Raw genomic sequence first — 144,179 nt, forward strand, 5'->3', positions numbered from 1 at the left:
GCTAGATGTATTCCAGTATCTGTCTTCCTCTACAGTTTTCACCCTCTAATGCTGCCTCCATTACTATGAGAGTTATTCGCCGAAATCTTAACAGATATCACATCATCCTGTTCCTTCTTCTCAGTGTTTCCCATATGTTCCTTTCATCGTTGATTGTGCGGAGGGCCTCCTCATCTCTTACCTTATCTACCCACTTAATTTTCAACATTCAGTAGCACCACATCTCAAATGCTTCGAATCTCTTGTGTTCCGATTCTCCCATAGTCTCATTGCCATACAGTATTGTGATCCAAATGTACGTTTTAAGGTCTGTGCAGTAAACTTATGTCGGCCAGGAATGCCCTCTTCTCTAGTGTCAGTCTGCTTATTATGTCCATCCAGCCGAACAGAACAACGATACCAAATATGTCACGGAGCATCGCGTATGTTGATCGTTGGGTCTTCGCTTTTTTCAGCGATGGTAATCGTAAATCCAAATGTTTCCTTTGCTTGTCCTGCTCTTGTTTCTAATAATATGGCCACCACTCTTCCACGGTGGCTAGGCAGGTGAACCTTTCATCTGGATCGGTCCGACACAGCTGCAGAGTTTCCGCGTCTGCCTTGATTCCGCGTGCTTCTTGAATCTGTGTGAGTACTCGAGGAACCTAGAGGATGCGAACATCTGATTCGTAAGTATTTGTACCCATCTGTGCCACAGCGTAGTACAAGCGATTTGAGGACATTATATATTACGCTATGAGATCAAGATGGTGCTCTGTTCGATTATATTGTTTATTACTAGAGGCCTAGTTCTGCGTGATTGCCGTCCTCAGATTATATCAGGTGCTCTCGATATCCGTATGTCATCGATGGCCAAGTGGATGTCACACTCCTGTATAAGTCTGCTCCTTTGATGTTGGTGGAGCTATAGTATGTGTTAAACGTTTACTGAAGTAATTATTTGTGAAGATATCAAATGACGAAATTTTATTTCATAATGACGCTACTTGACAGCTGTTAGGAATATAAAATCTGTCTAGTAAAGTCATTACGAAATAGATTTTCATATTTCGACAACCTCATACCGTAACTTCTCAGCAAAAGTTTAACATCTTCTGTAGCTCCACGAACATTAAAGGAGCAAACATTCACAGTCGTGTGACGGGAACTGAGAGATCGACGTCACATGAATATCAACAGCATATGACCTGAAAAATGCAATCACGTCGAAATAAGCGTACAGTAATAAACAATATAACCGAACAAAGCAGTGTCTTGATCTCATAGCATAATACGTCACGCCCTGGTCCATAAGTAATGTCAACTTTTCCCATCAGTGTTCACGTGTGATGGGCTGGTCTCCGAGCATCAAGCCCTTCGCTTCTCTCAATCCCGATAATCCGCCGTAAGATCGTCTACCATTTTGTTCTTTGTCCTTCTGATCAGTTTGTTCAGCTGGAAGTGTCTGCGCCAGCTAACCACTGTAATACATGGTGTAATATTGCCGTACACTTCCATCAAACCACAATGGATTCTTTGGACAGACTTCCTTCCAAATATAGATAATGAACACATGCACAAATTTTTCCCACTAACCGGGCTGTTTTGTTTCCGCTCCTCTAGTGGAGCCTATGGTACGGGAACTCGATATCGGTATGTAGACGGGCCTCAGACACACACCTTTACTTGATGTGTTGGCAGACTGGTTTCTCTTATTGTCCTAGTATCTTCAAATTTTCAGTGCTGGGCGAGATATGTTGCAGCATGTTTTACCAAGAAAACTACCACATACACAGAGAGCTAACACATAACAAACAGCTATATAAACGGTGTAAATAATGAAAAACAGGCACAATACAATGTCACTGAACACATCACCTGAAGGGATAATGTAAACTGGATAGTGAACATTTCTTCCCTCTATGTTCTTATGGTCTCTCTCTCTCTGTCTCTCTCTCTCTCTCCCTCTCTTACACCCCTACGTCTTCGCAACCCTCTCTATATCATCATCGTCGCATTTTAGTTTCCTTTGATAGGTAGAGTGTAAGTAAACGTTAATGGAGCGAGGTTGTAGTATTTCACATCACGCTATTTGCACTGAATGAAAGTAAAATGTAATTAGATGTAAAACATCCGTATGAAACCACAGACATATCTGCAAAACGTGCATGCAGACGATAATAACGAATATCAGGTATAAATAGAGTACCTAACAAAATAAGTCAATATCTTTTGAAACGAATTGTTCCTAGATCTGTAAGCAAACCACTAGTAGAAATATGTTAGATGTCAAACCCTATTTTAAATGAGAAATATGAAATGCGTCTATTAAAACAGATACGCATGTTTAGTAGTTGAAACGACTGACCCGGTAAAACTTTTGACAGTTGTCCATGAAGTACTGGTACTATAACAACAAAATGTAGAATTTATACTGTCCTGTTATTATTGTCTAGCTGACACTACAATTTTGTTGTATATTTATATAAACATAGTGGAAAACAACAGTTAGGAAGATAAAAAACTTTTAGGAAGATTCTGATGAATCTAGATTATGAATTGTATCCATTAGTCAAATTCAGACTAACAAAGAGTGCAAATAAATTATACTGTATACACACACTGAAACACCATATCGGATATCGTTAATGGAGCTCTGCGACTTTAATGAAAGAAAATTAGGTGCAATACAAATGCGTGTGTTTGAAGTCGGGAGCAATGCAAACTGCTAGCCTATAGTAGTGGTAACTTGGACCATCAACTAAATTAGCGTTACAAGAGAAATATTTGGTTTTATTCCAATTAGAATCCATACATATTATAAAAATGAATGTACATATGTGTGTATGTAAGTTCCACATCTCCTGCTACATCACTGGATCGATTTCAGCCAAACCTGGTACACATATCTCTTACCATCTGTGAATCATCGCTGTCGGGGTAACAACCACCTACCTATGAAACGTGCGACGGTAAAAAAAATGGTGTAGCCCACGACGAGCGAAAACCCGTACTTAAGGCATCTGGTATTTGTGAAAGAGTGCACTTGAAGACTTACAATAAACCTTACGGATAATTTCAATCCTTTGCAAAGTATTTCTCACTGACGACCACTACAAAATGATGAAAGGAAGACAAGTTTTTTCGATTTCTACATTTTCGCTATTCATGCAGTAAAACTTCTACATGTAACGAGACGTTGTAATTTGTTAGTTCTTTACTACTGATTGTATTCGCGAGACGTTTGGCAGAGAGTATTCACATATACCACTGAAAATATCAGAAAACTTATATCATTTTACGACACATAGTTCAGGAACTCTGACGTCATAAATACTGGGGTGCGTCGAAAGTGTCACATCATGCGTCGCATTTCAATTTATTAGGTCTTTACTCCTAGCTCTATTGATAACATATTTCACAGGAAGTATCAATGATTGTCGCTGTATTTACCTACAAAAATATATCATTTTATGACACATACTTTTGGGGGTATGACATCCATACTGAGATGCGTGACAAACTGGGACTTCATGTATGACGTTATAATTTATTACTTCCTTATCACTAACTCTATTCGTAGCACATTTTGCAGACAATTTCCACGTATGCCGCTGAATTCACCTAGAAAAATATTTCATTGTAGAGACATAGCTTTGGATCTATTACGTCATACTCACTGAGATGTGTGAATAACTGCCAGATCGTACACGATGTTATAATTCATTACCACAAGACATTTCACAGAAGGTAGCCACATATATCACTGGACGTATCTGCAAAATTATATCATTGTATATCAATACACAGCACATATTTCATGAGATATGACGTCATAAGCTACGTGAGAGTGAATCTGTTGTACGAAATACGAAATGGACAGGTGTAATATGTGTACAAACACGTATTAAATAAATTAAATACATGTGACACCTCTGGGACCATTTCAACCAAATGTCGCACACAGATACAATCTCGAAAGAAGTACTATAGCGATAAGAGCCATCACCGTCTCATTGGGGTTAGGGTGATATCGTGGAGAGAGATGGGGGGAGCAGGAGCTGGATAGGCAGCAACGGCGTAGGAGAAGATGGGCACAAATAGGGGGCAGAGGAGATGAAAGAAAGAGGAGAAGTTTTATACAGAAAGGGAGGGGGGGGAGGAAAGAAGGGATGCGCAGAGAGAGGGTGGAGCTGGAGATGAACAGATCATTGTACTGAAATAGTTCTTGCATTTAATTGCAGATAGGCAGAAGAAGAAGGAATGAACAGATTATTTTACTGAAATAATTGTAATACGTAATTGCCAAATGTTTGTACGTCACCCTTCGTAGCGCTAACTGGCATTTAATTACTCTCAGTAAATATACGCTTCCACCATTGCCGTTAGCGCCAAGGTTTCAAACACTTACCGGTATTATGAGTTGCACGTATATTGACAAGTAATTCAGTTGACAACTACACATTCTCTACGTCGCTGCTTTATGAGGTAATAAGCTCACTTGTTTGCCGTTTGTATGTAATAGGTTTATGTTCAGGTTTCACAAATAGTGACAAATATCTAATTTTATTTTCCCCTCGCACATTTAAAGTTGGTTGGTTACATTTTCAAAGAAAATATAATGTGACTCAGATCACGAATTCTACGAATTAAAAGTAATGATGATAACAGTCAGCAGTGCTGGAGAAAAAAAAGTGTGCATTGTACATAGATCTTCCATTTAATATTCAACAAGCAGTGGAACAGTCCTAAAGAATTTACCACGAAATATCTTTAAAAAATAAAATTGTTTAAAAGTTATCCTGAGAAAGGGTACCAGATAGTTATACCGACTGAACGTAGGGCAGAATGTATACGAAAATAAGGAGTATACCACGACAAGTATCACTTAAAACTAATCTGACCATGGAATTCTCTTTTTTATTAATTAAATCCATTTGTTCAACAGCTGTTTAGTGTGTGAAGCAACAAAAAATAATCACTGTGAAAACTCTCTTACATATGCGAGGAAGCAGTACATTTGTGGAATGAAATAGTGCAAGGGAAGCAGACGTTCAACAAGTCAAATCAGACGATAGTGAAAACCGATAATTTTCAGAGGTGAATCTAAGGACAACAAAAAAAGAACCAAATGTCCAAAGAGGGCTTCTTTTTCATAGCAATGGTATTCAGCATACGGATTTGACGTAGGGAGTGTGACAAGAAAAATAAGCATACCATTAAGTTCACTAAAATTCCAACATTTACAAAACGAGAAGTGTGGTGCATTTTCTCCACAGTCTCAGAGAAGGTGCTAACATACTAAGTTTGGGTGAGACCCTTTTCGAACTACATTTTCCTTCAGTTTGCGTAAGTAACAGCTTTTCGTATGGCATCGTCTCAGCTCGTCATCTAGGCGAGCCAGCGACGAAAGCGTGATGTCAGAAAGCGAAGCCTGTGCTCCTCCAGTGTTTCCCTAACGACTGTTACCCTCGCTCCTACCTAATTTCTTCCTCAAGAGCTCCCAGTATATTTGAAAGGGTGGGCCGGCAGTGGTCAGACACTTCCGCTGCGGTTGACATACGAGAACATAGTCACAGCGGCGATATGAACAGACATCTGGTGAGCATTTACTGCCAGTTATTCTCTTAACAAGAGATTTTTCAGCCAGGATCGATTCTGACAATTATCAACTTGAGGTGATTCCTTTTGCAGCACTGTTTCTCCATTAAGAAAGTTATATAGCTACCAAAGTTGATAATAATAGTGCGCGAGTCACATTTACGACCTATTACACTAAAATATGTTGTAACTGCCACACTAACTGTCATAGCATACAAAGTAAAATTTAAGAGTCTGTTCTTGTTTTGTTGTCACAATACACAGAAATATAGCAACACAGATTCCTCACCGACAAGGAAGAAATATTGAGGTATATTTTCCTGTCGCCGACTACATTTTCAGAGACAGTAGTTTGAACGTGATAGCGAAGCCACAAAATCTGAAAACGGAAATTCTAAGGCTCAGCCTAGATATAGAGGGGGTCAGTGAAATGAAATGCAAGGAAGACAAGGATTTCTGGTCAGACGAAAAAGGTTGAAAACTTTCATTTATTAGTGACAAGTGAAAATGACTCGTCAGCAGACATATATTTATGTTAAAATACCCCCGATTAATACCAAATGTGTTCTACATTACAACCTCGAAACTGCGTTACCTCGCAGTTGGGGGCTGGAGTGAAGCATTACAAATGTCAACTATTGTTGTAACTTCCGCCATGTGTATCTCTTTGGAATTGTTTGGAGAGAGCGGTACTATTTATAACCCAAAAATTCAGTTCGTTAATAAATTTAGGACTTATGAGTGTGCTTGTTGCAGGGCTGCTGCATAGTGTCTTCTGCTTCATCTACGTTCTATTCATTTGCACTTTCACCTGAGATACCACTGCTCGGCAGTGCATCAGTCTCACGAAGTTTAGTGAAAAAACGAGTAAATACTCTTCCGTTTGGTACTATGGGGATAGGGAATCATCTTCCGTTTTCTCTATAATTTGCAGCAGTATTTCAATCACAAAACCCGTGCACATATCCCATATTAGAGAACCCACTTTTGGTAAATACGTTCGGATACGTGTATTTGATACAGGAGAGTTTGTCAACAAATCAAATTCACAATGCAAGAATTAATTTATGTAAATTCAAGAACAAATTCACAACTAGAGCTTCAAAACAAAGATCACAACTGATAAAAGAAACCATAGAAATTAAAGTACCAACACCCAAAACGAGGACTTATTTCTGTAACCAATAAAAATCTTTACATGTGCTAATGAATTTCGTATTTGAATTAGTGTGTATTGTAATCTGATAAAATATTTGCTTCTACTCCTGAAGCAATCTGCAGAATTAAAAAGCCAGGAAGTTTAAATACAAAAATTTCATACCACATATGGTATTTTCGTCAGCAACACTTGTAGTAGCAATATAGAGCTATGTAACCTTTCGCAAATTCTCTGATATCACAGTGGGAATAGGTCACCTTTTTCTAACTGCATCTGGTTGTAATACCGCATTCTGCAGGTGCTCTACACAAAAACATCCAAATATGACAAGAACTTCTCATTGCCCAACAGGTGGTCTTGGCTGTGCTGCTGACACTGGCGCTGTGTTTCGGGATGCTGAAGGCGAATCCGATAGCTGACCCACGTCATCACCATCGGGGTGGTGGTCACGGCTATGAATACGGACACCACCACCACCATTGGCACCACCCACACCACTGGCACCATTCACACCATTGGCACCACCAACACTACTACTGAGAAGGAGGAAGGAGTTGCACTATTTTCTTTGTTCTTCCTGCATAGCAGACCTCTGTGTGCATTTTCTTTGGCACTGTGGCGAAGATGGTACAAGCATAGAGTTATTGTTTTGCATTCAATGTGTATCAACTCAAATGCAATATTTGTGCCACATTGGAAAATAATTTGAAAGGAAATAACGTAAAAATATAGATTAATCTCAATGTAATAGCAAATTTCCGTTTCACATAATGCACCTATTGATAACCAGTTCGTGAATTCTTAAAAGCTATAATTCACATTGCTGTCTATACTTGCTACAACAACACACTTTTATTTGTTTATTTAACAACTGATTGCCTTAAGGTAATTAGTTTGTTTTTGTATGTCATTTGATGACAAATTGTAAGTCATTAAATTTAGACTAATATACAAGAATGAAATTATATGAAATAAATGATATTCTCAAACCTGAATAGACACTAAAAATAGTTTTTTTCTTCATCAAAAGCCCTTCCAAATCAATATTATTCCATTATAACAATTATTTATGTTTACACCTATATTCTGTTGTGAAGAACAAACAGATGAGCATGGAACACGAAATGCTCCTGTGTAGAGTTTCATCTGTTTAGAAGTTAACATCATATTGTGGGAGAAATAACTGACTGATAAAGAAATTATTACTGCATGAGGAAAAGAACGATATGCATCAATACAATTTTTATCAACTCAGTTTTAATTAGTTGAATAACATATTATTCTTACATTTTTTATTTTCCATCTTCACTAAAACGTGCGCATCATATCAAGGCCATGAAGAACATCATACTCTGGGAACAACTGTCATGGATTGGAAGAGAATTATAACATACAGGCAATGATGATTTGTACTAGAGCTTTTGCTCAACAACACAATTCCAGTTTGGTACATAAATTTATTTTCCACCTTTGCTAAAATGTGCACCTTGAAGAACATAGTATTGACATCTAGAAAACTCCAGAAAACGAGAGAAAAATGATTTTTAAATTTTTTTCGCATAAGGGGCTTAGAATGACCTTCACTAAAAAAGTCACAATACCTGCAACCCCATAGAATACAAATTGTAACAAAACCCAAAAATTTATTCATCATTCATCTATGATGAATTGAATGATGAGTTCAGAAAGAAGATATTCTTTCAATATTTTTGTATTACATGTGGTAGAAGTTTGGAACTAAGGATCTTCAGAAAACAAAAAAGAAAAGAAAATCATTGATGTGTGAAAGTATTCTGTGAAAAGACAGAGATGTATTATTATTATTATTATTATTATTGCTATTAGTATTTACTTACATTAGAAAACTCATTGATGTAATTATTATTGCTATTGCTATTTACTTACATTAGAAAACTCTTTATTATTATTACTGCTATTACTCTATACTTACGTTAGAAAACTACTGTAATGGCTTTCTGTTAAAACGACTGCGAGGAAAAAAATGCTGTGATGTGGAAATGTGTGGTTTATTTTTCATTCTCTCAGTCAAATGTAACTACGATATCAGTGCATTCAAATCATGATACAAATTGTTCCCCCTATAGATATTCTTACTCCACATCTGTAATATTAAACGAAGTTTTGCATGAACTATATGCTGTCCCACTTTATCCTCGCCATCGGTTTTAATTCTTCATTTCAGGGTAGCACTTGCAACCTACGTCCTCAACCATTTGCTGGATGTAGAGTATTCCAACCACTGTCGTCTACGGATTTTAAGCTCTACAGCTCTCTCAAGTACCGTGAAAGTTATTCAGTCATATCTTAACAGGTATCCTACAATTCTGACCCTTCTTCTCAGTGTTTCCAATACATTCCTTTACTCCACAATTCTTTGGAGAACCTCCTCATTCCTTATCTTATCAAGTCCACCTAATTTTCAACATTCTTCGATAGTACCACGTCTCAAATGCTTCGATTTTGTTATTTTCTGGTTTTGTCACAGTCCATGTATCACTGCTATATAGTGCTATGCTCCAAACGTACATTCCCATAAATTTTTTCCTCAAATTAGGGTCTATTGAAACTTTTGTTTTCTACTGAAGTATCTGAGTAGGTGAAACTTCTTTGTGTTTACTTATACCGCTGAATGAAACTCAACCTACTGTTTCGTCACTTATTTTCATCATTTCATCACTAACCTACAGTATTTTCCCTGGCAAAGACAACTTAAACTTGACCTACTCATTTGTTACCCACAACATACAAGTCCTACGCAATCTGACTGCTCTGTAATGACGACATGACTTCAAATAATTTACTCAAAGGATGGCCCTGAATTAGAAGAAGTCCTAACAACAACCCATACATTTCATAAGTCACTTACCTCACAGAAAATCTGCGCAACACGAACTACAGCAATTACAGCAAGCAGCTGAATAAAGAAAAACTATAGGCTCTAACTACTAGTAGTCATTGGTTAGCAAAAGAAAAATTTTGTTGAAGAGCAAACAATGTATTTAGCAACTTTTACGTTAAACTAGTGACATTCAGTTCCAAAAATTATATAATCGTCAATAATTCCACTACCCAAACATTAGCATATACATCACCGATTATTTTACAATGCATGTCCCACCAACACTAAATATCCATGAAGGGCACACGTCTAACCCGTCCGCTCGCTAACTGCTAACCGCTAACTGCTAACTTAGAGTCCGTTCCAGGGTCTCTTACCGAGGGCGCAGAGCGCTCTGAGTGATATTAATACAGTCTATAGCGCTGCCAACATACGGACATATAAAAAGGCTACTTACACTATGTTTGATACTAGTACATCTCTTGGTCAGGAGTACTCTCATTGCCAGTGATAGTCCGGATTTTACATCCTCCTTGCCCCGTCTGCCTTGGATTATTTTGCTACTTCGTAGAAAACATGAAAGTTATGTTGATGGATTAGCGGCTTATGATTAGAGTATTAGTATGGAGTCCGAATCGTCCGAAACTTAATAATCTTATCCGTTCGTAAATTAAAATCATGCGGAATACTGTCGTTGAAGCTACTACATCACAGATTCAGCACCTGGAAACGTCTCTTTGATAGCGAATCACCACAACCAATTAATCGATTCATTTTAAGCGGCTCCCATTTCCAATCAATGTTTTCTTTCCCACACCAATAAACAAGGCTAAAAGTCAGAGAGATGGGGGAAGGGGGAAGAGGAGCTGGGCAGAGAGAGGGAAAGGAAATTAACATAGAGAGGAAGAAGTTGGAGGTGGGCAGAAGGAGGGGGGAGAAGAAGGACGACAGAGGGAGGAAGGAGGAGGTGATACATAAAGGGGGGAGGGGGAGCAGGGGATGGACAAACAGAGAAAGGGGGGGGGGAGGAAGACGGAGATTATGACGTACATTCAATTCCAAAACGTATTTAGCAATTGCGAAACACTGCCATAACAGCGCTGTAAGAGTACTGTGCACCACATGCCAATATGCGGCTTAATGGTCAACAAGCAATGAAACAGTCCTCGAGCATTTATCAAAAATTGTCTTAAAAAAAGAAGGGAATTTAAAAGTTATTGTGAAGAAGTGTGCTACGAACTTCTGCCGATAGGATGCAACACTAAATTTACCCGAAGATGAAGCGTCACATCCTACTAATTGCCAATTAACACTAATTCTATTGAATTATCATTCAGGTCATCCATTAATTTTAATTTTTCTGACAGCTGTTTAGCATCTGAAATTCACCATAAGAGCCATAAAAATTAAACGTTGCGATACAACTTTTCCGTATGTGACTGAATAATTTAGTGAAATGAGAGAAAACAGAGGCAACTAAAGAACTCCAGAGGTCAGTGAAAAGAGCCGATTTTCAGAGGCGAAGACAAAGCTGTGAATGAAAACAGCAGTACCTCCAAAAAAAGGAATTTATCGTAGCTGAGGCATTATGCACGCATTAAGAACAGGGAAACATTTCTCATACCATTTTCCAATATTCGCTAAACCAAAGGTGCTTGCTGTTGAAAAAGAAAGCTAGAAGTATTTTATGAAGTAGAGATGAGATTGACAGAAGCCCGATGAGAAGTAAAGACTGAAATCTATCAACAGGTCTCTAGAAAGTACACTAAGAGTATAGTGTGAGTAGGTTGTTGTTGCGAGTGGGAGATACTTAAAAAATATGTTCATACAAAGATTTCAGTTGTCTAACGGGAAGAATTTGAAGTGAAAAGCGTTGTCGTAATAATGACACGACAGTCAGTGTAAAGCGTATATAAGCACTTGCCATTCGTTCTGTCCTTTGGGGTGTGTAATATTGGTTATTTTCTCGTCACAAACATTAATTACGAGCAGGCACCGTCAAGAGGACATTAATATCAAGTACCACCTGCTATGTGCAAAGCTTTTGTTAACACACACTAGCTATTGTAACTGTAATATAAGAAGGTACGTAGCATTAAAAAAGCGTGTGTTATGTATGACGTGTGCTTATTTAGACAAATTATCCTTAAGTGCATCTATCTCCTCATTACTTGAATGTCAATCATTTCGTATCAGTTTATCTCCAGAACTTACGATCACGCTGACAGACCGAACGCCACATTGAGGCAGGAGGAACATTATCGTTTACCTATCACATCTGAATCAATCCTTTTTAATTGTGTAGTGTTGTTTTCCTTTTAAAGTCAGTAAATATTTTGGTCCCTTAGTGTCGATCCGGGTATGACTGCATCGCGGTCATGAAATTGATCTGCTGCTCTATGTCCAAAGAGTGTCACGTATTTAAATATATTTATCAGGTGATATAATCATTATAATGACTTCTTCAGACATTATCTTTAATGAAACTTCCTGGCAGATTAAAACTGTGTGCCCCACCGAGACTCGAACTCGGGATCTTTGCCTTTCGGGGGCAAGTGCTCTACCAACTGAGCTACCGAAGCACGACTCAGGCCCGCTACTCACAGCTTTACTTCTGCCAGTACCTCGTCTCCTACCTTCCAAACTTTACAGAAGCTCTCCTGCGAACCTTGCAGAACTAGCACTCCTGAAAGAAAGGATATTGCGGTGACATGGCTTAGCCACAGCCTGGGGGATGTTTCCAGAATGAGATTTTCACTCTGCAGCGGAGTGTGCGCTGATATGAAACTTCCTGGCAGATTAAAACTGTGTGCCCCAACCTGCAAGGTTCGCAGGAGAGCTTCTGTAAAGTTTGGAAGGTAGGAGACGAGGTACTGGCAGAAGTAAATCTGTGAGTAGCGGGCGTGAGTCGTGCTTCGGTAGCTCAGTTGGTAGAGCACTTGCCCGCGAAAAGCAAAGGTCCCGAGTTCGAGTCTCGGTCGGGCACACAGCTTCAATCTGCCAGGAAGTTTCATATCAGGCACACTCCGCTGCAGAGTGAAAATCTCATTCTGGAATATCTTTAATCTTTGATTCCGTTACCAAGTTACACACAAAATATCATTATATCTTCAACACAATATTTTCTATAACACTACACTTGGCGCCCGAACAGGGACTGCTAAAAAATCATTTCATGAATGTGTTTAAAAAATTTCAGTTCTTATTCTAATAACTGTTTCATTTTTTCATGTGGATAGAATTCATACGAGAAAGAGAAGTAGGAAAAACCACTTAATTGATTTGGAAGAACGAATTGAGGAATTACCAAAAAACGCGAGTATCCAGCCGCGCAGCTATCAAGACAGTAAAGAGTAAATGAAATTTTCATACGCAGTAGCCAGGCTTTCGTACTGACGTAGCATCTTTCGAGTTGATCAAAACTTAACCCTCTCTTTTCCCGCCTTGAAACTGCTTTACTTCATTTTTTCCGTAGTCAAGTCTTCGGTAGTTAAATTAAGTGAAAGTGTACTATTGTCGTCAGTGAAGTGCAAAAAATTTTGCAATATGGTGGATAGTTACGCTCATAAGTGGTAAAATGAGTATCATTTCATTTGTTTGTAATGAATAGGAACCATCTTGTCTTCTTAACGGACGTGGACATCAATTGTTACCCGCAGTTAAAATTTCATCTCAGGTCCCAGCAAGCCATAGCACTGCGTCACAGACAAACGGCTGACGGCAGTGAGAAATAAAATCTGTAGCATCTTGACGGTTGACAAATAATTCGCGAACATGGCTGACGGTAAACAGCGGACACAGTCAAAAACAGTTGACGGCGGTGATTCGAATGGACCTCCCTATCCACTACGTTCACGCAGGATAGGTACACGCGCGGAGGCAGAAGCAGCCGCAACTGAAGTTTTAGAAGCCGGTATAGTGTGCAAACTATTCCCGTTTTTGAAAAAAATGACCTGGCTACAACGATCGAATCAATAATGGAAAGCAAGATCGTAAGTCAAAGACAGAAAGAAGGACAAAGAACGGAAGTTGAAAAGCAGGAAAAATGGATAAAAAAGGCCAGCGAAGAAAATCAGAAGGCCGAAAGACGGCGTAATAAAGACCAGGTCTTTGCAAATCTGAAAGAAAAGACAGAATCAGTAGAAACAGGCTTACTAACTGACCTTGATAACAATCTAGAATCTATCAAAACCGAAATAATTCCAGTCAAGTGAGGTATAAATTCTGTAAAAACAGACATAAATTCAGTAAAAACAGACCTGCAAACAGAGATAAATGACATAAATATACTGTTAAACTCGGTAAAGACCGAACTAGAAGCAGACAAAAGAGCTGATTTAAATACCCAGTTGGGCAATGTACAAAACCAAATAAATAGTCAGATCAAGGCCATCAGGTTAGAAATTGACCCACAAGTAGAGTAGAAAACAGAGGACATATCCAAACGGTTAGATGCCAAAATCGAAGCAGCCAAGGGAGAGATAAATTCGAAAGTGATGGAATACCTTCAACAAGCTGCGACATTAAAAGAAGATTATAATGCAATCTCTGATGAGGTAAAGGAAGTTAAAACTACAGATCTGGTCGCTCCTGTACTGATGGAGTATTTACCCTCAAAAACCCAGTGGAGAAAAGGACAGCAAGAAGCCTTACAACCCACCTTGTCTTTGTAGACCTCCAGAAAGCTTATGACACAGTTCCACAGAACTAGCTATGGACAAGTCTAATTGATAATGGTGTGTCACCGAGCTATGTGAAAGCTGCCAGACTCCTCTACCAAGGTTGTACGGCAATGGTTAAAGTGAGACATCAACTATCTTAAGAGTTTGAGATAACAAAGGGACTACGTCAGGGATGCACACTTTCCCCTACACTCTTTAAGATCTACCTAGACTAGGCACTAAAATCATGAAAAAGGAAATGCGGAGGAATGCGTGTCTCTATAGAAGACGAGATCTCGTTCACTCTATTTGTTGCTGACGACCAAGTGTTAGTAGCTGGAGATGAGGAAGATGCAAATTACATGCTCCGAAAATTAAAAGAAGAATATGGAAAATGGGGTCTTGTCATAAACGTATCTAAAACAGAATATCTGAAAGTGGTAGAAAATACTGTTAACGACTTACAGCTCGGTTCTAGTACTGTTAAAGGGTGTCATAATTTTAAGTACTTGGGAGTGACACTGTCGTCCAATGGTAGAAGTATGGATTATGTAAACAATAAAAGAGGCCAGGGCAAACGAGCCGTAAAACAACTAAATGGTATTCTGTGGAACAAAAACATAACGCGGAGAACAAGACATACCACATACCACACAATTATTGAAAGTATCACAACATATGGTGCAGAGTTTTGGGAACTAACTCAGAGGCAGAATGATCGCCTGCTGGCTGTCGAGATGGATTTCTGAAGACGGAGTTGTGGATACCTCAGACTTGACCATATTAGAAAAGATAGGATCAGAGAGGTTATGAATGACAAAAGCACAATCCTAGACTACATAGAAATGAAGCGCCTACTCTGGTATTGTCACTTACAGCGTATGCCAGAGACAAGATGGCCAAAACGGGTATGGCAATGGACTCCACATCAAAGAAGAGAGCGCGGTAGACCTGCGAGATGCTGTAAAGACGACGTCAACGAAGCAATGGCGGCGAGAGGTCTTAATGTAGGAGACTGGAATGGCCGTGAACGATGGAGACTGGGATGCGAGGGGTGGCGGCAGCCGTAGAAACCTCGCTCATATACACTCCTGGAAATTGAAATAAGAACACCGTGAATTCATTGTCCTAGGAAGGGGAAACTTTATTGACACATTCCTGGGGTCAGATACATCACATGATCACACTGACAGAACCACAGGCACATAGACACAGGCAACAGAGCATGCACAATGTCGGCACTAGTACAGTGTATATCCACCTTTCGCAGCAACGCAGGCTGCTATTCTCCCATGGAGACGATCGTAGAGATACTGGATGTAGTCCTGTGGAACGGCTTGCCATGCCATTTCCACCTGGCGCCTCAGTTGGACCAGCGTTCGTGCTGGGCGTGCAGACCGCGTGAGACGACGCTTCATCCAGTCCCAAACATGCTCAATGGGGGACAGATCCGGAGATATTGCTGGCCAGGGTAGTTGACTTACACCTTCTAGAGCACGTTGGGTGGCACGGGATACGTGCGGACGTGCATTGTCCTGTTGGAACAGCAAGTTCCCATGCCGGTCTAGGAATGGTAGAACGATGGGTTCGATGACGGTTTGGATGTACCGTGCACTATTCAGTGTCCCCTCGACGATCACCAGTGGTGTACGGCCAGTGTAGGAGATCGCTCCCCACACCATGATGCCGGGTGTTGGCCCTGTGTGCCTCGGTCGTATACAGTCCTGATTGTGGCGCTCACCTGCACGGCGCCAAACACGCATACGACCATCATTGGCACCAAGGCAGAAGCGACTCTCATCGCTGAAGACGACACGTCTCCATTCGTCCCTCCATTCACGCCTGTCGCGACACCACTGGAGGCGGGCTGCACGATGTTGGGGCGTGAGCGGAAGACGGCCTAACGGTGTGCGGGACCGTAGCCCAGCTTCATGGAGACGGTTGCGAATGGTCCTCGCCGATACCCCAGGAGCAACAGTGTCCCTAATTTGCTGGGAAGTGGCGGTGCGGTCCCCTACGGCACTGCGTAGGATCCTACGGTCTTGGCGTGCATCCGTGCGTCGCTGCGGTCCGGTCCCAGGTCGACGGGCACGTGCACCTTCCGCCGACCACTGGCGACAACATCGATGTACTGTGGAGACCTCACGCCCCACGTGTTGAGCAATTCGGCGGTACGTCCACCCGGCCTCCCGCATGCCCACTATACGCCCTCACTCAAAGTCCGTCAACTGCACATACGGTTCACGTCCACGCTGTCGCGGCATGCTACCAGTGTTAAAGACTGCGATGGAGCTCCGTATGCCACGGCAAACTGGCTGACACTGACGGCGGCGGTGCACAAATGCTGCGCAGCTAGCGCCATTCGACGGCCAACACCGCGGTTCCTGGTGTGTCCGCTGTGCCGTGCGTGTGATCATTGCTTGTACAGCCCTCTCGCAGTGTCCGGAGCAAGTATGGTGGGTCTGACACACCGGTGTCAATGTGTTCTTTTTTCCATTTCCAGGAGTGTATATGAAACCGCAGTAGACACGATCGAGAATGTTGTTGATGATCTCTCCAAACAGACTGAGACTCTCAGTACAGCGGTTCAAGTGATGAACACTGTCAAGGCAAATGCCGAAGCATTGTCCAACCACTACCAGGAATGGATTAAAAACAAAGACGGATTCATAGAAAAGATGGTCAAGAACGAACTCAGGGAAACTATAAAAATGTAAACTTTGAAATACTGACAGCCCGCGGAAAAACAGGAGACACGGTCATGTCAGAATTATGCCAAATAAGAAAAACTTTAGCTCGGAATTTACCTGATTGGCGACAGCACATAGCTGATGAAGTTCGTACGCTCAGATGTCAAGTTGAAAATTCCCCACATCACTCATCAGGAAAGTGGAATAATTCACCCCCACGTGATGAGCAACAGCAAATACATTACCGTTCACCACTTGATAACGCTCTAACCCACAGTTCTCTAGAAATACAATTCAGTCAGATTACCAGATCACCAACTTGAAATTGCTTGGTTACCTCTTCAAAGAAAATATAATTTGACTACGACCACGAATTCTACGAATAAAAAGTAATAATGAGAGCAGTCAGCAGTGCTGGAGAAAAAAAATGTGTGTTGCACATACATCTGGAATTTAATATCGAACAAGCGATGGAACAGTCCTAAAGCATTTACCACAAATATCTCAAAAACAGAAGATTGTTTGAAAGCTATGCTGAGAAAGCGTGCCATGTAGTTATACTGACTGAACGCAGGACTGAATGTATAAGAAAATTAGCAGTGGATCACGACAGGTATCACTTAAAACTAATTTGAATATGGTTCAAATGGCTCTGAGCACTACGGGACTTAACATCTGAGGTCATCGGTCTCCTAGAACTAACCTAAGGACACCACACACATCCATGCCCGGGGCAGGATTTGAACCTGAGACTGCAGGAGTCGCACGGTTCCACACTGAAGCGCCTAGAACCACTCGGCCACTGCGGCCAGCTAATTTGACTATGGAATTCTCTTTTTTTCTATTCATTAAATCCATTTTTACAGCTGCTGTTTAGCGTGTGAAATACGTAATATGATTAACCAAAAACAATCACTGTGAAAACTCTCTTACATATGCGAGGAAACAGCATATTTGTGGAATGAAAGAGTACAAGTGAAGCAGACGTTCGACTAGTCGTCAATTCAGACGATAATGAAAAATGATGATTTTCAGAGGTAAAGCTAAGGATAACAACAAAAAGATCTTATTCTTCTAATAAGGGCTCTTCTCATAGCAATGACATTCAGCATACGCATTTGACGTCGGGAGTGTGACAAGAAAGTTAAGCTTATCATAAAGTTCACTAAAGTTCCCAAACTCTACAACACGATAAATGAGATGTAATTCCTCCAGATTCTCAGGGAAGATGCTTGACATGCAAAGTTTGAACGAGACACTTGTCCTGCTACACTTTTCCTTCAGTTTGCTTAAGTAACAACTTTACGTAAGGCGTCGCCTCCGATCGTCATTTAGGCGTCCCAGTGACGGGAGCGTGATGTCAGAAAGCGAAGCCTGTGCTCCTCCAGTGTTTCCCTAACGACTGTTACCCTCGCTCCTACCTAATTTCTTCCTCAAGAGCTCCCAGTATATTTGAAAGGGTGGGCCGGCAGTGTCAGACACTTCCGCTGCGGTTGGCGTACGAGAACATAGTCACAGCGGCGATATGAACAGGCATCTGGTGAGCATATACTGCCAATTATTATCTTAACAACAGATTTTTCAGCCAGGATCGTTTCTGACACGTATCAGCTAGAAACAGATTCTCAATTATTAACTTACATAACTTTATAGTAACAGAGAGGGTTTTCATTTTGTTTTATATTACAGAATATTCCCCTTTCCATAACGGATACTCTGTTGCAATGGAATTATAGTTGTCTATATCTGATAACTGATGTAGACTTACATCAAATTCCAAGCAAATTGTCTTTTTGTGCTGCAATGTTGCTGTTTCAATTTTCAGAGGCATACGCTCTTGCACATGAAATACATCTTTATTGGACGTTAGTTTACTTTCACGCCCTGACATTTTTCATGTTAGCTTTCACGTAGAAGACGAAGTGGCACTTAATTTACTTAGATTCGACACCTAGTTCTGTAAACATTATTTATTTTCTGGTTTTCCCTACCTAGTTGTGTTTGTAATATTTGATCGCTTCACTGAATGTATGACAGTAACCAATTTTATAAGAAGAACGCAGTTTTAGTATTAGAATTGTTTATTAACTTTAATCTCCGGCCAAACAAAGTTACTTCTTATTTAGTTATATCCTGATAATCCTACAGAATAATAGTTATGCATAATAATAGCCAAAATATTATTCAGAGTGCTGTTGCACTACTACATGTTTAGTACTTCACAAGTTACCCGTCGAAAACCAGAGATTCGATACTAATATTGGTCGTTTATGATGATTTCTCTGCTGCAGACATTTATTTTGCTAAATTGCGCGGAATTGGTTTCAAAAGAATCATGGATGAAAACGAAACCTCGAATACTTCATTACAGCCTCGAAACTGTATTATCTCGCAGTTGGGGGTGGAGTGAAGTGTTGCAAATGTCAACTTTTGTTATAACACTTGTTACGTGTGTATCTCCTCTGCGTTGTTTAAAGAGTGCGGTACTATTTACAACCGGAACACTCAGTACATTAATAAATATATGACTTCTGAGTATGCTTGTTGGAGGCCTATTGTATGGTGTCTTCTACTTCATCTACGCTCTATTCATTTGCACATTCAGATGAACTCTGCAGTACATCAGTCTTACTAAGTTTACTGAAGCACTATTTACAACCAGAATACTCAGTTCGCTAATAAATATAAGACTTCAGAGTGTGCTTGTTGGAGTGCTATTGCATAGTGTCTTCTATTTCTTCTACACTATGTTCATTTGCACGTGTAGATGAAATCGGCAGTGCATCAGTATCACGAAGTTTAGTGAAAACAGGAATAAATATTCTTCTGTATCGTTATAGGGATTCGTCTATCGGTTTCCCTGCAATAGAAGTATTGCTGCTCACTTTTTGTAAATACGTTCGGACGCATGTAAATGATACAGGACAGTTTGCCAGCAAATCACATTAACTATGGAAGAACTAATTTATGTAAAATCAAGAACAGCTTCACAACTAGAGCTTCAAAAAAAGACGACAACCTATGAAAGACCTATGTAAAGTAAGATACCAACAATCAAAACGAAAGCTTATCTGTGTAACGAATAAAAAGTGTGTGCAAGTTCTTATTCGAATTAGTGTGTAGTTTCATCCCACAAAAACTTTGTTTCTGCTCCTGAAGCATCCTGCGTATCTAAAAAACCAGGAATTTATATACTAAAATTGCATTCGCCTGACGATAGTTTCGTCAGGAAAAAGTCGAGTAGCAATATATAGCTATGTAACCTTTGCAAAATCTCCGATATCGCAGTGGGATTAGGTCATTTTTTCTGACTGCATCTGGTTGTAATACTGGATTCTGCTGGCGCTCTACACAAAAACATCCAAAGCTTATAGGAACCTCTGGTTGTCGAACAGGTGGTCTTGGCTGTGCAGCTGACTCTGGCGGTGTGTTTCGTGATGCTGAAGGCGAATCCAGTAGCTGACCCGCATCATCACCATTGGGGTGGTAGTCACGGCTACGGATACGGACATCATCTCCACCACCACTGGCACCACCCACACCTCTGACACCACCCACACCATTGGCACCACCCACACTACTACTGAGAAGGAGTTACACTGGCTTCTTGGTTCTTCCTGCATAACAGACTTGTAGGCTTAGCAGCATTATGTGTCTGAGTGCATTTTCTTTTACACTGTGGAGAAAATAGTAATGAACTGCAAATAAGGATGTATATTTGAGTATTTATTGACTGTTTTAGTCCAAAGGATTCTCATTAACAATGTTTTAAGTCAATTAATTCTAAAGATTCAAGTGTCTTAATGTTTCCAAGTCCTGTTACACTCATAGAGTTATTGTTCCGCATTCAGTGTGTACCAACTCAAATGCAATTTCGGTGCCACATTAAGAAAACTTTGACAGGAAATAATGTAAAAGGAAATGGATTGATCTCAATGTAATGTTCACTAAATTTCCGTTTCACATAATGCATCTGTTGATGACAAATTGATGAATTCTTGAAAAGCTATAATTCATACTGCTGCCTAAATTTGTTACACCGACACACTTGTCTTTGTTTATTTAACAGCTGTTTGCCTTAAGCTAATTAGTTGGTTTTCGTTTATGAGTTGACAATACACTGTAAGTCATTCAAATTAAATTAACCTATATAAAAAACTGCATGCAATAAATGATGTTCTCAGACTTCAATAGAAGCTAAGAAATTGTTTCCTTCTACATCAAAAGTCCTTTCAAATCAATATTGTTCCATTATAACAATTATTTCTGAATACACCAATAGTCAATTGTGAAGAACGCACAGACGACCATGCTACATGAATTGCTCCTGTTTCAAAGTTTAATTCCTCCAGTAGAGAGTTTTATCTGTTTTGAAGCAAACACCATACTGTGGGAGCAATAAGCGACTGACTGAGAAATTATTACTGATTACAGGAAAGAACAGTATGTATTAATACAGTTCTTTTACCAACTCACTCACAGTTTCTAATTGGTTGAATAACATAATACTTTTTTTTATGTGCCACCTTCACTAAAATGTGCACATCATGGCAAGGCCATGAAGAACACCATACTGTGGGAGGAAAACTGACTGATTGGTAGAGAATTGAACATACAGGCAATGATGATTTGTATTAGAGCTAGTCCTCAATAACTCAGTCCCAGTTTGATAAAACATTTATTTTCAAGCTTCGCTAAAATCAAATCTTAAAGTCCACCTAGAAAATCATCGTGCTGACTTCTAGAAAAGGCAGAATACGTGAGAAAAATGAAAATTTTTAATGTTTTTTTGCATAACGGCTTAGAATCAGCTTCACTAAAAGATACACAATATCTGGAACATCATAGAAATATAAATTATAAAAAACCCAAAACCTGAGTCAGCCTGCCTCCACAATGAATGAGATGATGAGCTCAGAAAGAGGACAATGTCTTGATATCTTTGTATTACATGTAGTAGAACTTTGGGACTAAAGCTTTTCAGAAAGCAAAAAGGAAGGAAAAAAATCATTGATGTCCACCAAAGTATTACGTGAAGTGACATATATGTATTATTATTATTATTGTTGTTGCTATTACTATTTACCTATGTTAGAAAAATCACTATTATTATTATTTCTACACTACTTACTTGTGTTAGAAAACTCCAAGTCTGTGTTGTCAATAGAATCCGTCGTTCTATAGAATATATTACTTAACAGATAAATTATGACTGTCTTTTGAAACATCTACGTTTTAGTAATGTCCTTATCCGTTGCCTTTTGTTCGACAGCCATACACCTAGACATATTTTCAGTACTTAAAATTGTGTTAGGCATGGGTAACAAACTGGTAACCTTTTTCAGATGCTGTAGTTAAAATCTCCAATATCATGAACAGATCCCTACCATCGGCAAGATTTGTGTTCTTGGTTACTATTCTTATGGAAGTATTCTAAAGTTTGGAAGCTGTGTTCAGATTTTTTGCATTTCTTTCCCAGAAAAGAAGCCCATAGCTAAGAACTAAGTTTACTTAAAACACTAGCTGTTAGAGAGCGACGACTTTGTTTTTTTTTTTTAAATCTCTAATGTCGGAAAGAAATCAAAATATTCCAGCCTCTCCCATTCGGCAGCTGTTATCGTACAAAGAAAAGACCACTATGCGATTATGATTTTCAATCCTGGTGACATACTGCTGGCTATTGAAATTGGAAAATAGAAAATATAGAAAGTTATGAAGTTCAATATGGATATGTTAATGTTCCCGCATAAGTGTTCAACATCAACATTGAAAGTGCATGTAGTTTTCATTTTAAGACGTATCTATCTACATTGATAATAAAACTGTAATCACGTACACCTTAATATTTTCAGCTACAGCCATCATCACAATCTGTCACATTAGCCAAAAAACGCAAAGTACCGATTGTAGAAATATTGCCATAATCTACACTACTGGCCATTAAAATTGCTACACCACGAAGATGACGTGCTACAGACGCGATATTTAACCGACAGGAAGAAGATGTTGTGATATGCAAATGATTAGCTTTTCAGAACATTCACACAAGGTTGGCACCGGTGTGCGACACCTACAACGTGCTGACATGAGGAAAGTTTTCGACTTATTTCTCACAGACAAACAGCTATTGACCGGCTTTGCCTGGTGAAACGTTCTTCTGATGCCTCGTGTAAGGAGGAGACATGCGTACCATCACGTTTCCGACTTTGATAAATCTCGGATTGTAGCCTATCGCGACTGCGGTTTATCGTATCGCGACATTGCTGCTCGCGTTGGTCGAGACACAATGACTGTTAGCAGAATATGGAATCGGTGGGTTCAGGAGGGTAATTCGGGAGGGTAATACGGAACGCCATGCTCGATCCCAACGGCCTCGTATTGCTAGCAGTAGAGATGACATGCATCTTATCCGCATGGCTGTAACGGATCGTGCAGCCACGTCTCGATCCCTGAGTCAACACATGGGGGCGTCTGCAAGACAACAACCATTTTCACGAACAGTTCGAAGACGTTTGCAGCAGCATGGAGTATCAGCTCGGAGACAATGGCTGCGGCTACCCTTGACGCTGCGTCACAGACAGGAGAGTCTGTGATCTTGTACTCAACGACGAACCTGGGTGCACAAATAGCAAAACGTCATTTTTTCGGATGAATCCAGGTTCTGTTTACCACATCATGATGGTCGCATCCGTGTTTGGCGACATCGCGGTGAACGCACATTGGAAGCGTGAATTCGTCATCGCCATACTGGCGTATCACCCGGCGTGATGATTGTGGGTTGCCATTTGTTACACGTCTCGGTCACCTCTTGTTGGCATTGACGGCACTTTGAACAGTGGACGTTGCATTTCAGATGTGTTACGAGCCGTGGTTCTACCCTTCATTCGATCCCTGCAAAACCCCACATTTCAGCAGGATAATGCACGACCGCATGTTGCAGGTCCTGTACGGGCCTTTCTCGATACAGAAAATGTTCAACTGCTGCTCTGGCCAGCACAATCTCCAGATGCCTCACCAATTGAAAACGTCTGGTCAATGGTGGCCGAGCAACTAGCTTGTCGCAATACGCCAGTCACTACTCTTGGTGAACTGTGGTGTCGTGTTGAAGCTGCATGGGCAGCTGTACCTGTACACGCCATCCAAGCTCTGTTTGACTCACTGCCCAGGCGTATCAAGGTCGTTATCACGGCCAGAGGTGGTTGTTCTGGGTACTGATTTCTCAGGATCTATGGCTCCAAAACGCGTGAAAATATAATGTCAGTTCTAGTATAATATATCTCTCCAATTAATACCCGTTTATCATCTGCATTTCTTCTTGGTCTAGCAATTTTAATGACCAGTAGTGTATATTACTACGAGGGCGGTTCAGAAAGTAACCTCCGATTGGTCACAGTGCGGGTTGTGAGGGGAGTAGCGACGCCATCTGTGCGTTCACGCACTCAACAGGTCAGTCGGCATCAAGCCGTGGTCGAGTGAACGTCGTACCTGCGCTAGTTTAGTTTTTGTGGCAGTTTGAAATGTGTGCTGCAATAGAAAACCCCGCCAAATGTGAAGTGCGTGCTGTCATAAGGTTTTTTACAGCCAAAGGATATTCTGCAGCAGCTATTCATCGTGAGCTTTGTGCCGTGTACGGACCAAGAGTTATGAGTGAAGGAGTTGTCCGTGAATGGGTACGGTTATTTAAAAGTGGACGAGAAAACGTTCATGATGAAGAGAGGAGTGGTAGACCATCATTGGTGACTGATGAACTCGTTCAGACAGTTGATGCAAAAGTTCGTGAAAATCGACGTTTTTCAATGCCGGAGTTGTCTACTGGTTTTCCACAGATTTCTAAGACTCTCTTGTTCGAGATAGTGACAGCAAGATTGGGTTACCGTAAGTTCTGTGCACGATGGGTGCCCAAAATTCTTATCGACCACCACAAAACTCAAAGAACGGCCTCTGCATTAGACTTTCTGTTACGTTATGAGGACGAAGGAGAACCATTGTTAAACAGAATCGTGACCGGTGACGAAACCTGGATTAAGTGCGTGAACCCTGAGTCAAAAGAACAATCAAAGATGTGGGCACATTCAAATTCGCCTACCAAACCAAGAAAAGCCTCGCAAGATTTTTCTGCCAGAAAACTGATGGCAACGGTGTTTTGGGATGCCAAAGGGGTGTTGTTGGTTGAATTCATGGAACGTGGTACGACCATTGATCAAGACGTGTACTGTGAAACAATAAAAAAGTTACGATGGGCTATACAGAACAAACGCCGTGGTATGCTGACTTCCGGTATCGTTTTTTTGCACGATAACGCCCGTCCTCACTCTGCTCGCAGAACAACGGCCCTTCTTGAGTACTTCAAGTGGGACGTTATCAACCATCCACCTTACAGCCCAGACCTGGCGCCAAGTGATTATCACCTCTTCATGCATTTGAAGAAATGGCTCGGGTCACAGCGGTTTGATGACGACGAAGAGCTCAAAGATGCGGTCACAGGCTGGCTCCAGGCACAAGCGGGTGATTTTTATGCAGAAGGAATTTCAAAGCTCGTGAAGAGTTACGATAAGTGCCTCAATCGCTATGGAGACTATGTAGAAAAATAGTGCAAAGATGTAGTTGTAAGATGTATATATTAAAATATTTTTATTTAACTTGGTGTATTTTTTTTTAAATCAACCGGAGGTTACTTTCTGAACGGCCCTCGTATATAAAGGAAAGTAATAGTGTAAAATTGTTCCCAGAAATCTCGAATAATTCTTGTCCTATTAACTTTAGGCTTTTGCACGTGATTCTATTAAACGTCCAGGCAGACATACGAGTATGGAGCGCATAAATCTATATACTCTATATAGGTGATAGGGTTTTTGTAAGAATTTCGGAAATTTTTGACCTGTTACTTCAAATTTGTACACAATATTCTAAAAATTTAATGATCTATACAATTATCTGTATATGAAGCGGATACGTTGTTTGTAAGAGATCTCGGAAATTTCTTCACTGATTTACTTTCAGGTTTTACACAATACGCCAATAAAGATACGGACGGACATAGAATACATTTTTAAAGATCTATTGTATAAAGATATGTATACATTATATAAAGAAGAAATTTTATTAGCAAATCTTTCGTGAGGTTCTTGACCGATTTACTACAAATTTTTAAACAGTAGTTTGGATGGCCGGAATCAGCTAGTTGAATGTAACGTATAAGGTGCTGTCCACTATTATTCTCAGAAAATTGCAACCATTCATAGAGAACAACATACAGGAGTACCAAACTGATCGACAATAGATCACATTTTCACACTAAGACAATTGTTTGAAAAACACTGGGAACATGATAAAGTTATCTACAGCCTGTTCGTCAATTTTAAACGTGCATATGACAGCATCCACAGCAATAGCTTATACAATGAAATGAATGACTTCAGAATCCCTGAGAAGCTAGTGAGAATGGTGAAAACTTGTATGGAAGGGTCAAAGGCAGCAGTACGTTTCCGAGGAGCCACATCAGAAACATTTGAGGTTGAGACATGCCTCAGACAAGGCGATGCTCTCTCATATGTTCTGTTCAACGTCATCTTATAGAAAGTAATAAAAGAGTGTAGGCAACAGGAGTGGGCTGGAGTAGAGATGGACGGTAACTTCAATTCTCTCGCATATGCAGATGACAGTACTACTAAGTGAGTCAAAGTACTAATTGAAAGAAATGCACCAGAAAATGTACAATTATGCACAGAAGGTAGGGCTCAAAGTGAACCGAGACAAAACAGAGATCATGCAGTTAGGAAGAAGATAAGAGCAGGAAGAATTCTTGAGATAGAGGTTCAAGAGAGTACACCAGTTCAAATACTTGGGATCTTGGTTTACCACGGACATCAAGATAAAAATGGACATCAAGGAAAGAATAGCAGTGGGAATGAAATGCACGTATTCCCCCAGAGAGACGCTCGGCTCTAAATCTATCTCTGTGAACACTAAGATGAAAATCTGCAACACAGTAATGCGCACAGCAGTAATGTACGGTTCAGAAACATGGAGCATGACTAAGCGTCCAAGAGAAACACAATTAATATCTGAAAGAAGAGCAATGATGAAGATATGCGGACTAGTTTTAGTTAATGGAGAATGGAGGAGGAGGAGAAACGAGGAATGCAGTCCGTATGCCAGATGGAAGACAGGCGAAGATGGCAGTAGCGGGGTAACCAAACATGAAACGACCCAATGGACGACCAAGCCAGCGCTGGATGGACGACCTGGTGAAGACCTAGCAGCCCTACGAACTGAAGGCACCCGGAAGAACCGAGCACAAGACAGGAAGAAATGGAGGCAGTTTGTAGAAGCAGCGTGTGGTCTGCAGGACCTTTGATCGCTGAGTATATATCTATCTATCTATCGTATAAAACAAACAAATTGAATTTCAAACATTTTGATCGGCTGTGATCCAGCAACCACACGCTATTTAATTACAGGATGTCTATACAGCCACATCAGTTGCACAAAATGTTTTGTCAGTTGGCCACGGATTTGCTTGCCCCAGTGCATTAGAAACCATGGTCAACTGACAAAAAACTTTGTACAACTGATGTGGCCGTATAGACATCCTGTAATTAAACAGGCTAATGTTCTTGGCCAAAATCTCGAAAAGCTTTTCGTCGATTTATTTCAAATTTGCACACTGTAGGTACTTCAATAAAGATGCACACACAGAGGCTATCATTACTTTTTTAGACAAAACTAACAACTGTTTGTTAAAAAGGACTGCGAGAAAAAAATGCTGTGCTGTGGAACTATGTGGTTTATTTTTCTTTCTCACAGTCAGTTACAACTATAATATCAGGGTATCCAAACCATCAGACAAATTGTTCCTCCTATAGATACTCTTACTCATCATATATAATATAAAACAAAATTTGCATAAACAATATGTTGTTCTATTTTATCTTCACTTTTGGTTTTAATTCTTCGATGCAGAATAGCATTTGCAAACTACGTCCTCAATTATTTGCTGGATGTATTCTAGTCTCTGTCGTCCTCTACACATTTTACCCTCTACAGATGTCTCCAGTGCCATGGAAGTTATTCAGTGATATCTTAAGAGATGCCCTACCATCCTGTCCCATCTTCTTCTTCTCAGTGCTTCCGATATCTTCCTTTCCTCTACGATTCTCTGGAGAATCTCCTCATTCCTTACTTTATCAAGTCCACCTAATTTTCAACATTCTTCTGTAGTATCGCATTTCAAACGCTTCGATTCTCTTATTTTCTGGTTTTCCATAGTCCATGCATCACTACCATACAATACTGTGCTCCAAACGTACATTCCCATAAAATTCTTCCTCAAATTAAGACCTATGTTTGATACTAGTACATGTCTCTTGGCAAGGAATACTTTCTTTGCCAGTGATAGTCTGTATTTTATGTCCTCCTTGCTCCGTCTGCCATGGTTTATGATACGTGAATTCCTTAATCGTACCACACTTACGCACCATATCTTACATACCATAAAAGAGGAAGCGGGATGAAATCACGGTTGGTAGTCACAATTTACAATTAAGACAGTTTATTGACATTACTCTTTTAAAAAAATTGACAAATTACAAATTGTGGACGAGCCACTAGATAAAACTTTGCAAATACAGTTAGAAACCCTACGTACTCTAACAAAACAAATAAATTCTCACGTGCCGAAACGTGTTGATAAAAAATTACTAGGAAACGCTGCACGAGGAACTCAGCAGATGATATGCAGTTTACGGTTTAACCAGTTGCCAGTCCTTAATATTTAATAAAACAAGCTCATATTCAAATAGGTTACATACAATATATATATCTAGCAGCTTAACACGCCTTGTCGGTAGGAAGACAAATACTAAACTCTGGAAGGCGATATGTGAACAACACCGGTAGTTAAAGAAAAAGGCTCTAAGCAGTATGGAACTTAACATCTGAGGTCATCATCAGTGCCCTAGACGTAGAACTACTTAAACCTAGCTAACCTAAGGACATCACAAACTTCAGGACTGAAGCGCCCGAAACTCTCAGCTATCGCGGCCATCAACTCCGGTAGCGGCCAGGTTCTTCAACACTGCCATGCCTAGACCTCGGATGACGTTTCACTCCCAGCCAAGGCACTGGCACGATCAAAAGTTTCTGCCCGACTCACATTTGCAAAAACTCTGAAACATAGAAACGCTTGGCAGGATCTATGACTCACATACACATGGACAACTGTATTAACGGAGTGCAGGCTTTATAACCGGCAACAGAACATTTGATTGCAAGAGAGACAAAGCACTAGTAAAACATCTGAGAAAATTTTCAAATAACTGCCACCATTAAACTAGGCAAACTGAACCCTTCCACACCGTCTTAAGGTTCGACTACGAAAGTCTCATCATAATAATAAAGTGTAAAATCTCTGAGCGCGTTGGTGGACAAATAATTACGACGACTTACTCCATATCATGTACACAATACGAGGGAGCGGGTTCCACAGCTCCACCGCTTCTCTTCAAATTTTGCTCCCAGCGAAGTCACCGAACTTGTATCTTCAAGCTTCCACGTCGGCTAAACGCCCAAACAATTTCACACCACAGTGTGTAACGATCATCTCGCAACAAAAACTAAACGATAACTTTACATTTGACCCTGCTTTATCCATTACGTGGCATCTGATGTCACTAATGGTTGTTATGGAGGTATTTTTGTTTAAGTCTTTTAATTACGGAAGCTACAATAACATCTGAAGTACTAAACGTAATTGCAAGAGATGAAACCGTGGAAGCTGTAAGCGGCCTTTAGTAGCTGACAGAACAGCACTTACATCGCCATACTACCGTTATAAATGCTGTACTCCAGACGTACATTCTCAGAAATTTCTTCCTCAAATTAAGGCCGATGCTTGATTCTTATTGGCCAGGAATGCCCTTTTTTGCCATTGCTAGTATGCCTTTGATATCCTCCTTGCTCTGTCCGTCGTTGGTTATTTTACTGCCTAGGCAGCAGAATTCCTTAACTTTATCTACTTCGTGACCATCAATCCCGACGTTAAGTTGCTTGCTGTTCTTGTTTCTACTAAATCTCATTACCTTCGCCTTTCTTCGATTTATTCTCACTCCATACTATGTACTCATTAGTCCGTTCAGTCTGTTCAGCAGATCATGTAATACTTCTCCACTTTCACTCAAGATAGCAATGTCATCAGCGAATCGTATCACTGATATCCTTTCACCTTGAATCTTAATTCCACTTCTGAACCTTTCTTTTATGTCCATCATTGCTTCCTCGATGTGCAAATTGAACAGTAGGGGTGAAAGATTACATCCTTGTCTTGCACCCTTTTTTAATAGGAGCACTTCGTTCTTGGTCGTCCACTCTTATTACTCCCTTCTTTCTGTTGTACATAATGTATATAACCTGTCTCTCCATATAGCTTAGCCCTACTTTTTTCAGAATTTCGAACATTTTGCACCATTTTACTTTCTCAAATCCTTTTTCCAGCTCGACAAACCCTATGAATGTATCTTGATTTTTCTTTAGTCTTGCTTCTATTATTAACCGCAACGTCAGAATTGCCTCTCTGCTGCCTTTACCTTTCCTAAAGCCCAACTGATCATCGTCCAGCGCATCTTCAATTTCATTTTCCATTCTTCTGTATATTATTCTTGTCAGCAACTTGGATGCATGTGCTGTTAAGCTGATTGTGCGATAATTTTCGCACTTGTTAGCTCTTGCTGTCCTCGGAATTGTGCGGATGATGCTTTTCCGAAAGCCACATGGTATGTCGCCAGACTCATACATTCTACAAACCAATGTGAATAGGCGTTTTGTTTTCACTTCTCATAAGGATTTTAGAAATTCTGATTGAATGTTGTCTATCGCTTCAGTCTTATTCTATCTTATGTCCTGTAAAGCTCTTTTAAATTCTTAATCTAACACTGGATTCCCTGTTGGATCCCCTGTCGTTCTAAATCTACAAATTTTTCTTCTTCTATAACATCAGACAAATCTTCCCCCTCATAGAGGCTTTCAGTGTATTCTTCCCGCCTATCCGCTCTCTCCTCTGCATGTAACAGTGAAATTCCCGTTACACTCTTAGTGTTATAACCCTTGCTTTTAATGTCACCGAAGGTTGTTTTGACTTTCCTGATTGCTGAGTCTTTCCTTCCGACTATCATTCCTTTTCCGATGTAGTCACGTTTTCCCTGCAGCCATTTCGTCTTAGCTAATCTGCACTTCCTATTTATTTCATTCCTCAGCGAATTTTGTTTCTGAATTCCTGAGTTTTCTGGAACTTTTCTGTACTTCCTCCTTTCGTTGATCAGTTGAAGTATTTCTTCTGTTACCCTTGGTTTCTTCGCAGTTATCTTCTTTATACGTATGTTTTCCTTCCCAACTTCTGTGACGCCCCTTTTTAGAGATGTCCATTCCTCTTCAAATGTTATGCCTGATGTGTTGCTAGAGGAGGCCGAAATGCACGCGTTTACGCTCACGCAGACAGGCGTGAGGTCTGGAACAATTAAAGGAGTTGAGTCTAATAAATAAAGAACGTAGTGGCTTGAATACTTAACTTTAATCCATAATTGGAGAACATCGCTCTTGATGATACATAATTATAATCTCAATATAAACTGGTAATGGCGCCTTGCTAGGTCGTAGCAAATGACGTAGCTGAAGGCTATGCTAACTATCGTCTCGGCAAATGAGAGCGTATTTGTCAGTAAACCATTCCTAGCAACGTCGGCTGTACAACTGGGGCGAGTGCTAGTAAGTCTCTCTAGACCTGCCGTGTGGTGGCGCTCGGTCTGCAATCACTGACAGTGACGACACGCGGGTCCGACGTATACTAGCGGACCGCGGCTGATTTAAAGGCTACCACCTAGCAAGTGTGGTGTCTGGCGGTGACACCACAATGCCTACTGAGTTATTTCTTATTGGTGTGTCTATAGCCTTAGAGAACTTTAACGGTATCTCGTCATTCATTATTACTTTCGTATGCCACTTCTTTGTGTACTGATTCTTCATGACTAATGTCTTAAACTTCAACCCACTCTTCATCACTACTATATTGTGATCTTAATCTATATCTGCCCCTGGATAAACCTTAAAATACAGTATCTGGCTTCGGAACCTCTGTCTGACCATGATGTAATCCTACTGAAATCTTCCTTTTCCAAGTATACCTCCACCACTTGTGGTTCTTGCAGAGAGTATTCGCTATCACTTCCCGAAACTTGTTACTGAACTCAGTTAGTTTTTCTCCTGTGTCATTCCATGTCCCAAGCCCATATGCCCCTGTAACCTTTTCTTCTACTCCCCCTACAACTGCATTCCAGTCCCCATGACTATTAGATTTTCATCCCACTTTACATACTGTATTACCCTTTGAATATCCTCATACACTTTCTCTACCTCTTTACCTACAGCTCGCGACGTCGGCATGTATACCTGAACTATCGTTGTCGATGTTGGTTTGCTGTCGATTCTGATAAGAGCAACCCTGTCACTGAACTGTTCACAGTAACATATGCTCTGCCCTACCCTCCCATTCATAACGAATCCTACACCCATTATACCACTTTCTGCTACTGTTGATATTACTCCTATAATCGTCCAGAAATCTTTGTCATCTTTCCACTTCACTTCACTGACCCCTACTATATCTAGATTGAGCCTTTGCATTTCCCTTTTCAGATTTTCTTCTTTTCCTACTACGTTGAAGCTTCTGATATTTCACGCCCCGACTCGTAGAACGTTATCCTTTCGTTGATTATTCAACATTTTTCTCGTGGTAACCTCCCCATTGGCAGTCTCCTCCAGGAGATCCGAATGGAAGACTATTCCGTAATATTTAACTAAAGGAGAGATCATCATGACACTTCTTCAACTATAGGCTACATTTCCTGTGGATACACTTGTTGCGCGTCTTTAATGCAGTGGTTGCCATTGCCTTTTGCATCCTCATGCCGTTGATCATTGCTCATTCTTCCACCTTTAGGGGCAGTTTCCCACCCCTAGGACAAGAGAATGCCCTGAACCTTTGTCCTCCCCGAAGCCCTCTTTGACAAGACCGTTGGCAGAATGACTTCTTATGCCGGAAGTCTTCGGCTGCCATTGCTAATTATTAAACAAAATTTAAGCAGCGGCGGGATTCGAACCCGGGAGCGAATACATTTTGACTATAAATCAAAAACGCTAACCCTAAACCACCGCTGACGGGTACAGCACCAAATGCCCGAACACGCCGCCTGGCAGTCCGCTGCAACAAAAGCTGTCGCCGCAAAGTCACTGGAATCTGCACACGAAATGGCTCCGCGGAGCACTGCTGCCGCGAGGTATTGAGCGAGTTAAGACACAATGTATTACTCTGTTTGCTTAAACGATCTTACATGTTAGTAAATGACTGATAGTGGAACCTCCAATGTTTCACTCTCATCTCACCCACTGAGCCCAGCTAAGATCTCGTTCCACCGCACACAAGTTGTCGCTTTCCCTCCTGCCATCCCTTACAAAATAATGTCCTTTTCTCCCCTCTGCCACTAACGCTCAGTATCTAGTGCCACAAAACCCCGACTTGCTACAGTGGAAACAATAAATGGGAGAAACAGTTTATCTCTTGGTTTAAGTGCGCTCGTATTTTCGTTAAAACACACTGAGAGAAATCACACGTTATCAGATCACAGCATTTTTTTTCTCATCCGGTTTTACCGTTCAACATGTTGTTGGTTGAAAATATATACAGATTATGTTCCTCCTATTATTTTTGGGAGTATGGTATAAAAATTTGAGGAAAATTGATCAAGAATCTTTCGAGATTTTTGCTTATAACGTCTCCTTTTAGCGCGTTAGTATACATTTATTCACGATCTTTTTATGGTCGGTACCATTGAAACACCTTTTCTTCGATCACGTCACTTTTCGCCGTTAGTGCCATGATTTGAAATATTTCCCGAATATCTAAGTATCACATATTTTGATAAGCAATACAGTTAAGGGGCTCCGGAACGCCCTATACTTGCAATGTTAAAATAACGCTTATAAATTACATCTTTCCTCACAAAGTATTTGAGGTAGGAAGTTGAACTTTTTACAGATTATTTATTGGAATATGGACTACAGCTTAACACAGGGATTTTACAAAATTTTAGTTCAGTTATTAAAGATGATTTTTTTCAATTGTAATGAAAATTCACAACATATTTTTGTAATTTTTTATTTATATATTCAAAAATATACAGTTTTTTGGAAAAAGGCTGTGTTAAATTATGCAGAAGGTACTGTGTAACATTTACTGAAAGTTTGAAACAAATATGTTTGGAAGATCCTTAGAAAACATGTAATTAGTATGAGAAAATAAAAGTTTTGGGAATCGAGCGACAAAGATTGGATTAACTTTTTAGTGCATTCCAGGTCCATAGGATGGATTATCTTCATCCTCTGCAAACTCCTCCTCCAGCTTCCTCTTGTTCCTCCTCCTGTTTACTCTTGCTTGTATTTCTAGACTCTATACAGCCCTGTCTGCAGCCCGAAGTCGTTCCTTGTCTAAAGCAAGTATCGCTCGTACCATGTTAGAACCTATCTTCATTCCCATTTTCTTCAGTTGCAGTTACTGCAACACTGTTCCAAAAGGTGGTCATGTATGAACACTTATCACATTTCAGTTGTATTTCACTAGCAAGTCCTACGTGCTTTATTATGGAGAGTTCCAGACCAACTTCGCTACAATGAATACATCTTACACAGTTTGAAAAAATTCCTTTGAGAACCGTCATATCAAATATTTCATTCACATCCGATTCGCCCATAAAACATTCATAGTTTTCACTCATTGAACCAAGCTTCTTCTGTGAAGTATTTTCTTTCCCACTTCGACTGCTATGGGTAGGTGTACTTGAGAGGTTAGATTCACTCACTTGATTATCGTCTTTATTGTTTACAGTAATAACACATACCTTTGGCTTTCCAACATTTCTCCTTTTCTTAAAAGCCTTCAGAGGATTTCTAATAACTTTACTTTTACTCATTATTATACTTCAACAAAACAGAGACTCAAGAAACAGAATTAATTACGAATATTTTCGAGATAACGACAGAGTAAATAAACATGAAACAATCGACAATCACACCAGCGATATATATTGAACCATCACAGGTTAGCCACAACACATACTTTATCTCACATCACTAAAATGTACCTGATGAACACGGACGTTAATAATAACACCATTTGACAGCAGTTTAACAGCGCCACAGTGGGTCACGCCCATGTAGAACACATTTCAAAAAAAAATTTAAAAATAGTTGTAGTCTTCGGAATTGAATAAATTATATATCTATTAAAAGGTAATAGTCTGCAGATTCAGAAAACGCAAAAAAGTAAAAATTGAACTTTTCATGATTTCTAGCCTTTCCGGAGCCCCTTAACAGCTATATACGTTCTCCGCGCCGCAGCTGGGTGATACAATAAGCTTACTTGTTGGCCGTTTGTATGTAACAGGTTTACGGACAAGTTTCGCAGTTTATGAGATACCATTACGTTTACTTTCCTCGTCTAGACTTGATGGTAGTAGGTTACCTTTTCTGAAAATGCAGTGTCACCAAGACTAACAATTCCATTACCTAAGCCGCGCGGGATACCCGCGTTGTGTGTGCGCCTTGTCACGGACAGCGCGGCTCCCCTCGTCGGAGAATCGAATCGTCCCTCGGGCATGGGTATGTGTGTGTAGTCCTTAGCGTAAGTTAGTTTAAGTTACATTAAGTAGAGCGTAAGCATAGGGGCCGATGACCTCAGCAGTTTGGTCCCTTAAGACCTTACCACAAATCTGTCTATTATTTAAAAATAGTTAGTAGCGCTGCAGACAATGAAATAAGCGCCACAAATGACTCTTCCATTTAATAATCAACAGGCATGGGACAGACCTATAGCAGTTACCATAAAATATTTTACGTAGGGAAAATAATTTGAAAGTTACGCTGAGGAAACGTGCGATGCACTTACGCAGATCGAACGCAGAAATGAAAGTATTAGAAAATTAACGGCTGATCACAATAACTACCACATTAAACTAATTTGGCTATGGAATTCTCTTTGTTTCTATTCATTAAATAATTATTTTCCAACAGCTGTTTCGTGTGGCGTACGTTATTTCGTCAACTAAGATTAAACACTCCAATGAAACTCTTGCATATGTAAAGAAACAGCATATCTGTTGAAAGAGAGTGTACACAGGAAGCAGTACATAGTCAAAATTGTTCAAATGGTTCTGAGCACTACGGGACTTAACTTCTGAGGTCATCAGTCCCCTAGAACTTAGAACTACTTAAACCTAACTAACCTAAGGACATCACACACATCCATGCCCGAGGCAGGATTCAAACCTGCGACCGTAGCGGTCGCGCGGTTCCAGACTGTAGCGCCTAGAAACGCTCAGCCACTCCGGCCGGCAGTACATAGTCACCTCAGACAATGATGAAGCTGTTTATCAGAGGTGAAGATAAAGTCAACAACAAGAAGAGCAAAATCTTCAAAACGGGTCATTTTTCATAGCATGGTTATTAAGCACGCACTTTAGGCAAGGAGACACTCCTTGCACCATTTTCCGGTACTCCTAAAAACATAGTTACTTGTCATGGTGAAGAAGCAAAAATGACGACTGACTGCCGTCCGACGGAGAGTGGGTAAGACAGAGGTCACGACTACGAATGGACGTCTGTAAAATACACGAGGAGTTTAGTTACCTTTCTGTTTCCATTTCAAGTAGAGGCGTACAATAGAAATTCACACAGCGATTTCAGCAATGTAGCGGGAAAAGTTTCAAAGAAAAGAGGATTGGAATAATTATTCAGTATGAAGCAGGGTACGAATACTTTCGCTCACTGCACTTAGTTGTGAGTAATTTTATACATTAGTTAAATCCTCATTTGATGCCCAGAGAGGGACAAGGCAGTGAAGCTTAGCATTAAGTACCCTAAAATTTCAGAAATGTTTCTACAAAACCGGGTGTGTAACGGCAGTGAATAGGTGGTTTCTCCATAGCCTCAAAGGAGATGTTGACATACAAATGTTAGACGAGACAGAAGTCCAGCTATACATTTCCTTTAGTTTGCGTAAGTAACAGCTTTTCCTATCGTGTCGCCTCCGTTCGTCGTTTAGGTGGGCGTGCTGTCAGTAATCGAAGCCTGTGCAACTGGAGTGTTTTCCAAACGACTGTTACTCGCGCCCCTAGCTAATTATTTCCTCAAGAGCTGCCAGTATATTTGGAAGGGTAGGCCGGCAGCGGTCAGACACGTACGTTGTGGTTAGCGCACGAGAACGCAGTCACTGCGGTGACATGAACAGGCATCTGCTGAGCACTTTACTGCCCATTGTTCTCTTAACAAGTGATATTTTCAGTCAGGATCGTTTCTGACTTTAAGACCTCATAACATTTCCGTAAATACTTAACATATACAATTTTGTATAGTAGTAGATATTTTCCATTCCGTTTTAGAATATAGAAATTTCTCCTTGCAGTTGATGTATACAGTGTAGTAAAGGAAGAATCAATATCTGTAACTAATAACTGATGTTCTTTTATCTTCATTTCCAAACAAATTTTATTTTTCATACTGTAGTCTTACTGTTTAAATTTAAAGAGTCGTATCGTCTTTTATACGAAATCGGTATTCTGTGGTATCCTGACTATTTCCGTATTAACTGTCTTCCAGAAAGACGCCGTTGCATGCGACAAGTGTCGCCATCGAAATTATTTGTCTTCTTGTTTTTCAAAAAAAATGGCTCTGAGCACTATGGGACTCAACTGCTGAGGTCATTAGTCCCCTAGAACTTAGAACTAGTTAAACCTAACTAACCTAAGGACATCACAAACATCCATGCCCGAGGCAGGATTCGAACCTGCGACCGTAGCGGTCTTGCGGTTCCAGACTGCAGCGCCTTTAACCGCACGGCCACTTCGGCCGGCTCTTGTTTTTCCATATCTTCTTGTTTTTCTAGTATGTGATCACATCGCTGAGTGTTTGATAGTATTCTGTATCATAACGAGAAGGTGGTTTTAATAACAAGACTGTCTGTTCAATATTTAAACCACTATACCCCAAATTGTCAGAACTTGACAGGTGAAACAGAGCTCTTATTTATTCAGTTCTTTCTTAATACCGCTGCAGTATAATATTAATGGGAAATAATAGCCGGAAAGAATATATTCTTTATGGAAAATGAAACTCCTCCAGTTGTATTTAAGATTTCATATTTATTTGGCTACTACCTAAATAAATACGAAATCTGAGATATAGCTGGAGGAGTTTCATTTTCAAAAAAAAAATTATACTAGCTGATGTCCCACCATCATCCAATTTAAATATGGATGTACGGAGGGAAGATTACAATCCTTTTGGATAACTGTGTAGTTAGTACTACACCTGTCATCCTAGTGCGTCGAAAACTAGAGTTTCGGCACTAATATTGTTGGTTCATTGTGATTTCTACGTATTGTACAGTTTCCGATCGCATTTCTAGGTGTGGTATGTGCATTTTAGCCGAAGCAATTATTATTCAGGAACCGTATAAAATTTTATATTTCTTCAGGCATACCATTTTCATTTTTTTACGTTAGCTTCGTCCAATTTACAAACCCAACAGTTTGAATGCTTGAGGTGTCATCCTTCACAGTACTGTTCTTGCATTTAGAAAATTGTATACCATCTAGAGTCGATAGTAGTAGTTGCTCGAATTAGTTTAGAACACACATACATACACGCTCATAACCTAATAGATCTACAACAGTATAATAGTTTGTATCTGTTACACAAATTGTCGTAGCGTACAATGTAGAAAATAGGAGTTAACATTTTTGATTAACTGCCGCACTGTATTTAAATGCTGCAGCACATTCCTCTGCTATAAGGAAGAAACATTAAGGTATAATTTTCCATCGATGACTATATTATCAGAGACGAACGTTTCAAAGTCATAGGGGAATTACAATATCTGAAAAGGGAAATATTTAGGCTGAACCTGCATTTAGTAGGGATAAGTGAAGTGACGTAAAAAGAGTATAAGAATTTCTGATCAGATGAAAATGACTGTAATTTTTCATTTATTTCGTCTCAAGTGAAAATAACTCGGCTGCGGACATATATTTCTGCATGAAACCGCGGAATCGATATCAAAAGAGTCACAGATGAAAACAAATCAAGAATGTTACATTAAAACCTTGAAAATGTATTAGGTCGCAGTCGGAGGTGGAGTAAAGTATTATAAATGGAAACTTTGGTCTAACGGTCGCCAAGTGTAGCTCTTGTCAAGTCTATCTGCCGTCCTTTTATAAGGGTAGCACTATTTACAATCCATAAAATAAATTCGTTAAAACATGTAGGATATATGAGTGTGCTTGTTGGAGAGCTACGTTGAACATACTTCATAGTGTACCTTACTTCATCTATATACTGTTCTTTTGCACGTTTAGATGAAATGTGACTGAAGGGCGCTGCACCAGTTTCACGAAGTTCAATGAAAACACGATAATCTGATATAATGCGTTTGTTTAATCGTCGACCCTTTTCTCTACAATCAGCAACTGCATTTCTATTACGAAACAGATGCACAAATCCCGTATCCATAACCGATGCAACAGAGTTGGCCAACAAATCGCTGTCACAATGGAAAAAATCATTTATGTAAATGAACGAGCAGCTTCAAAACTGGAAGTTGGAAACAAATACAACCTAAAAAATAAACCCATAGAAAAACCAATGAAAACGTGTCCCTCCATCAAGCTGTATCTCAGAAACCAATAAAAACTGGCTGCACGTTTTAGGGAATTTCTTATTCGAGTTAGTGTGTACCACCATATCATGAAACATTTTCTTTTCCTCCTGAAACATCCTGTATATTTAAAAATCTATGAAACTTATATACTAGAATTTCTTACTGTTGCGGTATTTTGGCTCGAGACACATTGCGCAGCAGCATAGAGCTGTGTAACGGTTCTCAGTAGCTCCAATAAATCACGTGGAATAGGTAATTTTTGTCTGATTCGTGCTTAGTTCGCCGCATTGCGTACGTTGGTCACACTGTGTTCTACTGGTGCTCTACACAAAAACATCCGAAGCTGAGAAGAACCTCTGGTTGTCCAACAGGTGGCCTTGGCTGTGCTGGTGACGCTGGCGCTGTGTTTCGCCATGCTGGAGGCGAATCCGGTAGCTGACCCGCGTCATCACCACTGGGGTGGTGGCCACGACCATGGATACGGGCATCACCACCATGACTGGCACCACCCACACCAGTGGGACCACCAGCACCAATCCTGAGAAGAAACTACTCCGGCTTCTTGCTTCTCTCCGCATTATAGACTTTCAGGCTTATCAAGACAACGACCATGTGTGCAGTTTCTTTGCTCTTGTGATGAAAATAACAACAAACTGAGAATAAGAATGTATATTTGAGTATTTATTGAGTGTGTTATTCGAAAGTGTATGGATTAACAATTTTTATTTCAATTAACTCAGAATATTCAGATATTCTGTTGTTTTCATCTCCTGTCACACATATAGATTTATTCTTGTGCATACAAGGTGTTGAATGCAGTGTCGATGCTATATTGGGGAAAAAAGTCATAGTACAATAATGTAGAAACAACTGGACTGGTATGAAAGTAATTTTCATTTTGTTCCAGTTTCATGTCCTGTTGATGAATCGATTGATGAATTCTTCGAAAGCTGCAGTTTACATGTCTGTCTCAAGATTTGTCGAAGCAATAGATTTTCCCGTCTTATTTAACACTTAACAGCTGTAAAATAATTGTCATGCAGTCAGGAAGGGTACATGAGTATCGATGATGTTTCATTAAATGGTTCGCACACTGACTCTTATCGATGGCCCAGCATTGAAATCTACAGCAATTCGCGGAAGGGCTGTACTTCTGTCACGTTGCATGATTATTTTCAGTCGTCGTTGGTACCGTTATTGCAGGATCTTTTTCCGGCCGTAGAGATGTCGGAGATTTGATTTCTTACCTGATTCCTGATATTCACGCTATACTTGTGAAATGGTCGTACGGGAAAAATCTCTACTTCATCGCCACCTCGGAGATTCTGCGTCCCATCGCTCGTGCGCCGAGTATAACACCACGTTCAAACTGAGTTAGATTTTGATACTGCCGCTGTAGCAGCAGTAACCGATGTGGCAACTGCGCCAGACAGTTGTTGTCTTATACCTGTATAGGCGTTGTCGACTGCCGCGCCGGATACTGCTGTTTACATATCTTTGTATTTGAATACGCATGCCTATTCAGTTTCTTTGGCGCTTCAGTGTATTTTCGTAGTTTAATACCTGTGTTTTTAATTCAGCAGAAGGTGTATGATCTCATAATTTTAATGATGCCTCGTTATGGAATGGTGAGGCGATTGGTTGTGGAGCACGGATCTGATCCGCCACAGACCAGCCAACAGAGCCCTCTTTTATTGCCATCCGTAAACACTGATGGCTTAAGCAGGCGGCAAACAGTTTGTTAACCAATATTTGCATTTAAGAACTCTATAAGAAGAACGGAGCATCGAAGGGTGACGGCGCATTGCTGTTATAATAGTTATTAACATCCTGGATCGTTCGTACTGTGGCAGAAAATAGTAAGAAATCACAACATTCATGTCTTTCGCATTCGGAAACGGTCATTGTATAAAAACAGAGACATCTTCTAGAAACACTGTCTCGTTATGAATTCTCTACTTGCATTTCTAACGATATAGCGAGATTCGTGATAATATAGTACTGACCATTAAAACTGGAAGCCTGGGAAAGGTAGCAACTGACGAAACTCTACTTATTATCGGAATACATAGTTGTAGGAGTGATAATGATAAGCCTGTATTTGCTTTTTTTTTTTGCTCAGGGGTGGGGGGTGGGGGTGGGGAGGGGCAGCTGCTGCAGGGTGTGTAATTAAGTGGAAAGAGCAAAGAAGGTTCTGCGATGGGCACTCAACAAGTAATGCAAGATATTTTCTTTCTCGGTCAATTTCGGTTTAAAAAATGCTGAATTAGTTATGGGGCGTCATGGGATATTCCCACTTCCACCGCTATAGTTTCACAAATTCCAATAGGTGGCTGCGCTATTCGTAGCCCTCAAAATGGGGTCTGCAACTGAGATGCTTTCCAAGCAGAGAGCTGTCATTGAGTTCCTTTTGGTAGAAAATGAGGTACTGCAGTTATTCATACGCGCTTGCAGAATGTATACGGAGGCCCGATAGTGAACAAAAGGAAGCAGAGGCGTCTGTCAACGTCGCAAAAAATCGCGTGAACCTGTGGGATCTCCCCCGTGCCGGCAGGCCGCACACAGCTGTGACTCCTGCAGTGCTGGAACGTGTGGACACCCGCTTCCGAGGTGATCGATCCACAATGAGGCACCTCGCTGCAAAACTGGACGTCTCTGCTGGTACTGCCGACACGCTCGTCTACCAGTTGGGTTACTTAAGTGTGTGCACCTTCTGGGTTTCTCGCCGCCTAACAGAAAACCTCAAAGAGCAACTTCCACCTGTTTGGCTCAGTGAAGGATGGACTTCGTGGCAAGCAGTACGTGGATGATGGGGAGTTTGTTGTACCCGCTGGATTCTTCGACGCCTAACAGAAGACCTTAAAGAGTAACTGCCACCTGTTTGACCAAATGAAGGATGCCCTCCACGGGAAGCAGCGCGTGGATGCTGGGGAAGTTACTGATGCAGCAGTACGTTGGCTCCGACGTCGACCAGTAGAATGGAACCATACAAGCCTTTCAAATAAGGTGGTGTAAGACGGCCGCATTAAGCGGACACTGTGTTGAAAAACTGAGTTTTTGACCTACAACAGTGGAAAATAATAGAGTGTATCAGAATCCTGCTTAAAACAAACCTGCTTCCACAAAATGGTGTTGCATTACTCATGGAACGCCCGTTGTAATATGGCTGTGCATAGAGTGCAACTGAGCGTGGATGACAGATGCGGGTACGTCACACCTTGGTGCTTCTTCTCTGTGGCAGAGATTACCAACTCTAGTGGCTGGCGAGTGGTAGTGTGCTGGTCTCTGGGCAACCATTAATGGGTTGTTCTCAATGAGTGAGAGACCTAGAGAATGTGTCCTCAGCGGCAGCAGTCGAAAACCACATTGCATGGAAGTTAATGAAGTCAGCAATACACAATCTTGCTATAACTTGTTGAGAACCAACGTATTGGATTCTCGAAGATATCTCACACTCACTGGGATTTACACTTCCATAATGCACAGGCGGCAGTTCACATTATACGCTACGCCATCCAGAAGTGACCTTGTTGTGTGTCCAATTGCATACCATAGCGTCATGTTATGTGCTGGGTCTGTGTGAAAATGATAAGCGCAATTTGACGTCATTCGTTCGTCTCCCTGGAGTCTCGACATGTATATGCCCATAATGATGCTGTACACAGATCGGCTCTCGTTTAGAAAGACAACCTGGTTCCCACTCCCGTGTCAATTTTTATTGTTTGGGACTTCACGGTAAGTGCGTTTGTGTTTGCTGCCAACTGAAGGGCGGCCACCGCGGTTGACGGTCATGTTGTCGGTCATTGTTGCTCCAGACGACGTCACACGGTGCATTTGTAAGTTTTTTTTCTGCAAACAAATCCTTTTCGTGACTGAATGTAGATGGTGTTGCAGTACGAGACTACACGGTGGGGTGAACAGTATGTGAAGCTCCTGAACGTTACTCGCAAGTGGCCGTTGACGACCTGTGTGGTGTGGGGGAGAGTCAAGTCGAACTCATTGATCGCATATTCGTATGACAGCTGTTCTATTCTGAGCAACGCGAGTATCGATATCACGAACTGATTAATTGCAAGCTCAGAAGGTCACGATAATGCCGCACAAGAATTCCGTCAATTAGTGGTAGACATCTCTCATTCTTACAACAGGCATAAACGGGCTTCACAGAACTGTCACTCAGATTTAATTTCTGATTCTTAATACTGCTGTATAGTCTTTCTTTGCGTACGGAGTACAGACGGCTTTACCTGCTACATGTGGTTGCGCTGATATGCTAACTAATTTGGTGATGCTTGAGAAAGCTGGACTGTTCATGACAGAGAGGTACATTGAAACAAAGGAGGAGGAAAACACACATACTTACGCATACTCAGACTATCATTCCAATATAACATTAAAAACAGCTTTAATGCCCACATTACATGAACTGTTTTCAGGGCGTTTCTTTGCCTGAGGAAAAAAAAGTTGCAACTGGTAATTCCAAACAGTGTCAGTTGGGAGCCTTCTGTCCCACTCCAAGTCTGCTGAAATTTGGTAGTAAGAACCGAACTCAAAAACTAGCCTAATCTTAAATAGAAGTTCGTGTTGTTAATATGTCTGTACAAAAGTTGTTTGACCATATACATTCCCACGTTTACCTCCCAAACTTCTTCACCAACGTTGTAAAAGCTAATTTAAATCCATAAAATGTTTCCTCTTGAACACCATAATTTAGAAATTAATTTTACACACCATTTGTAACTTAATATGCAATGAATTGTACATTATTTACATTGACAAGTCATACAAATATGTTATGTTAATGCTTTCTCACACAAGATGAAAATCAGTCTCAAAAGTTTATATAACTTCCATTTTAACATGTATCTACTGTTGATATAACAGCTCTGGGAATACATAGTTGTATGTGCCAATAAATCAGCGGTAGAGAAGCATGCGCTAGAAAATAGTCATCGTATTGCCTTCTAGGAGACATCTGCTACTTACAGACTAGTAGTTTCTGGAATAGAGTAATTAAAAAAGCGATAGACTTAAAAATTTGTCACATCATCTTCAATAAAGAACGATTGTTATTATTGAAAATAAATTTACCTTACATATGCATTACTAAAAATTATAAAAAGACATATTAAAAATAAAGAGGAAGACACTCAAACATTAGTCACTGAATTGGAATGTGCCTATTCACTATATCAATAAAATGCGCTTAAGCAAAATACAGTAGTGACATAATATTACGAAAAACAACTTAAACTACTATCTTGCACTACTCAGAGAAACCTTCATTAAAAATTACGCTTACTCATGTCGTACAATGAACGTTATCACGTACAGTGGTCATACTGTAACGAAACGCCATGAAGACGGAACATCTGTCTCAATGTATAAATACTAAAAACCAAGAAAACGAAATAATGAACCCAAAAATGTGAAGAAGAAGGTAAAACGACTCCAATGGTGTAATTGAGTAGTGTAGGTATGGAAGAACACTAAAAAGGGTAGAACACCAGAAATGGATACCATGCATTCAGGTCTAAGTAAAAGCCTAAGTTCGAAAACGTAAATTATTGTTATTATTATTATTCTGATAATTATTAGTATTATTATTATTTGCTTGTAGTATGTAGCAGTCATTAACATATCCTTTACTATCGTATAGGAATTTTTACTCTATTTCTTAATACTGTATTAGTACCTAATTTCGTTTAAGAATATTTTCTGATAGCAGCTATTGAGACAAATACAATGATATGTAACAGTAAGGTACTTGAAGGTCAATGAAGATTACGAAGGTGGCATGAACGTCCATTTACAGAAGGTGTTCTAAGTGATGTCATAGGTATCAATGCAGCGCTCCAATTTTTTATCATGGATTGAGTGGTATTACCTAACACATCGGCACCAGTCGAAGCACATCCTCTGACAATTCTCTCTCGCATATCATCATGAGTTGTTGGAACGTCTTTATAAGCAATGTCTTTTACGAATCCCGATCAGAAAAAATTAAAAGGCGTCAAGTCTGGCGAACGAGTCGCCCCCTACACATCTCCTCCTCGTCCTGTCCTACTAATTGGGACTTGTCTCTACAACTCATTTCTAGCCATCAGCGAAAAATGTGCTCGACACCCATCGTGTTGATACCACATTCTGTCCCTTGCTCATAAAGGTATTTCTTCCAATTACAGATCTAATGTTTCTTGCAGGAATGTGGTGTACTTCCCACCATTAAGATTTTCCTCGATGAAATAGGTTCCTATAATTCTGTCCTCCAGAATCCCACACCATACATTCAACGACCACGATTTTTGTGTGCAACTTGCCGCAACCGAAATGGATTTTCAGTTTGCCCAATAATGTATATTATGCAAATTAACATTTCCATGGTCTGTGAATGTAGCCCCGTCAGTAAAAAAATCCAAATTAATAAATGTGTCATCGCTCTGAATCTGAAAGTGAGCCCACCGGCAGAATTCAGTGCGACGCATTCAATTCGTTCCCGTTAATCCTTGGTGTAAACTGATATGGTAAGGATGATATTTATGGGGATGCAGAACACGAACAACACTACTCTGGCTCATGCCAGATTACCTTGCGATTTGATGTGAACTAACACAAGGATCTCGAATCACAGTGGCAAAAGTAAGAATTTCAGTTTCCTGGATAGTAACTATCCTTTGCCGGATATGATTCCGATGCGTTAAACATCGAGTTGTTCTTAGTTTATCACACACATATTTAAATGTGCGACGTGTAGGGTGGGTACCTTGAGGATATCTTTCAGCGTATAAGTCGCTAGCTCTCACTGAATGTCGTTCTCCGTAAATGAGAAGCATATAGAGTTGTTCTTCGAAAGAATGCATGATTCACATTCGCTTGATTCGACGATAGTAGTATTACCGTTCCTATTAGTGTTGTATTGCGAAACCGTCGAATGGTGTTTACATGTCAATGGCACGTTAGACGGTTACGCCGTATTCGGCGAATATTTACTATTTACACGATATACGAGAGATAATTATCAGAGCACTTGCTTCGATGAGTGTCGATGTTATAAGAAATTCCATTCAGTCCATGGTAAGAAGATTGCAGCACCGCATTGATACCAATGGTCATCACTTGAAGAACCTTCTGTAAATGGACGTTCATGCCACTTTCGTGACATACAATGACCTACAAAGACCTTACTGCTACACGTGACCTTACTGTTGCAAGTCATTCTATTTGACTCGATAGCCGCTGCCAGAAAATGGGCGCCAAACTGTAGCAACCTATTTTTTTTAAAAAAAAAAAACAAAGTTGACCTTCGTATCTTGACGCGACTACACCTAGCAACAGAATACCAACGTCATATTATATCCCCCGTTGTCCCATGCAACATTTGTCAAACAAACGTTTCAGCTGCTATCATACTTTCAGAGTTATTCTATGTGGCAATAGTTGGTGACTCACCCTACATATTATGCTGTGAGATCAAGATGCTGCTCTTTTCGATTATTACCAAAGGCCTATATCGGCGTGGTTGCCATCCTCAGGATATATCAGGTGATCTTCAAACCCATATGTCATCGATGTTGCTGTCACACCACTATGTAAATTTGCTCATTTGATGTTGGTGGAGGTATCGTAGGTCTTAAACTTTTACTGAAGCAGTAATTTGTGAAGATGTCGAATAATGAAATTTTATAGCATAATGACGCTACCTGAGAGCTGAAAGGAATGTGAACGCCGTCTAAATTACCATAATTCGACACCTTCACAAAGCAACGGTAAGCAAAAGTTTAACACCTACCGTAGCTCCGAGAACATTAAAGGAGCAAACACACACGGCCGTGTGACAGGAATTGAGACATGGACGTCATATGAATATCAAGAGCACCTGGTATAACATGAAGATGGCAATCACACCGAAATAGGGGTATAGTAATAAACATTATAACCGAACACAGCAGCGTCTTGATCTCACAGCTTAACACGTAATGGCCTAGTCCATAAGTAACATCCACTTTTCCCATCAGTGCTCATGTGTGGTAGGCTGGTCTTCGAGCGTCAGCCCCTCCACTTCTCACAATCCCGGTAATCCGCTGAGAGATGGTCAACCATTTTGTCCTTCGTCCTACTGATCAGTTTGCTCACGCTGGAAGCGTCTGTGCCAGCTAACCACCATCACAGAAGGTGTAAAGTTGTCATATACATCCACCAACTCATAATTGATTCTTGTACCGTCTTCCTTCCAAATGCAGTTAATGAACTGACGCGCAATTTTTCGCCTCTGAGCAGTGCTATTTTGTTTCCGTTTCTCTAGCGGAGGCTGTGGTACTGTGACGTGATTCCGATATGTAGATGCACTTCAGACACACGCCTGAAAACCAAAAAAAATTTAATTGTCTATATTATTCTGTCAAGGTGAGAATTAAAACTGTAAGATCGCCCGGGGTACAGCGTATTCCTAAGACAATTCAAAATAGTTAACTCTACTCATTTTGTTGTTTCAGTTACATATTCCTAAGGTAGCAAGTTCTAAGTTTTCAGGCTAACCTCAGATCTTTTAAGGATTTCATGCAACAGTACAAGCTGCTTTGACCAAGAGAAAAAGAATTTCTGCCGGTGAAAGTATTGTATGCGTTACGTGATTTGTTGGCAGATTGGTTTCTTTTATTGTCCTATTATCTTCAAATTTGCAGTGCTGGGCGAGATGTCTTCCAGTATGTTTTCCCTAGAAAACTACCACATACCCAGAGAGCTAAAACATTATAAACAGCTATTTAACGGTATAAATAATGGAAAACAGGCACAATACATGTCACTGAACACATCACCTGAAGGGATAATGAACATTGGGTAGTGAATATTTTCTCTCTCTCAGTCGCTCTCTCTCTCCCTCTCTCCCACTTGCTCTCCCTCTCTTACGCCCCTACGTCTTCCCTGCCCTCTCTATCCCATTAGCGTTCTATTTTCGCTTCCTCTGAATTTACTTTTACTGTTTCCTAATTGGTACTCACCCTTAGTCCCCCCCCCCCCCCTCTCACCCCCATAACGTCTCGCCATTTATATCATCGCACCCAGCGTTACTCCTTCACTACACTTACCTATTTAAAACGGTTCACATGATCATAATTAAAATTACGTAGTCACAAGTGATAAAGCACTGAGCAAATAAGACAATTTTTAGATGAAATGAAAACATTAACAAGCAGTTGAATTCGCAATGCTACAAGCACAACATACAGACGTATTTTGTAAGTAAACATTAATGGAGCAAGGTTGTCGTTTTTCAATTCAGGTTATGTGTAGTGAATGAAAGCAAAATGTAGTTAGGTGTAAAACGTCTGAGTGAAACCGCATAAATATCTGTAAAACTTGTATGCAGACGAGAAAAACGGATATCAGTTGAAAGTACGTAACATAATAAGTCAATAGCTTTTGAAACGAACTGTTCCTAGATTGTAATCAAACCACAATCAGAAATTTGTTAGATCCCCGATCCTATTTTCAATGAGAAAAATGAAATGAGTTTATTTAAACAGATACACATGGTTAGTAGTTGAAACGACTGACTCGGTAGTATCTTTGACAGTTGTACAGGAACTACATACTATAACAACACAAATGTAGCGATTATACAGTACTGTTATTACTGTGTTGCTGAAACTATAATTTTCTTGTATATTCATACAAAGATAGTGGAAAACAACGTTTAAGAAGATTCTTATGATTTACATCGTGAATTGCATGCATTAGTCAAATTCAGACTAACAAAGAGTGCAAATAAATTATATTTTGTACAGATCTTGAAACACCACATGGTATATCGTCAATGGACCTCTGCGACTTTAATGAAAGAAAATATTTGCAATACAAATGTGTGCGTTTGAAGTCGGGATCAATGCAAACTGTGAGCCTGTATGGAAGCGCTAACTTGGATCACCAACGAAATTACCATTACAAGAGAAATATTCGTTTCTATCCCAGTAAGAATCCATACATATTATAAAAATGCATGTATGTATGTATGTTCCATATCTCCTGCTGCATCACCGGACCGATTTCAACCAAACATAGTACACATATCTTTTACCGTCTGTGAATCATCGCCGTCGGGGCAACAACCACCTACCTATGAAACGTGCGGCGGTAAAAAATCAGTGTAGCCCACGACGAGCGATAACCCGTACTTTAGGCATCTGGTAATCGATAATGAGAGCAGTTCTCGCTGACAACCCCTACAAAATGATGAAAGGAAAAAACTTTTCCCGCTTTCTACATTTTCGCTATTCATGCTGAAAACCTGCTACATGTATCAAGACGTTTTAATTTTATAGTTCTTTAGCACTAATTGTATTCCGACACATTTTGCAGAGAGTATTCACATATACCACTGAACGTATCAGGAAACTTCAATCATTGTACGACGCATAATTCAAGAACACTGACGTCATAAATACTAGGTGCGTGAAATACTGTTACACCATGCTCACATTTTAATTTATTACGTCTTTACAATTAGCTCTGTTAGCAACTAATTTCATATAAAGTATACATGTATGTCACTTAATTTACCTACAAAAATATATCATTCTACTACGCATAGTTAGACGTCCACACTGAGATGCGTGAAAAACTGGGGCATCATGTATTATGTTTTAACTCACCTAGAAAAATATATCATTGTAGAGACATAGTTTTGGACCTATTACATCATAAACACTGAGATACGTGAATAACTGCCAGATCGTACATGACGTCACAATTTATTATCACAACACATTCCGTAGACGGTAGCCACATGTGCTACTGATCGTATCTGCAGAATTATATCATTGTATATCAGTATACAGCACATATTTCAGGACATTCGACGTCATAAACATTAAGCTGCGTGACAATGAATCTGCTGAGCGAAATTCACTACAGACAGGTGTAATATGTGTACAAATACGTATTAAATATATTGAAAACATGTGACATCTCTGGAACGATCTCAACCAAATTTTGTGCACGTATCAGATACAATCTAGAAAGGAATACTATAGCGGTTAGAGCTATCACTGTCTGATTGCAGTGAGGGTGATATCGTGGAGAGAGATGGGGGAGCAGGAAATGGACAGGCAGCAACGGGGAAGGAGAAAATGGGTACATTTAGGGGGAGGAGGAGATGGAAAGAAAAGAAAGACGAGGAGACGGATGCAGACAGGGACGGGGGGTGGGGGGGGGGAGAAAGAGATTCGCAGAGAGAGGGGGGGGGGGAGGAGGAGATGAACAGATCATTGTATTGAAATAGTTGTTACATTCAGCTGCGATAGGCAGAAGAGGGAATGAGCAGATTGTTTTACTGAAATAATTGTAATATGTAGTTGCCAAATGTTTGTACGTCACCTTTCGCAGAGCTAACTGACATTTATTTACTCTCAGCAAATATGTGCTTCCACCACTGCCATTAGACCCAAGGTTTGAAACATTTGCCGGTAATATAAGTTTCACGTATACTGACAAGTAATTCAGTCGACAACTGCAAGTTCTCAGCGTCGTTGCTTTAAAAGGTAATAAGCTAACTTGCTTGCCGTTTCTATGTAACAGGTTTATGTTCAGGTTTCACAAATAGTAACAAATCTGTAATTTTACTTTCCCCTTGTACATTTAAAGTTGATTGGTTACCTTTTAAAAGAAAATATAATGCGACTGAGTTCACGAATTCTACGAATTAAAATTAATGATGATAACAGTCAGCAGTGCTGCAGAAAAAAAAAATGTATTACACGTAGATCTGCCATTTCATATTCAACAAGCAATGGAACAGTCCTAAAGCATTTACCAAAAAATATCTTAAAAAACAGGAGATTGTTTAAAAGTTATGCTGAGAAAGCGTGCCATGTAGTTTACCGATTGAACGCAGGATTGAATGCATAAGAAAATCATCAGTGGACCATGACAGGTATCACTTAAAACTAATATGACTATAGATCAAATGGCTCTGAGCACTATGTGACTTATCATCTAAGGTCAACAGTCCCCTAGAACTTAGAACTACTTAAACTTAAGAAACCTAAGGTCACCATACATATCCATGCCCGGGGCAGGATTCGAACCTGCGACCATAGCGTTCGCGCGCTTCAAAACTCAAGCGCCTAGAACCGCTCAGCCACTGCGGCCGGCTAATATGATTATGGAATTCCCTTTTCTTTCTGTTCATTAAATCCATTTTACAACAGCTGTTTAGTGTGTGAAGTACGTTATTTGATCAACCAAAAATAATCACGGTGAAAACTCTCTTATATATTACAGGAAACAGCATATTTGTGGAATGAAAGAGTACGAGGGAAGCAGACGTTGAACAAGTCGCAAAAATCAGACGTAAATGAAAACCGATAATTTTCAGATGTTAGCTAAGGATAACAACAAAAAGATCCAAATCTTCAAAAGAGGCTTCTTTTCATAGCAATGACATTCAACATACGCATTTGACGTCGGGAGTATGAAAAGAAAGATAAGCATACCATTTCGTTCACTAAAATTCCAACATTTGTAATACGATAACTGAGATGTAATTTCTCTAGATTCTCAGGGAAGATGCTGACATACAAAGTTTGGACGAGACGCTTGTCGAGCTACATTTTCCTTCAGTTTGCGTAAGTAACAGCTTTTCGTATGGCGTCGTCTCCGCTCGTCATCTAGGCGGGCCAGTGACGAGAGCGTGACGTCAGAAAGCGAAGCCTGTGCGCCCGCAGTGTTTTCCAGACGACTGTTACCCTCGGTCCTACTTAATTGCTTCCTCACGAGCTCCCAGTATATTTGAAAGGGTGGGCCGGCAATGGTCAGACACTTCCGCTGCGGTTGGCATACGAGAACATAATCACAGCCTCGATATGAACAGACATCTGGTGAGCATATACTGAAAGTTAATCTCTTAACAAGAAATATTTTCAGCCAGGATTGTTTCTAACTTTTAGCACCTCGAAAGAGATTCGCAATTACTGACGTACATATTTTTATAGTAGTAAAGAGTGTTTTCATTCTGTTTTACATTACAGAATATTGCTCTTCCAATGACGGATACTATGTAGCAAAGGAAGAATAGTGTCTGTATCTCAACTGAAGTCGACTTACATTAGTTTCCAAACAAATCGCCTTTTTGTGCTGCAGTGTTGTCGTTTCAATTACTAGAGATATAAGCTCATATATCTTTAAGGGACGTCGGGTTTCTTTGGCGCCCTGACGCAGTTGCCCTTAATTTACGTACATTCGACACCACTTATTTCTGTCAAAACCATTTCTTGTTTTCCCTACCTTCCTGTGTTTGTAATATGAGATCGATTCACTGAATGTTAGATAGTAACCAGTTTCATATGGAGAAGGCAGTTTTAATAACAGAATTGTTTATTGAAATTTAGTACCACTATACCCACAATTCTCATACTTTAATGTCAGGTAAAACAAAGCTACTTCCTATTTAGTTCTTTCTTGATATTTCTCCATAGTGACATTCATACTTAATAATAGCCAAAAAGATTATTCAGACTGCTGTTGGGGATCACTACATGGTCAGTACTACACCAGTCACCCTTGTGCAGTCGGAAACCAGAAATCAGATACTAATATTGGTCGTTTATTAGGATTTCTATGTAATCTCCAGTTTTCGGTTGCACATCTAGAGGTGGTATGGGCGTTTCAGTCGGAGAAATTAATATTCAGATAGTGTATAAAATTTTGTATTTCTTCAGTCATGTCATTTTAATTTTTAGACGTTACCTTCGTCCCATTTCCAATCCTACCAATTTCAATGCTTTTGGTGATTCCTTTTTGCAGCACTGTTCCTCCATTAAGAAAGTTAAATAGCAACCAAAGTTGATAGTAATAGTGCGCGACTTACATTTATGACGTATTAAACGAAAATATGTTGTAACTTCCACACTAATTGTCATAGCCTAAAAAGTAAAAATTAGAGTCCGTTCTTGTTTTATTGTCACAAAACACGAAATATTGCAACACAGATTCCTCTCCGACAAGGAAGAAATATTAAGGTGTATTTTCCTGTCGACGACTACATCATCAGTAGTTTGAACGTCATAGGGAAACCACAAAATCTGAAAACGGAAATTCTAAGGCTCAGCCTAGATATAGAGGGGGTCAGTGAAATGAAATGCAAGGAAGACAAGGATTTCTGCTCAGACGAAAAAGATTGAAAATTTTCAGTTATTCGTCACAAGTGAAAATGACTCGTCAGGAGACATATATTTATGTTAAAATGCCCACGATTAATACCAAATGAATCATTGACGAAAAAGAGTTTTACATTACAACCTCGAAACTGCGTTACCTCGCAGTCGGGGGTAGAGTGAAGCATTACAAATGTCAACTTTTCTTGTAATGTTTGCCATGTGTATCTCCTTGGAATTGTTTGAAGAGAGCGGTACTATTTACAACCCAAAAACTCAGTTCGTTAATAAATATAGGACTTATGAGTCTGCTTGTTGCAGGGAAACTGCATAGTGTCTTCTGCTTCATCTACGTTCTATTCATTTGCTGTTTCAGCTGAGATACCAATGCTCGGCAATGCATCAGTCTCACGAAGTTTAGTGAAGAAACGAGTAAATACTCTTCCGTTTCGTACTATGGGGATAGGGAATCATCTTCCGTTTTCTCTACAATTAGCAGCAGTATTTCAATCACAAAACCCGTGCACATATCCCATATTAGAGAACCCACTTTTGGTAAATACGTTCGGATACATGTATGTGATACAGGACAGTTTGCCAGCAAATCAAATTGACAACGTAAGAATTAATTTATGTAAATTCAAGAACAGCTTCACAACCAGAGCTTCAAAACAAAGATAACAACACTCAAAACGAAGACTTATCTCTGCAACCAATAAAAATTTGTACATGTGCTAATGAATTTCGAATTTGAATTAGTGTGTATTGTCATCACATAAAACATTTGCTTCTACTCCTGAAGCAATCAGCACATTTAAAAAGCCCGGAAGTTTATATACAACAATTTCATACCGTTTATGGTATTTTCGTCAGCAACACTTATAGTAGCAATATAGAGCTATGTAACCTTTCACAAAATCTCCAATATCATAGAGGGAATAGGTAAACTGTTTCTAACTGCATCTGGTTGGAATACCGCATTCTGCTGGTGCTCTACACAAAAACATCCAAAGCTGACAGGAACTTCTCATTGCCCAACAGGTGGTCTTGGCTGTGCTGCTGACGCTGGCGCTGTGTTTCGGGATGCTGAAGGCGAATCCCATAGCTGACCCACGTCATCACCATTGGGGTGGTGGTCACGGCTATGGATACGGACATCACCACCACCATTGGCACCACCCACACCACTGGCACCACCCACACCATTGGCACCACCCACACTACTACTGAGAAGGAGGAAGGAGTTACACCGATTTCTTGGTTCATCCTGCATAGCAGACTTGGAAGCTTAGCAGGATTACGACCTCTTTGTGCATTTTCTTTGGCAGTGTGGCGAAGATGGTACAAGCATAGAGTTATTGTTTTGTATTCAATGTGTACCAACTCAAATGCAATACTTGTGCCACATTGGAAAAAATTTGAAAGGAAATAATGTAAAAATAGATAGATTAATCTCAATGTAATAGCGAATTTCCGTTTCACATAATGCACCTATTGATGACTAATTGATGAATTCCTGAAAAGCTATAATTCACATTGCTATCTATATTTGCTGCAACAACACACATTTATTTGTTTATTTAACAACTTATTGCCTTAAGGTAAAGAGTTTGTTTTCGTCTGTCATTTGAAGACAAATTGAAAGTCATTCAATTCAGATTAATCTACAAGAAAGAGATTGTATGAAATAAATGATGTTGTCAAACCGGAATAGACACTAATATCTGTTTTTTATTCAATAAAAGCCATCCCAAATCAATATTATTCCATTATAACAATTATTTACGGTACACCTACATTCTGTTGTGAAGAACGAACCGACGTGCATGGAACACGAAAAGCTCCTGTGTAGAGTTTCATCTATTTAGAAGATAACATCCTTTTGCGGGAGAAATAACCGATTCATAAAGAAATTATTACTGCATAAGGAAAAGAACGATATGCAGCAATGCAAGTTTTATCAACTCAGTTTCAATTAGTTGAATAACATATTATTGTTAAATTTTTTATTTTCCATCTTCACTAAAACGTGCGCATCATATCAAGGCCATGAAGAACATCATACTCGGTGAGCAACTGTGATGGAATGGAAGAGAATTATAACTTACAACACAATTCCAGTTTGGTACATAAATTTATTTTCCATCTTTGCTAAAACGTAAACTTTAAGTCCACCTTGAAGAACATCGTATTGACATCTAGAAAACTCCAGAAAACGCGAGAAAAAATGTTTTTTTAATTTTTTTCGCATAGGGGCTAAGAATAAGCTTCTCTAAAAGAGACAATACCTGCAACGTCATTGAATACAAAACCCAAAAATTTATTCATCATTCATCTATGATGAATTGGATGATGAGCTCAGAAAGAAGATAGTATTTTAATATTTTTGTATTGCATGTGGTAGAAGTTTGGAACTAAGGACTTCAGAAAACAAAAAGGAAAAGAAAGTCATTGATGTGCTAAAGTATTCTGTGAAAAGACAGAGATGTATTATTATTATTATTGCTATTACTATTTACTTACATTAGAAAACTCATTGATACTATTATTATTATTATTATTATTGCTATTACTATTTATTTACATTAGCAAACTCATTGTTATTATTACTGCCATTACTCTATACTTACGTTAGAAATTACTGTAACAGCTTTCTGTTAAAACGACACCACACACACATCCATGCCCGGGGCTGGATTCGAACCTGCGACCGTAGCAGTCACGCGGTTCCAGACTGAAGCGCCTAGAACCGCTCGGCCACTACGGCAGGCTAATTTGACTATGGAATTCTCTTTTTTTTATTCATTAAATCCATTTTTACAACAGCTGTTTAGTGTGTGAAATACATTATTTGATCGACCAATAATAATCACTGTGAAAACTCTCTTACATATGCGAGGAAACAGCATACTTCTGGAATGAAAGAGTACAAGGGAACCAGACGTTCATCAAGTCGTCAATTCAGACGATACTGAAAACCGATAATTTTCAGAGGTAAAGCTAAAGATAACAACAAAAAGATCCAAATCTTCAAAAGAGGGCCCTTGTCACAGCAGTGATATTCAACATACGCATTTGACGAAGGGAGTGTGACAAGAAAAATAAGTATACCATTCAGTTCACTAAAATTCCCAAAATCTACAACACGATAAATGAGATGTACACTCCTGGAAGTTGAAATAAGAACACCGTGAATTCATTGTCCCAGGAAGGGGAAACTTTATTGACACATTCCTGGGGTCAGATACATCACATGATCACACTGACAGAACCACAGGCACATAGACACAGGCAACAGAGCATGCACAATGTCGGCACTAGTACAGTGCATATCCACCTTTCGCAGCAATGCAGGCTGCTATTCTCCCATGGAGACGATCGTAGAGATGCTGGATGTAGTCCTGTGGAACGGCTTGCCATGCCATTTCCACCTGGCGCCTCAGTTGGACCAGCGTTCGTGCTGGACGTGCAGACCGCGTGAGACGACGCTTCATCCAGTCCCAAACATGCTCAATGGGGGACAGATCCGGAGATCTTGCTGGCCAGGGTAGTTGACTTACACCTTCTAGAGCACGTTGGGTGGCACGGGATACATGCGGACGTGCATCGTCCTGTTGGAACAGCAAGTTCCCTTGCCGGTCTAGGAATGGTAGAACGATGGGTTCGATGACGGTTTGGATGTACCGTGCACTATTCAGTGTCCCCTCGACGATCACCAGTGGTGTACGGCCAGTGTAGGAGATCGCTTCCCACATCATGATGCCGGGTGTTGGCCCTGTGTGCCTCGGTCGTATGCAGTCCTGATTGTGGCGCTCACCTGCACGGCGCCAAACACGCATACGACCATCATTGGCACCAAGGCAGAAGCGACTCTCATCGCTGAAGACGACACGTCTCCATTCGTCCCTCCATTGACGCCTGTCGCGACACCACTGGAGGCGGGCTGCACGATGTTGGGGCGTGAGCGGAAGACGGCCTAACGGTGTGCGGGACCGTAGCCCAGCTTCATGGAGACGGTTGCGAATGGTCCTCGCCGATACCCCAGGAGCAACAGTGTCCCTAATTTGCTGGGAAGTGGCGGTGCGGTCCCCTACGGCACTGCGTAGGATCCTACGGTCTTGGCGCGCATCCGTGCGTCGCTGCGGTCCGGTCCCAGGTCGACGGGCACGTGCACCTTCCGCCGACCACTGGCGACAACATCGATGTACTGTGGAGACCTCACGCCCCACGTGTTGAGCAATTCGGCGGTACGTCCACCCGGCCTCCCGCATGCCCACTATACGCCCTCGCTCCAAGTCCGTCAACTGCACATACGGTTCGCGTCCACGCTGTCGCGGCATGCTACCAGTGTTAAAGACTGCGATGGAGCTCCGTATGCCACGGCAAACTGGCTGACACTGACGGCGGCGGTGCACAAATGCTGCGCAGCTAGCGCCATTCGACGGCCAACACCGCGGTTCCTGGTGTGTCCGCTGTGCCGTGCGTGTGATCATTGCTTGTACAGCCCTCTCGCAGTGTCCGGAGCAAGTATGGTGGGTCTGACACACCGGTGTCAATGTGTTCTTTTTTCCATTTCCAGGAGTGTATTTTCTCCAGATTCTCAGGGAAGATGCTTGACATGCAAAGTTTGGACGAGACACTTGTCCTGCTACACTTTTCCTTTAGTTTTCTTATGTAAAAACCTTACGTACGGCGTCGCCTCCGCTCGTCATCTAGGCGTCCCAGTGACGGGAGCGTGATGTCAGAAAGCGAAGCCTGTGCGCCCACAGTGTTTTCCAGACGACTGTTACCCTCGTTCATACCTGATTGTTTCCTCAAGAGCTCCCAGTATATTTGAAAGGGTGGGCCGGCATTGGTCAGACACTTCCGCTGCGGTTGGCGTACCAGAATATAGTGACAGTGGTGATCTAAACAGGCATATACTGCCAATTATTCTCTTAACAAGAGATTTTTCAGCCAGGATCGTTTCTGACATTTATCAACTCAATCAGATTCGCAATTATTAGCCTCCATATTTTTATAGTAGTAGAGAGGGTTTTCATTCCGTTTTATATTACAGTATATTCCCCTTTCAATGACGGATACTGTGTTGCAAAGGAATTGCAGTTGGCTCTATCTCATAACAGATGTAAACTTACATTAAATTCCAAACAAATCGCCTTTTTGTGCTGCAATGTTTCTGTTTCAATTCCTAGAGGCATACACTCTTTTACGTGTAATACATCTTTAGGGCACGTCAATTTTCTTTCACGCCCTGACATTTTTCATGTTAGCTTTCGCGTAGAAAGACGAAGTTGCACTTAATTTACTTAGATTCGACACGTAATCCTGTCAACATTATTAATTTTCTGATTTTCCCTACCTTGTTGTGTTTGTAATATTTGATCGCTCCACTGAATGTATGACATAACCAATTTCATAAGAAGTAGGCAGTTTTAAAATAATAGAATTGTTTATTAACTTTAGTGCCCGGCCAAACAAAGCTACTTACTATTTAGTTATACAGGGTGATTCAAAAAGAATGCCACAACTTTAAAAATGTGTATTTGATGAAAGAAACATAATATAACCTTCTGTTATACATCATTACAAAGAGTATTTAAAAAGATTTTTTTTTCACTCAAAAACAAGTTCAGAGATGTTCAATATGGCCCCCTCCAGACACACGAGCAATATCAACCCGGTACTCCAACTCGTTCCACACTCTCTGTAGCATATCAGGCGTAACAGTTTGGATAGCTGCTGTTATTTCTCGTTTCAAATCATCAATGGTGGCTGGGAGAGGTGGCCGAAACACCATATCCTTAACATACCCCCATAAGAAAAAATCGCAGGGGGTAAGATCAGGGCTTCTTGGAGGCCAGTGATGAAGTGCTCTGTCACGGGCTGCCTGGCGGCCGACCCATCGCCTCGGGTAGTTGACGTTCAGGTAGTTACGGACAGATAAGTGCCAATGTGGTGGCGCTCCATCCTGCTGAAATATGAATTGTTGTGCTTCTTGTTCGAGCTGAGGGAACAGCCAATTCTCTAACATCTCCAGATACTGTAGTCCAGTTGCAGTAGCACCTTCGAAGAAAAAGGGACCAAAAACTTCATTGGCTGAAATGGCGAACAAATGTACAACTAAATGAAACTTTATAGCTCCCTTAATTCGCCGACAGATAGTGCTTAGCTCTGCCTTTTGTTGTTGCAGAGTTTTAAATTCCTAAAGTTGTGGTATTTATTTTGAATCACCCTGTATTTTGATATTTCTACAGAGTAATAGTTGTGCATAATAATAGCCAAAAGATTATTCAGAGTGCTGTTGCACTACTACATGGTTAGTACCACACAAGTTACCCTCGTGGAGTTGAAAACCAGAGATTCGATACTAATATTGGTCGTTTATGATGATTTCTACGTAAACTCCAGGTTTCAATCGCAGTTCTAGGGGTGGTATGTGCATTTTAGCTGGAGCAATTATTATTCAGATAGTGTAAAAAAATTTGTATGGAATCAGTCATGCCACTTTAATTTTTAGACGTTATCTTCGTTCTACTTCCATTCCACCAAGTTGAATGCTTGGGGTTATTCCCTTTTGCAGTACTATTTCTTCATTTAGAAACTTATATTGCAAATAAAGTTGACAATAATAGTGCTCGAGTTACTTTTATAACATGTTGCACTAAAATATGTTGTAACTGTCACACAAGTTGTCATAGCGTAAAAAGTAAAAATCAAGAGTCCGTTCTTAATTTGTCACACTGTAAATAAATATTGTAACATACATTCCCCTCCGATAAGGAAGAAATATCATGGTATACTTTCCCGTCGACGACTACATCATCAGAGATATTAGTCCTAACGTGATAGGAAAGCTACAAAAAGCTGAAAATGGAAATGCTAAGGCTCAGTCCACATATAGTGCGAGACAGTGAAAAGAAATGGATGGAAGACAAGGATTTCTGGTGAGACGAAGAACGCTGAATATTTTCATTTGTTTCGTCACAAGTCAAAATGACTTTGCAGCTGACATTTATTTTTGCTAAAATGCACGGAATTGGTATCAAAAGAATCATGGACGAAATCGAAACCTCGAATACTTCATTACAGCCTCGAAACTGTATTATCTCGCAGTCGGGGGTGGAGTGAAGTATTACAAATGTCAACTTTTGTTATAACCTTTGCTACATGTGTATCTCCTCGCCGTTGTTTAAAGAGAGCGGTACTATTTACAACCGGAACACTCAATACGTTAATAAATGTATGACTTCTGAGTATGCTTGTTGGAGGCCAATGCATAGTGTCTTCTACTTCATCTACGCTTTATTCATTTGCACGTTCAGATGAACTGTACAGTACATCAGTCTCACTAAGTTTAGTGAAGTACTATTTACAACCAAAATCCACTGTTCGCTAATAAATATAGGACTCCAGAGTGTGTTTGTTAGAGGGCTATTGCATAGTGTCTTTTACTTCTTCTACACTCTATTCATTTGCACGTTCAGAAGAACTCATCAGTGCATCAGTATCACGAAGTTTAGTGAAAACAGAAATAAATATTCTTCATTATGGTTGTAGGGAATCGTCTACCATTTTCTCTACAATAGAAATACTGCTGCTCACTTTTTGTAAATACGTTCGGATGCCTGTAAATGATACAGGGCAGTTTGCCAGCAAATCACATTAACTATGGAAGAATTAATTTATGTAAAGTCAAGAACAGCTTCACAACTAGAGCTTAAAAAAAAGACGACAACCTACGAAAGACCCATGTAAAGTAAGATACCAACAGCCAAAACGAAAGCTTATCTGTGTAACCAATAAAAAATATGTGCATGTTGCAAGAGAGTTCTTATTCGAATTAGTGTGTAGTTTCATCTCACCAAAAATTGCTTCTACTCCTGACGCATCCTGCATATTTAAAAAACCAAGAAATTTATATACTAAAATTTCATTCGCCTGACAGTATTTTCGTTAGGAAAATGTCGAGTAGCAATATAGAGCTATGTAACCGTTGCAAAATCTTCGATATCACAGTGTGATTACGTCATCTTTTCTGTCTGCATCTGGTTGTAATACTGGATCTTGCTGGCTCTCTACACAAAAACATCCAAAGCTGACAGGAACCTCTGGTTGTCCAACAGGTGGTCTCGGCTGTGCTGCTGAAACTGGCGGTGTGTTTCGCGATGCTGAAGGCGAATCCAGTAGCTGACCCGCGTCACCATCATTGGGGTGGTGGTCACAGCTATGGATACGGACATCATCACCACCACCACTGGCACCACCCACACCACTGGCACCACCTACACCATTGGCACCACCCACACTACTACTGAGGAGGAGTTACACTGGCTTCTTGGTTCTTCCTGCATAACAGACTTGTAGGCTTAGCAGCATTATGTGCCTGTGTGCATTTTCTTTGGCACTGGGGTCAAAACAGTAATGAACTGCAATCAGGATGTATATTTGAGTATTTATTGACTGTTTTAATCCAAACGATTCTCATTAACAATGTTTTAAGTCAATTAAATCTAAAGATTAAAGTGTCTTATTGTTTCCAAGCCCTGTTACACTCATAGAATTATTGTTCTGCATTCAGTTTGTAGCAACTCAAATGCAATTTCCGTGCCACATTAAGAAAAATTTGATAGGATATAATCTAAAAACAAATGGATTGATCTCAATGTAATGTTCACTAAATTTCCGTTTCACATAACGAGCCTGTTGATGACAAATTGATGAATTCCTGAAAAGATATAATTCACATTGCTGCCTAAATTTGTTACAGCGATACACTTGTCTTTGTTTATTTAACAGCTGATTGCCTTAAGGTAATTAGTTTGTTTTCGTTTATCAGTTCAGGATACATTGTAAGTAATTCAATTTAGATTAATCTACATAAAAAAATTGAATGCAATAAATGATGCTCTCAAACTTCAATAGAAGCTAAGAAATTGTTTCCTTCTACACCAAAAGTCCTTTCAAATCAATATTGTTCCTTTATAACACTTATTTATGAATACACCAACATTCAATTGTGAAGAATGCACAGACGACCATGCTACATGAATTGCTGCTGTTTCAAAGTTAATTCCTCCTATGGAGAGTTTCATCTGTTTTGAAGTTAACACCATATGGTGGGAGCAATAACCGATTGACTGAGAAATTATTACTGCATACAGGAAAGAACGATATGTATTAATACAATTCCTTTATCACCTCACACACAGTTTCTAATTAGTTGAATAACATGTTATTCTGAACATTCTTTAATTGCCATCTTTACTAAAAGGTGCACATCATGTGAAGGCCATGAAGAACACCGTACTGTGGGAGGAAAATTGACTGATTAGTAGAGAATTGTAACATACAGGCAATGATGATTTGTATTAGATCTAGTCCTGAACAACTCAATTCAAGTTTGGTAAAACATTTATTTTCCACCTTCGCTAAAGTCTAAACTTAATGCCCACCTTGAATAACATCGTGCTGACATCAAGAAAACTGCAGAATACATGAGAGAAAAACGAAAATTTTCAATGTTTTTTGCACAAGGGCTTAGAATCAGCTTCACTAAAATAGACACAACATCTGGAACATCATAGAAATATAAATTATAAAAACTCAAAAACTGAGTCAGCCTGCATCCATGATGAAACAGATGATGAGCTCAGAAAGAGGACAATGTCTTGATAGTTCTGTATCACATGTAGCAGAATATTGGGACTAAGGCTTTTCAGAGAACGAAAAGGAAGGAAAAAATCATTGATGTGCACCAAAGTATTCCATGATATGACAGATATGTATTATTATTAGTATTATTGCTATTACTAATTACCTATATTAGAAAAATCATTATTATTATTGTTGCTATTACTATTTACTAGTGATAGAAAACTCTAAGTCCCTGTTGTCAATACAATCCGTCACTGTATAGAATATATTACTTAACAGATAAATTATAACTGTCTTTTTAAACGACTACGTTTTAGTGATGTCCTTATTTGTTGCCTCTTGTTCGACAGCTGTAAACCGATACATATTTTCAGTACTTAAAGTTATGTTACACATGGGTAACAAACTGGTATCTTTTTGCAGATGCTGTAGTTAAAATCTCCAATATTATGAACCGATACCTAGCGTAAGGACGATTTGTGTTCTCTGAGTTTACCTAAGATACTAGCTGTTAGAGAGGGATGAATCTGTTTTTTTTTTTTTTTTTTTTTTTTTTACTCTAATGTCGGTAAGAAATGAAAATATTCTTGTCTCCCGCATTCGGCAGCTGTTATCGTACACAGAAGAAAAACTAGTTTGAGATTATGATTTGGAAACCTGGTAACACACTGCTGGCCATTGAAATTGGAAACCACAAAATATAGAAAGTGACGAAGTTGAATATGGATATGTTAATGCTTCCGTATATGTGTTCAACATCAATATAGAAAGTGCATCTAGTTTTCATTTGAACACGTATCTATCTACACTAATTATAAATCTGTAATCACGCACACCTTAACACGTTTCAGCTGCAGCCATCATCACAATCTGTCACATAAACCAAGAAACGAAAAGTACCACATGTAGAAATATTGCAAGAATCTATACTACTATATAAAGAAAAGTCGTAGAGTAAAATAGTTCCCAGAAATCTCGAATAATTCTCGTCCGATTAACTTAAGATTTTTGCACGTGATTCTAATAAACGTCCAGGCAGACACACGAGTATATAGAGGATAAACCGATATACTCTATAAAGGCGATCGGTTTTTTGTAAGAACTTCTTAAATTTTTTGACCTATTACTTCAAATTTGTACACAATATTCTAAAAATTTAATGTTTATACAAATATCTGTATATACTATATGAAGGGGATACGTTGTTTGTATAAGATCTGGGATAATTCTTCACTGATTTACTTTTATTTTTTACACAATACGCCAATAAAGATGCGGACGGACATAGAATACATTTTTAAAGATCTGTTGTATATAAATTTGTGTACATTACATAGAGAGGAAATATTGTTAGCAAATCTTTGATAATGTTCTTGACCGATTTACTTCAGATATTTACACAGTACTCTAATAAAATTTGGATGGTCGGTATCAGCTTGATGAATATAACGTATGAGGCAGGTACAGTCCATCATTATCCTAAGAAAATAGCAACCATTCATAGAGAACAACATACAGGAATACCAAACCGATCGACATTAGATTACATTTTCACACTAAGACAGTTGTTTGAAAAACACTGGGAATATGATAAAGATGTCTACAGCCTGTTCGTCGATTTTCAACATACATATGACAGCATCCACAGGAGTAGCTTATACAAAGAAATGTGTGACTTCAGAATCCCTGGGAAGCTAGTGAGAATGGTGCAAGATTGTATTGAAGGCTCAAAGGCAGTAGTACGTTTCCGAGGAGCCACATCAGTAACATTCGACATTGAGACAAGGGGATGCTCTCTGTCATGTCATCTTAGAGAAAGTAATAAAAGAGTGTGCTGGAGTAGAGCTGGACGGTAACTTCAATTGTCTCGCATATTCACATGACATACTACTGTTAAGTGTATTAATGTAGGAGTTGAAAGAAATGTACCAGAAAATGGAGAAATATGCATAGAAGGTAGCGCTCAAAGTGAACCGAGACAAAACAGAATTCATGCAATTAGGAAGAAGACGAGAGCAGGAAGAATTTCTTGAGATAGAGGTTCAAAAGAGTACACCAGTTCAAATACTTCGGATCTCGGTTTACCACGGACATCAACATAAAAATGGACATCAAGGAAAGAATAGCAGTGGGAATGAAATGCATGCATTCCCTCAGAGAGACGCTCGGCTATAAATCTATCTCAGTGAATACTAAGATGAAAATCTGCAACACAGTGATACGCACAGCAGTAATGTACGGTTCAGAAACATGGAGCATGACTAAGCGAGAAAAGAAAACACTACTAAGTTTTAGATAACGACGAATGGAGAAGGAGGAAAAACGAGGAAATCTACCTTCTGATGCGGCAACCATCTATCCTACAGAAGATATAGAGCAAAAGAATACAATGGGTGAGCCATGTAGCCCGTATGCCAGATGGAAGACAGGCAAAGATGACACTAGCGGGGAAACCAAACACCAAACGCCCCATTGGACGACCAAGGCAGCGCTGAATGAACAACCTGGCGAAGGACCTAACGGCCCTGGGAATTGAAGACACCTGGAAGAACCGGGCACAAGACAGGAAGGAATGGAGGCAGTTTGTAGAAGTGGCGCGTGGTCTGCAGAGCCTGTAATTGCTGAATATCTATGTATCTATCTATTGTATAAAACAAACAAGTTGAAATTTTAAACATTCTGATTGGCTCTGATCCAGCAACCCTACGCTATTTAATTACAGTATGTATATACAGCCACATCAGGTCCACAAAATGTTTTGTCAGTTGACCATGGATTCGATTGCCAAGGGCGAAGCAATGCCGGTGATCAGACACGATGCTTACGTACGTGTCACCCGTCAGAGTCGTATCAGGCGTCCCATATGATTTCAACTGCACACGCCACACACCATTACACAGCCTCCACCAGCGTGAACAGTATCTTGTTGACATGCAGGGTCCATCGATTCATCAGGTTGTTTCCACACCTGTACACGTCCATCCGCTCGATACAATTTGAAACGAGAATCGTTCGACCAGGCAACATGTTTCTATCTACATCTACATCCATACTCCGCAAGCCACCTGACGGTGTGTGGCGGAGGGTACCCTGAGTACCTCTATCGGTTCTCCCTTCTATTCCAGTCTCGTATTGTTCGTGGAAAGAAGAATTGTCGGTATGCTTCTGTGTGGGCTCTAATCTCTCTGATTCTATCCTCATGGTCTTTTCGCGAGATATACGTAGGAGGGAGCAATATACTGCTTGACTCTTCGGTGAAGGAATGTTCTCGAAACTTTAACAAAAGCCCGTACCGAGCTACTGAGCGTCTCTCCTGCAGAGTCTTCCACTGGAGTTTATTTATCATCTTCTCTATCTCTTCTATCAACCCTATCTGGTACGGATCCCACATTGCTGAGCAGTATTCAAGCAGTGGGCGAACAAGCGTACTGTAACCTACTTCCTTTGCTTTCGGATTGCATTTCCTTAGCATTCTTCCAATGAATCTCAGTCTGGCATCTGCTTTACTGGCGATCAACTTTATATGATCATTCCATTTTAAATCACTCCTAATGCGTACTCCCAGGAATTAACTGCTTCCAGTTGCTGACCTACTATTTTGTAGCTAAATGATAAGGGATAGATCTTTATATGTATTCGCAGCACATTACACTTGTCTACATTGAGATTCAATTGCCATTCCCTGCACCATGCGTCAATTCGCTGCAGATCCTCCTGCATTTCAGTATAATTTTCCATTGTTACAACCTCTCGATACTCCACAGCATCATCTGCAAAAAGCCGCAGTGAACTTCCGATGTCATCCACAAGGTCATTTACGTATATTTTGAATAGCAACGGTCCTACGACACGCCCCTGCGGCACACCTGAAATCTCTCTTACTTCGGAAGTCTTCTCTCCATTGAGAATGACATGCTGCGTTATCTAGGAACTCTTCAATCCAATCCCACAATTGGTCTGATAGTCCATATGCTCTTACTTAGTTCATTAAACGACTGTGGGGAATTGTATCGAACGCCTTGCGGAAGTCAAGAAACACGGCATCTACCTGTGAACCCGTGTCTATGGCCCTCTGAGTCTCGTGGACGAATAGCGCAAGCTGGGTTTTACACGACCGTCTTTTTCGAAACCCATGCTGATTCCTACAGAGTAGATTTCTAGTCTCCAGAAAAGTCATTATTCTCGAACATAATACGTGTTCCAAAATTCTACAACTGTCGTCAATAGTCCAGTGTCGGTGAAGACGGGTCCAGGAGAGGAGTAACGATTTGTGTCATGCAGTCAGGAAGAGTAGATGAGCATCGATTATGTTTCGTTGAATGGTTCGCACACTGACACTTGTTGATGGCCCAGCACTGAAATCTACAGCAATCTGCGGAACGGTTGCACTTCTGTCACGTTGCACGATTATTGTCAGTCTTCGTTGGTCCCGTTCTTGAAGGATCTTTTTCCATCCGTAGGGATGTCGGAGATTTGATGTTTTACCGGCAATCTTGGTATTCACGGTACACTTGTGAAATGGTAGTACAGGAAAAACCACACTTCATCGCTACCTTGGAGATCATGGGTCCCATCGCTCGTGCACCGACTATAACCCCAAGTTCAAACTCACTTAAATCTTTATAACGTGACATTGTACCAGCAGTAGCCAATCTAACAACTGAGACAGAGTCTTGTCTTATGACGGCCGCTGTCGCCGGTCAGTTCTAGGCGCTTCAGTCCGAAACCGCGCTGCTGCTACGGTCGCAGGTTCGAGTCCTGCCTCTTGAATGGATTTGGGTTAGTTAGGTTCCGCTAATAATTTCATAGTTTAGATATCTGTGTTTTTAATTCAGCAGAAGGTGTAAGTTCTCCTAATTCTAATGGCGCCTCGTTACTCAATAGTGAGGTGATTGGTTGTGGACCACGGATCTGATTCGCCGCAGCCCAGTAAACACGGCCCACATTTATTGCCATCCGTAAACATTAACGTCTTAAGCAGGCAGCAGACAGTTTGATAAACAATATTTGCATTTCAGAAATCTGTAGGAGGAACGCAGCATCGAAGTATGACGGCGCGTTGCTGTGGTAATAGTTAGTAATACCCAGTGATGTGCGTATTGTTGTAGAAAATAGTAAGAAATCACAATATTCATGTCTTCCACATTTGGAAACTGTCGTCGTATAAGAATTATGAATTCTCTACCCTCATTTCTGTCGATATAGTGAGTTTCATCGTAATATACTACTGACCATTACAACTGGGAGCCTGTGAAAGACAGCAAATGACGAATCTCTACTCATATGGTAATACAGCGTTGTAGGAGTAATGGTAAATCTGTACGTGCTTTTTCTTTCCTTTGGTGAGGGGGGGAGGGAGGGGGAGATGAAGGCTGTGCAATTAAGTGGCAGCAAAAACGGTTCTGCGATGGGCGCTCAAGAAGTAGTGCAAGATTTTTTCCAGTCAATTTGGGTTTAAAAAATGCTTAATTTGTTATGGTACGTCGTGTAATATTCCCACTTCAGCCGCTATAGTTTCATAAATTCCTTTGAGTGACTGGACTATACGTAAACTTCAAAATAGCGTCTGTAACTCATATGCGTTCCAAGCAGAGAGCTGTCACTGAGTTCCTTTTGGTGGAAAATTAGGTACTGCAGTTATTCATAGGTGCTTGCAGAATGTCTACAGAGACCTGGTAGTGAACGAAAGGATGGCGAGGCGTCTGTCAACGTCGCAAAAAATCGCGCAAACCTGTCCGATCTCGCCCGTGCCGGCAGGCCGCACACAGCTGTGACTCCTGTAATGCTGGAACGTGCGGACACTCTCATTCGAGGTGATCGATCGATGTATCACAATGAGACACCTCACTGCAAAACTGGACGTTTCTGCTGGTACTGCTGACACACTCGTCTACCAGTTGGGGTACTTAAGTGTGTGCGCCTGTTGGGTTCTTCGCCGCCTAACAGAAGACCTCGAAGAGCAACTTCCACCAGTTTGGTTCAGTGAAGGATGGACGTCGTGGGAGGCAGTACGTGGATGATGCGTAGTTTGTTCTACCCGCTAGGTTCCTCGAAGCCTAACGGAAAACCATAAAGAGTAACTGCCACATGTTTGACCTAATGAAGGATGCCCTCCACGGGAAGCAGTAAATGGATGATGGGGAAGTTACTGATGCAGCAGTATGTTGGCTCCGACGTCGACCAATAGAACGGAACCATACAAGCCTTTCAAAGAAGGTGGTGTAAGACGGTCGCATTAAGTGGACACTATGTTGAAAAATAGGGCTTTGGAGCTAGAACAGTGGAAGATAATAGAGTGTATTAGAATCCTGCTTAAAACAAACCTGCTTCCAGAAAACGGTGTTGCACTACTCATGGAACGCCCGTTGTAATATGGCTGTACATAGAGTACAACTGAGCCTGGACGACAGATGCGGGTACGTCATATCTTGGTGCTTCTTCTCTGAAGCCGAGGTCACCAACTGTAGCGGCTGGCGAGTGGTAGTGTCCTGGTCTCTGGGCAACCGTTAATGAGTTGTTCTCAATGAGTGAGAGACCTAGAGAATGTGTCCTCAGCTCAGCAGTCGAAAACCACATTGTATGGAAGTTAGTGAAGTCAGCAATACACGATCTTGCTTTAACTTGTTGAAAACCAACTCATTGGAGACTCGAAGATATCTCACACTCGCTGGGATTTACACTTCCATAACGTAAAGGCGGCAGTTCAAATTATACGCTACGCCAACCAGAAGCGATCTTGTTGTGTTCCCAGTTGCATACAATAGCGTCATGTTACGCGCTGGGTCTGTGTGACAATGATAAGCGCAGTCTGACGTCATTCGTTCGTCTCCCTGTAGTCTCGATCCTGTACATGCCCCTAGCGATACTGTACACGAACCGGCTCTCGTTTAGAAAGACAACCTGGTGCCCACTCCAGTGTCCATTGTTGTCGCTTGGCACTCCATGGTCAGTGCACTTGTGTTTGCTGCCAACTGAAGGGCGGCCAATATAATGACCGTCATGTTGTCGGTAATTGGTGCTCCAGTCGTCGTCACACTGTGCATTAGGATGTTTGTCTTTCTGCAAACAAATCCTTTTCCTGACTGAATGTAGATGGTGTTGCAGTATGAGACTACACGGCCGAGTGAACAGTATGTGAAGCTCCTGAACGCAAGTGGTCGTTGACGAACTGTGTGGTGTGGAGTATAGCCATTCCGAACTCATTGATCGCATATTCGTATGACAGTTGTGTTACGCTGAGCAACGCGACTATCGATATCACGATGTGATTAACTGCGAGCTCGGAAGGTCACGATCACGCCGCACAAGAATGCCGTCAATTACATGTAGACACCTCTCATTCTTACACCAGGCATAAAACGGGCTTCACAGAAGCACCACTCAGATTTAATTTCTGATTCTTAATCCTGCTGTATAATCTTTCTTTGCATACGGGATACACACGGCTTTACCTGCTACATGTGTTTGCGCTGATATACTAATCTAGTGAGGCTTGAGAAAGCTGGACTGTCCATGACAAAGAGGTACTATGAAAAAAAGGAGGAAGAAAACACACACACACATGCTCAGACAATCATTCCAATATAACATTAAAAAGAGCTTCAATGCGCGCATTACATTAACTGTTTTCATGGCGTTTCCTATGCCTGAGGCAAAATGTTGCAACTGGTAATTCCAAACAGTGTGAGTTGAGAACCCTAATGTCCCGCTCCAAGTCTGCTGAGATTTGTGCAGTAAGAACCAAACTCAAAAAGTAGTCTAATCTTAAACAGTGGTGCGTGTTGTTAATATGTCTGTATAAAAGTTGTTTGACCATATACATTCCCACGTTTACCTCACAAACTTCTTCACCAACGTTTTAATAGCTAATTTAAATCCATAAAATGTTTTCCCTTGAACATCGTAATTTAGAAATAAATTTTACACACCATTTGTAACTTGAAATGCGATGAATTTTGTTGTACTTTATTTACATTTACAACTCACACTAATATGATGTGTTAATAATCTTTCACTCGAGATCAAAATAAGTCTCAAAACTTCATATACCTTCCATTTAACATATAACTGCTGTTGATATAATAGCTCCGAGAATACATAGTTTCGCTCAGATATGTACCGATAAATCAGTGGTAGACGAGCATGCGCTAGAAAATAATGGTCGTATTGCATTCGTGGGACATCTTCTACTTGCGGACTAGTAGTTTCTGGAATAGCGTAATTAAAGAAGCCATAGACATAACAATTTGTCACAACATCCTCAATAAAGAACGAAGCCTCCACCTAAGTACGGCTTCGGACCCGGCCATTGTAAGGTTGAAGCGGGCTCGGCCGGCGCACAACGCATTTTTCTTTAAGATAAACTGTTGCGGGATTTAGTGAAAAAACACTGAATACTGGATGGCACATTGGGGACTTGAACTGCCGTCGTACCGAAAGAGGATCTTAAAATTTACGTCTATGCCACGTCACCCAGTCATGAGCTATTGTATTCCGAATTATTACACTGGCAAAGCAATGTGTAGTCATAAATACAAAAATTACGTTTAATTTTTAAAATTTAAAAGCAATGTTACTTATTGTTTAGGAGAGGCAGTCATAAAGCTTTAAATAAAATCTCAAAAAATAAAATTGCACCATTAACCTTGGTATCAGTCTCTCTACGTACACACCTTTCAAAACGACACATTTGCCCTCACGATGTAGATTTAGCATAGAAATCGGTTGCAGAAGTTGGAACTTTTACAGTCGACGATGACGCAAGTGGAAGCAGCAACTGGGCGCAGTAGATATTTATTTGGAGGGATGGGAAAGAGAAAAGGGGGGTGGGGGCAAAATTTCATAGCTAAATAAGTTGCATTTCCAACTTTGTTCTGAGATGAATGAGTTGGTCTGTAGTGGGGCAAAAACGGCCGCTGGGGCAGCTTCCGAGGACAATTGCTGGACAGTCTCCTGTAATGTACTTCAATAGCGTGTTACTGTAAAGGTTTGCCTCACACGAACTTTTTTTATGGGTCTCCAGTCTCTCATGTGCCAATCATTTCATCTCAGACTTGACGAAAATAGATACCAAGAGCCATAACTTCATTTTGTTATTTTATTCAACTGCCAGTTTCGATTGCTCACTGACACCATCTTCAGGCCCGTGTACACATTAACGAAATAATCAAAATTGCAACAGAAATACAATCTGTTATGAAACAACAATTGTTGTTATTTAAAATAAATTTACCTTACATATGCATTAGTAAAAATTTTAAAAAAGACATATCAAAAATAAAAAGGAAGACACTCAAACATTAGTCACTGAATTGGCATGTACCTGTTCACTATAGCAATACAATGCGCTTAAACAAAATTCAGTAGTGACATAATATTACGAAGAACAACTAAAGCTAATATCTTGCACTACCCAGAAAAACCTTCATTAAAATTACGCTGACTCATGTCGCACAAGGAACGTTATCACGTACAGTGGTCGTACTGTAACGAAATGTCATGAAGACGGAAAATCTGTCTTATGGTATAAATACTAAAAACCAAGAAAACGAAATAATGAACCCAAAAATGGGATAAAGATGGTAAAACGAGTCCAATGGTGTAATTGAGTAGTGAAGGAATAGAACACTAAAAAGGGTAGACCACCAGAAATGAGTACCATGCATTCAGGTCTAAGTTCGAAAACGTAAATTATTGATATTATTATTATTCTCATTGTTATTACTATTATTACAGTTATTTGCTTGTAGTATGTAGCAGTCATTAACATATCCTTTACTACCGTGTAGTAGGTTTTGTTGTATTTCTTAATAATATGTTAGTACCGACTTTTGTTTAAGAATTTTTTATTAATACACTAAATAAGAACATGACAATTCAGTGACTGAAGGACGTGTGTCACGAATTTATCTCACAGTCTTGATATTTTTTTGTCTATTTGTATACTTTTTAATAACGCATATCTACGGTAATGTATTTCAAATATTGACAATGTATGTTGCATAACAGATTCGATTTCTATTGTAAGATTGATGATTTTCACGATAAGTAAAGGGGCCTGAAAATGACGGCTGTTTGGATCTTTTTCCTTCCAGATTTCGATCAGCTGTAAACCTATTCCACCTACACAAAATGGAATTACAGCAACTTTTCATCTCAGAGTAGGACTTGCAGTCTACGTCCTCAGTCATTTGCTGGATGTGTTCCAATCTCTGACTTCCTTCACAGTTTACACCGTCTACAGCTTCCTCTAGTACCACGAATGTCATTCCCTGATGTCTTCACAGATGTCCCATCACTCTGCACCTTCTTCACAGTGTTTTCCATGATTTCCTTTTATAGCCGATTCTGCAGAGGACGTCCTCATTTTCTATCTTAACAGTCTATCTCATTATAAACCTTCGAATTAAGGCCTATGTTTGATACTAGTAGATTTCTGTCAGTGCTAGTCTGCTTGTTATGTCCTCCACGCTCCATCCAGTCGAACATAAGAACAGTACCAGAAACCTCACGCAGCATCACTTTTGTTGAAAGTCTTTTTGAGCAATAGTACTCGTAAATCCAAATGCTTCCTCTGTTTGTCTTGTTTTCTACCCGTCACTCGTCCACGGTGCATGGTGACTAGGCAGCTAATGACGTTCATTTGGATTGGCCCGACACAGCTGCAGCATTTCCGCTCCTGCCTCGATTCCGCCTGCTTGTTGAATCGGTGTGGGTGCTAGTGGAACAAAAAAGGGGGCGAACAGCTGATTCGTAAGTAGTTATACTCATTTGGGCCCGCAGCGTCGTATTTACAGAAGGTGTTCTAAGTGATGTCGTAGGTATCAATGCAGCGCTCCAATCTTTTATCATGGATTGAGTGGTATTCCCTAACACATCGGTACCTATCGAAGCACATGCCCTGACAACTCTCACTCACATATCTTCAAGTGTTGTTGGAACGTCTTTATAAGCAATGTCTTTTACGAATCCCGATAAGAAAAAATTCAAAGGCGTCAAGCGTGGCAAATGAGTCGGCCCCGACACATCTCCTCCGCGTCCAGTCCTACTATTTGGGACTTGCCTCTACAACTCATTTCTAGCCATCAGCGAAAAATGTACTCGACACCCATCGTGTTGATACCACATCCTGTTCCTTGCTCATAAAGGTATTTCTTCCAATAACAGATCTAATGTTTCTTGCAGGAATGTGGTGTGCTTCCTACCATGAAGATTTCCCTCGATGAAATAGGTTCCTATAACTCTGTCCTCCAGAATCCCACGCCATACATTCACCGACCACGGTTTTTGTGTGCAACTTGCCGCAACCGACATGGATTTTCAGTTTGCCCAATAATGTATATTATGCAAATCAATATTTCCATGGTTCGTGAATGTAGCCTCGTCAGTAAATAAAATCAAATTAATAAATGTGTCATCGCTCTGAATCTGTAAGTGAGCCGATCGGCAGTATCCAATGCGACGCATACGATTCGTACCCGTTAAACCTTGGTGTAGACTGATATGGTAAGGATGATATTTATGGGGATGCAAAACACGAACAACACTACTCTGGCTCATGCCAGATTACCTTGCGATTTGAAGCGAACTAACACAAGGATGTCGAACCATAGTGGCAAAAGTACGAAATTCCGTTTCCTCGTTAGTAAAAAAATGGTTCAAATGGCTCTGAGCACTATGGGACTTAACATCTGTGGTAATCAGTCCCCTAGAACTTAGAACTAGTTAAACCTAACTAACCTAAGGACATCACGCACATCCATGCCCGAGGCAGGATTCGAACCTGCGACCGTAGCGGTGTCGTGGTTCTAGACTGAAGCGCCTAGAGCCCCACGGCCACTTCGACCGGCCCTCGTTAGTAACTATCCTTTGTCGTATATGATTCCGACTCATTAAAGATCCAGTTGTTCTCGGTTTATCATACACATATTTAAATGTACGACGTGTAGTGTGAGTACGTTGAGGATATCTTTCAGCGTATAAGTCTCTAGCTGTCACTGAATGTCGTTGGAGTTCTCCGTAGATGAGAAGCATATAGACTTGTTCTTCGAAGGAATACATGATTCACATTCGCTTGATTCGGCGATACTAGTCGTACCGTTCCTATTAGAGTTGTCTTGCGAAACTGTCGAATGGTGTTTGTATGTCAATGGCACGTTAGATGGATACGCCGTACTCGGCGAGTATTTACTATTTACACGATATACGAGAGAGAATTATCAGAGCACGTGCTTCGATGAGTGCCGATGTTATAAGAAATACCACTCAATCCATGATAAGAAGATTGCAGCACTGCATTGATACCAATGGTCATCACTAAAAACACCTTCTGTAAATGGACGTCCATGCCACCTTTGTGACCTTCGTTGACCTTCAAAGACCTTACTGTTAAACATCACTGGATTCGTCTCGATAGCCGCTGCCAGAAAATGGGTAACAAACTGTAGCAACCTATTTGAAAAACAAAATTGACCTCCATATCTCTGACGCGACCCGACCTAGCAACAGAAAACCAACGCCATATTATGGCCCCCTTTGTCCCATGGAACATTTGTCCCACAAACGTTTCAGCTACTATCATACTTTCCAAGTTATTCTAGGTGGCAACAGTTGGTGACTCACCCTGTGTATTATGCTATGAGATCAAGATGCAGCTCTCTTCGGTTATATTGTTTATTGCCATAGGCCTATATCGGCGTGATCTCCATCCTCAGGAGTCCGCAGCTCGTGGTCGTGCGGTAGCGTTCTCGCTTCCCGCGCCCGGGTTCCCGGGTTCGATTCCCGGCTGGGTCAGGGATTTTCTCTGCCTCGTGATGACTGGGTGTTGTGTGATGTCCTTAGGTTGGTTAGGTTCAAGCAGTTCTAAGTTCTAGGGGATTGATGACCATAGATGTTAAGTCCCATAGTGTTCAGAACCAGAGTCCATCCTCAGGATATATCAGGTGATCTTCATATCCATATGTCATCGATGTCTCAGTTGCTATCGCACTACTATGTAAATTTGCTCATTTGATGTTGGTGGAGCTATCGTAGGCGTTAAACTTTTACTTTTACTAAAGCAGTGATTTGTGAAGATGTCGAATTATGAAATTTTGTTGCATAATGACACTACCTGAGAGCTGAAAGGATTCTGAACTCCGTCTAAATTACCATAATTCGACAACTTCACAAAACAACGGTCAGCAAAAGTTTAACACCTACTGTAGCTCCAAGATCATTAAAGGAGCAAAAATACACGGCCGTGTGACAGGAATTGAGACATGGACGTCATATGAATATCAAGAGCACCTGATTTAACATGAAGATGACAATAGAGCCGTAATAGGGGTAAAGTAATAAATATTATAACCGCACACAGCAGAGTCTTGATCTCATAGCATAATACGTAATGCCCTATTCCACTTTTTCCATCAGTGCTTCTGCGTAATAGGCTGGTCTTCGAGCGTCAGAGCCTCCACTTCTCCCAATCCCGCTAATCCACTGGGAGATGGTGTACCATTTTGATCTTCGTACTTCTAATCAGTTTCTTCACGCTGGAAGCGTCTGTGCCCGCTAACAACTGTCATATAAGTTGTAATGTTGTCATATGCATCAACCAACTCATAATGGATTCTTGCACTGTCTTCCTTCCAAATGCAGACAATGAACTGACACACAATTTTTCGCCTGTGAGCAGTGCAATTTTGTTTCCGCTTCTCTAACGGAACCTGTGGTACTGTGACGCGATTTTGATGTGTGCACTGGCATCAAACACCCACCTGCAAACAAAAAAATTAATTGTCTCATTTTATTCTGTCAAGGTGATAATTAAAAATATAACATCACCCCGGGACACCAAATGCCTAAGAGAATTCAAAGTAATTAACTTTACTCATTTTGTTGTTTCACTTACATATTCTTAAGGTAGCAAGTTATGAGTGTTTAGGCTACCCTCAGGTCGTTTAATGGTTTCATGCAAGAATACAAGCTGCCTTCACCAAGAGAAAACAGAGTTGCTGAAGGTGAAAGTTTTGTAAGCGTTTGTTGCCAGATTGATTACTCTTATCGTCGTATTATCTTCCAATTTGCAATGTTATGCGAGATGTGTTTCAGCATGTATTTCCAAGAAAACTACTACATACACAGAGAGCTAACACATAACAAACAGCTATACAAACAGTGTAAATAATGAAAAACAGGCACAATACAATGTCACTGAACATATCACCTGAAGGGTTAATGAACATTGGATAGTGAACATTTCTTACCTCTATGTTCTCTCTCTCTCTCTCTCTCTCTCTCTCTCTCTCTCTCTCTCTCTCTCTGTCCCTCTCCCTCTCCCTCTCTCCCTCTCTTGCGGCCCTACGTCTTCCCAGCCCTCTCTATCCCATCACCGTCGAATTTTCGCTTCCTCTGAATTTACATTTACTGTTCGTTAACTGGTACTTGCCCTTAACTTTCCCCTCCCTCCACCACTACGTCTCACCATTTATATCATCGGATCCAGCATTACTCCTTCACTACACTTACATGTTAAAACGGTTCATATGAACATAATTAAAATTACGTAGTCAAAAATGGCAAAGCACTGAGCAAATAAGACAATTTTTAGATAAAATGAAAACATTAAGAAGCAGGTAAATTCGCAACGCTACCAGCACAACATACAGACATATTTTGTTAGGGAGAGTGTAAATAAACATTAATCGAGCAAGGTTGTCGTTTTTCACATTAAATTATGTGTAGTGAATGAAAGTAAAATAAAATTAGATGTAAAACATCTGTGTGAAACCACAGAAATATCTGCAATCCGTGCATGCAGACGATAAAAACGGATATCAGATAAAAATAGAGTACGTAACGTAATAAGTCATTATGTGCGATTTTAATGAAAGAAAATTTTGGTGCAATACAAATGCGTATGTTTGAAGTCGGGAGCAATGCACAGTAGTACTAACTTGGATCATCAACGAAATTAGCATTATAAGAGAAATATTTGTTTCTATCCCAGTAAGAATCCATACATATTATAAAAAGGAATGTGCATATGTATGTGTGAAAAGTTCCACATCTCCTGGTACATCATTGGGCCGATTTCAACCAAACGTGGTAGACATATCTCTTACCGTATGTGAATCATCGCCGTCGGGGTAACAACCACCTATCTACGAAACGTGCAAGGAAAAAAAAAAAAAGAACAGTCTAGCCCACGACGAGCGATAACCTCTACTTTAGGCATCTTGTATTTGTGAATGAGTGCACCTGAAGACTTACAATAAACCTTACGGATAATTTCAAACCTTTACAAAAGATTTCCCACTGACGACCCCTATAAATGATGAAAGGAAAACAAATTTTTTCGATTACTTCATTTTCTCTATTCATGCAATAAAACTTCTATATGTAACAAGACGTTTTCATTTATTACTTCTTTGCTACTGATTGTATTCGAGACACGTTTTACAGAGAGTATTCACAAATACCACTGAAAATATCAGAAAACTTATATCATTGTACGACACATAGTTCAGGAACTCTGGCGTCATAAACACTGGGATGCGTGAAAAACTGTCGCATCATGCACCACATTTTAATTTATTACGTCTTTACTGCTAGCACTCTTGGCAACACATTCCACAGAAAATATCCATGTATGCCGCTGAATTAACCTACAAAAATGTATCATTCTACGACACATACTTTAGGGAGTATAACGTCCATACCGAGATGCGTGAAAAACTGGGGCATCATTTATGACGTTACAATTTATTAATTTTAAATTAACTACAGCCTCAGTTGCAATGTTTACCTAGATTTACCTAGGTTTCAGTTGGGATAATCCAACCTTCTTCAGAATAAAAGGAACTACGATTTTTGCGGTCGCGAAGTGGGGCCGAGGCTGTTTCCCAGATAAGTTATTGCACTTTGACGATGTATTACTGTATTATAGTTTTTAGTTTTTAACGTTTCCATTATGGACAAATCGTAGTTCCTTTTATTCTGAAGAAGATTGGGTTATCCCAACTGAAACCTAGGTATATTTAGGTAAACATTGCAACTGAGGCTGTTGTTAATTTAAAATTAATATTTATACATTTGCTGACTGGGCCGCAAAATGTTGAAAATATAATTTATTAGTTCTTTACCATTAACTCTACTTGTAACACATTTTGCAGACAATTTCTACACATGCCGCTGAATTCACCTAGAAAAATGTACCATTGTACAGACATAGTTATGGATGTATTACGTCATAACCACTAACATGTATGAATAACTGCCAGATCGTACACGATGTTATAATTTATTGGCACAGCACATTCCGCAGACGGTAGCCACATCAATACACAGCACATATTTCAGGAGATACGACGTCATAATTATTAAGCTGCGTGAGAATGAATCTGCTAGGCGAAATCCGCTACGGACAGGTATACTATGTGTACAAACACATATTAAATAAATTAAATACATGTGACACCTCTGGGACGATTTCAACCAAATGTCGCACACAGATACAATCTCGAATGAAACACTATCGTGATAAGAGCCATCACTGATTGGGATGAGGGTGACATCGTGGGGAGTGATGGGGAGAGCAGGAGCCGGATAGGCAGCAACGGGGAAGGAGAAGGTGGCCACAGATAGGGGGAGAAGGAGGAGATGGAGACGAAAGAAAGAGGAGGAGTTGGATACAGACAGGGGGGGGGGGGGAGGAAAGAAGGGATGAGCAGAGAGAGGGTGGAGCAGGATATGAACAGATCATTGTACTGAATTAGTTGTAGCATTTAATTCCAGATAGGCAGAAGAAGAGGGAATGAACAGATTATTTTACTGAAATAATTGCCATATGTAATTGCCAAATGTTTGTACGTCACCTTTCGTAGAGCTAACTGACATTTAATTACTCTCAGTAAATATGTGCTTTCACCATTGCAATCAGCGCCAAGGTTTGGAACATTTACCGGTAATATGATTTTCGCGTATACTGTCAAGTAATTCAGTTGACAACTATACTTTCTCTGTGTCGCTGCTTTAGGAGGTAAGAAGCTCACTTGCTTGCCGTTTGTATGTAATAGGTTTATGTTCACGTTTCACAAATAGTGACGAATTTCTAATTTTATTTTCCTCTTCTACATTTAAAGTTGGTTGGTTACCTTTTAAAAGAAAATATAATGTGACTAATATCTCGAATTCTATGAATGAAAAGTAATGAAGACAGCAGTAGCAGTACTGCAGAAAAAAATATGCACTACCCATAAATCTGCAATTTGATATTCAACAAGCAGTGGAACAGTATTGAAGTATTTTCCACAAAAATCTAAAAAAAAGAAGATTGTTTAAAAGCTAAGCTGAGAAAGCGTGCCATGTAGTTATACTGATTGAACGCAGGACTGAATGTATAAGAAAATTAGCAGTGGACCACGACAGGTATCACATAAAACTAATTTGACTATGCAATTCTCTTTTTCTATTCATTAAATCCAACAGCTGGATAGTGTGTGAAACACGTTATTTGATAAAAAAAAATCTCTGCGGTAACTCTTACATATGCAAGGAAGCAGCAAATTTGTGGAATGAAAGAGTACAAGGGAAGCAGACGTTCAACAGGTCCTCAATTCAGACAATAATGAAAACCAATAGTTTTCAAAGGTAAAGCTAAGGTTAACAACAAAAAGATCCAAATCTTCCAAGAGGGCTTTTTTCATAGCACTGGTATTCAGCAAACGCATTTGATGTAGGGAGTATCACAAGAAAGATCAGTATACCATTAAGTTCACTATAATTCCCAACATTTACGAAACGAAAACTGAGATGCATTTTCTCCAGAGTCTCAATGAAGATGCTGACATACAAAGTTTCGGCGAGACACTTGTGCTACACTTTTCCTTTAGTTTACGTTAAGTAACAGCTTCTCGTATGGGGTCGTCTCCGCTCATCATCTAGGCGGGTCAGTGACGGGAGCGTGACGTCAGAAAGGGAAGCCTGCGGCCCCACAGTGTTTTCCTAACGACTGTTACCCTCGCTCTTACCTAATTCTTCCCTCAAGAGTTCTCAATATATTTGGGAGGGTGGGCCGGCAGTGATCAGACACTTCCGCTGCGGCTGGCGTACGAGAACATAGTCACAGCGGCGATATGAACAGGCATCTGGTGAGCATATACTCCCAATTATTCTCTTAATAGGAGGTATTTTCACCCAGGATTGTTTCTGACTTTTTAGAACCTCGAAACAGATTCCGAATTATTAACTTACATACTTTTTATAGTAGTAGAAACAGTTTTCGTTTTGTTTTATATTACAGAATATTCCTCTTTCAGTGACAGATACTGCGTAGCAAAGGAGTAACAGTTGTCTCTATCTCATAATTGATGTAGACTTACATTAGTTTCCAAACAAATCGTCTTTTCGTGCTACAGTGTTGTTGTTTCAATTCCCAGAGGCATACGGTCTTTTACATGAAGTAAATCTTCAGGGGATGTCAGTTTTCTTTCTAGCCCTGACAATTTTCATTAGCTTTCGCGTAGAAAGACGCGCTTGGACTTAATCTACTTGCATTCGACACGTAATGCTGTCAACATTATTAATTTTCTTGTTTTCCCTACCTTGTTGTGTTTGTAATAGGTGATCGCTTCGCTTATTGTATGACAGTAACCAATTTCATAAAGAGAAGGTAGTTTTAATAACGGACTTGTTTATTAAGTTTAATGTCAGGCCAAACAAAGCTACTTATTTAGTTATTTCTTGATATTTCTGCAGAGTCATATTTATGCGTAATAATAGCCAAAAGATTATTCGGAGTGCTTTTGTTTAGTATTGCACAAGTTAGCCTCGTGGCACCGAAAACCAGAGATTCGATACTAATATTGGTCGTTTATGATAATTTCTACCTAATTTCCACTTTTCTATCGCCCTTCTAAGTGTGGCACGTGCATTTTAGCCGGAGAAAGTATTATTCAGATAGTTTAAAAATTCAGTCATGCCACTTTAATTTTTAGACGTTATCTTCGTTCTACTTCCAACCCACCAATTTGAATGCTTGGGATGATTCCCTTTGGCAGCACTGTTTCTTTATTTAGAAACTTATATTGCAACCAAAGTTGACAATAATAGTGCTCGAGTTACTTTTATGACATGTTGCACTGAAATATGAGGTGTCCGTTCTTAATTTATTGTCACACAATACATAAATATTATTTCATATATTCCTCTCCGATAAGGAAGAAATGTTGTTTTATACTTTCCCGTCGACGACTACATCATCAGAAACATTAGTCCTAACGTGATAGGAAAGATACAAAAACCTGAAAATGGAAATGCTAAGGATCAGTCTACATATAGTACGGTACAGTGAAAGGAAATGGAAGGAAGACAAGGATTTCGGCTAAGACGAAAAACACTGAACATTTTCATTTGTTTCGTCACAAGTGAAAATGACTGTGCAGCAGATATTTATAAAAGAAACCTCGAATACTTCATTACAACCTCGAAACTGTATAATCTCGCAGTCGGGGATGGAATGAAGTATTACAAATGTCAACTTTTGTTATAACATTTGCTACGTGTCTATCTCCTCGGCGTTGCTTAAAGACAGCGGTACTATTTTCAACCGGAACTCTCAGTACATTAATAAATATATGCCTTCTGAGCGTGCTTCTTGGAGGCCTATTGCATAGTGTCTTCTACTTCATCTACGCTCTATTCATTTGCACGTTCAGATGAACTCGGTAGTGTATCAGTATCACGAAGTTTAGTGAAAACAGGAATAAATATTCTTTAGTATGGTTATAGGGAATCGTCTACCGTTTTCTCTACAACAGAAATACTGCTGCTCACTTTTTGTAAATACGTTCGGATGCCTCTAAATAATACATGACAGTTTGCCAGCAAATCACATTAACTATAGAAGAATTAATTTATGTAAAGTCATGAACAGCTTAACAATTATAGCTTCAAAAAAAGACAACAACCTATTAAACACCCGTAGATGGTTCAAATGGCTCTGAGCACTATGGGACTTAACATCTATGGTCATCAGTCCCCTAGAAATTAGAACTACTTAAACCTAAGGACAGCACACAACACCCAGCCATCACGAGGCAGAGAAAATCCCTGACCCCGCCGGGAATCGAACCCGGGAACCCGGGCGTGGGAAGCGAGAACGCTACCGCACGACCACGAGATGCGGGCAAACACCCGTAGAAAGTAACATACCAACAGCCATAACGACAACTTATCTCTGTAACGAATAAAAAATGTGTACTTGTTACAAGGAAGTTCTTATTCGAATTAGTGTGTAGTTTCATCTCAAAAAATTGGCTTCTGCTTCTGGATCATCCTGCATATTTAAAAAGCCAGGAAATTTAGATACTAAAATTTCATACAACTGGCGGTATTTTCCTCAGAAAAACGTCGAGTAGCGATATAGAGCTATGTAGCCTTTCCAAAATCTTCGATATCGCAGTAGGATTAGGTAATTTTTTCTGACTGCATCTGGTTGTAATTCTGGATTCTGCTGGCGCTCTACACAGAAACATCCAAAGCTAACAGGATCCTCTCGTTGTCCAACAGGTGTTCTTGGCGGTGCTGCTGACACTGGTGCTGCGTTTCGCGATGCTGAAGGCGAATCCAGTAGCGGACCCGCATCATCACCATTGGGGTGGTGGTCACGGCTACGGATACGGACATCACCACCACCACCAAGGGCACCACCCACACCATTGGTACCACCCACACTACTACTGAGAAGGAGTTACACTGACTTCTCGGTTCTTCCTGCATAACAGACTTGTAGGCTCAGCAGCATTATGTGCCTGTGTGCATTTTCTTTGGCACTGTGGCGAAGATTATTATGAACTGTGAATCAGGATGTATATTTGAGTATTTATTGACTGTTCTAATCCAAAGGATTCTCATTAATAATGTTTTAAGTCTATCAATTCTCAATATTAAAGTGGCTTATTGTTTCCAAGGCCTGTTACACTCATATAGTTATTGTTCTACATTCAGTGTCTACCAACTGAAATGCAATTTCGGTGCCACATTAAGAAAAATTTGATACGAAAAAATGTAAAAGTAAATGGATTGATCTCAATGTAAAGTTCACTAAATTTCCGTTTCACATAACGCACCTGTTGATGACAAATTGATGAACTCTTGAAATGATATAATTCACATTGCTGCCTAAATTCGTTACAGGGACACACTTGCCTTTGTTTATTTAACAACTGATTGCCTTAAGGTAATTAGTTTGTTTTCTTTTATCAGTTGACAATACTCTGTAAGTCATACAATTTAGATTAATCTATGTAAAAAACTGAATGCAGTAAATGATGTTCTCAGACTTCAAAAGAAGCAAAGAAATTGTTTCTTCCTACATCAAAAGTCCTTCCAAATCAATATTGTTCCATTATAACAAATATTTATAAATACACCAACATTCTATTGTGAAGAACGCACAGGTGATCATGCTACACGAATTGCTACTGTTTCAAAGTTAATTCCACCTGTAGACCGTTTCATCTGTTTCGACGTTAACACCATATTGTGGGAGCAGTGACCGATTGACAGAGAAATTATTACCGTGTACAGGAAAGAACGATATGTATTAATACAAATTCTTTACCAATTCACTCACAGTTTCTTATTAGTTGAATAACATTTTATTGTTACATTCTTTATGTGCTATCTTCACTAAAACGTGCACATCGTGTCAAGGCCATGAAGAACACCATGCTGTGGGTGCAAAACTGACTCAACAACTCAATTCCAGTTTTGTAAAACATTTATTTTCTACCCTCGCTAAAATCAAAACTTAAAGTCCACCTTGAAAAACATCATGCTGACATCCAGAAAACAGGAGAATACATGAGAAAAAAATGAAAATTTTTAATGTTTTTTGCATAAGGGTTTAGAATCAGCTTCACTAAAGGAGACACAATATCTGGAACGTCATAGAAATATAAATTATCAAAAACCCAAAAATTGTGTCAGCCTGCCTCCATACTGAATGAGCTCAGAAAGAGGACAATGTCTTGATATCTTTGTATCACATGTAGTAGAACTTCGGGACTAAAGCTTTTCAGAAAACAAGAAGGAAGGAAAAAATCATTGATGTGCACCAAAGTATTCCGTGAAATTACATATATGTATTATTATTATTATTGCTATTACTATTTACCTATGTTAGAAAAATCATTATTATTATTATTGTTGCTACTACTATCTATTTGTGATAGAAAACTCCAAGTCCGTGTTGTCAATACAATCCATCGCTGTATAGAATATATCACTTAACAGATAAATTATAACTGCCTTTTAAACAAATAAGTTTTAGTCATGTCCTTATCCTTTGCCTCTTGTTCGACAGCCATACACCGAGACATATTTTCAATACATAAAGTTATGTTAGACATGGGCAACAAACTGGTAACTTCTTCCAGATGCTGTAGTTAAAATCTCCAAGATTATGAAAAGATCCCTAACATGAGCACGATTTGTGTTCTTGGTTACTATTCTTATGGAAGTATTCTAAAGTTTGGAAGCTGTGTTCACATTTTTGCATTTGTTTCCCAGAAAAGAACTCCATAGGTAAGAATTGAGTTTACATAAGACACTAGCTGTTAGAGAGCGATGAATTTGTTTTTTTTTTTTTTTTCTCTAATGTCGGTAAGAAATCAAAATATTCCTGTCTCCCGCATTCACTGTCTGATTATGATTTGGAATCCTGTTTACACACTGCTGGCCACTGAAATTGGAAACCAGAAAATGTAGAAAGTAACGAAGTTCAATACGGATATGTTAATGCTTCCAGACAAGCGTTCAACATCAATACTGGAAGCGCATCTAGTTTCCATTTTAATTACGTACACCTTAACACGTTTCAGCTACAGCCATCGTCACAATCCGTCAGATAAACCAAAAAACGAAAAGTACCGCTTGTAGAAATATTGCAATAATCTATACTATTATATAAAGAATAGTCATAGTGTAAAATTGTTCCCAGAAATCTGGAATAATTCTTCTCCGATTAACTTCAGATTTTTGCACGCGATTCTAGTAAACGTCCTGGCAGACATACGAGTATGTATTGCATAAATCTATATACTCTATAAAGGCGGTAGGTTTTTTCTAAGAATTTCGAAAAAATTTTGAGCTATTACTTCAAATTTGTACACAGTATTCTAAAAAATTAATGATCTATACAATTATCTGTATATACTACATGAAGGGGATGCATTGTTTGTAAAAGATCTCAAACATTTCTTCACCGATTTACTTTCAATTTTTACACAATGCGCCAATAAAGATTCGGACCGACAGAGAATACATTTTTAAAGATCTACTGTATAAAAATATATATACATTATATAAGGAAGAAATATTATTAGAAAATCTTTCGTAAGTTTCTTGACCGATTTACTTAAAATTTTTACACAATAATCTAATAAAATTTTTGGATGGCCTGAATCAGCTTGTTGAATATAATGTGTAAGGTGCTGTCCATCATTAATCTCAGAAAATTGCAACCACTCATAGAGAACAACATTCAGAAGTACCAAACCGATCGACAATAGATCATATTTTCACACTAAGACAATTGTTTGAAAACCACTGGGAATGTGATAGAGATATCTACAGCCTGTTTGTCGATTTTCAATGTGCATATGACAGCATCCACAGGAATAGCTTATACAAAGAAATGTGTGACTTCAGAATCCCTGAGAAGCTAGTGAGAATGGTGCAAGCTTGTATGGAAGGGTCAAAGGCCTCAGTACGTTTCCGAGGAGCCACATCAGAAACATTCGAGACTGAGACATCCCTGAGACAAGGGGATGCTCTTTGATGCGTTCTGTTCAGTGTCAGAGAAAGTAATAAAAGAGTGTAGACAACAGGAGGGGGTTGGAATAGAGATGGACGGTAACTTTAATTGTCTCGCATATTCAGATGACATAGTACTACTAAGTGAGTCAAAGTATGAGCTGAAAGACGTGTACCAGAAAATGGGCAGTTATGCACAGAAAGTAGGGCTCAAAGTTAACCAAGACAAAACAGAGTTCATGCAATTAGGAAGAAGACAAAAGCAGGAAGATTTTCTTGAGATAGAGGTTCAAGAGAGTACACCAGTTGAGATACTTGGGATCTTCGTTTACCACGGACATCAACGTGAAAATGGACATCAAGGAAAGAATAGCAGTGGTAATGAAATGCATGCATTCCCTCGGAGAGACGCTAAGCTCTAAATCTAGCTCAGTGAACACTAAGATGAAAATCTACAACACAGTGATACGCCCAGCGGTAATGTGCGGTTCAGAAACATGGAGCATGACTAAGCGAGATGGGGAACACTATTAATATCTGAAAGAAGAGTAACGATGAAGATATGCGGATCAGTTTTAGATAACGGAGCATGGAGGAGGAGGAGGAAAAACGGGGAATGTAGCCCGTATGCCAGATGGAAGACAGGCGAAGATGACACTATCAGGGAAACCAAACACCAAACGACCCATTGGACGACCAAGGCAACGCTGGATGGACGACCTGGCGAAGGACGTAGCAGCCCTGGGAACTGAAGACACCTGGAAGAACCGGGCACAAGACAGGAAGGAATGGAGGCAGTTTGTAGAAGTAGCGCGTGGTCTGCAGGGCCTGTGATTGCTTAATATCTATCTATCGTATAAAACAAACAAATTGAAATTTTAAACATTTTTACTGGCTGTGATCCAGCAACCGTACGCTATTTAATTACAGGATGTATATACAGCTATATCGGGCCCACAAAATTGTTGGTCAGTTGACCATGGATTCGAATCCGCTAGTGCATTCGAAACCATGGTCAACTGACAAAAAATTTTATGGAACTGATGTAGCTGTATATACATCCTCTACTTAAACAGAGTTATGTTCTTGGCAAAAATCTCGAATAGTTTATTGTCGATTTATTTCAAATTTGTACACTGTAAGTACTTCAATGAAGATTCACACACTGAGGCTATCTTTACTTTTTTAGACAAAAGTGTAACAACTTTTTGTCAAAAAGGACTGCGAGAAAAAAATGCTGTACTGTGGAACTATGTGGTTCATTTTTCTTTCTCACAGTCAATTATAAATACAATATCAGGACATCCAAACCATCAGAAAAATTGTTCATCCTATAGATACCCTTACTCATCATATATAATATAAAACAAAATTTGCATAAACAATATGCTGTTCTGTTTTATCTTTACTGCCGGTTATAATTCTTCAATGCAAAGTAGCACTTGCAAACTACGCTATCAACTATTTGCTGGATGTATTTCAGGCTCTGTCGTCCTCTACACATTTTACCGTCTACAGATCTCTCGAGTGCCATGAAAGTTATTCAATGATATCTTAACAGATGCCCCACCATCCTGTCCCTTCTTCTTCTCAGTGTTTCCGATATATTCCTTTCCTCTACGATTCTCTGGAGAACCTCCTCATTCCTTAACTTATCAATTCCACTTAATTTTCAACATTCTTCTTTAGTATCGCATTTCAAACGCTTCGATTCTTTTCTTTTCCGGTTTTCCCACAGTCCATGTATCACTACCATACAATGCTATACTCCAAACGTACATTCCCATAAATTTGTTCCTCGAATTAAAACCTATGTTTGATACTAGTACATGTCTCTTGGCCAGGAATACTCTCTTTGCCAGTGATAGTCTGTATTTTATGTCCTCCTTGCTCCGTCTGCCATGGTTTATGATACGTGAATTCCTTAATCGTACCACTCTTACGCACCATATCTTAAATACCATAAAACGGGAAGCGGGATGGAATCACTGTTGGTAGTCAATTTATAATTAAGACAGTTTATTGACATTACACCTGTAAAAAAATGGCAATTACAAATTGTGGACGAGCCACTAGATAAAACTTTTCAAATACAGTTACAAACCCAACGTACTTAGTACTCTACCAAACAATTTCAAATTAAGAAAACAGGGTTACTGACAAACTTGAGAATTTCAAACTCCACATATAGGACTTCCCTCAAAATATGTAATGAAAACAATTACAGCTAAAGGGTGACTTAATAACACTTGAACAATAGTGTCAAGCTAAGATGCCATTACACTACATGATAGAACGATTTAAATAAAGAGACTACAACAGACGCAATGATCTTTAAAAAATGAATGTTCATGTGCTCATACGTGTCAATAAAAAATTACTAGGAAAAGCTGCACGAGGAACTCAGCAGATGCTATGCAGTTTACGGTTTAACCGGTTGCCAGTCCCTAATATTTAAGAAAACAAATTCATATACAAACAGGTTACAAACAATATATATATCTACCAGCTTAACCCGCCTTGACGAAAGGAAGACAAATACTAAACTTTGGAAGGCGATATGTGAACAACTCCGGTAGTTCAAATAAATGGCTCTAAGCACTATGGGACTTAACATCTGAAGTTATCAGTCCCCTAGACGTAGAACTACTTAAACCTAAATAAACTAAGGACATCACAGACTTCCGGAGTGAAGCGCCTAGAACCTCTTGGCCATAGCGGACGGCAACTCCGGTAGTGGCCAGGTTATTCAACACTGTCAGGCCTAGACCTCGGATGACGTTTCACTCCCCGCCAAGGCACTGGCACAGTCAAAAGTTTCTGCCCGAATCACAAAGACATTGCAATAACTCTGAAACATACAAACTCTCGGCAGAACCTTTGACTCACTTACACATGAACAACTGTATTAATAGAGTGCAAGCTTTAAAAACGGCAACAGAAAATCATTTGATTGCAAGAGACACAAAGCACTAGTAAAACTTCTGAGAAAATTTTCAAATAACAACCACCATTTCACTAGGCCAATTGAACTCTTCCACACCGTCTTAAGGTTCGACTATGAAAGTCTCGCCATAGTAATAAAGTTCAAAATCTCTGTGTGCGTCGGTGAACAAACAATTACGTCAACTTACTCCATATCAGGTACACAATACGAGGGAGCGGATTCCACAGATTCACCGCATCCCTTCAAATTTTGTTCCCAGTGAAGTCACAAAACTTGTAACTCCAAGCTGTCCATGCCGGCAAAACGGTCAACCACTTTCACACCACAATGTGTAACGATCATCCCGCTCGTTCGGCAGCCGTTGACACTCGCCTCCCCGTGAATGTCACGAGATCTCGAGGGTTACTCGTCGAAATCTAACAACCTACTCGCTTCGCCTGCCAAGCTGCAAGATAAGACACGCGAAAAGCAAAGATAGTTTACCTCAACCACAATCGATCTCAACGATACATGAACGAAATAAGACTGGCGCCAGCTCGCCACGGCTCAGTTTATTTTTCTACCTCGTAGAAAACAGTAAAGTTATGTTTATAGGTCACTGGCTTATGATTAGAGTATTACTGTGGAACCTGAATCGTACGGAACTTTGTAATCATACCCGTTGGTAGATTAAAATCATGCGAAATACTGTCGTTGAAGCTATTATCATCAGAGCTCGAATACTTGGAGACGCCTCCCTCATAACGAACGACCCCAACCATTTAACCATTCATTTTAAGTGCCTCCAATTTCCAATCAAGATTTCCTTTTCCGAAATTCCTTAACCAGGGAAGACGAATGGAATATTCCAGAATTTGAAACACGATCAGCTGCTAGCATGAGTTTCTTAGAAGTAGATACCTTATGGGTTGCGAAGCAACTCAAATCGCTTGATACGGGCAAGTCTTCAGGTCCAGATTGTATACCGATTAGGTTCCTCTCAGATTATGCTAATACGATAGGTCCCTACTTAGCAATCATATACAACCGCTCGCTCATCGATAGACCTGTACCTACAGATTGGAAAATTGCGCAGGTCGCACCAGTGTTTAAGAATGGTAGTAGGAGTAATCCATCGAACTACAGACCTATATCATTGACGTCGGTTTGCAGTAGGGTTTTGGAGCGTATACTGTATTCAAACATTATGAATCACCTCGAAGGGAACGATCTATTGATACGTAATCAGCACGGTTTCAGCAACGCAGCTATCTCTTTATTCAAGTTGATTCCGTATTTCTAGATTTCCGGAAAGCTTTTGACACAGTTCCTCACAAGCGACTTCTAATCAAGCTGCGGGCCTATGGGGTATCGTCTCAGTTGCGCGACTGGATTCGTGAATTCCTGTCAGGAAGGTCGCAGTTCGTAGTAATAGACGGCAAATCATCGAGTATAACTGAAGTGATATCAGGTGTTCCCCAGGGAAGCGTCCTGGGACCTCTGCTGTTCCTGATCTATATAAATGACCTGAGTGACAATCTGAGCAGTTCTCTTAGGTTGTTCGTAGATGATGCTGTAATTTACCGTCTAGTAAGGTCATCCGGACACCAGTATCAGTTGCAAAGCGATTTAGAAAAGATTGCTGTATGGTGTGGCAGGTGGCAGTTGACGCTAAATAACGAAAAGTGTGAGGTGATCCACATGAGTTTAAAAAGAAATCCGTTGGAATTCGATTACTCGATAAATAGTACAATTCTCAAGGCTGTCAATTGAACTAAGTACCTGGGTGTTAAAATTACGAACAACTTCATTTGGAAAGACCACATAGATAATATTGCGGGGAAGGCGAGCCAAAGGTTGCGTTTCATTCGCAGGACACTTAGAAGATGCAACAAGTCCACTAAAGAGACAGCTTACACTACACTCGTTCGTCCTCTGTTAGAATATTGCTGCGCGGTGTGGGATCCTTACCAGGTGGGATTGACGGAGGACATCGAAAGGGTGCAAAAAAGGACAGCTCGTTTTGTATTATCACATAATTAGGGAGAGAGTGTGGCAGATATGATACGCGAGTTGGGATGGAAATTAAAGCAAAGACGTTTTTCGTCGCGGCGAGATCTAATTACGAAATTTCAGTTACCAACTTTCTCTTCCGAATGCGAAAATATTTTGTTGAGCCCAACCTACATAGGTAGGAATGATCATCAAAATAAAATAAGAGAAATCAGAGCTCGAACAGAAAGCTTTAGCTGTTCGCTTTTCCCGCGCGCTGTTCGGGAATGGAATGGTAGAGAGATAGTATGATTGTGGTTCGATGAACCCTCTGCCAAGCACTTAAATGTGAATTGCAGAGTAATCATGTAGATGTAGATGTAAACACCAATAAACAGAGCTAAAAGTCAGTGAGATGGGGGAAGAGGAGCTGGACAGAGAGAGGGGAAAGGAAATGATCATAGAGAGGGAGAAATAGGAGGTGGGGGAGAGAGCAGGAGGACGACAGAGGGAGGGGGAAGGAGGAGGATAGGCTGGACAAAGAAAGGGGCAGGAGGAGGTGGACAAGAAGAGAGAGGAGAGGGGCGAGGGTGAGGAAAACGGAGATTATGACGTACACTCAATTCCAATACGTATTTAGCAAATTCGAAACACTGCTAGCTTTGCTAGTACATGATACTGCTGCAGGAGTACTTTGCAACAACGCATTTCTGCTGCTTAAGGATCAACAAGCATTGAAGCAGTTGATCATAACTACTTGACTGTCGTTCCGTCCATTGAGGTGAGAGTAAGTTTAAACAATAGTAATGTAAGAATTTGCTTGTGGGATTTGGAGAACAATGTTAAACAAACCTTTAAACACACGAACATATCAACACACAAAAGAAAACTGCTTTCCAACGAAAGCTAACATGTTTTCCAGAACGTCAAGGAAAAATTTCATGTGCAATGCATGAAAGGGAGATATATTTCAAACTATACGTTATCTTTAGTTTGCGGAAGTAACAGCTTGCCGTAGGGGGTTGGGTCGAAACGTCAGCAACGTCCGTCAGTCGGGAGAGCCTGATGATAGAAAGTGAAGCTGCGTGCGTGTGCAGTGTTTACCCACTAGCTTAATGACCGTTACTCTCGCTTGTACCTAATTTATTGTTTCCTCAAGAGCTGCCAGTATTTTTGGATGGGTAGGTCGGCAGCGATCAGACACTTCCGTTGCGGTTGGCGTTCGAGAACTCAGTGACTTCGGCGAGATGAACAAGCAGCTGGTGAGCTTTTACTGCCCACTGTTCTCTTAACGTGAGACATTTTCAACCAAGATTCTTTCCGAATTATATCATCTCGTAACAGTTTCGCAAATATTAACATATATTCCGAATGTGTTAAGTCTGTACCTACATTTTCGTGTAATTCTGAACTGTATCGTATAGTACGAGTAAAAGAGATTTTTCATTCAGTTTTACGTTACAGAATGCTTCCTTTGCAATCACGGCAACTGTATAACAAAACTCAATGCTTTTCTGTGACATAGCCAATGTACATTTTGATTAGTTTGTAAATAAATCGTCATTTTCGTGCTGAAGAGTTCTTATTTAAATTACTGGAGTCGTTTTGTCTCTTACACCAGACATCTTTATTGGACGTCACTTTTCTTCTGTGTCTTGACAATATTCATGTTATCTCTCATGTGCGCTTTACTTATGAAAACTCGACGCATATTCTCGCCAAAAGTACTGGTTTTCTTGCTTTTTCACTCTGTGATGTGAACTCTTGCTTCACTGAGTGTCTAGTAATCATATCATCACGAGAAGGCAGTTTTACTAGAACAACTTTTTGCAGATTTTTTAATTTTTTTAGTTTTTATTTCAAAGATTGTTGACCCGATCCGAAACCAAAGGAATTTATCAGAACTGTTGGTTGCATCTCTTCACTGGTCATCCCACACCCCGTCTTCCACTTTGGTTAAAATGTAATGATTGTCATGGCAGACGCTCAAATGTTATCCTTTTCATTTAGTCATACTTCTTTTTTAATCTTCTTCTGTCAAAGTTGTTTCATTTCTAGTTAGTGTCTTACGTCTTCAGTTCCCTTTCTATGTGTTAATATAAATCCAAGAAGTGACCACAGAAACCTCATATCAAGGCTTCAATTGTTCGTAGCTCTCCTTTTGTTAGGATTCAGTTTTCACTACCACAATTAAAGCAGACTAAGCCAGTACGTTGTGCGTTCGTAGTGTTATCTGTTTTGCTCATAGTTCTGGCAAGCTACCTGCTTATACAAATATTTACAGCGTTATATTGCTCTATATTTTGAACCATATCTAAATTAATTTATGTACTGATATATCTGTCCCGAGATATTTGAATGAATTTACCTGTTCTATTATCTTATTCTTTATCAATATTAGTTTGTTCTTCTTGCGTGTTTCTCTTCGAATGTCGGTAGTTTCCTTTTATTTACAGACACAACCACACGGTAAGTTCGAAAAAGATTATACAGTTTAAGCACATTTTCTTGAAAAGTGCTTTCACTCTCTATTAGGAGAACCGGGTCGTCTGCAGATAAAACAGCGTTAGTAAATTTAATTCTTTTTAGGCCCATTGTCTTTGGGCTTCTACACTTCCATTCTTCTAAAATTTTATCGATAAATGTACAAAAAGAATTGGTGAGAGACGGTACCCATATTTTAGTCTCTGGTTTACAGCCAATGACTCTTCGTTTATAATATCTTCAGTGTTAACATACAATGACTTAAAGAAATTTAAAAATTTAGAAGTATATTGTAGTTAGCTAGTGTTCCTCTATTCCTCATCATTTCAAACTTTGTACCTTATCGTGGGCCTTTGCGTGATCTGGGAAGAGCAGAAACTGTTTCTTGTTGAAGTATCTTCCGTTTTCTATCAACCACTTTAAATCAACTCTGCGTGTGCTTAGGACCTGCGTTTACGACAACCGAATTTCTCCTGTAGTAAAAATGTTTCTGCTAATCACTGGAGGTTCCCTTTAATGATACGTGATTAGTTTTCAAAAACAGCATTATTTTAAGTAATAAACACACCCTACAATCTGATCATTTGTTATCTCATTTCTCTTATATACTTATAATACGTACTTGCTACCATCCATTCCATTGGATTTTTCCCCAAGCGCCAAATCTCATTCAGCAACTGCACAAATCTCTCTTTCTATTGCATACTGACGTATTTTAGAAGTTCCAGATTTATTTCATCTCCGCCTGCAGCCTTCACATTCTAATTTCTAATTCTTTTAATCTGATTTCATTGTATTTTCCAACAATACACAGCGTCTGTATAGCAAGTCTCATATTACTTGACTAACAGTTGCTTTAAGGCTATAAACCTTCTCTTCCTGCTATTTGCTTCGTCATTGATTTATGGATGTAAGTTTTCGAATACTTTCAATCCAAACCGTTTAGCTCCAATTACATCATATTCTTCTGTTTTAACAGTTCTTTCCCATCTACCTCTGTTTTCCTGCCCGGTAAATTTACGAAGTATCGATCATGGTTGTTTCTACTGTACGATTTCTTCGAGTTAGTCCAAGTCAGAAATACTTTCCTGTTTTCCATTAGAGTTTGCCTGAGTTCGTCATTCCATAATCACAGCCGGTTTGGTTTTCGTCGTGTCTGTGTCTCAAGTGTTTCCTTAATTAAAATTTTTTATCTCATTCCAGCCGTGTTATACAGGGTGATTCAAAAAGAATACCACAACTTTAGGAATTTAAAACTCTGCAACGACAAAAGGCAGAGCTAAGCACTATCTGTCGGCGAATTAAGGGAGCTGTAAAGTTTCATTTAGTTTTACATTTGTTCGCCATTTCAGCCAATAAAGTTTTTGGTCCCTTTTTCTTCGAAGGTGCTACTGTAACTGGACTACAGTATCTGGAGATGTTAGAGAATTGGCTGTTCCCTCAGCTCGAACAAGAAGCACAACAATTCATATTTCAGCAGGATGGAGCGCCACCACATTGGCACTTATCTGTCCGTAACTACCTGAACGTCAACTACCCGAGGCGATGGATCGGCCGCCAGACAGCCCGTGACAGAGCACGTCATCACTGGCCTCCAAGAAGCCCTGATCTTACCCCCTGTGATTTTTTCTTATGGGGGTATGTTAAGGATGTGGTGTTTCGGCCACCTCTTCCAGCCACCATTGATGATTTGAAACGAGAAATAACAGCAGCTATCCAAACTGTTACGCCTGATATGCTACAGAGAGTGTGGAACGAGTTGGAGTATCGCGTTGATATTGCTCGTGTGTCTGGAGGGGGCCATATTGAACATCTCTGAACTTGTTTTTGAGTGAAAAAAAAACCTTTTTAAATACTCTTTGTAATGATGTATAACAGAAGGTTATATTATTTTTCTTTCATTAAATACACATTTTTAAAGTTGTGGTATTCTTTTTGAATCACCCTGTATATTCTTGCCCTGCGTTTGACATAATTCTCCATTCCCATCTGATTACAGATTTTTCTGATAGCTCACATTTAAAAATTGGGCTGTTATTTCCCTGACTTGTTCGTTTTTTCATAGAAAGTTCACAGCAAGCTTAATCATAATCCCCTGTAAAAATGATTATTATCAACTTCGGCTCTTCTAGATACACTTGTCTGTAATACACCGCTTTCCCCGTTCTAATGATACTTATATCTTTATGTCTATGATAAGCCTTAGTAATTCTTCAACAACTCCGTGTGCAGAATTCGATCAGCTGGCGTCCATTCGAGTTCAGAGTTTGCTCCAAATGTGGCCTAGTGATAGGAGGTTATTAACTGTCGTTTTCAAGCAGATATCATCAAATAGTTATTTTTCCCTACATCCACCAGTTGGTTACTAAACACCTCTGTTTATTCTTTTTTCCCACTGTTGGTGCGTCTGCTGCAATGATGTTGCAATGCGAACGTGCTGTTATGATATTTAAAGTTATTATTGCATAACTGATCAAACAGTACCCTTATAAGACCCTTGGCTGTAAACTCTTATGTAATAGTATAGCTTCCCCAGACACAGTTCTCTTATTCTTTTATCCCCCAGAATAAAGGAAGATGTGCTCTCCTGTCTTCTGAGCCTTTTTTTTTTCCTTCTTCGTTTCTGAGACCACCAGTGTAATTACTTCACCACACTTATTATATGTGGCTGTTCATGACTGATTCCCCTGACGTTCAAGGTCATTGTTTATAGTATGCGTGTCCTTTGCTCGTTGCCCATGTTGTTATCAAGTACATCTATCCGGCTAGTTCCTTTCGTTTTCTGAATGAGTTGCTTCTTTCCCCATAACAGGGCGCCAGTCTCGTGCTAGTGTAGTCAGGTAACGTAGCCGCTACTCTACGGTCTCCTGAGCCGTCTGCATTTTCTGATTGAATTTCCTCGTTAGCCGAAACGTCACAGTTAACGAGCGGGGAACTCGCCTTTCACCCTCTCTCATCTGCTACCCTCCTAATGAGAGAATACATTGCCCAATGGCTACGTGGCTTTCTCGTTGACGTGAGAGTAGCATTTGCTTGCTGAGCGGCTAAGCGACCGCAGAGACCTTACCCGACGTTTTAGTACCACAGTCTATTCCGCACTGGCTGTGATTCTCGAGACCACACCAGCCTTTATCCCCTTTCTTGTTTACTTTTGGTGCCAAATGCAGGTCTGCCTCGATTTCGTAGGATTTTGAGTTAACCTGTATTTATTTATTTCTCTATGACTAGGGGGAGTTATATTTCTTAATAACAGTATTAAAAACGTTCTACAGAGTTCTTTTCAAATACAGGTGCATCGTTATGACTGCCATCAGTCAGCCTAGAGGCATCGAAAACTAGGAATTCGAGAAGAATATTTTTTATTATTTCTATGTACTATCTGCTCCTGTTCCTTATCGCATTTCTAGGTCAGGTGTGGGCGTGTTTACAGTAAGAATTATTATCAAAAAGTTTAAACAATTCTGCTGGCCACTGAACTTAACGAACACGAACATTATTGAACATATCTGAAATGTCTTGCAAAGTGCTGTTTAGAAGAGCGTCACGCTCTTAGGGATTTATGGACAGCCCGGAGGATTCATGGTGTCAATTCCCTCCAGAGCTACTACAGATGCAAGTCGAGTCCATGCCACGTTGTGCTGCGGCACTTTTGCGTGCTCGCCGCGGCCCTAGACGATATTAGTTAGGTGTATCAGTTTGTTTGGGTCTTCATTGTATGATTTATCCTGATATTTAAAATTAACACGAATGATAGCTACTTGTTGGGTCAAAAGCATTGCACTAAGGTTAAAATTTTCGGTGTTGTATGTACCTCTAAGGAGTTGAAGATCATGTTCACAGCCCGTGCGTAAGACTGTGTGCGCCTTTCGCTATGCGAAGAGGTAATCTGAAGCAGATTAAACCTTTAATCTCTTCAAATTTTGCGAGGCACCAGCAGCATCCATACATTATGTATCACTGTAGATATTTATATCACCTCTCATCCTTTTGAATGCGTTCTTCTTTATTAGACTTCGCGAAACATTTCCACCTTGCGTCATAATAATTAATATTTCTTTTTTTGTTGTATCAAATGGGCTACATTCAAATACGGAGAACGTCCTACAGACACGAAAATACAGTTTGGTTTCTCGATATCTTTTCGAACTGTAGTCAGATCGATTTCTGCCGCGGAATTAAGAACACTGACCTCTCCCCGTCGAAGAACCGGTCTCTGGGACAACACCGTAGACCGGTTGTGCTTACATCACGTTTGCGGTTTCGAAGTGCCTGTCCCGTTGCTCACAATGATTCGCAGAACGAGAGCAGGACTAGATAACTATAACTAACGCTGTTACCACAGCACACGCGTACAGGCTTCTTGAGCTACATCTTCCTACATAAATGTCAGCAATCTTCTAGCGTCAAGTCAAATATTTCCTGCATGATTTTCCTTACCCAGTGCTTCAGATGAAATAAATGCACTGTTATACATTTGAAACTTTTATTTGCCTCGGTAGATACTACACAACTTATTTATTGCTTTTACTACATTCCAATATTATTTTATTATTTTCAGTCACGTCCAAGCTGACTTTTATCTAGCTGAAAAACCGTTGTGTGTATAAATAGCGAGGCAGTTATTAACTAACGAAAAAAGTAGATAAGTAGAAAGTCATGTCTAATATATTGATTGTCAGTAACTTGCAGGTGATTTAATATTCGTGAGTCTTACAGAATCAGCCTAGACGTTTATTTTTGGAGTTGGAGAACATTGGACTAACAATCTTCCGTCTGTGGCTAAACAACAAATTTCTCGAATGTGAGAGTACAATGGGGTTATATGAAGTTCGTAATCATTCTTGATGATAATAAAGAGCAGTACTTTTCAGAGACCAAGACAAAACTAACACTATGACAACAAAATATTCAATACAAGCATTTTTCATAACTTAATTATTCAGTACGAGAACAAGGATGCATTTCGCGTACGGTTTTCCAGTATTCATTTTAAAAAAAGGGTACTTCTCTTGGACAACGAAAGCTGGAAACAAATAAAGTCACAGAAGTAGAGATGAGGACTAAAGTTAGATGGACAGCAGTTAAGAGAAGAGTATGAAATAAGTAAATATATCTCTGAACCACAAAAAAAGTGTAATGTATCTTTCTCGTATCATTTTAAGGAGGATAGTCATAAAAAAATAATTCACACACATTTTCCATCCGTCTAACAAGCAATATTCACAAGGAAAAGTATCTCAGAATAATGAGATGACATTCAACATAATGGGGATTAAGACTTGACCCTCATTCAGTGCATTGAGTTGTCAGTAACTTCAATGTTTGTACAATAAGCGTTTGAAGCTGAGAGAGAGGAAAATATGTCACCAAATTCACTAAATTTCTAAAATCTACAGAAATAGTTTTGTAATACAGTAGAGTCTCGATAGTTCGAGATGAACGGGACCGGAACCACCTCGAACTATCGAAAACTCGGACTATCGAAATTTAAATGGGAAAACGAAATATTATGATACTGTAAGTAATACAGTTCAAAATAGGAACTTTGTTTAAATAAAAGTATTTACACATGCATTGCATTGGCAGAATAACAATAATTATTTATTTAGACAAGTAATAGTGAAGTGTCTTTTTTTTGGCGAAGCTGCAACGTTTCCTCGCGGCAATGTCACGCCACCGTCTCAGGAGCAGTAGGTCAGTTGGTGTCGCCTCAGGCTGTTGTTCCACGTAGCATACGGCGGCCTCGAGAGCAGCGTAGCCATCGGTGTGACTCATCATCGGTGCAGCCTCTGCCTCGTCATCCTCGTCACTCTCACACTGCGATGTCAATTATAGAAGAGTCTGTCACTTCCAACTGTTCGTCCGAATTTAACCACTCGCCTACTTCCACCTCTTCTGCCTCTTCACACCCTGGCAATCTTTTGATTAAATTACACAATGGTTTGATCATCCTCATCTGCTAAATTTTCAGTTTCTGTGTCTGGCATACTTTCCTGTAGAATTTTCCTCTATGACTTAGAAATTGTGTCTGACTTTATTTCGCTCCAAGATTCGCTAATCCAGTACACGAGACCCTTCAAAGTCACTTTTTTCAAAACTCTTACAATGCTTTCGTTGTCTTCGGAATGCAGGATTGACTGTAGCAATCGCTGTCGATACTTCTTTTTTTTTTAGACATTCCAGAACGCCCTGATCCATGGGCTGAATGAGACAGGTAACGTTTGGTGGGAAACACAAGGCGCGGATACCGTCGCACTGCAGTTCTCCTGCACTTGGATGTGCAAAATTGCTTTGTAAGGCAGTCCCCTTTCTTTTAAAAAAATCTTGCAGTCAGGTACAAATGACTTTTTTTTAAAAAAAAAAAAAAAAGAGGCTTGGATTATTGGAAACTCGAACTATCGTGCTCTACTGTAAGGCAGAGACGACAGTTATTGTTGAGTTGGTTTTTTACGATGTACTCTGTCCAACAGTGACTGTTAGACGTAAAAGTCAAGGCATAGTAATGTCCTGTTACGTTCTGCTCTGTCACAAGTCAATCAAAAATTTATGCTCTTGCTGATGAGAGAAGTGACTGTAGCTGTTGTAGCATTACTGACAACTCGCCCTATTTCCCTTGGAATTATTGGGAAAGGGGACAGATATACAACCAAAGTGCACACAGTTATTTTCAAACGCATTAAAAAAAATAATTTTTTCTTTAGATGTAACCACCTTCCAAAATTTTGCACATCATGTTGAGTATTTTTCAGTCTCAATTACATTAGCACAAGTGTCACATCAAAATCGGTTTTAATTCTTTCCCTCAAATAGTTACTCAGTTTAACACAAATAAAATTTTCAGAACAAGAAAAGAAACTTCTGACAATATAGTCGATATAATCTTACAGATGCTAACCTGTGTCCCGAAAATTGATAACAGTAAAATAAGTCATCAGAATAACCCATTTAAAATGTCTCAAGTATGTCAGTAGAACTTAGAGAATTTCCAGCTTTTGAATACATTGACGAAACACATCGAATCATCAAATACATTGTAGCAACTTAATGCATAAAACTTTATCAAATATGAAACAAACCTACTTCATAAATTCATCCCCAAGGGACAAGAAAACTTGGAAGGGAGAATGACAACTTTCATAAATACTAAAGATATAGTACACTACAAGTCAAAGAGATCTGCCAAATCCACAGCAACTGTTGTTTATAAACCCTCCAAGTAAGTCTGTGTGAATATAACTGGGCAGTTGCCTGTTTCCGTTACTTATTCATAAAAACATGAGCTGAGTTGATTGTCATCCCCTTTATACTTGTGAACACATTGCCATTTTCTCAAATGGGGATCGTACCCTGAAACACGAAGAACTGAAACACAGTGCACCCAACATCTGTTTAAAAAAAAAACCAGTTAGGCAACCAGCTCTTGCTGCGGTAGATCAACGCAATTTATAGCGCACCTCAAAAGAGGGCACAGTTAGGAATTCAGTCTTGAAACAAGCAGAGGTAATTGGTATCTATTTTTAATCTGACGAGGCGGCATCAACCTTAAGCACAGACTTGCGCTGTGCCTCACAACATTCATTAACCCTCGAGCGAGCACGGCTGTGTATAGAGTACGCCAATGGCAAGTAACGTTGCTTTGTACTGTTCCAATGTTGTTGTACATTTGCGAACTGGTAACTATTCCTTCATTGCTTCTTCATTTAACACAGTAACAAGTTGTGTTGTGATACGTCCAAATGAGGAGAAGTAATATAAAATAAACCACAAGCAAGGTGAGAAAAAATTTACGATACGTGCAAGAAAATGACTCAGATTCCGAGCTAGTAGCAAAATCCCACGATAAGGCAGCTATCAATGTGATATTTAGTAATCAAATAAGCGGCTGGCAGGGATGTGCTGCAACTGCGTCGTTCAGTATTTCTAGTGAATCATTACTGTGGGGTATTGCGGCAATAGAGAGATATAATGCAAGGTTTATTTTATTATTGTTTCATTAAACAGTGATATAGCGATTACAATGTAAGTACATTTGATTGTTGTTTAATTAAGCTAAGATTAAAGTGTGATTTTGCCCATATATGTTTACCCTTGTAACATAAACACAGCTATTACTTGCATATGTACAAAGAGGGCTGCGCGCCTACTGGTGTTACAAAAATTGGCGGGCCTCTCTAGGGTTAAAAGTCAGTTATGTTCTGCAAGTACGTACCGTAGAAATGGAGAATCCACTCAGGGCCGCATCACAAAAACATGCGTCAGTTAAGGAGTGACCCGACAAACATCATGCAAAAAGGGTCGCTTGCCTCTGTCCACCATAGTATTGCTCGGCGAAAGCTGCCAGGTCTTCAATTCCACGTGAACACAGTCATGCTTAGCAGCCTGCCGTAAAGTGTTCCTGTGAAACTGCTCTCGTCCGCGGACGTTAGCACTCCATTCCACAAGCAACTAGCTGCAACACAAACTACGAGTAGAATAAGTAAGACGCCCGTAGCCACAGTGCTTCGTAACCACCGTATTGTCCTACTGTCCCGAATTAACGTCGCTTTCTCCAAGAGCTACCACAGCGCTCTAGACACTACTTCTGCCATCGACGGCTACTGATTCACAACTCTGTCACCACAGTCGGAATTGTCCTGACTCTTTCGGCTGCCTGTCTTTAACTTCACACCTGCTCTCGGCACACATCACTTGCCCCACCTATCACGTGATTCCGCGTAATCTTTGCCACAGAGGCGCTCCACCGCAATCGTGCAGACCACCAGCTCACTATGTCATGCTACTTATAGTTGTTATATTCTATTCTTGTTTGCATTTGGAATCGGATGCACAGTGTCAAAAGTAAATTCTTGCGATTCTCCTTTTCTGTCAATTTATTTCTCGCATAGGTAGAAACAGTAGGCTAATGATATTGGTAACAAAGACCAGATGAATCGTAAACTAACCAAGCAGATCATTCTGCCCTAGTCTCATCACGCTTATTTACACGAAACTGTTGCTGTAAGACAGTACGCGACAAGATGCCTGAAATACATTGGCTTCCAGCAGGTCGCGAGCCACAAGAATGAATCGTTAGATTAAACTTCTGGTTTATCTTAGGTGTTTTATTCTATCATGCTAAAGTTTCTTCATGTTCAAGTGTAGAGAATGTAATATTTCTGTGCAAAATACAAGTAGTTGCTCTAGGTGTAGGTAGCTTGCTACATGTGAGGTACCTTTGAAGACTTCAAGGATGCGTTGAACAGAATTGGTATTCACTGACTTTGGGTACCAAGACACCAACGAGGACACTCTCTAATCACCTTCTCACCACTGTTCTATAAAAACATTATCTTCACAGCCTGAACTCGCCTCCTACTCGTGGTACAAACAGACGCATCAAAAATGGTTCAAATGGCTATGAGCACTACGGGACCTAACATCTGAAGTCATCAGTTCCCTGGAACTTAGAACTACTTAAATCTAACAAACCTAAGGACATCACACACATCCATGCCCGAGGCAGGATTCGAACCTTAGACAGTAGCGGTCGCGCGGTTTCAGACTGAAGCGCCTAGAACCGCTCAGTCACAACGGCCGGCTAACAGACTCATCATTTCAGTACCAAGGTGGAGGACGAGGGATCATATAATGGATAGTGTCATTATATACTAGCAAGTTTTCCCTGAACCGTTTGTTAAATCTCAAAATTATTCTGCCATGTAGCGTAAAATTGATTTTTTTCGCCTCCATCTACCCACTCTCCAATCCATTCACTCGGCTCTTGGGTTCGCTCCTGCCAGGACACAAAACAAAAGTGGTCATCACAGCAACTTAATTACAGTGCTGTAAGTTAATGTAAATAAATCTCAAAGAAAAGATAGTTTCTTCAGAATGTTCCAACAGATTAGTAACAGCATTGTCGAAATGCACATTTTGCTACGGACTGTCCAATAACCACATCTGCGAATCTAGAAACGTTTAAAATAAATACACAACAACCGACGGATTCCAATGTTAGAGCTTTAGTAAACATTGTCCAAGATGACTTATCTTCATACTGCAGTGTTGGACATACAGCTGAAAGCGTTGTGCATCTGACCAGATAATTTGTCGTTGTTTTTTTTTCACTTTAGTTATGATATTGCCGTGCTAGCTGCAAACGTTCTACAACGTCATTTGCTTAACAAGTGCGTACGTACGACTGACCAGGTTATGAGACCTGCTTGTGTCTAAGTGCAGGAAAACAGGTGATCACCCCAAGCGTTACACGTTTCTGTCCGTAGCGTCGCAAATCGCCCGCGTTCTTTCATGAAACTTGGGCGTCCAGTACCACTTCATATACAATCAATCTGTAAGTCAACCATTTTCAGTAGATACTAATCGCAACGGCGGGTTCTGCCCCATGATAATTTTTTCCAGCCGTTTGGAATCGAACGAGGTGGCGCAGATGTATAGATACTCGATTCGCACTCAAGAGAAAAGCGTTTAAAATCCCAGTCCAACCTTCCACATTGAGTAGAATGGCATTTTTACTCTGCAGCGGAGCGTGTGCCGATGTGGAACTCAGTGGCAAGTTAAAACTGTGTGGTGGGTCGAGACTCGACCCTTGTACCTTTGACTTTTATGGGCAAATGCTCTATAGGTTTAGCTAACAGTGCATTAGTCAGGACCCGCCCTCACAGCATTATTTCCGGCAATACCGCTCTCCTTGTTTCCAGTCTTTTAGAAGTTCTCCTGTATACCTAACAGGACTTGCACTCCTGGACCAAGGGATATTGCGGAGAAAATGCTTAGAGGTAACCCAGAGGATTGTTTCTAAAAGGAATTTTTACTCTGCAGTGGAGCGTGCGTTGATTTGAAACATGACAGCAGTGGAAATGCAGAAAAGAACCAGTAATGGAGGTAAAGCTGTGATGGTGTATTAGTGGTACCTACATAGTTCAGTAGGTACAGCATTTACTCGTGACAGGCACATGTGTCAGCTTCGAATTCCTGACCGGCGAACAGCTGTAGAGTCTACCAGGAAGATTGCTCCCGCTTTAGATGTCCCTCGCTTTGCCTAAATCGCTCAAGGTCCCAACAAAATGACGCAGTCGAATTCCTTCTTGGACCGCATCATCAACGGAACATCGATGTTCCTTCTTTCTAAGCGTTAAATCTCCACAGAAAATGTACTGCCAATTTACTTTAATGCTGAGTCTTCCCCATTTTCATTTTGATCCTTCAGTATGCTGCATAGCTTTCAATCGTCGTCCTCGGACTACTACAGTTTATAGAGAGGTGGACGCCATGTTTCGGCAGACGAGGCTGTTCCGAAGGGGAATTACTACCTTTAATACAAAAGCAATATTTTCTCCACAAATGAAGAGAAGTATATACTCACAAAAACAGTACGGTTCAATTGTTATGTTCACCGAGTAATTTAAGTCAAACATTACTGACGCAAATTACAAAGTGAACTTCGCGTAATGCATGTCCAGCAACGCCAAGGTTTTTCCGTTTCCGTTTTCACACAGTCGCTTTTTCCTGTGAGCACAGGTGTTTGGAGGTCGACATTCAATGCACTTGGAAATCGTCGTTAGTTTACGAGATGCTGTTTTTTCACACATACATCTACAACAATGAAACTACTAATCCGTCAACAGGATCTATTTGAGAGTATTTTTCCACACAAGCGACTTATAATTAGCGCCTCGCCTCCCTCCCACTTCTCCCACCCGTTTCTTTTCCTCGTAAACTTTCACCAATGCCAGTTTTTGCTGATACCTGTGATACGGCACTGTATGCAGATCTTGCGCTTTGGTTCCAGTGGCGCCCCTCTCATCCTGGCGCTCCAACCGCTGGCTTGTTCTGCTTGCTCTTTAAACGGGATCTGTTTGTTAAAGGGAAGCATTAAGAAGAGGATGCATTGTGTTGCAGGTACCTCTTGCAGCCACACAGATTTGCTGTGACACATAGGTAAAACGCGTGGAAATTAAAAGTGTGGCGATATATTAGTGTGTAGTCGGCTATTTGGCTAAATCAGAGAATCCCACACCTTTTTTCTTACACGTGGCGTAGACCATGAACAGCATATATTGAAGTCTCGCTTGAACTACAAATCTACGTCATTTTACAGTGACTGTTTATGAACCAAGGACGCTAAACCAGTCACCATTGATCGATAGATCTGCGAGGTTTACGAAGAAATTGCAATGAGTGTCAGTTGTAAGGCGATGAGACTTGACAGTTCAATGAATGGCATGATCAAATTCACAACTACAAGCGAAGTGGACGTCCAGTTTTGGATAATGAAGTACTGATTCGGACAGTTCAAGAAAGCGTGAAGGGAAGAAGAATCGTAAGTCAAGAGATTCCAATCTTTGTAAGATTTTTCCGTGAATTCAAGATACGTTCTACATGGAATTTCCTCTGAGGAACTGAGTTTTTGAAACCTCTTATAGAGCAGCAGTAAAAACAGTCAAATGAAGCTATATGCTCTCCATTTATACATCACAAAAATAGTATCTACATCTACATTTATACTCCGCAAGCCACCCAAAGGTGTGTGGCGGAGGGCACTTCACGTGCCACTGTCATTAGCTCCCTTTCCTGTTCCAGTCGCGTATGGTTCGCGGGAAGAACGACTGTCGCTCCGTGCGCGCTCTAATCTCTCTAATTTTACATTCGTGATCTCTTCGGGAGGTATAAGTAGGGGGAAGCAATATGTTCGATACCTCATCCAGAAAAGCACCCTCTCGAAACCTGGCGAGCAAGCTACACCGCGATGCAGAGCGCCTCTCTTGCAGAATCTGCCACTTGAGTTTGTTAAACATCTCCGTAAAGCTATCACGGTTACCAAATAACCCTGTGACGAAACGCGCCGCTCTTCTTTGGATCTTCTCTATCTCCTCCGTCAACCCGATCTGATACGAATCCCACACTGATGAGCAATACCCAAGTATAGGTCGAACGAGTGTTTTGTAAGCCACCTCCATTGTTGATGGACTACATTTTTTAAGGACTCTCCCAATGAATCTCAACCTGGTACCCGCCTTACCAACAATTAATTTTATATGATCATTCCACTTCAAATCGTTCCGCACGCACACTCCCAGATATTTTACAGAAGTAACTGCTACCAGTGTTTGTTCCGCTATGATATAATCATACAATAAAGGATCCTTCTTTCTATGTATTCGCAATACATTACATTTGTCTATGTTAAGGGTCAGTTGCCACTCCCTGCACCAAGTGCCTATCCGCTGCAGATCTTCCTGCATTTCGCTACAATTTTCTAATGCTGCAACTTCTCTGCATACTACAGCATCAGCCGCGAAAAGCCGCATGGAACTTCCGACACTATCTACTAGGTCATTTATATATATTGTGAAAAGCAATGGTCCCATAACACTCCCCTGTGGCACGCCAGGGGTTACTTTAACGTCTGTAGACGTCTCTACATTGATAACAACATGCTGTGTTCTGTTTGCTAAAAACTCTTCAATCCAGCCACACAGCTGGTCTGATATTCCGTAGGCTCTTATTTTGTTTATCAGGCGACAGTGCGGAACTGTATCGAACGCCTTCCGGAAGTCAAGAAAAATAGCATCTACCTGGGAGCCTGTATCTAATATTTTCTGGGTCTCATGAACAAATAAAGCGAGTTGGGTCTCACACGTTTCCGGAATCCATGTTGATTCCTACACAGTAGATTCTGGGTTTCCAAAAACGACATGATACTCGAGCAAAAAACATGTTCTAAAATTCTACAACAGATCGATGTCAGAGATATAGGCCTATAGTTTTGCGCATCTACTCGACGACCCTTCTTGAAGACTGGGACTACCTGTGCTCTTTTCCAATCATTTGGAACCTTCCGTTCCTCTAGAGACTTGCGTTACACGGCTGTTAGAAGGGGGGCAAGTTCTTTCGCGTACTCTGCGTAGAATCGAATTGGTATCCCGTCAGGTCCAGTGGACTTTCCTCTGTTGAGTGATTCCAGTTGCTATTCTATTCCTTGGACACTTATTCCGATGTCAGCCATTTTTTCGTTTGTGCGAGGATTTAGAGAAGAAACTGCAGTGCGGTCTTCCTCTGTGAAACAGCTTTGGAAAAAGGTGTTTAGTATTTCAGCTTTACGCGTGTCATCCTCTGTTTCAATGCCATCATCATCCCGGAGTGTCTGGATATGCTGTTTCGAGCCACTTACTGATTTAACGTAAGACCAGAACTTCCTAGGATTTTCTGTCAAGTCGGTACATAGAATTTTACTTTCGAATTCACTGAGCGCTTCACGCATAGCCCTCCTTACGCTAACTTTGACATCGTTTAGCTTCTGTTTGTCTGAGAGGTTTTGGCTGCGTTTAAACATGGAGTGAAGCTCTCTTTGCTTTCGCAGTAGTTTCCTAACTTTGTTGTTGTACCACGGTGGGTTTTTCCCGTCCCTCACAGTTTTACTCGGCACGTACCTGTCTAACACGCATTTTACGATTGCCTTGAACTTTTTCCATAAACACTCAACATTGTCAGTGTCGCAACAGGAATTTTCGTTTTGATCTGTTAGGTAGTCTGAAATCTGCCTTCTATTACTCTTGCTAAACAGATAAACCTTCCTCCTTTTTTTTGTATTCGTATTAAATTCCATATTCAGGGATGCTGCAACGGCCTTATGATCACTGATTCCCTGTTCTGCACATACAGAGTCGAAAAGTTCGGGTCTGTTTGTTATCAGTAGGTCCAAGATGTTATCTCCACGAGTCGGTTCTCTGTTTAATTGCTCGAGGTAATTTTCGGATAGTGCACTCAATATAATGTCACTCGATGCTCTGTCCCTACCACCCGTCCTAAACATCTGAGTGTCCCAGTCTATATCTGGTAAATTGAAATCTCCACCTAAGACTATAACATGCTGAGAAAATTTATGTGAAATGTATTCCAAATTTTCTCTCAGTTGTTCTGCCACTAATGCTGCTGAGTCCGGAGGTCGGTAAAAGGAGCCAATTATTAACCTAGCTCGGTTGTTGAGTGTAACCTCCACCCATAATAATTCACAGGAACTATCCACTTCTACTTCACTACAGGATAAACTACTACTAACAGCGACGAACACTCCACCACCGGTTGCATGCAATCTATCCTTTCTAAACACCGTCTGTACCTTTGTAAAAATTTCGGCAGAATTTATCTCTGGCTTCAGCCAACTTTCTGTACCTATAACGATTTCAAAAAATGGTTCAAATGGCTCTGAGTACTATGGGACTGAACAGCTGTGGTCATCAGTCCCCTAGAACTGAGAACTACTTAAACCTAACTAACCTAAGGACATCACACACATCCATGCCCGAGACAGGATTCGAACCTGCGACCATAGTATAACGATTTCAGCTTCGGTGCTTTCTATCAGCGCTTGAAGTTCCGGTACTTTACCAACGCAGCTTCGACAGTTTACAATTACAGTACCGATTGCTGCTTGGTCCCCGCATGTCCTGACTTTGACCCGCACCCGTTGAGGCTGTTGCCCTTTCTGTACTTGCCCAAGGCCATCTAACCTAAAAAACCGGCCAGCCCACGCCACACAACCCCTCCTACCCGTGTAGCCGCTTGCTGCGTATAGTGGACTCCTGACCTATCCAGCGGAACCCGAAATCCCACCACCCAATGGCGCAAGTCGAGGAATCTGCAGTCCACACAGTCACAGAACCGTCTCAGCCTCTGATTCAGACCCTCCACTAGGCTCTGCACCAAAGGTCGGCAGTCAGTCCAGTCTGGACAGTGCACCTGACTTTTTGGCACATGACAACGAAGACGGTAGTGAATTTCTGTGGATGATACTTCGTTCGCTTATCGAAACCCTTAGTCGATACAACATTCAGTGGAATGGAGGCACACTGCGTCACCAATAAAGGGCAAATCCAAACAAATCTTGACATCTCGAAAAATGTACAGTCTTTCTGGATAGATGAGGTATTCAACTGTTAATTTTTTTTTAACCGCGGGTTGAAACAATCTGTGTAGTTATTTGCCATGGGACGCTTATGAGCTTGCCTTCCGCAGTACAAAATAAGCGCGACAGGAAGCCCATTAATGGTATTGTTTTGCTTCATGAGAATGTCCGATCCAACTTCCATACAGCCCTGTCCTCGCCCATAACAACTGCCATCTCATTTTCCACCTGAAAACGTTCCTTGGTCTCAGAAATTCAACAGCGACGAACAGCACAGACATCCTCAAATAACATGTTAACACACGGTTGGCAACACAATCGGTAAGGAACTGTGATGAAGGTATACGAAATCTTGTGCCACTCTGTGACAAATGTCTACAAAATAGTTGGAAGTATGTGGAAAGTTACTTTCTGCTTTGTGTGTTCTTCATCAAATAAAGAATTATTTTGTATCTTTATTCCTTTCGTCTTTATTACTGAAAAGAACTTACTTCCTGGACACGTCTCATTAATTAAACACAAGATGCCGCTTTATTTCCAGTACAATTTTCTTTCTGAATACCATAACTGTAACCGTAAATTGGGTGTAGAGGCATTGTGCAGGTCGCTTTTAATCCATCAGAGCGATAGAAGACAAATCAAACAAAGTTCTGTCACGTTTCCGACCTAACTTAAGTATTTGTCCTTCACTACACAGTACTCTCTGAAAATTGTAGTATTATTAATTTTGGGTTTTGTAACTAAGGATAGGAGAGATAGAATTACACTTGAAACCCGTTCACACATTGAATTATATTGTATCCGTGTGTAAGTGAATAAAATTTCCATTACAATTGTTTTAGCAACGACTTCGCATTCCAATGGGAATGTGCAAAGCAATGCGGTGTTCAGCTACTTTCCACTTTTCAAGTGAGCTGTAATATGTTTTAGAGATGGAATAGAAAAGTCGTACATGATGAAAAGAAAACGCACTTCCATTTTTTCAGGGCAGTAGTAGTACATATTCGATCATAGTTAAATAAAGTGTGGATTGTAGCTTTCTCATATATCACAATTTACCACGTGCCGTCAAACGAGACTGAGGCGTTTCAAATCCTTATCCCTTCAGGCGAGTAAGAGATGACTCTATGCGTAGGTTTGTTAGCAGGAAGAAAAAAAAACTTTTGTTTAATATTTTGTGTGGGACATTGAAAGTCTGATACAGTAAAAATAGCTGTAGATATCAAACTCAGATCTCATGATTAGGTACCCAATATTTCTTTTCAGCTTTAAATCATCTGAGCTTGAAACGAGACAGTGATAGTAAAGGTATTGCGCAAATAATGTAGACAACGTAAGTTCATTAAACTAACCGTATGTATTAAGCGAAAACAGATACAAAATGCCAGGGCACTTCTCTCGTTCGCGGGCTCGTTTCGACTGCTGCCAGCACAAGAGTGAGCATCGAAAAGTTCATTTATTTTGTGGCGAGTCAAAATCTCTCAGCAGCAGAGACATGCGCTGGCTCAAGTTCGTCCGTAAGCGATAGCAAAAGAAAAATTAAATAGAATATAGAAACGAAAGCTTACATTAAAATCAAGTAACTAAAGAGACTGTGTTAAGTTCCAGCTGAGATTAGAATGAAATATTAGAAATGGCAGTTTTTCTTAAAACAGTCATTACTTTTGTTTCGTTCCCTACCTTGGAAACGTAACTGCAACAAGGCGCATTATCTGGTTGCGATACCGGGTTCTGCTTGTGTTGTAACCTCCGAAGCTGACAGGAGCCCCTTGTTCTCCAACAGGTGGTCTCGGCTGTGCTGCTGGCGCTGGCGCTGTGTTTCGCGGCGCTGCAGGCGAGCCCGGTGGCTGACCCGCACTGGGGATGGAGTGGTGGCTACGGATACGGACACCACCACCACTGGCACCACCCACACCACTGGCACCACCCACACCACTGGCACCACCACGACTACTACTGAGAAGGAGTCAGACTGGCTCCGGCAAGGAGCATCTCAGCATAACAGACTTTCTGGCTGACGACGGTGACGACCATGCGTGCATCTTCATTGACTGTATATTGGAAATACCAATAAACTGAGATTTACTCCGCATTTTTGAGTGTTTACAGTTTTAATTCATTAACTTGATTGAGGTGCTCCTTATTTCCATGTGTTGTTAGAATCAAAGACATCTTGACCTGCTATCAGTGTAACATCTTGGTTCCAACGTGGTGTTACACTGGGTGGTCGTGCGGTAGCGTTCTCGCTTCCCACGCCCGGGTTCCCGGGTTCGATTCCCGGCGGGGTCAGGGATTTTCTCTGCCTCGTGATGGCTGGATGTTGTGTGCTGTCCTTAGGTTAGTTAGGTTTAAGTAGTTCTAAGTTCTAGGGGACTTATGACCACAGCAGTTGAGTCCCATAGTGCTCAGAGCCATTTGAACCATTTTGTTACACTGGGAAATAATGGGTTGCACAGTAATGTAGAAAGAAATTGAATAATCTTAATGCACTGTTCAGAAAAATTCTGTTTCTGACCATCTCTTAGTAGAATACTTTTTCAATGTTTGTTTAAAGATCGATTGCCTTATTTAATTATTCCACGTTTATCAACTAAAGATGTACTGTAAAACCATGAATGTAGACAATCCGTGGCAAAAATTCATTTAAGAAGTAAATCAGGTTCGCAAACTTGAAGACAATTAATTATATTTCAGTGACTCCTACGATTTCAAGGTTTAGAGCATAATGTGTGCCCAGTAATGAATGATTAATTGATAGGTAGATTAATATCACATATAGGAAAGAAGAATTTGTTACAATATTACTTCTCATCAATCCATTTCAAGGCATTAAATAATTTACTTATTACTGACACATATATTCATTTTTTCACTTTCGTGAAAGTGTACTCTCCATATCCAAGCCACGAAGAATAATGTGTCAGGAATGCAAAGAAAAACTTGAAAAATACATAGAAATTATTAATACTTTTAACAGGGTTTTGTTTAGAATGACATTTTCTAAGACGGTGACAATATATGAATCACTATAGAAACAAATGTCATACCAATGACGGCGGAAGTTGCCTATCTCATTGTGGATTCCCGATGACGTATTCAACAGATTTTTCTTTATCAGCAGTGATTACCAAGGCCGTTGTACAAATTTAGCAACAGGTAACGTCATCGATTAATAAAAACAGAGAGCGTCAACTTCTGACAGTAGGTGTGGGGCACCAACGAAGACATGGTGATTGTGTGCTAATACTCTGAATTACATCAATGGAACGCTACTGGGCCCTAACCACATGTTTAAAAAAATTCCGGTGCTGCATCACTAATTGATTATAGAAATGATAACATTTCTCATAATCTGCAAGTGACATATCTCTACTCACTGGAGAGACATCTAGTGAGATCAGAGCAATATGTATAATTGTCCGCTACAGAGATCTTAGTCACAGGTAATCGATAGCTTGTAGTTCAGTATACACATAAAGTTAGAAGTCATGAAGTAACTATTTACCTGTGTACTGAAACTGATGCAGAAACAGCGGCATACGACTGAATGCTCCTTCAGCAAGGCAATAATAGGTGTGAGACAGCAAAGATGGCATAGTGACTGTGTGTTGATACACTGCAATTACATCAATGGAATGTTACTGGATTCTTTCACATGTCTGAAAAGATTCCGGTGCTACAGCACCAGTTGCGTATCGCTCGTACGAAATTCAGCTTGTCCTTTTCTCACATGATATACTGAGATCTACGGGTGCAGGACGACAAGCAGTTTTCATATTTCTAGATTACCGGAAAGCATTTGACACGGGGCCTCATTGCAGGCTGTTAACGAAAGTACAAACATGTAGGATAACTGCTCAGGTATCTAAGTGCCTCGAACACTTCTTAAATAATAGAACCCAGAAAGTTGCCCACGATGGCGAGTGTTCATCAGAGACAACAGTTTCGTTAGGTGTGCCCCAGGGAAGTGTGATGGGACCGCTGTTGTTCTCTCTACAAATAAATGATTTGGTGGACAGGGTGGGCAGCAATCTGCGTTAGTTTGCTGCTGATGCTGTTTTTGGTACGTTAAGGGTCGAAGTTGAGTGACTGTAGGAAGGTACAAGGCGATTTAGACAAAATTTCCAGTTGGTGTGATGAATGGCATCTAGCCCTAAATGTGGATAAATGTAAGTTAATGCGGATGAGCAGGAAGATCAAACCTTTAATGCTTGGATACAGTATCAATACTGTCCCTCTTAACACAGTCAAGCCATTCAAATATTTGGTGGTAATGTTGCAAAGCGATATGAGGTGGAATGAGCATGTGAGAACTGTGGTAGGGAAGTAGAAAGGTCAACAGAATTGTAGGAAAGCGTGGTTTACCTACAAAGGAGACCGCATATGGAATTCTGGTGCGACCTATTCTTGAGTACTGCTCGAGTGTCTGGGATCCGTACCAGGCCGGATTGAGGGGGGACATCGAAGGAATTCAAAGATAGGCTGCTAGGTTTGTTACCGGTAGGTTCGAACACACGTAGGTGTTATGGAGATGGTTCTGGAACTCAAATGGGAATCCCTGTAGGGAAGGCGAAGCTCTTTTCGAGAAACACTATTCAGAAAATTTAGAGACCTGGCGTTTGAAGCTGACTGCCGAAATATTCTACTACCACCTACGTCCATTGCTAGTAACGATCATGAAGAAAAGATATTGGAAATTAGGGCTCATGCAGTGGCATATAGACACTAGCTTTTCCCTCCCTCTGTTTGCAAATCGAGCAGCAAAGGAAATCGCAGATAGTGGTACAGGGTATCGTCCGCTACGCACCGTACTGTGGCTTGCGGAGTATCTATGTGAATGTAGATACAGATGTACAAATACTGGAACGATTCCTTGGAAAGCGACACGCCCAACTTCCTGTCTTACTCTTCCAGGTTAGTTTTAGTAGTAGTAGTATTAGTTTTATTCGTCAATGGAATACTTTTACAACTATATTCGACAAGTCATATAGTTACAATTTAAGAACAAAAAACTTAAGTCAGCTCTTCAGTCATTTACATAAGTACATGTCTGGTTTGGGATGGTTGAGGCCTATAGAGGGCTGTGGTCTTATATCAGCAACCTTCCACATATTTGCCTGAAGTAGTTTAGAGAAACCAAGGGAAACGTAAGACACTACGGTAGCATCCAGATCAGAGTCCCCATCCTCCGAGAATAAGAGGATACACTGGTAAGAATAGTATAACCTTGACCTGTTTATCATTAGTGTACAATACCATTTCCCAAAGAAGTTACTTAACAGTGTAAGAAATTAGTGCTACTCTTTCCACTCAATTCCCAATATCGATCAATGCAGAGGTTTACACGTAATACGCACACATTATTTCATACAGTAGCACTACAGATACTACCATTTGTGATTCCGGTACTGGCGTTGCCGCCTGGTTCCCAATTCGTATACACAAGATTCCCACTTGCTTTCCTAAAACGTAAGTCAGTAATCGTCTCTAAGGAGTGAGATACTGAGCTCAGAATGAGTTGTTGGTGCCCTAAAATGCAGAGTTTTGAAACTAAGAAATGAAAAAAAAGCTAAAAATCATAACAGTCTGAATGTGTGAATTCTGAAATTTTCCCGGCGTATTTCGTCTTCTAATAATTTCCGGGTATGCAGCCGGATCCCGTCGACATTCTACCACGATATTTCGGCCCAGAGACGACCGGGCATCATCAGGTGAGCACACAACTACTGAAGAGCCGAGTTTTTTTTCTTTATTGATTTTCAATTCCCCCCGAAGGGGGCGGGCTGGCAGCAGCTTACTACGCTGCTCTACAGCCTACAGACTTTTTTTTAAAAAAAGGAAGAAGAAAGAAACAAGGAAAAACAGGCGATAAAATTGTCATTTAAAGTGTAAAATGGCGTAAAAATGCGGAAACTTAAAACAGAAAGCAAAAGGGGTTGGCAATTGAGATAAAATACACAGGAATCAGACAAGTAACATAGTAGACACACAATTAAAAAAACATGGCGACAGTCTGGTTTCTGTTCGCAAGAGATAAAAAAAGCACACCCAGCGACAGTATGATGACTGTTCGCTACACTTCCCAAAAGACACAACACGGAACACTCACTGGAAAAACACACCGTAAAACACTGCACGAAAATGGCGGAACAAATATGGCACTCCCGATCCAAAGGCAGATTGGGGGGGGGGGGGGGGGGGGAAGAGCCCAGGTGCAGTCGCGGTATTTATGCCGAATCTCGCACATGCGAAATGTACTGGCATCCTACAGCGCATGCGTCAGTTGTTGACATGCCCGGCATAGCCGGGTTGTACGTGCTGCCCTCGGTGGTAATCAAAGAATCAGTGGAAATACGTCTTGCCGATAATCTTATAAATCGTGACAACAGCTTTCAGCTGGATAAAAATTGGAATCCTGTTATTAAAATTATAAAATCACAGTGGAATCGACAACGTCATTCGATACTCAATGACTAGCTGATCTTTTACTTTCACCACCGAGGGCAGCACGTACAACCCGGCAAAGCCGTGCATGTCAACAACTGACGCATGCGCTGTAGGGTGCCAGTACATTTCGCATGCGCGAAATTCGGCATAAATACCGTGACTGCACCTGGGCTCTTCAGTAGTTGTGTGCTCACCTGATGATGGCCGGACGTCTCTGGGCCGAAATATCGTGGCAGAATGTCGACGGGATCCGGCTGCATACCCGGAAATTATTATAAGTCTGGATGTGTCTTGTGAAATGACAGAGGTGTTTTACTTCAACTGACTCGTGTTAGTAAACTATTTCTCTGCATTGCCTAGGTCATCCTTCACTGTCACTGTCACTGTCACTACGACTTCTCGCTACTTGAGGGAGAGGCGACCGGTTTCTGAAGACGCGCCTAATCAGCCAGTGATCGGCAAACATGTGCTTCTATTGACTCAGGTAAACACTGGAAGCACACATAGGTGACAACCAGCCAAACCAGTAACGTTCAGAATTGTACGGGAGGAAAGGTGACATCTAGAGACGACTGTGTATTGCTGTCGAGAGACTAGTTGTTCGTGTACCTAAGCATATACATCATCCTAGTAAAATTATAAGAAATCTCGATATTGTTGTCTTCTGCATTCGGCAATTGTTACAGATCAAACGGTTTCCGCTGGGAAAACAATACTGATTGCGAATTTTGTACTATATCTGACGATGTAGCGAGATTTCTGGTAACACACAATTGCACATTAAAACTGACATTATGAAGGATTCTAGTTATTAGTACTAAACCTAATAGTAGGACGAGATTTCTGGTAACACCCAATCGCACATTAAAATTGACATCATGAAGGATTCTAGCTATTAGTCCTATACCTAATAGTAGGAAGAATTAATGACTACATTTGCACGTTATTTGGGAGTATACAGGGTATGATACTCAGTACACAGAGTGCATGTGAGAGCAACAACGTTACTAACGCAGCTAGATATGCTGTTGGACTGTGCTATTGTTCTTCAATGATGTACGTCAAGCCATGGTGCCTGTGTCGCTTGAACATGCAAGTACTTAGCTTTTCAGGGCAACCGCACAGAGCAGATAAGAATGGTGGTGTGCAAGTCTTTCAAGTGGGAGATCCGGATATTGTGCTCGTCACGACTTCAGCCGAGCAACCTCTATACAGTGGTAGATCAGGACGGCACGGGAAACCTGTGATGTTACCTTATTTTGTTGAAAAATAACGTCATAGAGACCTCGAAGACAAAATACATCCTCTTACATTAATATTATCCGAATTACGAGTCTACAAACCACAACGGTTGTGTACCTAAAGCAAAGTAAATTCGTATGAGAGTCCTTCAAAAGGGACTTTCAATTGCCTGTTTGCATTTACTGCAGTTGGACGCCACATCGACGAGCTGCGCGCACTTAACCTACCCCAATGATGTTACCATTGAAAGGGGTATAGAGCCTGATGTGGAATCTAAACAACGTGCACTTACTGGCATTATTTCACGTCACTGAGAGATGAAAGCTAGCTTATAGGTACAACGAAAAATTCCGGTGTCTGGCTAGGATTCGATCGATTCGATCCCGGAACCTTAAGATCTGCAGGTTTGCACTTTACCACTTCTTTTATTTTATATTTTTAACCCCTGTTTTCCGCACGGTAGTCATATACACTGAATACATATTTTTCTTCACTTTACCGCTTTTTTCTCTCCTACTTCACCACAATATTTCTCAAATGCCATTGGCATGGCCAAACGACGTAATAGCGGTTTTAAAAACAAGCTCAAAGGAACGTGGAACAGATAGACAAGTTTCAGGGAAAACATCTTTCACCCTTCAGTTCACACACTTTATTCAAACAAAACCCAAAATATTTCAATTAGAAAGATATTCCTAGCGTTTTAAGAAATATAATTTAAACAAAAAGCACGTAGCATAACTCACAGCCTAACTCAAGCGCTTGAGAGATATTCACAATCGCCCAGAAGAGAAGTGTTAAACATCCTAACTAACACCTTTCCCTCAGTTAAAAGCAACAGGATTTTTTAAAAAAAGGTGCTGACCATTTAAGAAAGACAACCATTTAAGTGACACCCCCAACATATAATTTGAAGGCAAGCTTCGAATTATGTTTGATTGCTTTAAATTATTAAAGTCAAAATGATTTCAACATGCTCAAAAAAATCTTACAATTTCTTTCAGTTAACGAAATTACAGAAAAATTCTTAAAGTATTAATCACTAAAAAAAAAAAAAAACCATTTGGGAGACACGCCCAAAATACCTCTTCAAGGCAAGCTTTCAATTACATATAATTGCTGTATGTAACTCTTGATTGGGCGACTCGTTTGCTGAGGCGTTGGTCCTCGGCTGACGCAGGTTCTGGCGTCCTTCCATTGCGTCAGACCGGTACTGTCTTCCACAAGGCGTCGCCCTCACACTAAGGCGCGTGTTCACGGCCAGTTTCATACCACTAGCGGAGAAGTGTTCAGTAAACACAAGCGGGAGGAAAACGTTATTCCGGTGCGGTAGAGCACAGTGCCTTTGTGACACAACAAGCAATATGGAAGTACCGAGCTATTAGGAGCTCAAAAGGCAACGGGCGGAAACCAAAGCCTGCAACTCCACGCTGCTGTATCAAACCAAATCGTAAGATAGATGTTACAGAGACCCAGAAAAACTCAAGAGATTTTCGAAGGTGCAAAAATGAGAGCCAACAGCCGCCCAAGTTAGGTCAACTTGCACAATTCACGAGTGTGATTAGTGATACACACGCATTTCCCCAAATACATTAGCAAGTATCTAGAGTAGAACACCGAGTGGGCCTTAATATTAAATGAATGAATATAAACCAAATACCAGGAAGGCCTCACAGTTCAATCTCATTCTTTCAGGAATTCAGATAAGAAACTAAGCCATCAGTCATAATTCTTAACTATAACAGAAGTTAAAGGAGGTCACTGAAAAGTGGAAAAGCGTCCAGGACGGACGGTGATTCACTTGAACCGAACGCAAACACCTGTGACCCTCTCATTGTGAAGAACGATGGGGCCACCTCCTGTCATTTCTGGCGGTCACGTCCAAACTCACGCTGTCACTTCCGTCCGGCCAGAGCCACTCCACACCACTGCTCTGCAGCTATCACTCCGCCCGCCGTACTGCCCACAGCGACCACTCGCAGCCACCGTCACTGAAATCGAGCTGCCGCCGCCAGCTGAGTGCCTCCACCAGAATAAGAACACCTCAGAACCAAACGAAAGACAGACAGGCCCAGGGAATTCGAGGGCAGCTGAGCCGCACGGATCTGCCATACATACGGACGTTCAGAAAAGAAAAAGAAACGTATATACTGGGATACGTTTTCATTGGAGTGCACAGTTTGTGTGTTATTCGAGAAAAAGGCGTTTGAAGGGCAATTTTGGACGTTTTCCTTTAGTAATTGGAAAACTACGATCTCAGGCGAAAATGTATCCGAATATAAAATTTCTGCACGTTAAACTTCGTAAAAAAAAGGTCCTGTTCATTTATTACATAGGACTAATAGTTTGCGCATAGTGAGTGAGACAATATGAGAACCTGGAATGAGATTTTCACTCTGCAGCGGAGTGTTCCCTGATATGAAACTTGCTGGCAGATTAAAACTGTGTGCCGGACCGAGACTCGAACTCGGGACACAGTTTTCAGCTGCCAGGCAGTTTTAATATGAGAACCTCTTACTTGGTTTTCTAGGGTGTTGTGTGTTGCATAAAACCAATAGGTAGGGGCAGATGAATTAGAGAGAGAGAAGAGAGAGAGAGAGAGAGAGAGAGAGAGAGAGAGAGAAAGAGAGAGAGAGAGAGAGAGAGAGAGAGAAAGAGAATAAAAGAAAGAGCGGAACGCTATCCAGCGATCCACCGACCACAGAGCCTCAACGCTAACAAAATTTTCTTTCTATTTATAAAAGAACACAGTCGAGGAAGGAGTTTTCCAAAGACAGAAACGATAAATGATAAGGATCACTTACCCCGACAGGGTGCCTGGAGACATCGATCACTTAAGGGTCACACCCGCTGACCATCTTAACCATCACGCTGTTTGGTAACCGTTAGGTTTAGCATGTTAGCAAAATTGTTCTGATATCGGGGCAATTGCGAGGTGTCCCAATATGCAGCAAGCAGGTACTGCTGAAACGTCGAAACCTCATCTCCCTTCCCCCAGCCTAAAACAAAATGTACAAAATGAGCGATTAATCACATCACTGAATTAGTTTTCGACTTGGGAAAGAAGTCCTGGTACGGAAAACAAGTTGATTCCGCAGCCAGAGCCAGTTCGCCCAGGTTCTGCAGAAAAAATGCTATCCTCTGCCGCAGTACTCTTTTACTGCATTCGTTTAAATCGGCACCCTCTTCCTTTGAGCGCAGGTAAAGCTTACCGCTATTCCATCACTGGAGCACACAAGCAAGAGCGTTAACCACTGCCAACCATTTCATCATATGAATGAAGTCATATCGTAACCAAGTAATAAAGATCATCTTCCCTAAGAACATCAAGGAGCATGACACCGTATCAGAAGTGAGAGTAACCTGCAATCTAATACTTGCAGTTGTTCTTTTGAAATTGTAGTAGAACACAATTTTACTTTCACTGTATGAAGGAGTCTTACTACATTTTAAGCTTTCATCACGTCCACATCCAGTCTTTCTCTTTGTGTGGAGCAAGTAGTGGCACAAAGAAAAGGTCCGATTGCACTGGGGAGGGAACCGGAGGGCTGGCGGCGTGAATGGAATAACGAAATTTCCGATGTGAAGAAGTAGTAGACTACACGAGTTGCGTTAAAAACAATTTTTAACGCAAATAGCGTGCTATTTCTTCACATTTCCAGTCTTCAAAACTGTTGCTGAAAATGGTGAACAAAAATCTAAATGACTACACTGGTCCTTGGATGGGGGGGGGGGGGGGGGAGGGGCACGTGTGAGGAGCTGCTGACAAAAACTGCAACGTTTAACTTCACCACACAATTTTGACACTGCGACTGTTGGGTCGCTAACGTTTGCAGTAATGAAAAGACAGGGAAGCCTACAGCAACTGTTCTGAACAAATACGACATGTGACGAAACTGAACAAGAGGCCGATCGGACATTTTTATTGGGCCACTTACATGCAGTTACCATTTTTAACTAACAAGGGGAGGCCGCCAATTGTGAAATTCAGATTCGAGTCATACTGCGCATAATAAAAGCTCATGGCCAGAGGTGTAATGTGGCAAAGCACCAAGATGCAATTCTCAGCCGTTGTCGAGAAAATCGACAGTTAAAAGAAACCGCTGCGGTGAAATACTCTCTACCATTAACAATTTTCTACAGCGTCGTGGCGCAGCGGTAAGCGCTCGGGTTCGTAATCCGAAGGTCGCCGGATCGAATCTCGCGCCTGCAACCTTTTTTTTAGCATTTGTTTTTTGTAATTCAAATGTGTGTATACACACACACACACACACACACACACACACAAACAAATGGTTCAAATGGCTCTGAGCACTATGGGACTTAACATCTATGGTCATCAGTCCCCTAGAACTTATATCTACTTAAACCTAACTAACCTAAGGACATCACACAACACCCAGTCATCACGAGGCAGAGAAAATCCCTGACCCCGCCGGGAATCGAACCCGGGAACCCGGGCGCAGGAAGCGAGAACGCTACCGCACGACCACGAGCTGCGGACACACACACACACACACACACACACACACACACACACATACATACATATATATCTGTTGCAACAATTATGCATATAATAAGTTGTTGAAAGTCGTTTGTCGTGGAAAAACTGGCGACTTCGAACGTCATTATGTTTTCCGCAAACAAAGTTGTATTTCATAAATGTTATTAATTGTCCTCATAATGTTAACCACGTATAGTTAACGGAAGACGTAGAAACTATATTCCGAAACGAATACGTATAGCGTAAGTCAAACGTTCGAATTAGAATAGAGACCCCACGAACACGAATTTGCTGTGGCAGGTATGAAATATAAACTCCGTTACTCGCTCGTTACACTTGAAGGACAGATGTTGAATGGGCCGAAACGAGCCGCCGCATAACAGCGTAGTTGCCTGCTAACTTCGAAAGCAGGTAGATGCGGTCCCTCGCGCAACTTACAACATCGTCGAAAATCGGTGTGGACGTGAGAGCTTTGGTACACCCTGTTAAACAAACGGAAAAATGGAGGCGGTACAATTGGAGAGCGATCCGCCTTCACCAACATGCATAAGCAATTCATTAATAGTTTATATATATATATATATATATATATATATATATATATATATATATATATATGAATTACAAAAAACTAATAATAAAAAAAATTGCATGGCGCGACATTCGATCCGGCGACCTTTGGATTACCAACCGAGCGCTTACAGCTGCGCCACGACGCTCTAGAAAATTATTAATGGTAGAGAGTATTTCACCGCTGCGGTTTCTTTTAACTGTCGATCTTCTCGACAACGGCCAAGAAGTGCATCTTGGTGCTTTGCCACATTACACCTCTGGCCATAAGCTTTTATTATGCGCTGTATGACTCGAATCTGAATTTCACAATTGGCGGCCTCCCCTTGTAAGTGGTTATCCACAGGCATGAACTTGCATCGTTTTCCTTTCAATTCTTGCTCTAAGGAGGACAAGGAGGCTGTTAGCTCGTTGATGTACACAATGTCTAATAATAAATCCATACGTAAATATGCAGTTCTAAAACCGGTATTATATTTACAATGTAAAGCTAGCACTTTCATATACTGACGCTTTTTTCGATATATCGAAGGCCGATAGCGAAATTTTTTTTAAATTTCCATATATCGGATTCCCGATATTTTTATAAATGTCAACAGTCCTATATCTGATGTAGATACGACAGCTTCGTTCTAACTAAGGAAAAAAAAGAGAAGAACGAATGAATCTGCTGCAGCAACTGAACCGGAGGCTCTCAAGGCTCCATACTTTACTGCACCTATGATATAAATGAATAACTTGCTAGGATACAAGAGGGTCGCAAAATTGGCTTCGGAAGGGAGCCCACGGTGTCTGCCGCTACATATAACTGCGCTTAGTATTCCCGTAAGGCTTAAGTCGCTTTACCTTGAGAAGTCAATTGACGGCCATCACGTGCAGTGAGAGACGCAATGAGGGAGCGACAACGACGAGAGTGGTGGTGAAGCGGGTAATACAAGCATGTCAGTTCCTTGTTAACGAGACAACGTGGTGTACACTTCACCTATTGCTTCATAATCAGCAGCGACTTGGCCTTGATCCGCCGAACATCGCCGAACCTCAGAAGAGCATCATGTGCTCGTGCATATACACTACTGGCCATTAAAATTGCTACACCAAGAAGAAATGCAGATGATAAACGGGTATTCATTGGACAAATATATTATACTAGAACTGACATGTGATTACAGTTTCACGCAGTTTGGGTGCATAGATCCTGAGAAATCAGTGCCCATAACAACCACCTCTGGCCGTAATAACGGCCTTGATACGCCTGGGCATTGAGTCAAACAGAGCTTGGATAGCGTGTACAGGTACAGCTGCCCATGCAGCTTCAACACGATACCACAGTTCATCAAGAGTAGTGACTGGCGTATTGTGACGAGCCAGTTGCTCGGCCGCCATTGACCAGACGTTTACAATTGGTGAGAGATATGGAGAACGTGCTGGCCAGGGCAGCAGTCGAACATTTTCAGTATCCAGAAAGGCCCGTACAGGACCTGCAACATGCAGTCGTGCATTATCCAGCTGAAATGTAGGGTTTCGCAGGGGTCGAATGAAGGGTAGAGACATGGGTCGTAACACAACTGAAATGTAACGTCCACTGTTCAAAGTGCCGTCGATGCGAACAAGAGGTGACCGAGACGTGTAACCAATGGCACCCCATACCAACACACCGGGTGATACGCCAGTATAGCGATGACGAATACATGCTTCCAATGTGCGTTCACCGTGATTCGACAAACACGGATGCGACCATCATGACGCTGTAAACAGAACCTAGACTCATCCGAAAAGAAGACGTTTTCCATTCGTGCACCCAGGTTCGTCGTTGAGTACACCATCCAAGGCGCTCCTGTCTGAGGTACAGCATCAAGGGTAACTGCAGCCATGGTCTCCGAGCTGATAGTCCATGCTGCTGCAAACGTCGTCGAACTGTTCGTGCAGATGGTTGTTGTCTTGCAAACGTCCCCATCTGTTGCCTCAGGGATCGAGACGTGGCTGCACGATCCGTTACAGCCATGCGGATAAGATGCCTGTCATCTCGACCGCTAGTGATACGAGGCCATTGGGATCCAGCACGGCGTTCCGTATTACCCTCCTGAACGCACCGATTCCATTTTCTGCTAACAGTCATTGATCTCGACCAACGCGAGCAGCAATGTCGCGATACGATAAACCGCAATCGCGATAGGCTACAATCCGACCTTTATCAAAGTCGGAACCGTGATAGTACGCATTTCTTCTCCTTACACGGGGCATCACAACAACGTTTCACCAGGCAACGCCGGTCAACTGCTGTTTGTGTATGAGAAATCGTTTGGAAACTTTTCTCATGTCAGCGCGCTGTAGGTGTCGCCACCGGCGTCAACCTTGTGTGAATGCTCTGAAAAGCTAATCATTTGCATATCACAGCATCTTCTTCCTGTCTGTTAAATTTCGCGTCTGTACCACGTCATCTTCGTGGTGTAGCAATTTTAATGGCCAGTAGTGTAATTCACGAAGAACAGTATAATAAAACTGTGCGTGCTCCGAAAGTCTCTCGCCCTAGCAGCACAAGAACATATCAGAGGTTTTCGGGTTCACTGCTTTGCATACTGAGACCATCATCCTAATAAGGATCGGGACGCTCTACCGAACGGAGGCAAAACTCCCACTCAGTACCAGTCACGGCATCAACGGACTCATCAGCAGGTTGGGAAACATTGAGCAAGCACCAAGCGTCACAATATTTGACGGGTTGTCGGGCGAGGCTCATAGTCGCTGCAACAGCACAGTGATCATTGAATGGCGCAGGAATTACGTTGACTGCAAGAATGACACAAAATATCGGGAAAATAAAATCTGTCAAAGCTACTACTAGGAAACTAAGTAAAAAACGTGAATTTCACCAACGTTGTAAATTTAAGTTTCCAAACATCCCTCAAATGCCTCATACGAACCAATTCATGGAGATAACGGCTAAAATTAAAAACGACTGATCAACGGGGTGCAATCGCAGTTGAAGTCGCAGCACATAGGAAGGTTCCGAGGACTGTCACTTGAAAGATAGTGGAGTTCTTCTCTGTAAAATTTCGAGAGCAGCACCGTTTTGCCGGCCGCTGTGGCCCAACGGTTCTAGGCGCTTCAGTCCGGAACCGCGCTGCTGCTACGGTCGCAGGTTCGAATCCTGCCTCGGACATGGTTGTGTTTGATGTCCTTAGGTTAGTTAGGTTTAAATAATTATAAGTCTACGGGACTGATGACCTCAGATTTTAAGTCCCCTAGTGCTTAGAACCATTTGAACCATTTGAGCACCGTTTTATCCGTGCTATATTGTGCATAAAGCAGAAACAGGCTAAGGTGAAAAATATGATTTTTGATTCCGCAGCCAGAATCGACAACTTCAATGTCAGTGATGGGAATACCGTCTTGATAAAATAGATTATTACCCATCGAATCTTCATGTGCTACATTAAAAAAGGTCTGAAACCTGTAATAGTATAATGTCTGCTCTAGAACCAAAAAAAAAAAAAAAAAAACTGACGGAGAGCAACGAGACTGAACTCAAATCCAATATGATTGCCACTAAAAGAATCAAGGGAGTGTCTACCAAAGTGGGAGAAAAGTCTATCAATGCCACATGCCGACCATCAATCCAATGCCGAGTCCGACGGAGAGCGACTAATCCCACGTCCTGCAGAGCCTTTACGCCATGATTCCTTGCAAGAGACAGCGCGATCCGGTTGGACACGCTGTGTACGCCGGGCGTGAGTGAAAATCGCATCAGCAGGCAGAGGAGTAGGGGGATCAAGCACAGCATCTGTCCGTGCTGGACTAAGAACACTAACCCGCTCCGCAGTGGGATCATCCAGCATGACAGAGACGGAACAACGGGCGCAGCAGGCGACAGTAATGAAACAGTCAGGGGGGACTCCTGCAGTACAAGATCCAGAAGGTTGCGTAACCGCAATGCCGTCGATGGCGGTCCACAAGGAGACAAGAAGGAGTCGCTCTTCGTCAGACTGCAATACCTGGATGCATGCGGCGCGGGGAGGGGGGAGGGTGGGGGCAAGGGAGGGTGGCGAAGGGGACAGATCAGACACACCCATTCCTGACGCGGCTCCATGAGATCCACGCCACACACAGAACTAACGATCGAACCCACCTCCCCGTTAGAGTCCAAAGAAGGACGGGAAGCCAATACGTAATACGTGTCATCAAGAGAGATATCTGACGCAGTAGAGTGTAACACGGGGGAGGTCAAATCGGGAACATCTTATCTTGCGTACAATGTCGCTTACGTTGCAGCACCTGAGGCTTTGGCGTGGGGAGCAGACAGCGTAGAATCGGTCTTCGGTTTCAACGGCAGAAAGTTGTGCACGGATAAACTTAAATCAGGCTGTAGATTTCCACTAGATTCATTACCAGGCGGATCGAGATCTGATACCGTCAATTTATGTCTCTTAAGAAGGAAATAGAAACTTGCTTCGTACAATTGAGACATTGTTGACCACCCTCATCACTTACGAGGCATCTTCCCACTTGATCACTAAAAGTAACATGGATCCGATAACCACAAATCTGGAGATGTGACGCTACATTCTGTTTATTGTACTTCCCGACGGAACATATACCACGATAGCACCAGGCGGTCTTCACTCGAACAGCGTTCCCAGCGAATGCTCATAATATCACCAAATTTAAGCAACACATCTTTAAGGTATTGAACATCTACTTCTAGTAGAGAGTTAAAAGTTCATACATGGATAATTCAAAATGAGCATTGGCACGGGGTACAACACACTGACGCATCTCTATGACGGAAATAAACCTTACTGACGTGTTTAAGTAAGAGCCTGGCTGCTTGGAGGAAGTTCACGAATTTTACAAAGAAAACATAAAGTTAGCGTCAAAATATGCGCTGCCAACCTGCTCTCAAGTAATACGAAACGTGTCAACTAATCAATCATGCATTTCGAGAAAACTTGGCTGCACATTGGCGGTAGACTTGTCAAAAGGAAAACTAACCGTACCTTTACGATGCAACGACGAATAACCTCTCACAAGTCACAACATGCCACTTAAAGAGCAAACTGCTACCAAGTGGAAACGCTGAGTTGGAGCGGAACACCTCCAGTCTACTGAACGCTCCAAGTGGAACTGCAGCTAGACCACCAACCCTGACGGTGGTGTATGTGATTGTATCCGTTAATCATTACACCTGATGTTGGTCTCGAATGACTTTCACAAATGGAAAAATGGAATCTGGCAAAATGCTATTTTCAAGGATCCTCTACACACGGATACGTCTAGCTTGATGGTGTACGCAAACCTGGACTCGTATGAAAAGGCAACCTGGTGCTGTACTGCACTTTTTTGTACTATTCCTTATTGTGTTGCGAATTTGGTAACAGTTTATGAACGTTATACCAAGAGTGAACTGTACGCAAAAGGTATCATTAATATGCACAGACCATGGCAGCGGGAGAGCTAGGCGTTTCAGGATTGCGACGGCACCATTCCCCGAACTCTCTCTCGTTCTGTACTTCGATGAGCATGATTTCATGTACTTTTCTGTAATAACACGCATTGATAAAGTCGCCATTCAACAAATCGATTTAATTGTAAAAGTTACGTCCATATGTGGAAGAGATTTAAACTGCGACTAACATAAAGATATAGAGAAAACTGTAGTAATACTCGGAGAATATAATTATTTTGCCTAGGTACGTTACTAGTGAATTTTTCAATATTTTTGTTTCATTGATGTAATTACGTATTATAATCGGCAGTAGTGGACCGCAGTGATAGGTGTAGGATGAGTGTAGTACGAACCTGTATCACAGTCATTACCCTGCTTTGGAGACTTTATTTCATTGAATTTCAGCTTTCATACGACAGTTACCATCCACCCTCCACTTAAAGCGCTGCACTATTTCGCGCGCCTGGATTCCCTGCAGCACATAAATGTGCGAACGATTAATTTTCTTGTTCAGCGTAGTAACATCATCAATCTTAGTCATTTCCGGTATATAACCGAAACCAAGCTGGAGCTACTTAAAATCTACGTTAATGACGAATGTGAAATGTTACCCTCTTACATAAAGGTAGACTCCTGGTGATTCCATTTGTGCAAATACTTTAAATTAGAATGTCAGAATGTCTTAAATAAAATGAGAGAGATATTCTACAGAGGCGTTTTTGTGCTATGCTGTCTCTGAGAGCACCACTGCCGGTGTGTTGCCCTATGCAGCTGCGTGGGGCGGCCGCAGCAGTGGTTGTGGCGCCGACAGACTACTGTGTCGTTCCAGGTGTCGTAGCGGAGCCTCTGAGGTTACTCGTCTCGAAACAAAAAGCTTTCTTCCTGATCGAAGGCGCGAAAAGTGGTGTAGCGCAGCCTTTTGGGTGGAGTGGAGTTTCGCTGTGGAGTTGCAAAATAGCCGGCTTATAAGTAACATTTTCTTTGTGGAAAAATATATTAAGACAGCAGAGCGCATACGAATATTAAGCCTTTGCACTCAATTTCAGCTTCAAGAACGATAATTTCGGGAATTTAATAATGCAGGAGATGAAATCAATACGCGACCCCAACAGAAATTCAATAACCTTACTCATAATGAGCAACAGCACTGTAGAATATGGCTTATGCTAAAACACATCCTCGCATTATTTAAAAAAAAATAGTACTTTATCCCAGAGTTACTATACAAGAGGGTTCCAAAATAAATGACAACTTATTTCTGCTACTGATTAACCTTACAAGCAGGCACCAAGCAAAAGAACAAAATATTTACTGCCTATTAATAACTTTAGAAGAGCGCATTAAACTAAACCAGGACAGGTAAATGATTCACTATAATCTTCTACAACCTACAACTACCAGAAACTGGCCACCGCAGACAATACAACCTCACATAATTTATAATATTACTTGAAAATACAGCTCTTCGGTTGCACAGGTAAAAAATTTTCAACTTTACCTAGGTTTCAATTGCTCTAAGGCAGCCTTCATCAGAAGTAAAAATCCTAGAAGAGAAGGGTAGCCCCGCGGGATTAGCCTAGCGGTCTAAGGCCCTGCAGTCATGGACCGTGCGGCTGGTCCCGGCGGAGGTTCGAGTCCTCCCTCGGGCATGTGTGTTGTGTTTGTCCTTAGGATAATTTAGGTTAAGTAGTGTGTAAGCTTAGGGACTGATGACCGTAACAGTTAAGTCGCATAAGATTTCACACACATTTGAACACACAAGAGAAGGGTAAACGGTTTTTGTAACATCATAAACAAACATAAGTAAGAACAAACAATTTACTATATTAACACACTCTTAACTTTGTTATACATATTACCGTAAGAAATATAGTTTTAATTTAATAATACATTAACGTAACATAGATTAATAATTAAGGTAATAATTAAATAATAAGAAATAATGTAATAATTAAATAATTAAAGTAATATAGATTAATATACGTGTCCAGTCAGTTAATTTTTGTAATGATCGTTGTAACAAGATCTGATATAGTATCTAGGTATCAGATCAAAAATCGATGCCAGAAAATAAATAAAGACTAATAATACATATTCAAGAGTCGTTCCTGGATACCTCAGTCGGTAGAGCACTGACCCGCTCAATGTAAATGTCCTAGGTTCGATTCCCGCTCAGACACACAGTTTTAACCTGCCAATAAGTTTCAGATCAGCACACACTCCGCTGGAAAGTGAAAATTTATTCCGAAAACAATCCCCCAGGATACGGCTAAGCCATATCTCGGCATTATGCTTTCTTTCAGGACTGCTAATGCCGCAACGTAAGCTGGAAAAAGTCTGTGAAGTCTGGAGGGCAGGAGATGAGGTACTACTGGTTGTACAGTTGTGAGAGGTCATCACGAGCCTTGCATGGGTGACTCACTCAGTAGAGCGTTTGCTCTCGAAGGCTAAAGTCCGAGGTTCGAGCGTAGTAGTCTGGGTTCAGGCACTGTCGCGAGCGGACGTGTTTACAATGAACTGTTCGTCGCTGAAAGCAATGCAAGTTTGTCGTTGTCGAGTATTTCGGTTTTGCATAGCTGTTCAGTTGGTTTACTACTGTGAACATTAGATCGACGTCGTGGTTGTCAATCCATTTGTTAATATCTATTATTTGAAGATGTCTTTACTTTCTAGCCGTGATACTTTGAAGTTTTTCTTTGACATAACTGGTGCGCATACTTCCTAACTGGTAACTATTGCTCATTTCAAGCTTAATGATTCAAGAATTTGCTAAAGAGAACCAAAAACAACTAAACTTTAAAGACAAATAAGAAATAGCCTTTATCGCATGGAAAATACCATAACCACCTAACTTTAAGAAAACACCAACATGAATCATTCTACGAGAGATAGGAGCCTTTTTAAAAAAAAAAATGGTTCAAATGGCTCTGAGCACTATGGGACTCAACATCTGTGGTCATAAGTCCCCTAGAACTTAGAACTACTTAAACCTAACTAACCTAAGGACATCACACACATCCATGCCCGAGGCAGGATTCGAACCTGCGACCGTAGCAGTCGCGCGGTTCCTGACTGAGCGCCTAGAACCGCTAGACCACCGCGGCCGGCCGCCTTTTTAATTATTAGTCCAAATGTAACTGGAATTTTACTAGGCTGAGATGGTTTGGGAAAGTTTTATGGCTACCGTGGGTTGGTTATCCATGACGTCAGCCCAGAACGCGCGCTATATGGAAATCCACAGAGCGTGTGCGTGCCTAGTACTCGCGGTGGCGCGTGGGCCAGCTACGGCTCAGGGACGCTGCCGAGGTCACGGCCGGCGCTGTCAACACGCGGCTGACGTACGCTGCCGCGACCGGCGGGGATGCGCGTTCCCCACCCGTGACACCAAGCAATACCCAGGAAACGGACAGCGGGAATGCCTCAGTGACACCGTGATCTGGACATACCGATGCTAATCAACAGAAGATGGATAACGCAGAGGACACAGATCTGCGAAGTTCTCCAACAGAAGTCCCCGATGACAAATCCAGCATGAAATGGAAATTACATCTGAAGAACCTACCACAAAACCTTGTTAGTATAAGGGTGACAGAATATCTCATCCAACAGCTGAAACAGAGTCTCACAAAATGAAGGACAAACGACGTCAACTACAGTTGAAGGACAAAGAGCTAGTTAACCCTTTCGTGAGCCGAGGGAAACATGCTTCCCACTACAATGAACTCGCTCCTGGTCCCGTGGGATTCAGAGTTCCCACCTCTGTACAATGCTACCACCTAGTGAATAGTATAGGGTACTTCTTCCAATCGGAAGTTCCCGCCGTTTTTACTGTACCTTCGCGCAGAGGCATTGTATAGCTGAGTGTTGCTCTGTAGAGGAGCCTTTCAGTGCTGTTTGCGTGATGTTTTGTGATTTTTTTCCTCAAAGCTATGAAGGAGAACGTAAAATTGGAACGAGGAGAATTCCAGTTCGAAAGAAAAAGAGCCATTTCTGCTGTAAAATGGATGGATAACCGTCCAGTCACTTTCCGGTCCTCAATTCATGACCCATGAGAAACAACCACAGTGAAAAGGAAAAACAAGGATGGTATTAGTACAGAGATTTCTTGTCCTGAAGTTGTGGCAGAATACAACAAAATAGTGGGTGGTGTCGATAAGTTTAATCAGTTACGAGAAAGGTATGCTATTGGCAGACGTTCTGTAAAATGGAGGCACAGAATATTTTATTTCCTGGTGGATGTTGCTGCAATGAACAGTTTTATCCTGTGGAAAATTAGTAAAAGAGAAAGTGGACAGCATGATCAGCTCACATACAGGATCCATCTAGCCAGACAGTTGATCGCCGGCTTTTCATTCCAAAAAAGGCGTGGACAAAAACCTGTCTTTCTGGCAAAAAGGAGTGAAGTACCTGACGATTTTCGTCATGTAGCTGTAGGGGAGCATCAACCCATTTTAGGAGAAACCTACTGGACGTGCCGTCGTTGTAGTACCAAAGCTGCGGAAAAGAGTACTCGCTGTGTTTGTACATATTGTCAAATACCACTTTGCATAGACCCATGTTTCAGAAAATTTCATGGCAAGTAATTGTGAACAATGATTGTAACAAGAGAAGTAAATTTATCAAATAAATATGACATATATTGAAAAAGTTGTTTTTCTCATTTAACTCCAAGGAAGGGCAGTGGGAAGAATACTTCCCACCTTGTTGTGTGACCGCACTTTCACAGTTGGAGCAAATTTGATATTCTGTATGATAAATATACCTATCTGTTAACTACTATCTGCTCTCCATTCATTAAAAAAACTTCTCAATAATTTGCCGACGAAAGGGTTAACTACGTATTACACGCCGAAAAAGGCGTTGCTACTGATACCAACAGCAGTATCGACAAGAAAAACAACGGAGGCAACCCCTCTATCAGCCAAAGTACAGGCACAAAATGCGTAGACGGTCCTGCAACCTACGGTCGCACTATGCGAATGAAAACATGTGAAGAAGAAATACAGATAAAAACTTTGAAATAACACCAGGTCCACAATTTATTCTCCCTTGGTCCCGCATCATTGTAGACGTCATTCAGTGACATAATAAAAGAAAACACAATAATGGTACAACTTCTAACGAAGCATGTTTGGTTGCAGATAGCATGAAGATGGCGATAATGCTGAAAAAGACCTATTGTTAATGTGAAACGTCAAGCAGTGAGAAATTATAGCAGCATTATGGTGCATTACAGTTTTTTTCCTTTATTATATCACAACAGATTGAGGCTAACGGCCTTGCCGCTCCGTTAACACCGGTTCCCGCCAGATCACGGAAGTTAACTACTGGTCAGGCTTGCCTAGCACTTGAATCGGTCACCGTCCGGGTCTGCCGAGTTCTATAGGCAAGTAGGGTACACTCAGCCCTTGTGAGGCCGACTGAGGAGCTGCTGGACTGAGAAGTTGCGGCGCCATTCACGAAAACTGACAACGGCCGGAAAGCCGTGTGCTGACCGCATGCTCCTCTACATCCGCGTTCAGTGACGCCTAATGGCTACCAATGACATGGCGGCCGGTCGGTACCGTTGGTGTTTCTTCATAACAGACTGGACCGCTGCAATGGAAGCTGAGGATAAAAAGCAGGCATCGACAACCACCTAAACACTAGAAATGTTGATTAATGCCAATCTTCCGAGTTGGAGGTTGGGGGATAAGGCTCGTAACCTAACTACGAAAAAATCTTCGTACTCACAAGCCTCATAATGAGACTCGGATAAAAATCGGAAATCATGGACGACGAAAGGAGGAGATTACAAACTGCATGGTAAAAGTCGTACTCAATGTTGCCACACCACATGGAACACACAGAGACCGAGCTCAACAAAATACTCAAAAATTGTTGAATATAGCAGTGATTACAGAAACAAAAAAAAAAAAAGCTGAAACGTGCTAAATATCTACAAGGTTAATTTATGTTATACAGTGGAGCAGCAGCTCAGTAAGGAACATGTAGTGGATTAGCAATGTTGAAAGACAGGAATGAGAAGATAACATACGGCAGTAAATACCAGTAAATGAAAGAATAATCACAGTGAGACTAAAAATGGTAGAAAACATCTACCAACAACAGGAATCTACGCATCAAGGGAAGGAAAGAAGGAAGGAGCACATCAGTTCTACAAAGAATTAAAGAAACACCTGAATAAAAGAAACAGCACTGACCATTTCATCTTGGCGGGGGACATAAACGCCAGAATAGGTAAAGAATACATCCACCAGTTGGTCTGTAACAAACGGGGAGATACCACTAATAACAATGGAATAAATTTGAGACAGTCTGTCGAATTTAATGAACTGAAAGTAAAAAAAAAAAAAAACTTATAAAGAGACCATAGCTCTCTTGTTGTTGACATAGTTATTAAAACACAGTTTCAGGGGTGATAGACAGTCAAGTATATAGGGGGTTATTCATCAGAGATACAGTTTGAGGAAACGTGGATAAAAAGGGAAAAAATGAAAGAAACCCAAACAAAACTTCTACGATGAATCTGGTCTAAGAAAAGAGCTTAATGGATTAGTGAAGGTCAAATAAGCTTACATGTGAACATCTGACTGAGGAGTGGACAAACATTAAAAATAGAAGTGGATAGTTCCTGTGAATTATTATGGGTGGAGGTTACACTCAACAACCGAGCTAGGTTAATAATTGGCTCCTTTTACCGACCTCCCGACTCAGCAGTACTAGTGGCAGAACAACTGAGAGAAAATTTGGAATACATTTCACATAAATTTCCTCAGCATGTTATAGTCTTAGGTGGAGATTTCAATTTACCAGATATAGACTGGGACACTCAGATGTTTAGAACGGGTGGTAGGGACAGAGCATCGAGTGACATTATACTGAGTGCACTATCCGAAAATTACCTCGAGCAATTAAACAGAGAACCGACTCGTGGAGATAACATCTTGGACCTACTGATAACAAACAGACCCGAACTTTTCGACTCTTTAAGTGCAGAACAGGGAATCAGTGATCATAAGGCCGTTGCAGCATCCCTGAATATGGGAGTTAATAGGAATATAAAAAAAGGGAGGAAGGTTTATCTGTTTAGCAAGAGTAATAGAAGGCAAATTTCAGACTACCAAACAGATCAAAACGAAAATTTCTGTTCCGACACTGACAATGTTGAGTGTTTATGGAAAAAGTTCAAGGCAATCGTAAAATGCGTTTTAGACAGGTACGTGCCGAGTAAAACTGTGAGGGACGGGAAAAACACACCGTGGTACAACAACAAAGTTAGGAAACTACTGCGAAAGCAAAGAGAGCTTCACTCCAAGTTTAAACGCAGCCAAAACCTCTCAGACAAACAGAAGCTAAACGATGTCAAAGTTAGCGTAAGGAGGGCTATGCGTGAAGCGTTCAGTGAATTCGAAAGTAAAATTCTATGTACCGACTTGACAGAAAATCTTAGGAAGTTCTGGTCTTACGTTAAATCAGTAAGTGGCTCGAAACAGCATATCCAGACACTCCGGGATGATGATGGCATTGAAACAGAGGATGACACGCGTAAAGGTGAAATACTAAACACCTTTGCCAAAGCTGTTTCACACAGGAAGACCGCACTGCAGTTCCTTCTCTAAATCCTCGCACAAACGAAAAAATGGCTGACATCGAAATAAGTGTCCAAGGAATAGAAAAGCAACTGGAATCACTCAATAGAGGAAAGTCCACTGCATCTTACGGGATACCAATTCGATTCTACACAGAGTACGCGAAAGAACTTGCCCCCCTTCTAACAGCCGTGTACCGCAAGTCTCTAGAGGAACGGAGGGTTCCAAATGATTGGAAAAGAGCACAGGTAGTCCCAGTCTTCAAGAAGGGTCGTCGAGCAGATGCGCAAAACTATAGACCTATATCTCTGACGTCGATCTGTTGTAGAATTTTAGAACATGTTTTTTGCTCGAGTATCATGTCGTTTTTGGAAACCCAGAATCTACTATGTAGGAATCAACATGGATTCCGGAAACAGCGATCGTGTGAGACCCAACTCGCTTTATTTGTTCATGAGACCCAGAAAATATTAGATACAGGCTCCCAGGTAGATGCTATTTTTCTTGATTTCCGGAAGGCGTTCGATACAGTTCCGCAATGTCGCCTAATAAACAAAGTAAGAGCCTACGGAATATCAGACCAGCTGTGTGGCTGGATTGAAGAGTTTTTAGCAAACAGAACACAGCATGTTGTTATCAATGGAGAGACGTCTACAGACGTTAAAGTAACCTCTGGCGTGCCACAGGGGAGTGTTATGGGACCATTGCTTTTCACAATATATATAAATGACCTAGTAGATAGTGTCGGAAGTTCCATGCGGCTTTTCGCGGATGATGCTGTAGTATACAGAGAAGTTGCAGCATTAGAAAATTGTAGCGAAATGCAGGAAGATCTGCAGCGGATAGGCACTTGGTGCAGGGAGTGGCAACTGTCCCTTAACATAGACAAATGTAATGTATTGCGAATACATAGAAAGAAGGATCCTTTATTGTATGATTATATGATAGCGGAACAAACACTGGTAGCAGTTACTTCTGTAAAATATCTGGGAGTATGCGTGCGGAACGATTTGAAGTGGAATGATCATATAAAATTAATTGTTGGTAAGGCGGGTACCAGGTTGAGATTCATTGGGAGAGTGCTTAGAAAATGTAGTCCATCAACAAAGGAGGTGGCTTACAAAACACTCGTTCGACCTATACTTGAGTATTGCTCATCAGTGTGGGATCCGTACCAGATCGGTTTGACGGAGGATATAGAGAAGATCCAAAGAAGAGCGGCGCGTTTCGTCACAGGGTTATTTGGTAACCGTGATAGCGTTACGGAGATGTTTAATAAACTCAAGTGGCAGACTCTGCAAAAGAGGCGCTCTGCATCGCGGTGTAGGTTGCTCGCCAGGTTTCGAGAGGGTGCGTTTCTGGATGAGGTATCGAATATATCGCTTCCCCCTGATTATACCTCCCGAGGAGATCACGAAGAGATTAGAGCGCGCACGGAGGCTTTCAGACAGTCGTTATTCCCGCGAACCATACGAGACTGGAACAGGAAAGGGAGGTAATGACAGTGGCACGTAAAGTGCCCTCCGCCACACATCGTTGGGTGGCTTGCGGAGTATAAATGTAGATGTATATTCGTGGTAGACAGGAAATAGCACATAAACCGATCAGAGAGTCATAAAGAATCAATAAAGATGCTGCAGATAATGTCATTCTTTCAAAAGGCTGGATAAATCGCTAAGACAAATTACGCTATAATCTACACGCAGAAGAGCCAACTGAAGAAAAAGTAGAGCAAGGCGCAGATCTGATAGATTTGACAGGATTAAAACAGCCATTCAACAAATCAGAAAATAGAAAGGTTGCATGGAATTTATTTGGAACTGATATGGTGAATCCTTTCAAGAATTGAGAATGCTCCATCACTATAATATGTATTGGGGTGTAGGTGAAATGTTAGGAGACGGAAGATGCCCTAAAGTTATTTTGCTGTTTAAAAAAGGAGACACGATTAACACAATTAATTACAGTAGAATTCTTAAACTGTTAAAGAAAGGTTCGAAACACCTCTGATTCCAATTTATTGGAACAGCAACCCGGCTGCCCTAAAGGGAGGTCCAAAGCTGACGATATTTTCACACTGAAACAAATTACACAAAAAGGACGAGAATTTAATTTGGAAACACAACTAATATTTATCGATTATGGGACAGTGTTTCACCGCATCCACAGGAAAGACCTCCGCTCACTAATGGAGAAAAGACGTTTCCGCAGGCACATCATAAGGGTGTGCCAAGGTTTATATAAAAATCCGAAGCAGCAATAGATAATGTCAATCACTTGGCACTAGAAATAGATAAACCAGAGATAAGATTAGGCTGTAGTATGTCGATTTCTACACTGGTGACCAGCTCAAGGAATGGATCATGAACATAATACATCAAGGTATAAGAAAACAATTTTCTAAATACAATGCTTTTGGCCGACGACCAGGTAATCATACAATACAGTGAAGACACATCACAAATAGCGGCAGGTAGATTAAACAATATAAGCCTAAATTACAACGTCAAGATATCAACAACGAACACAAAAGCTATGGTCACCTTAGGAAAATATAAGAACCAAGATCACTAATATAACGATAGAACAGATGTCCCATTTCCAGCGTCTAGGATGTGACGTAACTTCCGAAGAAGAGAAAGACATAAGTAAGAAAATCAATACTCATCACACATTGTGGCCAGATAATAACACTGAAGGGTAAAACAAGAAGAAAAACCAAACTGAAAATTTATAGTCTTTGCACTGATCACGACACTACATGGAGCAGAAAATTGGACATATAGATTAAAAGACCTAAGACAACTTCAGACATCAGATATGTCGTTCCTTAGAGCAGTGAAATGCCGCACCAAAGAAAACAGAGCATGAAATGAAAAAATAACGAAAGAACTGGGGGTATAGCCATAAAGAATCCAACGAAAATAGGACTAGAAAGGGGTTATATTGCGTATGTAACCTCAGAGTGTAGGAAGAGATGGTGATGCTGGAACAGGCCGTAGCACCCAATGTTGCATTGGCACAGAAATGAGGCAATGTACATCCACACGCGGCACAGGTCTCTTTGAAGTGTCTGCGCAATGTCGAGGTACCCGATTCCCAGTAAAATTCTCAAATCTGTCCCCGATAGAAGATGAGTGGCACATCAACTCCGTCCCACCGCCAATATCCTGGATGTGAAGGACAGTTACAACAGTCGTGGGGCAGCGTGCCCCAGAAAAAGGTGTAACGGAGATACGATACTTTTTCCAAGCGAATCAGTGCTCACATCCAGGAAAGATGTGGCGCATCATATAGAGATCAGAAAACTCATATTGCTGTTCTTTGCAAAATTTAGATGTTGTAATTATTGTAATAACATTAAAATAACATCTCACTCCGAAAATTTTAATATCCTTTCCCCTTCTCCTTCTGAGTGTTTCACTTTTCTTTTCAGGCAGTGAACACTGTGCAGTCTCATTAACATTGTCACATTAGTACGACCATCTTTCAAAAGCCTGAACAACCACCTTTTTCATCACGAACTGCTGCGAGACGTGCACTAACAGAGTCATTGTGATTCTGGAAGATACTGACAGTGATGTGGAGCTATGCCATGGCCAACTGCCCTAGGTTTCTCGGTTTGAGTATATATGGCATGAGCAGCCAGGTCGAAGTCAACGGATTCTCGACTGGGTTTAAATACGGCGTGTTTGGTGGCCAGGGGAGTACCACACACTCATTCTGGTGCTATACGATTCACGCGCGTACACCAAGAACAGTGTGATACCTTACATTGTCCTGCTGGTGCACGTAATTGTAACGAGGAAAAACAAACTGGAACGTAGGCGTGGAAACGGTCCCCAAGGATAGATGCGTACTTCTGTTGATCCGTTGTGCCTTTCAGTATGACGAGGTCACCCAGCTAACGCCTCTAAACAATTCCCTAAACCATAATGCATATGCGTGTTAGATTTTAGATGTTTCATTCCATACAAGCCAATCGCCATTTGTCCAGTGGAACATAAAATGTGACATCTGAAAAGGCTCTTAGAGGGCCTCCAGTTGCGGTATTGGCGTGCGAGTTCCAGCGTTCATCGCCGTTAGCATGACTGCATGAACCAGACGCCTGCTGCGCCATTCGGTGAACGGTCCTTGAGAAGACACTGTTGGTAGCCCCTTGGTTCATCTGGGCAGTGATTTGTTCAAGAGTTGCTTGTCTATTCGCTAGCACACTTCGCCGCAGCCGTGGTTCACCCCTATCATCTATGGCCGGTGGTGCACCATAGTTGTCTTAGCACTGGTTTTAGATAGCGTTATTCTGCAGTGCGTTGTATACTTTAACCACGTCGACACGCGAACAGTTTACCATACAGTCCTTTCGGAAACACTTACACCCTTGGCCCCAAAGCCAGTGGTTATGCCCTTAGGACGTCAGATAAATCGCTCCATTTCCGCATTTCGGCAATACTAAACTGTTAATAACCAATGCTGTGCAATCGCAATAAAGTCATGAGATGTTCAATTGACTCTATTATTATAAGATGTTACGCGTTTCGGGATTAAACCCATCTTCAGACATCTGTTACAAAAAATGGTTCAAAAGGCTCTGAGCACTATGGGACTCAACTGCTGTGGTCATCAGTCCCCTAGAACTTAGAACTACTTAAACCTAACTAACCTAAGGACATCACACACAGCCATGCCCGAGGCAGGATTCGAACCTGTAACCGTAGCGGTCGCGCGGTTCCAGACTGTAGCGCCTAGAACCGCTCGGCCACTCCGGCCGGCCATCAGTTACAAAAAAGTACAAAACGTAAGTGAACAGCACACTCAATGCGCCTCAACGTTACAGAAAATGAGATCTGGTCCTATGAGTTAGATACCACAAACTTCAACTTCTTCCTAACCAACCAGGCGTACAGCCTTGACAACTCAAAGAAAGTATCGAATAACATATGACTGCGACACAAGCAGTCTTGAGGCAGAGCGTATACTGACGCTAAACAAGTCAACTAGCAGCGAACCGCCCTCGGTAGGGGACGCTGCATGGTCATGTGCTCCATGCGTTCACAGGTAATTTAATAGTAGTGTACTCAGCATATTACATCTAACAGGGTGTGATTACGACTAGCAATCGTAATAGTACTTCCGTATACGATAACACTTAAGGATTTTTTTTTTAAGTTAGAAACCAAAAGCTATGGAAAATTATCTTTACTATTTTGGATTCCACATCTCTGCTGCTATATTTATCCAGTCATGACGGTCCAAGTGAAACTGTCCGAATGAACCAATAGCTGCAGAAAGATTTTTACCGAATAACTCCACCTCTCCGAAAGAGCGAGGAAAAATCGCTGTTTGTAAGTGGAAGTGACACTTTTTCGACAGAGTCCAACCACCCAGGAACAGCAGTGGAATTGTGAAGAATACCCCAACAAAGGAATCACAACGCCGATCAGCAAAGAAATTTGAAGAGCAATACGACGCGTCCGAAGGATTCGGAAATTTTATGGTCAATAACAACGGCTACGGTTGCCTGCAGACTTGTATTATACAAGTCGTTGAACACGACACCTGTCTCTCTCTCTCTCTCTCTCTCTCTCTCTCTCTCTCTCTCTCTCTCTCTCTCTGTGAGTGAGTGAGCCTGTGTGTATGTGTGTATCTCTATCACACCTCTAGCACCTCTCATCCTTTCCCGTTTCATTACCAGTCCAGTCTCCCTTCAGATACTTTTGCACTGTTCACAATCTTGTACTTGTCTTTGCATCCCCCTCCTACTTTTCCAATCTAAGTTTTGTTCACTGATTCCCATAGTACTGAGTCACCACATACAGAGAATCAGTTCATATGAACACAAAGCTCAGGTGATCAAGTACAGATCAAGAGGACGTTTTTAGATAAAATAGTGACAGGAACCGTCAGATAAGATGGCAACACTGCACTGCACACAGGAAAACCATAGATATGTGTATACCGTGGGATACTAATGAAACACTAGTGGTGCAACATATGCCGGTTTTACCTGAAGAAATGTGTAGTGGATAATCAAGAGTGAAATTAAACGAAAATCTTCCGTTACTAAAGCAGAGAACTAGTGGGTGCAATTTCAGAATAAAGTAGAAGCCAAACAAAAACGCAGGAAGTATACATCTTATATCAGTATCTTTTGTAACTGTTTCGATCTACAACATCAAAAAAAGTTTTGCATCACCTCGGTTCCGAGAGTTCCGGAACCTGTACAGAATTTTGGAATAGAGATCAACACAAACATCATTTCCGCCCTTTTTATTGCTCATGAAAACGACACATTGCATGTTGTACTACCATACAGCGAGACCTTCAGAGGTAGTGGCCCATATTGCTGTACACACCTGTACCTCTAATACCCAGCAGCACGTCCTCTTGCACTGATGCTTGCCTGTATTCGTCGTGGCATACTATCCACAAGTTCACCAAGACACTGTTGGTCCAGCACCATTCCTCAACGGAAATTTGGCGTAGATCCCTCAGAGCGGTTGGTGGATCACGTCGTCCATAAACAGCCATTTTCAATCTATCCCAGGCATGTTCGATTGGGTTCATGTCTGCAAAACTTGCTGGCCACACTAGTCGAATGATGACGTCCATGAAGACAAATGTCTCGGCCATATGTTGCCGATATGGTTGTACTATCGGTTGGAGAACGACATTCCCGTCTCTAACAGCCGTTGCGGTGCCTTCTAAGACCACCAGCGGCGTACGTCGGCCCCACATAATGCCATCCCAAAACACCAGGGAACTTCCACCTTGCTGCACTCGCTGCAAAGTGTGTCTAAGGCGTTCAGCCTGACCAGATTTCCTCTGAGCGGTCTATTCGGCACGTTGTAGGGCCCATTTGCACCGCGCTGCATGGTGTCGTGGTTGCAATGATGGACGTCGCCATGGATGTCGGGATTGAAGTTGCGCATCATGCAGCCTTTGCGCACATTTTGAGTCGTAGTACGACGTTCTGTGGATGCACAAAAAGCGTTATTCAACATGGTGGCGTTGCTGTCAGGGTTTTCCGAGCCATAATCCGTAGGTAGCGGTCATCAATTGCACTAGTAGACCTTGGGCGGACTGAGCGAGGCATGTCATCGACAGTTCCTGTCTCTCTGTATTTCCTCCATGTCCGAACAACATCGCTTTGGTTCACTCCGAGACGCCTCGACACTTCCCTTGTCGAGAGCCCTTCCTGGCACAAAGTAACAATGCGTTCGCAATCGAACCGTGGTACTGACCGTCTAGGCATGGTTGAACTACAGAGAACACGAGCCGTGTACCTTCTTCCTGTCGGAATGACTGGAACTCATCGGCTGTCGGACCCCCTCTGTATAATAGACGCTATTCGTGCATGGTTGTTTACATCCTTGGGCGGGTTTAGTGGCATCACTGAACAGTTAAAAGGACTGTGTCTGTGATACAATATCCACAGTCAACAACTAGCTTCAGGAGTTGTGGGAACCGGGGTGGTGCAAAACGTTTTTGATGTGTGTATAAGCAAACAAAAATCCTAAACATGGTTGATTCCGTTCGATCTTAATAAAACGAATGAGTCCGGTAAAACTGATACATGCTTTTTAGTAGTCGCTAGGATACATTGGAAATGCCTTTAATAATTGTACATCAGCTGCGGACGCTGTGACAACATAAACATGGATTCTTTTTAGTCTTTGTATTATTGTCTAGGCAAACCTAGAATTATATTGCACATTTGTTTAAACACAGAAGACAAGCGCGAGGGAGATACAAATGACTAA

The sequence above is a fragment of the Schistocerca americana genome, chromosome 4, assembly GCF_021461395.2.
Source record: "Schistocerca americana isolate TAMUIC-IGC-003095 chromosome 4, iqSchAmer2.1, whole genome shotgun sequence".
NCBI lineage: Eukaryota > Metazoa > Arthropoda > Insecta > Orthoptera > Acrididae > Schistocerca > Schistocerca americana.